The following is a 130646-nucleotide window of genomic DNA, read 5'->3' on the forward strand; positions in this document are numbered from 1 at the left end:
CACTGCGCCACTGCAACCCCCTGTATCAAATTAATAACAAGTATTAATATCAAGACATGGGTCTGACCCCCAACTCAGCAGAGGCAGTGGAAGAAGCCAGGATGAGGAGAAAGTTAGCATCAATTATAGACAATGGCTCACATTCCCTACATGAAGTGATTGCCATGAGCCCCTTTAACCACCAGATTGTTCAGTTACCAACAGCCATCTGCCTCCACAATACCAGTCATCTACCTGTTAACTCCTCAACAGTGATGCACTGAGATTCATTAAGTATCTCAAATAATTGCACAGCTTTGATAATTTTGGCTCAACTATAACCATCATTTGTTCATGCTGATTTTGTTTTTTTTTTCCCTTTTATTTATAATTTTTACCATGTCAGTATAACTGCACTTGCTGTTATGTGTCACACCTGTTATGTGTCCTGTTGAGCTGCTGTGTGTGAATTTCCCTGCAGGGATTAACGAAACATTGTCCTATCCAGTTCTATATTAAAAAGGTTAAAAATCTCGAATCCAAGGGTCCCTGCTTTGCTCGTTACACACTCTGAATTACTAGTTACAAAACATTGCTGGGTAAATTATTATAAAATGCCTGTCTTACATGAGATTTTCTAGGAACATCCTAAATAAAGTGTGATTATAATTATGGGTTTGCTTTCGCCAGGCACATGGAGTACTGTTGAACTTGACTTTCTCACTAAAAACATGGACCAGCTAATTCATTCAACCAATGTTTGGGTAAAATTTATAGGGGGGGCCGTAACGATAAATCCAGGTGGACTTTTGTTTGTAATCCAGTGACTGTGGAACAGAACACTCACCTGAACTGTCATTTACACCCGGATGGTGGTTAGCAAATTTAATCTAGTAAAAGCACAAGAATGTATAAATCAACGAGACAACAGCTGCAAAAAGACCTGTAGTAGAAAAGACAGAGGAGACACGTTAAAAATGAAAGAAATGACTGAGGTATCAGAAACAGTTATTTTTATCCCAAAAAAACCAAAGCAACAGCAATTCTGGGAAGGTTATAAAGGAATGGCTAACCCTGTGGTTGTGGTGTAAAATAGAAATACTCATACAGCCCATTCACTAAACCCATAGACCTTTTCTAATGATTACATGAATTGTAAATACATTTTTTTTTTTTTTTTCCAAAGGAAAAAAAAAACAATAGCGTCTTTTGGTTTCTCAAGAGGACGCTGCAGCACCACCGTTGACAACACATCCTCTACCACCGCCATGGCACAATGTTGGTACTTTGTAGCCTGAGACGCCTTACCAGCGCCGTTCGATTTCCAACGCGTTCATTGGCTCGTCTTGTTCTCTTGGGATTTAGCGGAGCCTGCTGATTGGTTCAATCTCCATTCCATCAGGACGGGGGCGTGTTGAGTTGCGGAGAAGCAATTAATACAGTACTACGGGATTAGCTAGCGTTCGAAGCTAACCAGAAAGAGAGAGAGAAAAATGCTGAGTTGAATGCAGACTCCGAATATTGTGTGTATGAACGCCGTGTTCGAGAGGATTGCGGGAATTAGCAGATTTAGCTGCCCTGTCCGTCGGAGGGATTTCACTGGGTGTGAGCTGCGTGCGTTCATTCAAGAGGAGGGGGTGTATTAGCCATTGTTCTGGCGGCTGCTTGGTGTTTTCGTGCCCGACGTTGTGTAGCGCGAGCTATATGGCTGCGAATTTCGAGCCCATTTACGGACTCTCTGAAGACGAGGTAAGCGCCGCGCGCCGGCCCGTGCCCACACTCCGCGGCGGCACCGCGAAACAAAAAAGTTCGCCAGGCACTTTACCTCACATTCCCCTTTCTAAAACTGTCAGCCCGCGAGAGGCCACGTCCAGCTCACCACCTCAATCAAAACCTTGCCAAGTGTCGTTTCTATTCTTCAAAGCGGCAGAATTTCTTTAGAATTTTTCTCTCCGTCCGACGTCGCGGGTGTAAGTGTGAGGACGAATTCTTCTTGTTTTCATGCCTTTTGTTTTTTTTTTTTTCCATATGGTCAGCTGACGGTTGCACAGGTAAGCAGAAAGTATGTTTTTGTGACTGAATGTCTGGGCTGAACTGAATTTGTACGTTGCTGGTGATATTTTGTTCCGGCCTCGGTGTGAGGAACCGCATATTTCTGGCTCTCCGACTCTGTATTGACACCTTACCAAGGCAAGTGCGGTCTTTATAACTGTCTTTTTAGTTTTTTAAAGTTTATTTTTTTGGGCTCCGTGTGCCCGAGGTCTGTACTATGGAGCAGACGGAGCCCGGCGCCCATTTTCACAGAGACTCCACGCCACGGTCCGGGTTTCCATCTTCAACTGAGCTCACACACACACACACACACCCACCCTCTTTGCACACACAAACTGTAGTAATGTCCGCATGTTTTTGGAGTAACATTTTGTTTTTTTTTCAGTTACAGCACATGACGTCTTAGGGTTTCTTTACCGAATCTGACCACAGACACACAGAGAGTGTCCAGAGAATGAATGTAAGAAACCAGAGCTGTCGAGGAATGACGTGAACACTCAGACTGTCCCACCGAGGCGAACAGGGTGTGTGTGTGTGTGTGTGTTTCAAGTGTAGTTTGGCACACATGATTGCTGGGACGGCTCATTTCGTGATGCATTCCGAACTTGTTTTCTGTGTAAAAGGCAGCCCGTTTTGTGAACCTCATTCTCTGTGAGTCCACGGTGATGTGGGCAAGTTTTCAATCCTGCCGTGTGGTGTGATGGGCTGGGCGCGCGCGCACACGCACGCACAGAGACGCGCACGCGCACACGCAGACTGGCACATACGTACTCTTGAGATTCACAGACACAGAATAGCACGCGCAAACAGCCAGGCAGCCACCTCACTAACTGGGCAAACTTATTACGTGCAACGTCTGTATTGGTACAGTTTATTTGGAATTGTTTTGCGCTGATTTAAAATCTCATACTGTGTGCAATTTTTCCCTAAGTTACTCCCCCCCCATGATAAATAGGCACACAAGAACTCGAAAATTAATACACTTTGATAGCTGTCATTATATATATTGTGTTGGTTTGATCTCTGAGTGGGTTGAGAAAATCGTTTGAAAAGTAGATTATTTCATGGGAAGATGGTATGTAGTATAGACAATACAGTAGCAGTAACTTCGGCTTAGATTTGAATTAATGTCAAAGTTATTAAACAAGGCATTACAAGATGAACAAATGCACAAATATTACTTCAAAATTGCTGTCTTGAAATTTCAGGTCATTGATAAACAATACTGTACAAATAACTGGAAATTGGTTAATTTTTAATGTGCAGTACTACATTCATGAATTGAAACCTGCTATGAAATTATTCTTACGAGTAGCTCTTGTCATGTTGAAATGGGTGGGAGCTGAGTTCTCCAGAATATCTCCATCATTTGCTTCCTAATAAGATCTGTAATTGATCAGCATATCATCATCTAAAATGTTGATTACAGCTGTGTGTCTGTTCAGAAGTTCAGATGCACTGGAACTCTGAATTAATTTCAGCCTAAATTTATGGGATGTTAAGTAAGGTGTGTAAAGTTGTATGTTTTGTGTTTTCTGCAGAATTTATGCTGTGTCATACAGATCTGGATTATCTGGATTCCTTCATGTTTGTTGTTTAAGTGTCTTGTTTAGAGGGGCACAAAAGGAAAGTAACTTAAAATGAATGAATAGCACATTGTTTTTGTCAGCTATGTTATGATGTACTGTAAACATTTATTTTGCCAGTCAGACATTTTGATGTTTTTTGTGACTTTGGTACGAACATTATGCTGTAGTTACCAGTAGTTTTGGTTAAGCAATGTAATGCTGGTATAATTCACATTCATCTCCTGCAAAAATTACATTTGATACTGATGCAGTGGAAATCAGGTAGTGTAGTGTTTGGACCTGCTTTTGGACTCAGTTTTCAGATACAAAATACTCTTTTTACCAAAGTCTTACTGTAAACCAAGGCAATTAAGTTGCAGTCCTGGTTCTCACCTTTTTGTGGTACTTAGAGAGGCAAATGAGTTTGCTAAAAATGATTTGTTTCACCCAGGACCAACCTGACTCAACATCCTGTAGGACTATAGCCCATCAGGACTGGATAGTGTTTGGATAGTGCATAAATGTATCATGCACCCTCTCTGAAAGTGGTTTACTTTTTGTTCTTGCTGCTGTTGTTGGTTTTAATATTTTTCAGGTTGCGACTATCAACAAATCAGTTATAGCTTCATGAATGCGTTGTTTTCAACAATATGCCATTATTTGTCTTTGACAGAACCATCATTAATATAATTTACTGCACTGGTGTGACAGTTTGTGCTTGCTTAATTCATTTGTGCACACAAAAACCCATGTTATTTTGGGCCATTATTGAGTGCACATAGACCCAGTGCAGATGGAATGCCCTGTTAACTTTAAGCATTTTTGTTTTTGTAGCTGCTAGAGAATGTATGACTACTGTTCTTTAGATGTTTAATTTTTTTCATCCATTCATTATCATTGGGTCCAAGTACTTGTTTTAGAAGTTGCGGGGGAGGGGTCAGCTCCTTCCAGTGGAATGGAAGGTTACAGCACCGCTCTTTTGTATGCTCATGCAGTTAATGGCACATATATACATACTATACACACAAACATACATATTGTTATTTAGTTGTAGGCTGACTGTCATTTGCAGATTTGTACTAATTTCCAGTGTTAGTAATTTGCTGTAGATTCCTACATATTCAGTAGAATTAAATTAGAAGACCAACATCAGTCTGAAAAGATTTTAAGAACTGTTTCCAGTTGGAGAAGCTTTTATTTTGAATTCAGAGACCTGAAATGCTAGTTTTGAACATGAACTCATGTAACAGTTGCAGTTGTCAGAAAGAATGCTAGCATATGGGTCAGCTGAAGAAACTGACTGACAGTGCTTGTGTTTATAGTGGATTGAATTTAACATTGTCTTTAAATGTCAAAATTTGTTGCCACTGTTGACTGTTTCAGACATTTCTTGGAGAGCTGTGAACAGTTTTTCATATTTATAACTCAGAACTGTTTGTCTGAAAAGCAGCTTATGCTGTGAACAGTCCTCTGCCTCTCATACTTGGGATCCATTTGTAAAATAATGTTCCAACAATCAGTGCTTTGCAGCTGTCACTAGACACCCATTTTCTCTTCTAAGCTCTGACAAAAATGTATTTGTTACCTCTTTGTAAACTGAGAAATGCGTGTTGTATAAACAGAATAAAAATAGACAAAAAATAAAGGTTGTTTTTGCTGTTTTGAAATACTTTTCTTAATGTGTCCTTACTATATTAGATACAAAACTTTAGATGTGGTGTTTAGACTTGGACAACTACGCACTTATAGGTCTAGTAAGCCAAAATCAATGTTAAGATTTTTATTTCTTTCTTTAATCAATAAAACAGTGACGTGTAAGTGGTTCTGAGAGGTAATATGATCAGTTTTCATGCTTAGTATCAGCAGTGAGGTTTTTCATTGTCAGTCTTACTCTCTGCTGTGATGAATAAGGTTTTGGTCTCATCACTGACATATTTAAAATGTCATTGATATTCTCCTTTAAATCATCAATGTCCTACTTTTAGTTAATTGGTGTTTGATTAATTGGCCATTCATTACAGGAATTCTGGCTTTGGTTTGCCCTGTGTATGTGTGTGTGTGTGTGTGTGTGTGTGTGTGTGTTTTTTTTTTTTTTTTTTTTTTTTTTTTTTTTAAAAAAAAAGTACCCAAGCTTCTAATTTACTATGATTTGCCTGTTTGTTTGAATAAATTGCAAAATTATGACAGTGAGTCATATATTTTACTGGATGACTTTTTTTTTTTCTCCCCCTCTGGAAACTGAAAATGAATTGGTATTGGTGATAAGTCATAATAAATCACATATAATAAAACTTTGCTTTGGTAAAATATAGTTGTCCATTCTTTCCCTAAAAGTAAGCAAAACTATAAAGTAGTACTGACCTTCATTTGGATTAATCTTTTTGTAAAAGGCTAACAATTTATGTACATAATTAGTTGGTCTTTAATTTCATTGACCAGTGCTGCTATTTTTAAGGGGAAAAATCTGGTACACCATTAAAAATGTTTCTGAAATTACACAGATTTGATGTAACACCATTAAAAAAAAAAAAAAAAAAATCATTCTTTGGCCTGCAAATTAGCTTTACCATTGCAGCATTTGGGTGATACATTCATTTATCAGCCTTTTCTAGTGTAATTAAGTGAGAGCAGAGCTGGACCAGAAAAGATCATGCACAAGGGACCACTGGGCAAGGGTTCAAAACTCTTCATCTGCAGCAAATTACAGAAATATAACATTTAGTGTAATATTTGTCATATAGTCTAGAATTTCATTCATACAGTGGTCTCAAGCTACGTGTGATTATGTAAATCTAAGTGTTTTTGCCATAATGTATTTTGTGGTGGCAAGAAATGTTGGCCTTAAAGACATGGGTTTATAACCTGAAGTTTTCCATTTGAAGCCTCCCTCCCTGCTATTAACAGTGTCCCAGAAAAAATACCCAACTGTTCAGATACTGTAATGCGCCTTGCTTGCTGACAGATACATTAATCTGTGAGTCTGCTAATGTTCAATTCAAGATGGTTAAAATAAGTTTGTGACAATAAGGAAAATGAGAATGCAGTGGGAGTAAAGGTTTTTTTTTTTTTTTTTTTATAAAATAAACCCCCTTCTGATATGCAAAAAACACAAGATACCTTGTGGCTAGCTGGATGTTTCCAGTTTTATTTCTCTACAGCATTCCTATTTTCTTTAGAAAGCTACAGTTTCCTCCTCAAATAACACTAGATAAAAAGACTACAGTGTTTAAGCAAAGCAGGAAGTTTCCTCATTTAGCAGGTTTGAGTTGCATTTCCAGAATGTGATGTGGTCAGTGTGACTTTGACAGCTTTGTCTTGTCTGTGAATTAGTTTGAAACTGTTCAGGCGTTCATCACGCTGTATTTGTAAAATGTGTATATTCCTATTACTGTATTTTTAATCATGCACAATACATAAGGTTAATGATTGATGCCAGCTGGGAAGAAAGATTATAGCTAGTTCAGCTCTTGCTTGTATTTGCTGCTGTTGTGTGTGATTAACATGTTAAAATCACAATGCAGGCAGTGGGCTTTGCTCTTGGTTGGGTTGGTTTATTTTTCTTTCATATGTTGACACTGAAGCAGATTTGCCATTTGCAATCTGGGCATTTTTGGCATTGTCTGCAGATTTTTAAAAATTGTTTTGTGTGTGCTTGCCGGGTATTAGATTAAATATTGTAAACAACAACAAAATGTTATCAAAAGGCCTCAGTGGACACATGTTAGCAGAGTCTAAAGCCTTGGATCTGTTCTGTGAGAGAGAATCAGACCCCATTCTTACATTGTACCTTTCTTCTTGATGGGTAGGGCTGGAAACTGCTGTCATCGGCTCATGTACTGAGAGCCACACAAACACTTTGTGAGACTGAGGTCTGACTATTGGGAGGAGCTTGGCTGTTTGTACTCGTAGCTGCTTGCAAGGCAGTAATGCTGCGTCATGGAATGCAGATGATTTCTCAGGAAGATACTGCAGTCAACTTTGTAATGCATTATGTTAGTCCTTAATGGAAGTTAAGTCTAGTTTATGATATTGAATCACCCGTTGAAATATTAAGAGAGCACTAGAGCCTTTCAGAACCAGGCACCTTGGCTGGCAGAGGTGTGCATTCATTTATGGAATGACTCATCCAAGCTCATGGGGTGAACTGTTGCCTCAAGATGGGTAGTGTGAAACAAGATGTTCTGAAAAAATCAGTTAATCAGCAAAACCCTACTGTTATTGAAATGGCACTTCTTGTTTGCCTGTTTATTCCTTGTTTTGCTGTTAGACTATTTAGCTTACATCTTTATCCAAGGAAACTTTTGAAGGGGTGGGGTGTTGTCTGTTATTGATTACTTCTCAAATTATGTCTCTATATTTATGGTGGTCACCTTTCTCTACAATTTGCACAAAAAGTCAAACAACAAGAATAATGTAGTGGTTTGTATTGTCATCAGCACCTTATTTTGTTAGTGATCAGTTATGAGCTATAACACTGCAGTGTTGCTGCTGAAAAGAAGGGTCATGTGCAATGAACACATTTGCCAAACATGAGACAAACTTCAAACTGAACAGTGCTGTCATGATTCACTCTTGGTTTGTGTCAGCTGATATGTGCATTATTGCACACAAGTGCCATGTTTGCTATAACATGACAGTTTGTGTGCTAAAGTCAGTTGAACTTAAGAGAAATTCACTTTATTGCACAATGTTAAGATTGCTGCTTGCAGACAGTGGCTACCAGTGTAGTCAAGGAAAGTGCTCCTTTTTTACAGTTATGGTTGCAGTGGTGTGGAGTCTTTCCTAATAAGCATGGGGCTTAAGATGCAGAGAAAAATGCATGTCCATAGTATGTCATCCAAACTCTTGTACACTAAGGACAGTTTAGGGTCACCAGTTCACTTGAAGATTGTATGTTGGCATCATAGGATAAAACTAGAGTACCCACATTTACATATATTCATTTAGCTGGTGCTTTTCTCCAATGCGACTTAATGTAGTAACAGTGTTAAGCTGTCTTTTTATAGTGCTGACAAGGATAATGTCAGTTTTCTTTCCAAGTGTTTAGATAAAGAACTTGGTTTCTGAGGGAAATTTTGAATTAGGCTACCACAGAATATATTCATTAAAGTATATGACTACTCTACTACAAGTACCTTTCTGTGTAAATGAATTAATAATTTGAATGTGGTGGGTTTTTTTTTTTTTAAAAAAAAAAAAAAAAAGTGAATCATTCAGTAATTAAGATATTTTGTCCTCCTAGTATTTTCCCACTTAGGCTTTTTGGTTCACACTGTAATAATATTAATAATCAATCCTTTAATCCTTGTATGGAAATTTCCTAAGCTTTATACTGTCACAGTACAACATGCATGTCTGTACTCCTGCATAATACCCGCAGAAACTTTGTTTCACTCCTGGGTATCAATACTAAGTTTTAGTTCGTCTGTACTAATGCCAACAGCTGTAGCCAAAATTATAATCAAATGTTCAACCTCACAATCATTTGTCAGCTTGAATTTTCTAGGAGTGACCATGCTGCAAAGGAGGCTCTGGAATTGCTGAACTATATTTTTGGGATAACGGTTAAACCAGTTGAAACCATTCCTTGTGACATTTATTGTAAACCTTTTTTTACTTATAGTTTTACTGAAAGCAAATCCATATTTTCCTTGCTCTTTATTGACTTTTTGCAACATTCTTCATTGTACATGCCAGGTGTGTAGGTGGTGGCCACTTTTCAGATGTGGTGATGAACCATTAAAGTTTTGCACTTCTGGCTCTGTTTTAAAGCTGATATTTAAAAAGACAGTTTGAGTTTCGTATTTTGCTTGTAGTCACAACATCTGTTTGTCAGCTTGGAACTGAACCACGGGCCTTTTCTTACTTTACCTTTAGTAAAACCCTTTTCCCAAATGAGATTACAGAAAGACAACAGGCAACAATTAACCCAAACCCTCAAGCATGAATTAGTATTCTAGGTTTTCATGCTGCAGTAATTTCCTAAAGAAAACATAGTGCCTGTCTCTCACTACAATGAGAAGACTTCTTTCAGTTTCATTGTGGAACTAGTGTGAAATTTCACTTCTCCTCAGTTTGCTCTTGCAAATGCGTCAACTTTCTGACTCAGTGTGGGGTATGAGCACATACATGGGGGTGTGAATCGCAGGAACATTCACCCTGCTTACTGGCACACATGCATGCTGGTCTTGGAGTTAACTGAACCTAAAGGTATATCACATGTTTTCTGGTCCCATCTAAATATACATAGAAGGCTTCATTAAAAAAACATTGTTATGTTTTTACACTGCTGCTAGAAGAAACTGTTTATCTCACAGAGATGTGCTTGAGGCACTCCTGCAACAGTGGTAGGGAAGCTTGGAGCATTTGGGTGTGGATGTCCTCCCACATTTTTTTTTCAGGAGAGCCACCAAATTCCATTGTGGGAGTGTTGTCTAGATATACTGGACTGTGAAAACTTCAGAGTTTTCTCACTTGAATACAGTTATTGGGGATGCAGCAATGCAAGCATTTCTTTGCTGTCACAAATATTTATTTATATGTAGTTTTTGATATTTTTATATCGTGTGTAAAAACTGAATATGTTTTTGATGACTACATTATCACAGAACATACTGGATTTGTGATAACAAAAATGAATGATCGTATTATTACAGCTTGATCAAGGATAGTGCAGCAGAAGTTGTATAGAACCAGGAAACTTCAGTTGCAAGGCAACAGCTGAAAAACAGTACACATTGTACTCTTCTTGTCAGGCTTACTGTTATACTGTCACAATGAGGTAAATTGTTAAAGTATTGCAGATATTTTGCCAATTTGGCTTTAAAAAAAAATGATTTCACTCCCATTGATATAACTTACTGTATTTTTGGGGATTTTTGTATTTTTAGGATTTATTATGAATGTTCAATTATAATTTTTTTAAATTTCAAAATGTGGTGTTAGCTGGCTTTTTTTAATTTTTCTTAGTTTGCTCTGTTGTGAATTGTTCATGAGCTACAGAACCTTGTGAGGCGGCCCACTTTGATGTCTAAAAATAGAAATGCTACCTACGGTAGATGTCAGATGCTTGAAAAGTCACACAGGACTACATTCACAGAGGCCCAGAAATCACATGTAATGAATCAAAAAATAGATACCCCGAGAAGAAAAATGCACATATATGTCAGTGCCTTTAGAGCAACTGTGTAATGTCCTCAAAAATAACTGTTTGAGAAATTCAGCATGTTTTTCAGAGCATCACTCTCACTCGGAGCTTCAGTCAGTATTTGCTGTCTCAGGCCGAAGGTGCTGGGGGTTGTCAGTCTCTTACAGCTGACCACCATTAGACTTGATTTAATGGAATTCCTCCATTTTTATTTTCAGTTGAATGGTTTGAATGGAATCTGGATAAAAGGATTGCATTGAGTTAATATCTAATGAAATCAAATTTAGTGTCAAATAAAATAGTCTGAACTTCAGTAAATATTATTCTGTGAATACTCTGTAAACCTTAACTTTGGTTTTAATCTTTTTTCTGCAGTCTTTTTGTTTTGCAGTATTTCTTCTGTACAAACCTTTTGTACTAAAAGACAAAGGCCTCAGCTAAGTAAATATGATAATCAGTTTTAAGTCTACAAACTGCACTTGGTCTGATCTTATGTGGTTAAGATGTTTGAAATTTCCAGTAAAATCTTGCTGTCTTGAGTGTTTTGAATACGGTATAGTACGGTGCTGTGTATGGAGACCATTGTCCTTATCTTTTTTCCACACAGTGGTGCTAACGAAATACCACACAACTGTCAGCTTCTTATGAGAAGCACTATTGTGATGCTTTTTGAATGACACCCCAAGCATGCTTGTACTGGCAAACTGGACATGTCTAGCAGGTTCTAGAAGGCCTGGTCCAGTTCACCAGTAGGGGACATTAAGAAACTGTTTTAGGCAAAACATATAATGCCATGATTATAAAAAAAAAAAAAAAAAAACTGAACCAATGACTCACAGTACCATCGTTGTTAATTGAAATCCTCCCTGATTCATCAAGCAGTCCCTAGAGCTGCTTTAGTTATATATTTAGTTATATTTATTACCACTGAAGTTGCATTTCTGTTAAACATAATAATAAGCAATACATACTCCACTGGAAATGCCTGGATTTCCTCTGTTGCCTTGGTTTCACCTGTTAGCCTAACACAGTTACTGAATTATCTGCTATTCACTAAGATGCTACTCTTGCATCTTTTTTTTTATTTTTTAGCAGAACTGAAAAATGAATAGAAATGCTACGTAATAAAGAACAGAAACACTTTTACAGAGTTGTTTCTTTAGCTGGCATTTGTTTAATATTGAATATGTACAATGAGCCTATGTAATGGACTGAAAAATCGCTGAGCCTATTGGAAATTAAGTTTTTAAAAAAAAAAAAAAAAAAAAACGAGGTCAAAAGTAAATCCTTAGTCTGTCCTCTGTAACTTGGTTCTTAAGAATCCAGTAAATGCTGCTAATCCCTGTGAAACCTCTTAGCAACCAGGGTAAGGAATGGCTTTTACTAACAGCAGTTTTTAACAGAAGACTTATCTGGTACATTCAGGAAACCCTGTTAGTGGTGGCACTGCAGTTAATGGTATATTATTTGTAATTTTCATGTCATACAGTTAAACTGAGACAGCACTTGACTATTTGGCAATTTTTGTTTTTATTGGTCACTGTGCAGATGTGCATAATATTAATGTATATTTATGTCCCCTTAAATAACAAATAACAGTAGTCAGCCAGAGAACTCAGAACATGAGAATGAGAATGCTTAAAGTGACAGTGTAATTTACCAATGTGCTTGGAAGGAGCAGTCCAACTCTAGTTAGTAAAGGTGGCATGTTGGTGACTGTTGTATATTCTTACAGCACTGGGGTGAAAGCCGTTCCTGTACCTAGCAGTGCGGGTTCGAGTAGACCTGAGCCGTTTTGCAGACGGCAGAAAAGAGAAAAGTGCCCGTGCGGGGTAACTATGATCTTTCACGATGCGCATCATCTTTCTGAGGCAGAGTGTGGTGTAGGTGTCCTGGATTGCTGGTAGCTGTGTGCCGATGATTTCCTGAGCTGTTTTGACCACCCTCTCTAGGGCTTTCTTGTCCTGTATGGAGCAGCTACCGCACCAGGGTGTAGTACATCCTGTGAGGACGGACTCCACAGCACACCTGTAGAAAGTGGTGAGGACTGTAGTGGACATCCTGGCTTTCTTCAGACGCCTGAGGAAATGGAGATGCTGATGGGCCTTTTTGATGGTTGATGCTGTGTGCTCAGTCCATGTGAGTTTGGCAGTGAGGGTGACCCATAGGAATTTGAAGCTGTTGACCCTTTCTACAATGTCCCCTCCGATGTAAATGGGTGCATGAACCGTATTCTGTTTCCTGAAGTCGATCACCAGCTCCTTAGTTTTACTGACATTGAGAGACAGGTTTTTGTCCTGGCACCACTCTGCCAGGAGCCTCACCTCCTCCCTGTAGGCCGTCTCATCGTTGTTGGTGATCAGATCCACAGTGGTGGTATCGTCAGCAAAATTTATGATGGTGTTGGAGCTGTGATTGGCTACACAGTCATATGTGAATAATGAATACAACACCGGGCTCAGGACGCTTGCCTGTGGAGTGCGAATGTTGAGGGTCAGTGGGGAGGAGGTATTTCTGCCAGTCTGCACACGCTAAGGTCTGTTGGTGAGGAAATCCAGGATCCAGTTACACAATGTGGCACTCAGTCCCAGACCTAGTAGTTTGTGGATCAGCTTGGTCGGGATGACAGTGTTAAATGCCAAGCTATAGTCTACAAATAATAGCCTTGCATAGCAATTTTTATTGTCCAGGTGAGCCAGAGTGGTGTGAAGTGTGTGTGATATTGCAGTAGGCAAACTGCAGTGGGTCTAAAGTGTCTGGGATGGTGTCCTTAATGTATCCCAGCACCAGCCTCTCAAAGTATTTCATTGCAATGGGGGTCAGTGCCGCTGGGGGATAGTCATTAAGGCAGCTCACTTTGTTTTTCTTAGGAACAAGGATAATGGTGGTGTTTTTGAAACGGGTACAGTTGAGCTTTTTAAGAAACTGTTGAATATGTTCGTGAAGACAGCAGCCAGTTGCTCACTGCATGTTTTTAAAACTCGTCCTGAAATTCCGTCGGGACCAGCAGCTTTGCGGATGTTGAGTCGGCTGAAAGTTTTTCTCACTTGTGCCACAGAGACGGTGAGACTGGAGTCATGCAGCGCTGCGGGAGCTTGTACTGGAGGTCTTTGTTTGCGAGCTTGAAACGGCCGTAAAATGAGTTCAGTTCGTCAGACCTTCCATACCTCTTAGTTTCAGCTGAGCTCTTTGTAAGGCTTTAGTGAGCCATTAAGTGCTTTTCACATTTTGATTAATGTTGTGATTAATGCGTCACTGTATATATATTTACATTGATTCATTTAGCAGATGCTTTTCTCCAAAATACCATATAAGTTGGCATAAACACATTTCCATTTCATCCAACAGATGCAGATATGTGATTCACAAAGTACAATCAATTAGTCCAGTACAAGTGTTGTTGCTAGTATACTTTGCATTAGCTGTATACAGAATTGAGGGAAATTTTAATTAGAATTTTTAATCTTTATTCATTTACTAATTTTTTTTGATAATGCAGTGAAAGTTTACAGAGCAGATAGAGTAAAGAAGTAGGTTTAAAAGAGAGATAATTTGAGACTCTTAAGTGTTAAAACGGAGTGATACCTTATCACAAATCCTTTCCAAAGGAGATCCTTTGATGGTCGTATGAGCTGTTGTACTTGTTGTGTGCGGCTAGAGGTAGCCAGTGGAGAGAGACAAGGATGGGAGATACATGGGAATCCTTTTGCAGATTAAAAAGCTTATGCTGTGACGTTTTTGAGCAAGCAGGAGAGGTTTAATGGTAGAGGCTTGAAGACCAGACAGGAGGAAGTTGCAGTAGCACAGGCGAGGCACTGCCATGGCCTGGACCAGAAGCTACTTAACAGTGGTGTTGTGAGATCCTGTGGATGTTATGCAGGGCACATCTGCAGAACCAGGTTATGCCATCAGTGGGTTCTGAGAAACAGAACCTTGAGCCCATTGAGACTCCCAGGGTTTTAACCAATGAAGAGGATGAAATGAGCAAGTTGTCAAGTTTGATAGGGAGGTTGACTGACCAGCTGGGAGCTGAATGATCTCATTTGTGGAGAGGTTCAGTTTTGGGTAGCAATCAGTCATCCGACCAGAGTGGTCCAAGAGGCAAGCAATGACACGTGGGGATACCTCACCTGGGGGAAAAAAGAGAAAAACTGGGTATCACCAGCATGGCGTTAAGTAGTATTAAATTTGAAGGTTATAAACTCATTAATGGTGTTTCTTTTACGGTGGAGATTTTTTCAGCAAAGAATTCACAATTCAGAGAATTATTTTTGTGCACTGTTGTACTCTTACATTTATTCATTCTTTTCACCAAAGTGACTGACAATGTTAATCTACCTAAAAGTATTTACCCATTTTTACAGGTGGGTAATTTTACTGGAGTGATTTAGGATACATACCTTACTCAAGGGTACTGCAGCTGGAGGGGGGATTCAAACCTGCGGTTCCAAAGACAGCAGCTCTAGCCACTATACAGTCAGCTGTCCCCTATCCTTTATAAGTGGGTATTACACACTATACTGCGAATATGTACGATGACGAGTTATTCTGAGTTTGATTGTTTTTTTGTTTTTCAACATCCTATTGATGCACTGTGTGATATAAGAAAAGAAAGAATGCACAATGTGATCCTCTCTTGGCTCAGTGTCTTTGTAAATAAGAGCACACAATGTCTACATAATATGCAGAGAATACTTTTGTTAAGCTTGTATACATGTAGTTTTTCTCTTTCTCATGTAGATACCTTTATTTTGACTCCGTTAAGTAAGATGAGAATATGCTTGTTTCCTACAACCCCAATTCCAAAACAGCTGGGAAATGCTAATAAAAACAAGAACGGCATGATTTGTAAATTGACTTGTATTCAGACAAGAACTGTTTCATGTTTTACCTAATCAGTTGCCTTGTTTTTTGAAGACTGGGATTTAGCAGGATCTAAAAACAGATGTTGGAGTGGGGTGGACTTCAAGTTCGTTTCAAGTTTGTTGTCATAGGTACAAGTACCATGTACAAGTACCATGAAATTCTTCTTGAATGCTTCTCCACAGACTATGGACAAGACAGAGACAATACAAATACTGTAGAAACAAAATAACAGTGACAGTGAGTAATGCTAATAGCAATGACAATAAATAACGGTAACAGTAATAACAATAATACCAGTAGACAGCCAGAAAACTTAGAACATGAGAGCGAGCATGCGAATGTTTAAAGTGACAGTGTAATTTACCAATGTGCTTGGAAGGAGCAGTCCAACTCTAGTTAGTAAAGGTGGCACATTGGTGATTGTTGTATACTCTTACAGCACTGGGGTGAAAGCTGTTCCTGTACCTAGCAGTGCGGGTTCGAATAGACCTGAGCCGCCTTCCAGACGGCAGAAAAGAGAAAAGTGCCCGTGCGGGGTGACTGTGATCTTTCATGATGCGCATCGTCTTTCTGAGGCAGAGTGTGGTGTAGGTGTCCTGGATTGCTGGTAGTTGTGCCGATTATTTCCTGAGCTGTTTTGACCACCCTCTCTAGGGCTTTCTTGTCCTGTATGGAGCAGCTACCGCACCAGGGTGTAGTACATCCTGTGAGGACGGACTCCACAGCATACCTGTAGAAAGTGGTGAGGACTGTAGTGGACATCCTGGCTTTCTTCAGACGCCTGAGGAAATGGAGATGCTGATGGGCCTTTTTGATGGTTGATGCTGTGTGCTCAATCCAGCTGAGATTTTTGTAGAACTATTAACACGTGTTGTCCTTAAATGCCTTAACACTTTAAAAAAAAAAAAAAAAAAAAACCCATAGTATTACATTTATACAGTATTTATCATGTGTTCACAAATAAAAAACAGTAATTTTCTTTGTTTTTCAGTTTGGAATGAACAGTGTAGGCTGCTGTTAAACTTTTTATTTTTCACACAAGAGCACTAGATTGTTAACCTTTTTTAAAGGTTCTTTGTGTTCCTGTTACAAGTCATTGAGTGGGCCATTTTTGAGTCTGAGTTAGTCATTTAATTTAAGAATGCTTATACTTTAAACTTTTAAAAATATTTTTTAAATCAAAGTACAGTGGATTGTTGTACAACTATAATGTAAAATAATGACTAATGTGCAAATCTTTAATGTAATTGATTTGTTTTCTATTTTGAAGAAGGCAACGGGCGTATGTAGAATAAACCAGATTGCGTAGTTGTGGCAAAATAATGCACTTTATAATAATGCACTCTCCGGAGTGAGTGTGAGCTCCATTGGTCTAAGCAAAAATGCTTGAGAATGCTTGGTGTCTTGGAAAAGTTGCTGAGGAGATTAAACTTCAAACATCTAGACTGTTCTCAGAGTTCCTAAAAGTCAGTAAAAGCAGTAATCTCTGCTTTGTTTGCTGCTCTTGTACTTTAGCCCTCATAAAGAGAGATAACCGCTAGGCCACTGGTTATGCAACCTTCTCGAGGCAGCGGAATGTAAAAAATAGTTTTGAGTGGTAAATATGACCATATATTTGTTTCCTGTTAATAGGAATGTAGGATGTCTCTCTTCTGATGGGGATACACGTGTCCCCCCCCCCACAACAAAATAGGCTGTAGGTGAACTGGTTAGTAAAGCTCCCGTAGGGGCTTGTATTTGAAAATAATTTACTTTTTATATAGTGTATGACGTAATGGAAACAGAAGACTGTAAACAGCTTTGCGTATCAACTCTACCAGTATTTTTTTCCATTCATTAAGATGGTCTTGAAAATCACCATGATCTTGATATATCTGAGCACTGTTAGTTTTTTCCCCTTGCTTGCTTAGTGTAAAGATATTATGAAATAGTTAAAAAAAAAAAAAAAAAAGTCAAAAACACAGTACAACATTTTCCCTGTTTTCAGTGATGTGTGTGAATTTGTGGGTTACCTGTTGTTGTACCCCAGTAGTGTGGTTGAAAGAAAGAATTGCAAGCAGTATCAGTGCTCCACAGATGCTGTACTGTTTTAGTCTAAAGATTCCTTTGAGTACCAGCAACCAAATTTAAAGGCTTACTGCTTCCATGTCATAGCTCGTACATTTACATTTATCATTTAGCAGATGCTTTTCTTCAAAGCAATGTACATCTCATAGAAAATACAATGTGTTCATTACATTAGCAGGTACAGGTACATTACATTACATACAGGTATAGGGCTTGTAAGGGAAAAGGAATGAAGACAGTAAATGTAATATACAAATGCCATTTATTGCACAAGAAAATCATGTTCCATGTTTTGTGAAACGTATGTCTCTAAAGGGTTAGAGGATTATCGTCAAGCGTTCAATGGGCATCATTATTAATTTATTGTCTGGAGAGTTTAGTATCGACTAACAGTCTTTCTTTGGCGAGATGCATTGTCATATTCGGGTATAGGGCAATTCCACACCTTCACTTCTTTGGGGAAATACCTGACTGTTGCTGCAGTTTGCTGTTTATCTATTCTGCCAAGTAAGGTTAGATTGTGAAATCTCAGCATACTTGTGTGTTTCCTTCAATAAATGATAAATTCTTTAGCGATTCCGTGACGTCATATTTTTAATAAACTGACTAAAGTTAGATTTCAATAGTTCTTTTTAAGGAACTAACATAATTGTTGTGTATAAGATCATTTTATTTTATTCTTTTTCTTCTCCCATACAGAATGATTCCCGAGTTCTTCGCGTCAAGGTTATTGCAGGGATTGATCTGGCAAAGAAAGACATCATTGGGGCCAGGTGAGGAAGTGGGAGGGACCCTGGCCATGCTATTGCTTTTAAAGCACATTGTCACAGATTTAACATCATAGCATATCAGTCACATTGTTCCTGGGATCATTTAATTACTGTTTAGACTTTTTTTAATCTAAAATGAAGATTTTGGAAGTATAGTTATATCAGTAATATAAGTATACAGTATATTATGTGGTTTTAAGTCTGCAGTAAGCATTCTGGTAATTAAAGACTGAATTAAAGAAGAGGTCAATATCATATTACTTATACACTGGCTTTTCCGGTCCAAAACCCTTTTCACCACTGTGTCAGTCAATTGTTTAATAATACCGACAGTCCTTTATTTACGTTTTAGGATCTGTAAAAGTGTTGGGTGAAGCTGAGTACATTTATTTGTTTTGCAGAAACTTTGCTTCGCAGCAGCACACATCTCGGTAAACAAAATGCATTTCACGACAAAGAGCTTTAGATGTAGATATGCGATTGCCGAAGCACATACGGTTTGTCCAGTACCACTGTTTTTGCTGGTGTATATTACACAAAAAGCCTGTAGAAGTTTACTTCAGAGGAAATAGAAAGTTGATCATGATAGATGAGGTGAAACAAACATATAGAGCTGTTAGGTCAGAGGAAGATCGATCTGAAAGATGTTTTGATACCCTTATTGGCTGCTGCCCAGAAAAACGTAATAAACTTCAAATGACATTGAAATTTATTCCATAAACAAATGCAGCATTCCTCTTCTCATTGATAATAAAAACACCTGACATGGAAGTGACATGAACTAAACCACTCTCACACTCCAGTCTTAAGTGCAAGTAATGACAGTCACTAGAGTGAAAGCTTAACATTTTTGTTCATCACTGGAATAACACACAGTGGTAGTTCTGTGATGGTTATTGGGAAACAGCACTTTACCTCTTTCTGTTTAGGCTCTGTTGACAATTTCTGTGTGCAAAGTTGTCTTGCATTAGAGTTTTCCCTGTAAACCTGGATCCATCACTTAAGTCCCAGGTGTCCACAGTCATGTAACTTTTCCCAGATCACTGTAATGTTAAATCATAACACTGTTATTTTGGGTTACAGCTGCAAGGTTTTCAAAATATTCTAACCTACTGCTGATGTTTACACAGAGTGTCTGGACTGCAGGAACTTTCATTTAAAGCAGCATACATGAAGGGTCTAGACTTCACACTATACTGCTCCCCGTTTTCTCTGTATTAAGTGTTGAAATATGTGTTGCTCTGCCCTCCAGTGCCTGGGTTTGCAAACTGTGCACTGATGGTTTGTCATATTTAGCAAAGTGTGCAATTTACTAGGTGAGTCAAACAGTGGTAACAAATTTGTATTCATGATGGGCAGTTACATTTTTTGCTCAAAGGTAGACTATTCTGTTGCTTTAGTTAAAATAACAAATCAGTTGAGAATATTTGTGCATTTCAGCTGTTGTGTTGCAAAGAGGATTCAGTTAATACCCTTTTATATGCAGTGATCACTTATTTCCTGAGCTTCCAGTCTGTATAACAGGAAGGTAACATTGGGTTATATGCAATTTCATTCCTTATACGTTTACACTTCACGTTGTAGAGTAACAAACTTGAGCATGGTGGTCCATGGAGAAGTGTGGATGATGCTTAATTGTCCCACGTGCTTTCTTTTGAAAGTGCTAATTGGGTGCTGCTCTTCAATTTTTGTGTTTTTGGTGGAAGATGTCACTAAATGCATTGCTGCAAATATGAATGGGCAAAGTGACAAGATGTTAAATGTTTTGGATGAAATGAACAAGTGACCTTGTTTGTGCTGTATGAATAAAGGACTCAATGTACACTGTACCCACAATATACAATTTGAGATGATGCTTAAAAATTTAAGCTTTTTGGCTGGATCACATGTAACTGCTAGCAAATCTGAGAATGTAGCTAAAGGAAAGGGAGGACTTGAAGTGGCCTCAGTTCTGTCTTGTTTTTCCCCATAATCATTATATTTATTGCAAGACTTTTTCACAATGCCAAGCTTTACGGGGACACATCTTCCATGTTACAGGAGGCTCCTCTTTCTAATATATTCGTTACAGAGTAACACATAATTAACTTCTAACTATACCAGTTAACCAACAGGATGGGTTGGAATTTCATACCAGTGTTTATCCATTTAAATAGTTAGTCATTAAAATGAATGAACCACATACACAAGTTAACCACATACAACTTTTTTTTCTTCCTCCCATCTTTAGTTAATAATCTAAACAGCACCCATGAATAAAAAACCCAGTAACACTGCACCAGAACTGTATCATGGATGTAAACTTGCATATCATTGTATAAATATACAGTACACCAAAATTACCTGTTGGAAATGTTGTTTGTAGCAGTTGAAGAGGTGCTTCAAGTATTTTGAGCTTTGCACTTTTCCTCACAATGTGTCACATTTCCTCATTTAAATTGTAGTCTTGAAGCCTTGTGCTGCTTTGAAGAGATCTTGTAACATTGTGTATGAACCCCAGTTTCCAAATGATACGGTGATGAAAAAACATTGGCGTCATTTATGCCGGTGATCCTTGAAAACAAAAGGCTTAACAATTAACATCCAGTTAAGCTCACAAGTATATTAAGGTTGAACTTCAACTTCTGCCTTCTTGAGGACATTTTCAAATCTGATCAATGCAGGCAGGAGGTAGTTTAGTGCTTATAAAAATGCAGTTGTAACCTGAGGGTTGACCATTTCGTTTTACTACTTCATTTTGCTACTACTGCAGTACCCTTGAGTATAAGATAACTTTCCCTGAACTGCTCTAGTAGCAATACCAGTCTGTATAAATGGGCTAAACACCATGAGCTGTTTTATACGAAAGCACCAGTTTAGCAACAATTATAATCACCAAACAACATGTATGACCAACTGAGGTGATATTCAAGAGTTAGCTGTGACATTCCAGAATTTTTGAAGAGTTTGTTTTGTCTTTAAAACCACATACCCTGTGTTCAGTTTTTGTAGTTTTTCTAACCTTTTCATTTGTGTGTGTTCTGGATCCTGCTTAACTTCTTAAAAAATGAACTGATACTCCTCAACTAATGATGAGGTTACATTCCAATAAACCCATCATGAGTGGGAAAAATCCTAAATTGAAAAATACAATACCGCACCTACTGAACATCACAGCCTAGCAACTTACCATAGTGTGTTCTTTGCTTACTATATTCTAATAATATCCTGCTTTTTTTAACTGAATTTACTGAAATTCCCTTGTAAAAACCACCACCTGTGATATCCTGTGAAGTTTTGTGTGGTGCCGACTAATACTCTTTGCAAACACAGTCCTGAAAAGAAGTTTTTGGGTTTGTCAGTTTAAGTAGGTAAGGGGCAGGTGTCTTGTATGTGTCAGTTACTTAAGAAATTGGGCAGTAATCTTTCAGTTTAATATCTCTAATTCCCAGTTAGATCTTTGAAAAAGCCAGGAGGAAAACAAAAGCTTTGCTGTAATCAATGAAAAAACAAAGCTTTTGTGTAGGCCATGTTAAAGTGTGTAATATGGTTTGAAAAATGGGGGTACCAGAACCTCGCTGTCATGATCAAGAACTTTAAAAGTGGCCAGGATAACAGATCAGGGAGGGACTTTTGCAAGAGTTCCAGATGGCAAAAGACTGATCAGGCTGCAAATGTTGTCATTTATTTATTTATTTATTTATTTATTTTTTAGAGAAAGGGGGGGATTAAAAAATGGGATTAAATTTGAAGAAATTTTTTTTCCCCCGCTTCTGAATATAATTAGTCTGGAGTTAATATGTTTCTGGTTGTTAGGATTGTAGGAGATGGGGGCTGTGTTATTTGGCTTGTGGTTATTTGATTCAAATACTGATGAATCTGGATTTTTTTTATATATATATAAAATCCAGATTCATTTCTTTAGATGCATTTCAAAATTTCAATCTAAAATGAAAATCCTGTCAATATATACAGAGCTGTTGCTGTGCTAACTTGAGGTTGGAGCAATTGAGGACATTTCTGAGCTTCTTGTTACTCAGGAGTTTCCCTTTTGGAGCCTCATAATGAAGGTTTTCTGTGGCACAAAACTAGGAAGGAGGTTGGTCTCCCTGGTAACGCTTAAATCTAGACTGTTATCCAACAAGGGCACCGGAGCTTGTAGAACGAAATCTTATAGTAATTTAAAGTGGGGTAACATTGTAATTAAAATAAAGAATGCTGTCGCATATTGTTTCTGCAGTTTGTCATATTTTCCCTAGATCTAGCAGTGTTTGCTCTCTGTACCATACTTCTAGTTTAAAAAGTATTTTTATATATTGTTTTAGCTGCCCAGTTTGTTCTCTCAGATTGATTTTTATGAGTTAGCTGTGGTGTAGTGTACAGGTATTGCACATTCACGTTCTTGCAACACAAGTTTTTATGAGCATATATTTAAAGATGGGTACATTATGTACTACAATGTTACACCTGAATGTGTACAAATTTTATATACGTAAATGTATACAAACATATTTGAGCTGCAAGGTTTTTTTAAAGGTTGTTTTTGTTAAATTTCCTATATAGGTGTGTATATACATATTTTTGTTTTGTTTATATTTTTTGAAATTTCCATCTTAACCTTATAAACACAAGAATACCTTGTGAAATTGCCAGTGTTGAACTTAACTGTTTGTATCATGTTTTTCCATTCACTTCAGTTTTTGTAGCACAATTTGTCAACTAGTCCTTTTAGATTATGTTCCAGTGTCAGTGACCTGGTTAGCAATATCTTCTGGAGTTGTAATTTCTTAGTACAGATCACATTTTTGTAAATATACTGGGGTCCTTGAGTTATGAACACAGTTTGAATAGAGTGTGTATCTTAATTTGTTCATAAATCCAACTGCTTCATCATAATCAATAAAAACTTAACACAGGTGTCCCTCAGTTAATTCACAGGCTAGGTTCTGTAAATTTAAAAACAAAATGAACAAAAAATGTTGCTGTGAGACTTCATTGCATTTCCATTAATTTTGTTCAAGGTTGCTGTGTTAGAAAGCCTATGCCGGAGACAAAGCATGTGGTAGGATTTTATCTTGAAACATTAAAATTAAGTGAACTTAAAAAAAATTGACCAAGTTAATCTCCAGTCTAATATTCACTGAGAGTTTTTGAGCGATTACCAATGTTTGCCAACATATAACCACTTTGTTTGCTTCATTATCTAAACAAAAAATAAAAGCATAATACTAAACACACCTCTTTGTTGGGTAGGTTCTGCAGAAGTCTTGGATTTATGAAAAATACATAATTATTCTGTAGGGTTTAACATTTTTATTACCTTTGTGCTATGTTAACACTTGACTCACAACTTCAATGCTGATTGTTGACTGATTTATCCCATAAACACATGTACTTTATCATCTTGTTACACTGAATAACAAGATACATTCCTGAGTCCACAATCCAACTCAGTTTCTGTGCCCCTGACTGCCAACTAATGTCTGGGTGGGGAAGAGAAGTTTGTTTGCTTTGCAGTGAACTAATTTTAAAAAATGGACAAGTGGGGGGAAAAAACACATTTTTAATTTTACCTTTGAAAATTTGTTATGCTATTATTCATAAGTGCAAACCTTTTTTCCTCTACATTTATTTACTTCTGTCATTCACATAGTATTTTATACATGCATGCTTTTGGTTGTCCTGGAAATGAGTCAGGGAACTAGGCTCTCCAATAAGCTTATTTGATGTACATGCTTTTCTTGTTTTTCATCCAGTGGAAGTTTTGTTACCATTTAAAATAGGTATGCAGTGCTTTAAAGCTAAATCTACATTTAAGTGTGTATTTTTAAAATCTTTTTCAGTTCTTTAAAGGCCTTGTAATTTGTTAATCTTGTAATTTGTTAATGAGTTTTAGGTTTTCCTGATTCCTTACAAATAGCAACTCAGAAAAGACCAGGTTTAATCACCTGGATGTCAGGGATAACTTTTGGTGCTATTAACCAGTTATTTACATTTTTATAAAATCATTACTTAGCATGATCTTACAGAGCAGCATAATTTAAAGTTATACCAAAATTGATTAAAAAGCAGCCTTTGGAGATGTGCCAGTCCAGGGCCACTCTGTCAGACAACCAATTAATGATTTTTCTTACCTGTTAAGATATCAGCCCCAGGTTTTGTGTACATTTAAGAACCCAGTTGTCGCGTGTCATTTAATTTTAGGATCTGTTTGTTTTCCAGCTATTATGTAATTAGTCATGTCATGGTTGGGCACTTTTACAAAGATGCTAAATAATTCTTTTTAGTAAATGATATGAAGGAACATAATTTGTGTGGCTATTCCTCCATGTATTTAAGTTTTTCTCTGTCCTGTTTTATGAGAAATTTTCATGGTAAGGCAGTGTAAACAGATATGTTATATAAGAACAATTTAGTCTTCAGGAAATGAGGTGAACTCAGCAGTTTAAAATCATATAACAAGAACTTTTTTTTGTAAGCCATTACTGTGTCTTATGTAGACTTGTAAGAATGCAACATTGAGCTGTATTTTACTTACCTGTTTTCTGTTACATCTTATTATGTCTTGGTTAACAGAGGAACAGAAACAACCATGTTAATGTGAATATAATGACCACAATGCAGAGAAGATGCTGTATGTCTCTACAATGTGTTCATGAATACCTGTAAGAAAAGGGTACAAGTTTTTCCTGGGTCCTGGCAATTTCGAATGTAGTGGACTATTATTCTGATGTAGTTGAAAATTATCCCAAGCATAAACATCCAATTAGGGGCAGCAGAAATCTTGGAGACTTTAATTAGCTGCTCTCCAGCCTTAATGATGCTCTTTCACTTTTCTCTACCCCTGGACTCTTGAAGAAACATGGTCATTCCAGCCCAGAAGGAAAAGATAATTATAGTTCAGCTGTAAAGGCAGAGTCCCAAGGGACTTGCTGTACAAGTCTTTCAGGTGAAAGATTTTTCCATATATAAAGAGTAAACCGTGGAGCCTTGCTTGAGTTTTCTATTTTTAGTCCTTTCTCACACCCTTTAGTTTTCCGTGAGTATGGCAATGTATGCTGCTGTAAGCACTTTCCTGTGGTGTCAGTTTCCTAAAAGGAGGTTTGGCTTCATGCTCTAAATTAATGGTGTAAAATACTTGTACAGTTCCCTCCTGTTGTAAATAAATTCATGCAGTGGCCCGCGAGGGCCCGACCTTCCTATATTGTTGCCGCCACTCCTGATAACTGTGCCCAGTCAGCATTCCTCAGGCCTAGTGACAGCAGTTCAGTCTGTTGTTCTCGGGGTGGCTTTTAGATGCAAGTTTGATTTTGTGTGCATTTGACTTATTTTGTCAGTTAGGTATTTATGTGTAAATTTATGCTTTGGTTGCAGTGATCCCTACGTGAAACTCTCCCTCTATGTGGCAGATGAAAACCGAGAGCTTGCCTTAGTCCAGACCAAAACCATAAAAAAGGTAAGATTTTCAAAATCTTTCACAGTGTGCCACGACATGTTTCATTGTGGTAAGCAGTTACTGGACAAAACTGTAACTTTGTTCACAAGAAGAAACAGTATGTCGTGTTGATGGGGCATTTTTACTCTCACTAGGGGGTGCTCTTTGTCAGCACACCGCAGTAACTGAGCATGCTGAGAAATTGGAGGTTTATGTGAAGCTCATGTAATTCAAGACTCTGATGTAAATGCCTGCTTTTGAAAGCATTTTTTAAAAGCCAGTTTGACCAGTATTCATGGAAATGAAGGAGGTTTCACCATACATAGAAATATTTATGTTGAGGGCAGCATCTGCCTGTCTGTAATCTTGAGGTTTTCCATTTATTCATTTAGCAGACATGCAGACACCAAAACCCAATTATTCATTGAGTTTTGGTGATGATTATGAATGCATTGTGATGTACAGGTGTACTGTCTACTAATAAGCCTACTGTTCTGTATGTTCATGTGTAAAAACTTCTAATGCCCCATTATGGCCTATCTGTGCTTGTTGTAATTCCCTTCAGGAAAGCAGTTCACAATACTGTGCGGTTTTGCAAAGTTTGAGCAATAGTAGGAGTTAGACAGTTTTAAAAAAAAAAAAAAAGCCTTATAGTTCCAGCAGTTTTAGTACTTGGCTCCCAAACAAAAGCATTCTGTTTAGTTGAGGACAGCTAGTTGCACTGAACACACTTTCAGCAATTTCACCACCAGTTTATCCCTAAATATTCAATAAAACAGGTACTGATTTCAATCAAGTGGATTCTGCTTCTTCCCCCCCCCCCCCCCCCCCCCATTTTTTCTTTGTGAATAATATAAAAGACATTTTATCTGGATCTGTACTCTACTGGAAATATTTTTAAAAAATCACTCCATTTGTTTGAATCAGTTTATGGAAATACTTACTATAAAATTGAGTTTTATTCTCTGTGACCGAGAGTTTAGTAGGGTCAGTGATTGTGTATATATTTTTGTTCATATGTAGTCCAAAAAAAAAAAAAGTTAGTTAGTTGCTACTTTTGCTCAGTTAATTTTAATGTATTGTTCTCTTGTTTTTAGACCCTGAACCCCAAGTGGAACGAGGAGTTCTATTTCAGAGTGAGTGAACATCCCTGCTACAGCCCAACAGTTCTCTCATAGTTGTTGACTTAAATATATTCATACAAGTTTAAGAACCTGAAATTGTAATTTTCTTTATTTTGTGATTGTGCCGTATTTTATATAAAGTATTTTGCATTAATTATTTCAGAATAAGAGAGCGGCACAGTGGTACAGCGAGTAGCGCTGCCACTTTACAGCATCTGGGTGGTGCGAGAATATGTGGGTTCGATCCCCGCTCAATCTGTGTGGAGTTTGTGTGTTCTCTCCATGTATGCATGGGTTTCCTCCCAATGCTCCAGTTTCCTCCTGCAGTCCGAAGACATAACAGTTCAGGTGAATTGGTGAAGCTAAATTGCCCATAGTGTGTAAATGGATGTGGGGATCTATGCATGTGTGGCATCCTGTCCAGTATGTATGCGCCCAGTGCTTCCAAAATCCACAACCCTCCTCAGGACCAGCAGTTCTTGAAACTGGGTGGATGGATTTCAGTCTAAGATGTACAGATGATGTCATAAAGAAAATGGTGTGGCTGTGGGAGTTAGACTGAAGTGCAAGCCTTGTATTGTGAACTACTTACAGTATATTTCTGACACGTGTCAATATCTGCATAACAAATATAAATAAAGGTGCTCTTTCTCCAAGCCTGATCATAGATCATTCACATGTATCCAGTAGCATAGGATTATATCTGATCTGCCTATTTAATTGTATGCTTATTTCATGGAGTGCGTGTGCATTTTATGAGTTTTTTTGCTGTCATCCTAGGTCTGTCCCCAGAATCACAGGCTGCTCTTTGAAGTGTTTGACGAGAACCGACTGGTGAGTTATTTGAAGGATTTGTTTGCTTAGAAATACCAATGCCCTTAAATGCAGGGGACAGTACAGTAACAAAGTGTGTGATAATTTCATATTTAATCATTGACAACAGTTATCTGTTTTCATCCTTTTTTACCAGTTATTTATAAATCTATGAAGAGTGGCTAAGGTTTCATTCTGACTCTAGCCTATGCTTATGTTATTTTCTTGGTTTCCTTTGATCTGACTTGTCTGCAGTAAGTTTTTCATTGGTTCGTCTTTCAGATTAATGTACTTGAAATACAAATAGTATCTCTTCATTAGGGAAAACGAAAGCCTAAAACCTGAATTTTCTATTCACTGAAGCCAGCTTGTGTTCAGACTTCATGCTGTTCCCAAATTTGCTTGGTGCACTGGTGTGCATGGTTGCAGTATTTCTCACAACATAAGTCATAGCAGTGTTACTGTACATTTTACTGTTTTTGTGAAAAACTAAAAGGGAAAAGAATGAACTTGTTTGAATGGGTATTGAGGTTCCTCTCCCTTTATCAAAAAGTGCTTCAGTTGTTTGTCCTGCTATTTAAGCCTATCTGGTTTATATATAGTGGCATTACAAGGCTGACTTCTTATTTGGAGTAACACGTATAATTATAATCTGCCCTGTAGAATGAAAATAATCTTTAATTATATCTTAATGTAATTTAAAAAAGGATCCAACACTGAATTTGCTCCTTAAATATATTTTTTGTAAGGTTTGTTGGAGGACTGTTGCTTTAAATAACCTGGCTTTCGTGTCCTGAGTAATGGTAGAAAAACATTTCATTCATCAAATGGTTTTATACTTGAATGTAAAGAAGTTGCGTTCTCTGCTTCATTAACTTGTGTTCTATGTTGCTTCCCACTTTTCAAATGCCTGCATCAAGGTTACTGGGCTTAGCCAGTATGTTAGTATGACATAAGGTTTCCTAGCAACCACTGGCATGTACATGAAAACCATTTGTGTGTTTTTACCATTAGAGTTGACAGTTTTTCCTCTCATTTCAGTGTTTTTTTTTTTTTTTCTCTTTCTTTCTTTCTTTCTTTCTTCTTGCACTTCTGGTGTTTCCATCTGTTGAACTGTCTAGGAGTAAAATGTGCTTATTGTCAGGGTCTGTCCAATTAAAAACTTTGAAATCTGCAGAAAAGCAAGTTTATTCACATCTGTGAATAACTGAATAACTAAAACTGTCTGCAAATACAACACAATTTGCAAAATAACAGGTAATACCTGACAGTGTTCTTTGAATGCAGTTCTCTTTTTAAATTGTTTGAGAATGTAGCAGTTACTAGTGTGCTTGCATACATCTGAATATTAAAAGTCTAAGTACATTCCTTAGTAATATTATGTATACAACATGAGTATTTGAATTATCTAGTAGTCCTTCACACTTTTAATGAATGTTCTTTAAATTGTTTTAAATTTTAAGTATTTAGAGGTATACAGTTTAAAATAAGGTTGACATTCCGAACTCAGGAACATTCCTTTATATCTTTGCTTTGAAAGATGAGTAAGGCTTTGGTTAACAAGGGACAGTTAAGTGTTTCAGTGAATGAAATGAAATGGATTAAGTTTTGGGAAAAGGTGACATTTTCTTTCCAGTAACTGCTAGGTCTTGCAGTGTGGAACTGTGGGTAAATACGTACTTAATTGGTGCTGTGCGACACAATGCCTAATTCAAAAATAAAAGGGAGGATTGCACAAGCAGTGCAAGTGAGTCATTCTGTGCCACAGAGTCACTCGTAGGGGTTGTCTGCAGTTCCAAACCGTACTCCTCTCAGAAATGCCATCCCCCGAGTACCAGGTGCATTCTTTCAGGCTGAGTGTGTTCCCTTCTGACGCACCATAAGATGTTTGGCTGTCATTGCTCTCTCTATTTTGCAGAGATAGCCTGACACACTCAGGCAACCTACTAAGCTGCTCAGATGCTAAATGTCACCAGAACAAAGCATCTTCTGTGACTGCAACTCTCAAAGACCACATTATTATAGACTTTGTTAATTCAGTTGGAATGGCATCATTGAGGCCTTCATCCACCAGCAGTGACAGTACTGTGTATATGCTAAATCACTTTTTCCCCAGTCTATTTTTTTTTATTATTATCCTTTAGCATTTAGTCAGTTTTAGTAAGATAGATTACAGTTCTTTTAAACCGTGAAAGTGGCTCAGTTCATCTGTTCTCCTGCTTCTTCTTAAATAATGCTAACGTTGTACATGATCATTGATCTGACAATTGTCAACAGCTGTGTATTTTGGTAAATTTTTTGGAACTGATCGTGACACTCTGTAGGCCAGTAAGTTTCTTGGTATGTTTTCTGCACTGGTAAAGAGGAAAATGTTGTTGCCCTGAGGTCATGGTAGCATTTGAGAGCTCCTGAACCCTTTAGAATGGTCACAGTGGCAATGAAGTGTTGGATGGTGTCCCTAACACATGGGATGTGCACAGAGATTTATGGCTGTGTCAAGTTTGTGCCGCTTTGACTCAGCTGCGTGAGCCCCCTTGCTCTCCCAGGGGGCCCCGTTGTCCTGACGGATAAGAAGCAGCTGGGAGGGTGCTGTTTCAGGCTGGCACAGTTTAAAATGGGGGCGAGACTCTTTCCCACATCACGTGTCATAAGCACCCTGCCCTCACCTCGGTGCTCAGGATCGGCCGGCCGTGTCCTTATCCAATCGCGCCCGGAATGCTGCTTGTCACTTGGGCTATTTCTGCTGTCTGTCGCTATCGGCCTGCGGTGCCAGCAGCTTGGATATATGGGATACTTTTTAATATCTCCTCCCCGCGCTCTCTCTCCAGCTCTCTTCCCTTCTCTGGCCCAGAGTTTACAGCTTGCAGCCCTCAACTCCCTGGCAGTGCCGTTCTTGTTATTGTTGTTTGAGTTCCTTGTTCCTGTGGTCTGTTCTGTGAGGTAGGGAGGGTGGGAGAGAGGGAGGGAAGAACGAGAGCGAGAGAGAGAGTCCTGATTTGGCAGGTTGGCGACTTGCTGAGAGTGGAGTCTCAGAAATGTCTCACCGATTGCGGCTCTACTTCGGCTCCGGCCGCAGCAACACAGCCCCTGAGATCGAAGAGCTGGAGGAGGCAACTGGAGATGACACTGTCACAACATTCGTTGTACAGCCAGGACACAGGGGTCTGCCACCCTTTTCCGATCGAAGTGGCGCACGGCCTGGGGAGTCCTCGCTGAAGCGCAGCTCGTCCATGTTTATCCCACAGCTCACTCAGCAGCCAGAGCCACGACCCACCAAGAGCTCCTCTATGCAGATCTCCTTGCAACGCTTCACTGGACCTGATGAGGATGGCCAGGTCCTGGACAGCCCTTCAAAGTTTCATCCTGAGTCTGCTGAGCTGCAGGCCCCCATTGACAACAAAAATGGCACTTTGAGTATGCCAAATGGAGATACACCTGGAATAAATGTGGGTGGGTTTTGCATTCAGCGCAAGTCCATTGATGGCTCAGACATGCAGCAGTTGAGGATTCTGTCTTTGGGTTTGGACAGCCAAGGGACCACTCATCGATGGTGCGTGCAGGAGAACCCAGATGGGAGTCTGGCACCTCAGCGGTTAGTGCTGCAGGTCCAACAGGACCAGAGAAGACTCCCTATGGCTGCCCAGGGTGAGGATGCAGACATGGGCTTCACAGGAGCCAAAGGTGAGCGCATGGTGCGCTACCCACGAATCCGGCTGGCCCGAAGTACCTCTCAACCGGTTCAGCCACAGGGGAACTTCAAGAGTGCCAACTCTGGCGCTGACGGACTGGCAACCAAGGTCACAGCTACAAATACGGGCAACCAGAGTAGGAATATGGATGATGTTATGCAAGGCTGCACCTTAAAAATCAGGAAAGAACAAAACCGAAGGCAACCCCAGTTTAAGATATATTTTGCCCATCCTGGAGATCACAATCTGACTTCATCACAGGATTTAAATTCAGGACAAAGGCCAAACAGGATTAGCCCTCAGGTAATTAATAAATGCAGTTGCTTAAGATATTGAAACTTTCGACAGTTAAGATAATCATTTATCAGCTTCTTGATAAGTTACATTCATTCAACATACGCTTTTGTCCAAAGAGACTCACAATGTTAAGATCCTTATTTATCCGTTTATACAGAAGAGTAAGTTTACTAGAAAAAAATTTAGGATAAGTACCTTGCTCAAGGGTACCACAGATGGAGATGGGATTTGAACCTGTGACCTTTGTGTCCAAAGGCAGCAGCTCTTAACTACTGTGCTACCAGCTGTTCCTGTCCCAGGTTAATGCATCCTTTTTGAAGTTTGACAAGAATTGTCATGTAACTGCTTTAGATGAGTGTGTTTTTTAATTTTTTTTTTTTTTTTTTTTTTTTGTGTTTCAAGTGTCAGGTATGTTTTTAAAAAAAAAAAAGTGAGTAAGATGTAGGAATTGTGGTGGGAGAGTTGGGGAGGAGGTCAGAAACTTCTTGGAAGCGCACATGCTAAGAAGCCTACGCCATGAGGAAAGCAGATGCCTTATGTCTTAAATTTCGCTCTAGAAGGCTTTTGAACTTCTGCATACATGTTTGGGGTTTCATTCATGAGTAGATTTTTATTTATTTATAATGAACATTTCAGGAAAAAATGTGTACCGTATTTTAATTTCTTTATATTGTCACTCTTTTTCAGCTCTTTGGCAGTCATTTTGCTTTTAAAATTTACAGGTCTCGTTTTCTCAAAGCATTTAAAGGGCACTTGCAGCAGTAGCATGTATGATGTTCGATATCACTGCTTCCATGACCCCCAGAATGACAATAAAACTTGTACCCAGCTATCAGTGTCAGTATTTTAGCATACCATTGCTCATAGTTTGGATTCAGTATATAAATAGGTTTTTCTACTGATATGTCAAAGTACATAGTAAGAGGTCTGACAGTTCTGTCTTTTTATGCAGGGCATTGCATAGTTTGAACTGTAGCAAGAATAGTTGTACATATTTCCATCAACTTATTTTACTTGTGTTTTTCAGAGTTTTAAAGCAGTGATCTATCTTGAAGGCTAAACTTTTTTCCATCATTTTTAAAAAATGAAAGCTGTAAAATATAGCTCTTTACACATAAGATTATTTAACTGTGAAACTCATGTTTTTTAAATAGGGAGGACTGCTTTGAAAAATGCTAAACTTGATTCATTGAGTATAATCTCACCAAAATTCATTTTTGTGCAAAGGCAGGCAGTATTTTTGCAGATATATTGAATAAAGAATGCAACTGCCAAGCTCAGCCTTTTTAAATTTAGATTGGCTCATGTAATTTTTTTGTGGTTTCTCTCAGTGATCCAAGTCTTTTAAACATAATCTGATCTCTGCAGGTTAAATGCAAAGCTGATATTCTCATAAAAGAACAGCATGGTATCCAGTTTTTTATTATATGTTTAAATGGCTTGAAATAAACCATGACTGGTACTATTTGGTGATCAGCATTCATTATATGAAGCGGGAGATTTTTTTTTCTTGGCTTGGTCTTGTGCTGTTTTCATAAAAGAACTGAGCTACAGCTGGGTCTGGAGGTTCCACTGTTACAAAAGGGAGGCGCAGGAATGATTCTTCAGTTAAGGCAAGCAGTATTTAGATAGACAGGTAAAATCTTTATTGATCCCTGAAAAAATGACGCTGCACTGCATTCCACATAAGACACTGCAGTAAGAATAAATATCACACTTGAGTAAAATAAAAGACTGTAAACACCCAGAGTATGCAAATAAGTATTACTGACAGTACTGTTCTAACAATAAGCGGTCAATGCCACCCTGACAGCATGAGGGAGCAGCACAGCAACTGTAGCATGCGGTCACCTCGCGTGGCTCCGAAAGTAGAAAAAGAGAGCTATGTGCAGTATGGGAAGAACAAACACTGAAGGTGAGCCCACACAGACAGGTGGACTTAAATGGCGCCTGGCAACAGCAAGGGACTTGAACTTACTATGGTTTTGTTTGATATCCAGGGCCAAAGCAGAGAAGTGCTGCACTTGTAGTGAGTTGCTCAGAACCACAGTCTGTTCATTAGAACTTTGCACAGTAGCTGCAGTGGCTGAGGGAAGGCACTTTGTTGACAGTGTTACTGTCATCAGGATTCGGTATTTCTGGGCTCACATTGTACCAGGAGATTAAGTGAATTGGTTTTTAATGTCTCATTTTGTGACTGATGGAGAGGAAGTTGGAATGGCAGTAAGTAACACAAAAGTGCTGACAAATGGGCCGAGAAAGGTTAAAGGTAATACCAGGACAGAAAGTGAAAGTGTCATTTGAATTGTATTTTCTATGTATATTAGGTAAGGAAACAAAAACTAATCTTTTGTTTTATCAATTGCTGAGTCTATACGGCCTGAACACAATGTGAGAAGGGGGGGGAATCCTATGTACACCTACTCTTGTAATGTGTACTGGTTTCTATAGTAGTATGTGACAAATTGACTGTACTGAAGAATCATGTGTCTACATCCCGATCTCTCCTTCTGTTCATGTAACAAACTTTTTGTATTGTTCATTGAGATGTGCACTGCTTTAGAGAAAAGCATCTGCTAAATTAGTAAATGTATATGTGGGTCTGAATTTTTATGGGTACATTTGGTAAGCACATCAGTGACAAGCTCGACAGCTTCTGCGGTGTAATAAACATGTCTTAAAGTGATGTCATTGGGGGGCAAAGACATCATAAAAGAGTAAAGCTGGGTATTCACTCCAAAACTGATGTAGTGGTGTTAGGGTGAACTGTGGGACAGCAGAGGAGCAGCAGCTGGATACGCGGGGTTCACCATGAGTTACAAGAATGTTGTAAGAAGCAGTGAAAATGAATCTTTGCAGCTCTGAATACCGCAGCACAGTTCTACTCTTGTGGGTAGTGACTGAAACATTCAGTGACTCCTTTAACAATCTGACATGTGCACCATGTGAAATGTGTTCATGAAGGAATAATGCTAGACCCGTAAGCTCCGTGCAATGTCTTGGCCATGGAAATGGAGTGGCAGGTTATTTGTGCTTCCATTTTTGTCCATATCGTTTCTAATTGTTGGTTATTAAAGGTATCTTAGAAAGGCTGTATGTTCTGTTTGGTAAAGTACTTTATCAGCAGAAATGTTTTTCATGTTTTTTTGGAAAACAGGATTTTAAATTGTACCACATAGTTGCGGTCATACAGGGTGGCAACATTTAACTGCATCGTTACATTTTGGGTTGTCCTGCTTCTGTTTGTTAAATGCGGAGGGAAATTATATTAAGAACCAAAAAAGATTTAAAAATCAAATAGGTGCATTGACAGATTAAAAAGCATAACAGTTGAAAGTGATACGTAGATCTTATTATGTCTTTATGCCTTTAAACCATAAATTTGATTGACCTATAAAAATTGAAACATTGAGTTGATGGTGTATGTATTGCTGACAGATGTCTTTTTCTTTATTTAGCTCTGCAATTGAGTAAACACAGATGCTTATCTCTTTTTCTCATGTGGTGAATAGATTTGAAATGTATTGAACTGATTTACATAGATTGCTTCGTTTGTCTTTTAAGTCTGTTGTTAACGGTGTCCTATATAAATAGCTGTACCTTAAAGTATGCACTGAATAGAGTTGTGTGCTAAATGGACTCCGGTTCTGAATAAGAAAAACACGCAATGGCTGTTGTATATTTGCCATTCATAAGGAAGAGAGCTAAATTTGAGGGTGTCTTTCTATGTGTAGCTGTGCATGTGGACAAATTGTTGTGGAAGCTTTTTTGGGAATCCTGGTGGTCTTGGGGTGATAGTATTGTAATCCAACCCTGGTCACTGCAGGCTCGATGTCAGGCTCTCTGGATTTTCCCCATGGTTCAGCTGGCAAAACAGGCCCACCCCGACAGAGCTTTCCCTTTGATCCCTGCTAGGGATGCCCCCTTCCCCCACCCCGCTCTGCTTCACCGTTGTGCTTTTTTTTCTTTTCCTCTCTCGCTCTCTCTCTCTCTCTCTCTCATAGCACGAGTTAAATGTGGCGCTGAGAGGCAGCCATCAGCGCCACTGGGACTGAATGTGATGACTCAGCACCCCTTTCCCCCAGCAGGCGCTGATCTTATGAGTCCACAAAATGCTTATGTCAAAATAGACACCAGTACCAGCATATACACCTGAGCCCTGGTTTGTTCTTGGTTAAGGTTTTAACGGACCGATTGCAGGTATCGGTAGTGATAAGGCTTTGCTCTCTGCCATGTTGCTATCCCTGCCAAGTTAAGAGTGACCTCTGTGATTTCACCATCAGCTGCTTCTTTATTCGAGCCTCTGAGCCTTACATAAAAATGTATTAAATGTCACTCTTGTGTAATCTGTGTAAACTTTGTGACAGGAAATAAGTCGTAAATTAATGACTGTACTCCTAGGGTTGTTGAAGTGGTTTCCTTGTTTCAAGGGGTTAGCAAATAGTTATGTTAGACTTCCCTGAGTCAGTGACTCCTTCAGCTTCCAGGCAAAGAGCACCATTTTTGTTCACTGGTTTTTCCATCTTCTGGTGTGTGGCTTGGTTTTTTTTTTTTTTTTTATTCGTACAAAATGTGTCCAGGAAGTGCAGTGCTGAATTTCTCAAAGTCTACATTCGTATTACTCATAGGTTGGCACTTGTAAACTCCCAGGCATTTTTTCAGTAAGCCTTTTTCTACTGCAGTTGCAGTACATACAAGTTATGTCATCTGTCTGTCTCATTCAGTAGAAATGGCTATGAATTTATGAATCAGGATTTTAATGAGAATATGGTCTACTTCCTGTCTAAGATGTTCAGTGTCAATTAAGACAAATTTGTGTCAGCAGTATTAACAAGCTCAGTTGTATAAAATGCCACTGTGTCTGAGTGATCTGAGGGGATGACGCGTCTTCACCTCTACACACTAAACTTCGACAGCACCTGAAGTCTCTTTCCAGGATGTTTTCTTCTGCTCCTTTTTGTCTAAATCAGTTGTGTTCCACACACAGGCTCGTGGTCTCTCCTCAAATGGGTTTCCTTTCGGGAGACAGGTAAAAACCATCTGAGTAAGAAGATTCAAACTTCCTGTCAGTTTCACAGTGATGAATAATTGTCACGCGTGATTGCTCTGATGTACTTTTGGTTTCTTCTGGTCATGGGCTTTTCCTTTAATGAAATGAAGCCTTTGGGTTCCAGCAGCGCGGTGCCCTTCACTACCGATCTGCATAAATGTTCAATGCTGGGTTCACACAGCAGTGGTATTTTTATGTTGTCTGTGTTGGAATGCAGTTATTCCGCTCATGAGTAAAAATTAAATTGCCACCTTGGTTTGCTGTTTTCTTTTTTATATACAGACAAGAGATGACTTCTTGGGACAGGTTGATGTGCCTCTCAGTCATTTGCCTGTAAGTATGTCTTATTTATTATGACAGTTATTTTGGAATGAATGTCCACTACCTTGTAAGTATGCTCTTCCTCATTAGGACTGGTGATGCGCTGAGAGCGAGCAGAGTTACAAAGTAAAAGCCCTGAGCCCTGAAGGCTAGTCCCTGTTAGGAGTGGAAAAAATCTCTCTAGAATGTAAACAAAGTGCTCTGACTTGAAGGGCTATCCCTGTAGCTGACAAAAATAAAGGTGTTGAGGTTATACGTGTGTGTGTGTGTGTGTGTGTGTGTGTGTGTGTGTGTGTGTGTGTGTGTGTGTGTGTGTGTGTGTGTGTGTGTGGGGAAGTGCGGAACAAATTTGCCAAACAAATCACCTTCATTATGTTATCAAGTATGCATTATAAAGTGAGTGTAACATTAGCAAACATTTCAATCAATATAAATAGTTCACAGATTTAAATTCAAAGTAATAAGTTTAACTGCGTTACAGAAAATCATAATTCTGTAATAGTAGCTTTTTCTGCTGAGTCAAAGTATGCTTTTTTCACATTTGACCACTGATTTTTTTTAAAATAAATTTTTCATTCTTTGCTTGATATAGACTTCTGTTTATGCCTAGTTTTAGATTTAACCCACAAAATTCTAGAAGTTATCTGTCTCGAAATAAAGTGGGCCCACACTAAACTTAGAAAGTGTTTTCCTTGTTAGGCCCCCCCTATTATTTTGGCACTGAATGTGCAGCAGCAGCATGTGTGTCTGTGTGTTACTGGTTCTAGCTTGAAGTCTAATGTATTAATGGAAGACATCCCATTTACAGTTACATAAATCCTTGTGCCTGCGGTCATTCCTGCAGTCAGACATGGGCTTTGTATTCCTGCCAGCCATGTATTTAAATATTCATGTAGCTTAATCTGTGGCGCATCATCTTTTTTCTTTGTGTTTCAGATGCCATTTGAGGCTAACTACATTAGTTTGTTGACAGCTCATTCCTTTACACTTCTCCTTTTTGTCCGTGTTACATGATGGTTTCGTTACTTGTTAGCTCTGTAAATATTTCTTCCCCTAATGTTTTGTTTACATTCTTGGTGTTGCATCTATGGCTTGCTCTTCAGTGTTCATAACAAGTCCCTTTCACTATAAAAGTTGTTTTGTAATGAAATACAGCATGCAGTCTAAAATGCCCAGGGTATTTTCCACAGTGACCTGTCTAGTGTTTATCAGCTTGCAGATTTTTGCAGTTTGATTAGGAGACCTTTAAACCCTCTGTACTTTTTTGACATTCTCCTGGAATTTTTTTCCCAGACTGAAGATCCCACGATGGAGCGGCCATATACGTTTAAAGACTTCTTGCTCCGTCCTCGAAGGTCAGTACTCAATTTTGTTAAAATGTTGGTTGGTATAGGTATTATGCATCATGTTGATAATGTCAAAAATCCCTGCCTATTGAGCAGACCAGAGGAAAATGCATTTAGTATAAGAACATTCTAGTGTGCCTTCAATTTCCTGAAAATACTTCTGTCTGGCTGCTCTTTTAATGTTTCTGTCTGATAATGTTTCCATCCGTCTCAGTCACAAGTCCCGAGTGAAGGGTTATCTTCGCCTGAAAATGGCTTACTTACCCAAGAATGGAGGGCAAGAAGAGGACACCACTGAAACAAGAGAAGAGGCTGAGGTAAACCTTGTTTCTGCTGGTGCTTTTGAGGGGGGGAAGAAAAAACTTTCCAGACTACTTCTATTGGAAAGACAGTCTGTTTCCTTTGTCTCAGTTGTCTGAGAAATAAGATCTTAAAAAGTGTCTGTGTGAAGTGGTGTAGTAACAGAATGTTATTCTGGTGAAATTATTCAACTGATTACTGAGATTTTAAACATTACAAACAGAAAAAGGTTATTTGCTAACTTTTCAGAGATCCAAGTTATAGTTGCATAGAGTAGGAATCTGTATAAAACATGACATAAATGCATTCCCTGACACCAAAAGCTTTCTCTTGGCCAGGGCTGGGAGGTGGCGGACTCAGCCGATGCTGGGTCTCAGCGCCAGCAGCAGCTCTTACCCCCCCTGCCCCCTGGGTGGGAGGAGAAGATTGACAACCTGGGTCGCACCTACTATGTCAATCACAACAACCGCACCACTCAGTGGAAAAGACCAAGCTTTGTGTAAGACCTCAGAGACATGCTAATCTGGAACATCCCAAATATTTTTTCATAGTAATTGAGAACTTTGAACCAGATTGACTTTAGAGGCCAGATTTTCCTATTTATATAACCCCTTGAGTACAAGGAAAAAAAGTTTTTGGGTGTTTTTATGAAATTTTTAAGACAGTTATCAAAACCCCACCAGGAACTATAAAGTGCTCCACTCAGCATTACAGCATGTGGAGTTGGAGACATCCTTTAGAGTAGACAGAAATGAATAGTTGGGTCTCAGGAGGATTTTGGGTTATTTTCTTCAGGCTGTGAGTATTGTCAGTCCTCTTTTCTAAGGTTTAAATTGGCACATTTCTTTTCATGAATATGCTAGTCAGTAACAAATACAACTGGCCTGTAAATTCCAACACCCATAGAACCTCAGTTGCTTAGGTTAATGAATAGTTTAATTTTGGGTAAGCTGTACATGGTGCCTTGGAGATGTACTTTTTTGCTCTGGTGCTCAGAGTGTTTCTTTGAGACTCTCATTTGTTCTGGCCTTTACCTGTAGAGTTGTCTTAAAAGTGAAAACCATGGAAAATGTCTTTCTTTTTCCTTTTTTTTTTAATTTTTCTATTTTAAAAAAAAAAAAAAAAGCCGCCTTTGTTGAAGCTCAGTCAGTTGCCATATAATGTTCTAGCACAAAGACACATTAAAAGAAAGTAATTCACATGAATGCACAAGACAGTGAAAAAGAAACATGAGAAAACAGCAGGTTTTTCCTCTCCGTTTAAGGGATATTGTTTCGGAGACCGAGAATGACAACCACATCAGACAGATCAACCAGGAGGCCCATCGTGTGTTCCGGTCAAGGAGACACATCAGCGAGGACCTGGAAAATGAACACATGGAGCCCCGAGACCTTGATGATGTAAGCATGAATTTTGAAGTAAGCAACCCTGATGCTTTCACAGTGGATGGTGGGCTTAAATTCATGTAACACTTTCTTTCCATATTTTTAGAAAAATAACAGCAAGATGTTTGTGTAAATGTTTAAAAAATATTGATATGTGACAAAGACCACAGTTCAGTGTATTAAGGGACAAATGAAGCATGATATCAGCATGTTGTCATCTTAGGAATGCTATAATCATTATTTACTTTATTCAAAGCTTTAACAAGCTCATGTCTTTGTACAAAACATTTTGTTTAAAAATTTATGCAGTACACTAAAATGAATAAATTTTAACAGCAACATACGACTTCCATAAAATAACACTTAGGTCAATATTTAAAGAACTTTTAAATAGAAATATAAAGAGAAAGTAATTATATGAAAATAATGAAAGAAACATTAAATAATGATTTTTTTTTTTTTTTTTTGGTGCTCTTTCTTTCAGTCCTGGGAGCCTATCTCTGAGGAGGAAGCCCCTATGACTGTTGATTCTCTGAATCAGTCTCTACCACCCCCTGCCTCACCAACACCTGCTCCTCAGTCCAGCCCTCACGATTTCACAGAAGAGATCAACCTGCGCTTGTCGCTTACAGCTGATGCAAATGGAGAACACCCAAGCCCCAGCCCTGTTGTGGTACGAGGCACAATCTGTTAATTTTCCCTACCCTCACTGGAGCTGGGCTCGCTCAAGGACCTGGCTCTGGTTCTGGGGTAATGAACATGGCTCTGATGCTGTAAATTGCATTGCTTTTACACATGTTGTGTCGTCTTCTGAAGCAGAGCCAACTATCCTCTAGGCTGCGCTCCTCCAGCATGACGGACGGAGTCAGCGACCAGTCTCAAGCCCCACCACTAGTGGTATGTTGCCTCTTTTTCTCCCCATCTTCTTTCATACCTTCCCTCTGCCCCACTGGTGTGCTCACACAGTGCATCACATTCCTCTTCACCCCCTCACTAATTCCTGTATATGATGATTAATGCTCACTCACTGGTTTGCACTGGTTTCCTTTCTGGCTAGAATCGGTGAACCATTCAGGGATATGAGCACAATAGCGGATGATTACCAGGTCAGTGGAGCAGCTGGCTACTCAGATATGGCACAGTTACTCCTTTTAAATACACTGGCTCATAAGTATTACAGGAGGTAGAAGCAACACCCTTCATTAAATGTCCCTTCTTTAGCCCACACTTGTCTTCAGCTTGCAGTTTGTTACTCATCTTCAGCAAGTGAAGCTGAATATTAATGTATAGTTTTATAAATGTATACCAAAATTCCTGGCACAGTAGAAACAGGAATAATATAAAGTCGACAGGTAGTACTGCACAAGGAAAATTTTGTAGAGGCTTAATCAGAAGTACAAAAATCCTATATTACTGATCCTATATTACTGATATTATTGCTTTATTCTGAAGAGGATTGTGCAAGTGGAAAGTTTTACCAGTTGGCACTCAGTAGGAATTTCAAAGTTGTAATTTTAATGTAGTTAAATTTCATAATTAAAATTTAAACTCTTATGAGTTAATATAGCTTTGTCTTAGATTTTAATAACAGCATAACCTGTTATGTAGCATAACCTTTTATATTGTGTTTTGATGGTTCCAGAACAGGGCAAACCCCACCTACTCTACAGAAACCAAATAACAGATCTGTTTTCCAAGTCATCACATACAAACACACTTCATTTGTGAGTCTATTACAGTATCTAGTTTATGCTGACTTCCCAGATATGTTTTTTGGAAATATTACTTGGATGCCAGGCAGCCCATCATAAAGTGATAAATTAGCTGTTTGCTATTAAATTAAAATATTAAGTAGCCCCAAACCCCAAATCCTGTTTTTAAAATGTATTGTACATGTTTAACTGATGTAGAAGACTATATCCTGACACTTTTTCTTGTGTTTTCACAGCCACTTTCACTGTTGTCAGCAATATTTTCCCATAGCAATACAACTGAAAAATTAAGTTTCACCAGGTTAGAAAACTGTGGTGCTTGAAAGTTTTTTGTTTGTGGAAGTATAACATTTGAGAGTACTCATATGTACAAGAAACTTTCACCATTGTATAAAGGATGACCTCAGGGAGACAAAAGTTATGTTAATCAGCAAATACTGAGTATTTTTGTATGGTGTTTAAGAGTGCAAAAGTTGAATCTTGAGTTGATCGTTTACCTTTAATTCGTTGTATGCTGCATGATTTTCATATAATTATTGGATGACATCTTGAATTCAACGAAAGACGTTTAATACCATGTCTCCACATTGTAGCAGTGTAAACCAGTAGGCGGTTTTGCCGATGGGCAACATTATAACATTAAAGTCAGTCTTACTCTACAATGTCAAAGGCAAAAACAGAGTACTGTGACTAGCTAGTTACTGTACTAAATGTGTATAAATAGCTAATGGAGCTGAAAAAGGAATATTCTGGCTTCTTTTGTTTTTTAGTAGTGAGCTTTAAGGGCAGTGCCTTTGATTTATCTTTTCATGTGTTTCAGTAGTCTCTGGGAGGTGCATTGAATAACCAGCGATTTCCCTCCAAAATTAAGAAAGCTTGTCTTGCTTTAAAAAATTGAAACATCTGAGAAAGGTTTACAATTTGTTCAGCAGAATTATGGTCTTTCATATTAAGACAAGTGCAGCTACTCGTGATGTGAAATATTTCTCTAAAATGTGGGGCGCACAAGCTAATTAGCAATTGCTTTTGTTAAAAATGTGTTTTTGTAGTCGCTCTTAATTACATTTTTGTGAAAGTATAAATGAGTAAATCAGTGCAAGCTTCTTAGCATTGTAAGTTACTTTGGAGCAGTCAGCTGACTGAATAAATGTAAGTGTAAGATTGTGGTAGTTAATATTATTTTATTGTTGTCATTGTGAGACACATGGTTTGTTCTCTGTTGACAGAAACCCACCCAAAAAAAAGCCCCAGAATTGTGGCATATAATAGCTCCCATATCATGTGACACGAGTAATTTATCTTCTTTGTAGTTCAACTTTAGGGTTCCAGGAACCAGAATGCCTCCCCTCTTCTCATGGAAAAAAAAATGTAATGTAATAAAAGTGGTATAATAAAATAATACAAAATGTAGCAATGTAATATTTTTCTTCTATTTTCATTCAGTTTTTTCCCCCATTTTCCTCAGCAGGCTTTGCTATAATTTAGGCCCCAGGACATAATGTGCCTTAGATTTATCCCTCTGGAAAAATTAGTGACAAATGGCCATCAGTTGTGTTGCTGAAGTAATTTGGAACAAAACAGTGTAAGTGCAGTGCTTCCCTGGGAGAAGCAGAGATGTGTATGAAAGGAAGCAGGAAGCATGTGAGTAACACTCCGCCTCCTGTTGTCCAGGCGGTGTTCAGAGCTCGCCCGTTCTCCTGTTCTAGCAGAGTAAGTAAGATTGACAGGGCAGAGTGAGGCTCACACAAGTAGGATGAGTCAGCAGTAGCTTTGGTTGTAAATTATTCCGCATTGTCTCCACATAAATTTCAAAGAATTTTTAAAGCTTTTCTTTTTTAAGCTACATTTAAATTTTTAAATTACTTGTATTCCATTTATCTTTTCCAGACGTAGTTCTAAAAACATGTCTAACTAGTGATACACTCATTCGTCATGAATTAATCAGAATCGTCAGTAAGTGAGGGTGTAATTATTTCACAATTTGAATAAGCATTAAAACATCAGTACACTATTAATGTAACCTTTTTGGTGTGTAAATCTTAGAGTATGTTAATATATTACCGTAGTACACGTTGCTGATCAGTTGTACTACAAGTTGGCCTACCAGCACCAGGCATACAATGCTACTAATAAGTAGCACAAATTTCAGATATAATGTAAACTAAACACAGTTCTGCAGGGAACAAAATTAAATGTTAACTTTTTCAAAAATACTCTGAAGATGGTATCTGTCTTTTAAGTGTGTTCTTACTTTTGTGTGACATAATTAGCCTGTGGGTTTTCAGATTGAAGTTATTCCATTTGTGACACTTTGAGGCAGTAGAATCAGTCGCATCTTTCTCAAGCAATAAATAATTTCTCTGTGGGCATATGTCCTGACATTCCCACTCAGAAATCATAGTGTACGCATTTCCATTGTGCTCTGTTCTCTTCATTTGTTCTGGTTGCAGACGGTCACCTCTGTGTTTGTGTCCACTGACATTCCTTTCAAATCATCGGGAGGGCTCCTCTTCCCATGCTTTACCTCTCAAATCCCTCACTCACACCCTGGACAAGGCCCCCTATTCCTCATTCTAAAGTTATTGTTTATCAGCAGAGCTCCCAGACCAGAAGAACCAGAGCTCAAACTGTCACAGGCGTTGAAGAGTCCATGGTAATGTCCTTTAAAATACATCACTTTTCACTTTTTGTGCTTCACTTTTCACATCTAAAATTTCTGTTAAGTCTTACAACCTGTCAGAGTGCAAAATCAGAATTGGTTCTGACCTACTCTGTTACTCCTTGCTTTTCTTTGTGAGAATCCAGGATTTTGTGAAATTATTTTTAATGTGATTGAAATCAGTTCATAGAATTGTAGGACATCTAACTTATGATGGATCAGCATTTGGTAGCTTTGTGTACATATATGAAATTGTGTTCAAAAAACAAACACTGTGGACCAAAATGCCAGGAACACTAGAAGCAATTCCACTGTTTCTTGGAAAATAAATAAATAAATATATATATAAAATTTTTTTTTTGGTGCCCCTCAAGAGTCCATACATTAATCCCCTCCAACCGCCCACCAAAAAAATTTTCCTTCAGCATAATTCTGAATACATACAGCTTTTTTTCTAATTGGCTGCTTCCAACTTGAGGGTTCTTCATCATCTCAAATGATGACTGTTTTGAATTGATGCATTTTTTTTTTTTACGTACGGCTAAATCTATCTACCATGTACGGATGTTCCCAAGCCATATTATCGTCCTGTAACCATTGCTCTTCAAAGTACTCTTACACCGATTCTGTGTTCATTTGTTGAATATGGACTTTAGGACTGAATTGCTGGATTTTGAAAATAAAAATGTTTGTGGAACTTAGATTTTGCAGGTTTTTTAATTCATCTGGTAATTCTCACTAATGTAAAAGAATCTATTGATGACAGTGCTTGCAGTACCTTTCATTTTATCTAAGAATGAAAACAGGTTTTTCTTTGTCTGTGGGCTTTTAGTTTATCCAAATGATAGTAATGTTATTCTGCACCTGATACCATGATGAGGTCCTTCCTGTCATTACTCATTCACTAAACAGATGCCTGCACTCAAGGAAACGAAAATAATTTCACACCTTTAGGTTAAACTTCTGGATAGGTTTTAAGGAGCAAGTATATTGTGTGTGTGTGTGTGTTTATAGTCCAAGTGCAACTCTCCATGTTATTCCAGTCTTGTTCTAGTACTACTAAACCATTGTTTTAAAGTAAGGGATGATAAATACATGTGGTCCTCGATTTCCGATTGTCTGACTTGCAATTTTTTCAACTTTATGATGGTGAGCTGCCAATAGACAATCAGTAGAAACCGTACTTTGAGTTTTGATTCCCCCCGGCAAGCGATACGCAGAGTGGTACACTCTCTCGATGCTGGGCAGCAACAGCAATCCGCATCTCTGTCTGTCACGCAGAGGTGTGTATTAGGTCTGTGAAATGTACTTTCAACTCGCAATATTTCTCGACTTATTGTGGGTTTCAGGGAATGTAACCCTATCATAAATTGGGGACCACCTGTACACAAAAGTCATATAGTATCTTTTAGATTATTTTGTGTCAGATTATTCTAATAACTCGCACAATATTCTTAAACTATAGGATTAATTATGCTTGAATTGTAAATCATAACTCATTTAACAGATGTTTTTAAGGGACTATAGAAATTCAGTTTCACCTAAAGGCTTTTAAGATGATTATGTAATGATACTAAAACATTTTGTACCATCCTACGTAAAGTGGTATTCATCTCATATTGTGCATTCGGTGTTGTCAAATTTAGACTAAAACTAGTCTGAAATACTACAATTTGTTTTGATGGTCCTTGGTGTTATATACTTATATGCTATACATTTTTACTATGTGTTTATAAGTCATACCTTTGAAAATTATACCAGTCCCTTTGCATTAATAATTTGAAAATGTTTATTTTTAGTTTTATTTGTAGTGAAATGAAATCAGTCTTTTTTTTCTGGGACATAGGTGTCATATGCAGCTGGTCATTCATAGTAATTTACAAAAAGCAAAATGTTTACCTTTTTAACACAGCTAAACATCTTCTCCTGCCTCAAGAAGGTAGTGCGTTTGTACCGCTGCTGAAATATACCTATATACTATAAAAATATGCACAATTACTTTAACATTTGTTGTTATAACACAAATAACAAGGCTGTTTTCCAGTCATTAACTACTCTGTAATATGGTATGGCTGTCTACTTGCTTGTTCAGCTCTTTTGTAGCCGTTGCACACCGTACACTTGAAGTGTGGGTTATCTCCCACAGTCCAAAGACATGTTTCACATGAGCTGATGACTTTAAAATGCCATGTGTGTGTTTTAAATTGCTCAGTTTAAATTGTCTTTCTTTGCCATATGAAACCCTGTCATCATATTGCGTGTTACAATAAACATAAGCTTACATGAAAATTAAAAAAGTGCAATACTAAACACATTATGAAATATGTTGTAATTCCTTTGAAAAAAAAATAAACTGTAAAAAATATACACTGAATAAATTTACATACAGAAAAGCACCACCAGACCCGTGGCAGCTGGCAGTCAGGCACCAGGAAAACATTGCATGTTTGTCTAATGTAAAAAAAAAAAAAAAAAAACTAAATTACTCCCCCACATTTGTCTCTTCATGTTCATCTAGTTTCCTCTCACATGAGAGTCAGGACATGTTTCAGGTCAACTGGTGGCTATATTACTTGCGTGTGTATTACACTGCAGTGTTACGTACATTTAACTGTAGGGAGTTTAGTTGGAATGTCTCTTACGTTGTATGACGTGGGGTAATGGTGTCAACTAAATACAACATAATACTCATTCCATGCCACTGTGCAGATGACTGTGTTAACCGAATAAGTGTGTGTGTGTGTGTGTATACAGATGCTCCTCAGTTTACGGTGGTTTGACTTATGATATTTTGACTTTACGATGGTGAGCTGGCGATAGACATTCAGTAGAAACCGTACTTCGGATTTTGAATTTTTTTCCTGGGCAAGCGATATGCGGTGCGATACTCTTTCGTGGTGCTGGACAGCGGCAGTAATCTGCATCTCCCAGTCTGCCACGCGGTTGTTTTTTGTGCATCAGTAATGTCATAGAAACACCCGTCTGTCTCTCCTGCTACTGGTGGGAAGAAGAAGAGAAAGGCAAGTACTCTTGAGGAGAAACTCAAGATAATTGCCCAGCATGAAGGCAGCAAGCCCGTAATGGCCATCACACCCATGCTAGGCTATGATGTTCGGCAGGATTTGTGTATTAAATGCATTTTCGACTTACGATATTTTCCACTTACGATGGGTTTCGCGTAACGTAAACCCATCGTAAGTCAGGGACCACCTGTATGTATTTTAATAAATAAATAAATAAAATATGCCTCATGTGACTCAGTTGTGGGTATCTGTGTGAAATCCAAATTCAGAAAACATGAAAAAATGCCTTGGAATTTAAAGTGGGGGTATCTCCAGAGATGACTATAATGACTTATTACGGTTATTTATTTAGCTGGTGCTTTTCTTCAAAGCAATTTAAGTGTTAGGCTACCTACAGTGGTTTACACATTTATACAGCTGGGTAATTATTACTGGAGAATTTTAGGGTTTGTACCGTACTTGAAAGGACGACACTACAACAATATGACATTGAAACTGGCAACCTTTAGATTCGCTGTGGTACATACTGCCCTGCTACTTATGTCAACTTGGAATTTGACAGCCACAGAATGATGATGATAAAGTGATAAAGATTTTCAGCATTTCAGCTTGAAGCTGTGTGTGAAACTGATGTTTTTTGCTCTGCATAAAAACTAACTGGTCTCACGTCTCATCCGGCCAGTCTCCGTCTGCAGTGTACGCCTTCACCACGCCTGGCCTACCTCCAGGATGGGAGGAGAGGAAGGACACCAAAGGACGTACTTACTATGTAAACCATAACAACCGCAGCACCACCTGGACCCGCCCAATCCTGCAGGTACAGCAGTTGGAGTCCTCTGCTCCAGAACTGGTCTGTGCATTCACCTTCCTGCTTCTTCCTTTTTATTTTTACTACCTTTCATCAGCCTCCCCAGTTACCAGCTGAGCTTTTACCCGAGATGGTGTCCAGCTTTTTGCATTTGAGGTTAAGATCCTCATTTCTTTCAGGACAAAGAATCTCCCCTTATCAGACCGAGCTATGATAATGGATGTTCTAAATGTTCTAAAGTTTTTGAATGCTTTTGATCTTTGGTCAATGAATGCAGCAGGATGTGTAGTGATTAAGAACACAAAGGTATCTTTCCTTGGATTCTGTGGCTGGTTACCCCTCCCTTTACAGGCTTCTTGGATGGATGCTTGTGTAGTGAGGTGGCGTGTCCTCTTTGCTTTGGACCGAGAGGGTTGTGGTGTAGTTTCACAGTTAAAATACCCCTCTCCACACTAGCACACAGATGATGGGGCCAGCACATCCTCTGCTGCTGCAGCTGCCGCCACCACCACTGCCTCCTCCTCTACGGGCACAGCCAGCAGCCACCTGACTGAGCCTCAGCTGCGCCGGCCTCGCAGTCTGAGTTCCCCTACTGTCACCCTGTCCGCCCCCATTGAGGTGAGAGAGGCACACATCCCCATCAGTAGCTTTCTCACCTTACCCTTTGCTCTCGTTTCTCTGCCAGGGTCAACCCTTCTGCATCATGCCTATGTCCTGTGTCACCTTGCAGGGGGATGTTAATGTTATTTCCCTCCATTTTTTTGACACTTCTTCCTTTTTCATTGCTTTGACAGAAATCTCTCACCTTCTCAAAAGCATTTACAGTGTAGATTTCATGTAAATATTCCATAAAATGCATGTAGTATACAGAGAAGAGTGACACTTTTAACAATGTTTGGTCTGTTCAAGAGTCCAATTACTTTGTTTTCATTTTTTGCCTCCTTGCTTCTCTATAGTTTACATAGTCGTTAAACAGCGTTAGACGTATTTTTGCTCATCTTTTCAGATGTAGAGGGTCTCTGTCTCATTTGTCTTAGTTGCATTTAGTCTGGAGTGATATAGAGTTAGGTTACTGCTATTTTAAATGGATACGCTCTTTATTATTTTGATTATATAATCATATGCAATATGCTACCAGTTGGACCTTACAGCACGTAGTAGAGATAAATGTATTTTAAATTATATGGTCATTTTCTGATGTAGCTGACTGGCATCCCATCCTGGGTGTGTCCACTCCCTCTCCAGCCTTGCACCCTGTGTTACCGGGTTAGGCTCTGGCTCTCCGCAACCCCGCTTGGGACAAGCAGTTTGTCAATGTGTAGGTGGCGCAGTGGCGCAGCAGGTTTGACCAGGTCCTGCTTTCCAGCAGGTCTGGGGTTCAAGTCCCGCTTGGGGTGCCTTGTGTTAGACTGGTGTCCGATATTGAATGTGTCCCTTCCCCCTCCAGCCTTACGCCATGTGTTGTCAGATGAGGCTCCAGTTTGCTGCGACCCCACTTGGGACAAGTGGTTTCAGTGAAAGTGTGTGTGTGTGTGTGTGTGTGTGTGTGTGTGTGTGTGTGTGTGTGTGTGTGTGTGTGTGTGTGTGTGTGTGTGGCTTGGGTACCTGGCTTTTCTGAAACATGAGGATATGATCCCTGAAAATGTGTTACAGCTTTTCACCTGATATACACCGGTTTTCTGTTTTGATGTAGATAAATAGGCTGAAGGAATAGTACAAAGCAAAGAGACCAAATTGTTCAATGAGTGGAATATATTCACTTCAATTTAAATCATACATGAGCTCTTTAAATTGCTTGACCCTTTAATGGTAAAGAATATCACACGTTGTGAGCATTGTCACCCTGTTGTGAGCAGCCAGTTTAGTAGAGATGTTATGTTTAGGTGTATCACTGCATTGATGGGCTGGTCCTGAATACTTACTGGCATCAGATTTAGTTTTTGACCTCAGTCTGCCCTTATTGGGAACAACAAATCAATACTACAGTAAATCTAACGTGAGCACTAGAAATTAGTGTAACATGCTGTATGTGTGCTATGTTTTACAGAGGTACGCTTAGCGTCACTAAGACATTTACATTTATTTAGCACATGCTTTTCTCCAATGTGACTTCCAGTTAACTCTATGTTGTTTTATTAGCCCACACACATTACTCACCAAGGTGACTTACACTGCTAGATGCGCTACTTACAATGGGTCACTCATCCATACATCAGTGGAACACACTCTCTCTGTCATTCACACAGTATGACGACACCTGACCAGCATGTCTTTGGACTGTGGGAAGAAACCCACACAGACACGGGGAGAAAATGTAAACTCCACATAGACTGAGTGTGGATTGCACCCATGTCCTCTTGCACCACCCAGGCCCCATGAGACAGTAGTGCTACTCGCTCTGCCACCGTGCTGCCCCAACCATTTACCAACGCTTAACAAATCTTTACGTAATAAGGCTGATGTTTCACGTGTTCTTTAACCTGAAAATGCAAAACTGCTATTATTGCTTGTTTAGTATTTAACATGAGGGAAAAAAAACATTATTTTTTTCAGCACAGTTTGCAAATTGTTTAAAGGTGTTACATTTATTCATATAGCTGATGCTTTTGTTCAAAGCAACTCACTGTGTTAAGCCACCTACAATTATTTAACCATTTTTACCACTTGGCAGCTTTTACTGAAACAATTCATAGTAAGTACCTTGGGTACTACAGATTTGAATCTGTGACCTTTGGGTCCAAAGGCAGCAGCTCTAACTACCACACGACCAGCTGCCCCTCTCTTAGATTCACATTTACTTATTGAGCAGATATTTTACTTCAAAATGAGCTTTACAGAGCTTTAAAAACATTATTTACCAAATCAGTCTAATACTTTTTTTTTTTTTTTAAAACAGTTGTACATTCCTTGAGTAACTGTGATAAAATTAAGTCTCATAGGACATAACACAGATGATTGAGACAGATGTTGCCATGCAAATTTATGTGGCTCTTGGGAGATCAGTAGAGAAAAGAGTTTGAATGAAAGAGTTTCAGCAGTTATGGGGGAGAGAGGATGTTCATTGCAACACATCGGATTCAAAACAGAGACTCATTTTACACTACCGAGGGGTCAGATATGGAGAATGAATGTATAATCATGGAATGCATTTATTAGTTAGGAGAGAAGTCAAGGCTTGGTTTTCTGATGAATAGTTGGGTGACGAGTGAGCTGTTTTGGTAGAGAACCCATTCATGTTGGTTAACAGCCAAGAATTTAAAATGGGTAACACTGGAATACCTGTGGTTGAAGAATCAGCAACTTGAAATCCCGAGTTAGGTCTTAGTGCACCCCCCCCCCCCCCCACACCTTTGAGGATGCTGAAAAACACCTAAAATGTTTTTTGTGTGTGTGTGTTTTAATTTTTTTAATCATGTTCCCTGGGGCTGTTTGGCATTACCCAGAAATAGATGACCATGTATTGCATCATTCTGATGAAGGGATTTTAGCAGCTGTTGCTGCTATCAGGTGAGAGGCACTCATTGCAAGTATTTTTTTGGCTTACAGTCAAGCTGACACATCAGAAAACCGGTACACTTGCATTTATGGATTCCATCATCTATCGTTTTACAGCATGCCGAGTTGTGTGCCAGTACATGCTGTTACCTTAATGAGAATTACACCCTCGTGCACTTTTATATTTTAAACAGTTTGCTATGGTGTGAGGTTCATGATGTTGAGAAGCTGTTCAGAAAACCATACTTGTAAAGACTTTTAGCAAATAATTAAAAGTGTGAATGGAAACTTGCTGGAAGAACACAGCTGACTATATTTTAATGGTATTGGTTTAGGAGTCATCACAGTGGAATGAATTTAGACGACAAAACAGTGTAATGTGTTTTTTGCTGCCCTTTGAAATTGTATTTCAAGCTGATCCAAACAAATGTACTGAAAATCTTTCTTCGCCAATTTAGTGAACAAACCATGCCTTTGCAGTTGTCTGAAAATAATAGTAATGTAAGAAAAACTGAATTATTTTCAATTAAAATGTCTTTGAATCATCATCAAGTGCTTTTGTTTGCTAGTGTACTGTTTCCTGGGATGAACAGGGTGTGGACCCTAAAGTAGTGTTACTTAAAAATGGTAGGTTGGGTGGGATTTTGAGCACCAGAGTCCGACCCGTCTTAAGCTTTTTTCTTTTCCCTGTTATGACTGCAACTCCCTGAATAGAGTATCAGGATGGGTTTTAGGTAACCGGGGTATCTCGACCTTTCAAACACCTGCAGGTGGCAGGATGCTCTAAATGTACAAAGTGACTTGCGTCTAAATAGCAAAATCTGATGGAAGTAACGAGTTGAAAAGGTATATAAGATATTAAGGAACAGCTGACTCAGAGTGAATTGTGTAGCTTGTCTGCAAAGTTTGACAAGAGTGCTGAATAGGCAAATATGGGAGATACAAAGAAAATAAATTTTTGAAATCTAGAGGTGATTTCCAGTGATTTTATTATTTCAAGTACAGTATAATCAGCATGAAGTAAACTGAAGACCCCTGCACTTTCAACACATCAAAATTAGGTGGAAAAATTACTGTTTTGCATAAATAAACTAAAAGTATTTTTAAGTACAAGTTACCCTGTGAATATATGCTTAAGGCAGGCTCCCGTTTCCTTTCTCCCAGGGGGCCAACAACATCCCAGCCCGTCGTGCAGTGAAGGACACCCTTTCAAACCCCCAGTCACCACAGCCCTCGCCCTACAGCTCGCCGAAATCACAACACAAGGGCACGCAGAGCTTCTTGCCTCCAGGCTGGGAGATGAGGATAGCCCCCAACGGGCGGCCGTTCTTCATTGACCACAACAGCAGGACCACTACTTGGGTGAGAAATTTTCTGTGTACCGGCCAGGGAACCGCAAGGCTAAAACGTGTTTCCCATTCCTTCTTGACAGGTATTTATTACCTTACAACTCAGGACTGTGGGACTTTTTATTTTTCCTGTATCACTTTTCATTTTTCATCAGGCCAAACTGTATGCTTGCATGGTCTAATTAAAGATGGAACTTGACTAGGGTTAATGGAAGGTCACCAACCACTTAAACGTAGGGTTTGAAAAAAGGCATGATTCACATGTTATATAACAGGACAGCTGAGGATTGTCTAGTTGTAAGGTTTAGTTCTGGAAAGGAATAGTGCAAGTACCTCTTTCTCAGTTTGGTTTTGTTAGTGTAATATCCAGTTAGGCTAAGTATGCCATGTTACTGCTGGTTTTGTTTACGGCACTCAAAGCAGGGGAGACCTGCACAGATCAGGTCTGATACCAAAATTTATTAATACAGAATGGTTTGAGTTTTGTGCTCAAAATGAGGGCATGTAGTTCAATTTAAAAGGCAGGCCATTTTACCTCACAGAGACATTGTTACAGTAAATGCGAGATAGGTCACAGCTACAGTTCTGTTTGTCTTTACGATGTGGATTATTAAAGCTGAAATGAGAATGGCATTTATAATTCTCAAGTCGAATAGATGCATGAAAGAGGGAGAAGCACATAGCTTATTACGCAGTACCCTTCTGTTTTACCGTTGAGAAAAGTGCAGCAAAAATATTCACGTTTATATTGCTATACTGTATTAGTAAATTGTTAGCCAGTCATAACAAGGTTGAATATAATAATAAAACAACAAAATTTAAAAAAAAAAGAAAAAAGAAAAAAACACTCCCATATTTAGGCCACGCTTTAGCCTAGACTGATACAACTTGGAGCACTGTTGAGCTGATGAGCAGAGTATAAACTGGTCACTTTTTGGCTGCTGCTGATGAAAATGTTTCAATTTATTTCGAGTCTCTGTGCTCCTCCTGGTGGTACAAGGTGATACTGCACCTAGTGAGTAACCCTCTACTGAAACAGACTTCATTTTGTTGAAAGATGTATTTATTATTTAAAAGGGTCTTTTAAAGCTGATTGACTTGACTGTATATTTTTGTCTTAACCACATGCTTATCACAAAAACTTATCACAGTAAAATTTGCTTCTGAGGGTAACACTTCGGTGCCAGTGTAGCTTTATCTTTAAGTCTGTTTTCAACTGAGACTGAAAAAATAATGGTGCCATTCCACAAGTGTCTGATGTCACAGAATTTGCATCGCATGTAGCAATGAGATATGCAGTTTGGATATGAACAACATGGTGTATCTTATTCACTTTTTTTCTCTACAGGAAGACCCACGGTTAAAGTATCCTGTCCATATGAGGACAAAGGCTTCTCTGGACCCTGGTGACCTTGGCCCGCTTCCTGTGAGTAAGAAAACCTTAGCTGCATGCCATTAAAATGTTCTCTGGCTTCATTTATGGTTCTTGCCTTATGCATTTTCTAGACCATAAAAACAAAATTCATAGGTGTATCTATTGGTCCCTTTAGTACTGTGGAGCAGTCAGAAACCAACAGTAAAGTAAAAATATTAAAGATGTAGGGAAAGGTGCAAGATCCAAGTCAATATCCAGTACAGGGAATATTTTTGTTTCAGTCCTTATTTATAGTTACTTACTATTAAATGGTTCTTGGGGGAAATCTGAAGTTGAGACAATAACTGATTTTGTATTCATTTATTTATTTATTTATTTATTTATTTATTTATTCATTCATTTATTTATTTATTTTCTGTTTAAATATATCTAAATTCCCTGTAAGGTGTTATATAGGAAGTATCATTTTCCGAGGGAGCCTATATCTATACAACTGCTGTTCCAGTTCCGGACCCAGCACATCCTTTTACTGCTGCTTTAGCTGCCCTGATCCTGCTTGTTTAGTAACCCTGTGACAGGCCAGTGTGTGGCATTGATAGTGTTTTTTTCACAGTGAAAACACCTGGTTAGACCAAGAGCTTGATGTGTGACAGAAGCTCATGCCATACAGTTATGAGAGTAGCTTTCTGCTTGTAGCATCCCTTTTTGCCAATGAATGTGCTATGTCTAAAGACGTAGCTCAGCATCTGTTTATTAACATTTGTCCCATGAAAACTGTCTTTTGTGACCACAGTTATTCTGCTCTTGTAGTAATGTTTCAAAAAGAAAACTGTTTTATAAGACTTAATTTACCTTCATAATCACTTTCAGTTAAAAAGTTCTGAAAATGAGGCATATAGTTAATGTCTTACGGGCTGGTGGTGTTTTTTTTTTTTTTTTTTTTTTTTTTTTGTTTTGTCCCCCCCTTTTTGTTTTTCCTGGTTCTTTCCATGGCGTGGAACGTCTTGCGTGCTGCGTCTTTTGGCAGAACCTGCTGGAGGAGGTTGGTGCTGAATGCAAGCGCAGCCTCCCCCCCAACCCCTGTGCCCTCCCCCTGCCCGTCTGGCTGCCTGGAGACTGCACTCTCATAACTGGCATGGACTGTGTCTCATTGCTCCTGTGTCTACAGCCCCCCTGTCGTCCCCTCTCTCTGAGCTCTGCCCAGCCCTTCTCCGCACAGGCGTCTGTGCCCTTTCAGTCAACTGCCTGATTTGTGTTTTAAAAAGGCAGCCAGCTTCGTATTTGCCCCCCTCCTCGGGATAGTTGTTTCCCCATGTAGTCCAGTGAACGCACCTTGTTGTGAGCTGCATGCGAGTGGACTACTCCCCAAAGAGCATTGCCTTTCACGGAGGGGGCTGTTATCTGTGGCGATGTGCGGTTGTTGACCAGCCCAGGTGGGCTGCGGCTTGGACTAACCTCTCCACCGTTGGGTTGTGAATCAGTGTGTTGCTTCCGTCACTGTGGTGTCTGTGTGTTCATGTGTGCTGCCAAGTGAGGCCATTTCAGTCTTTCTCTCTCTCTCTCCTCCCCCTCTCTGTTCATTCCTGTAGCCTGGCTGGGAAGAGCGTGTTCATACAGATGGGAGGACATTTTACATCGACCATAGTAAGGCCAGGCCCCTTCACTTAATTGTTGAACTCATGAGTCATGTGATGAGCACAGAGAAGCTCTCTTGTCTTCACACTGTCTTTTGTATTGCTAAAATCTGTAGCCTATAGGTCTATTTCAATATGAAGCCAATTTGTAATTTTTACATGAGTTGGACTGTATTAATTAGCTTTATGCAGCTTGGTGATGCAGCAGTAACACTGGTGCCTCACAGTGCCCGAGCTGCATATTAAGGTGTAGGTTCGGAACTAAATGAGGGTCTGCGGAGTTGGCATGTTCTCCAAATGTTTGCAGTCTAAAGACATGTGCAGAAGAAGGCAATGGTAAACCAGTTTTGTACCCTTCCTGTTTATGAAAACTACACAAGTGGTCGTTATGAGTTGAAATTTTCTTGACAGCAATGCCCTAAACCGTGAAAATACCGAAGTCAAATTTCACTGTATTCCACAACTTTTACAGCACCTAAACCAACTCAAAAGAACAGTGACGTGTTCACTAGTACTTATCTAGACCCTTACTGATTTTCATTATTCTCATTTAATCTGAAGATTCTAAGACCACCCAATGGGAGGATCCTCGTCTGCAGAACCCAGCCATCACTGGACCTGTAAGTATCATTCAGCCTGTTTCATGAATCAATAACTTAAGCGCTCTTGAGTTGCTGCAGCATTTGATGGTATTACTCTTCTTCCTGCACTTTCTAGGCAGTACCATATTCCAGAGAGTTCAAACAGAAATATGACTACTTCAGGAAAAAATTAAAGAAACCGGTAATGCAACTGAATTTCTCTATGATGGTTTTGGAGCTTTTTTTTTTATATCAAGCACTGTGATTATGTCGCAAGCATTTGGGTGGTCCCTACCTTGCATGTTGACAGGATTGTCACTGCTAATTCTACAGATCCCTTAGTACAATTAAAAATTCACCATGTCTCACCCAATTTTAGGCAGACATCCCCAACAGGTTTGAGATGAAACTGCATAGAAACAACATCTTTGAGGAATCGTACCGGCGCATCATGTCCCTTAAGAGGCCTGATGTCCTGAAGGCACGGCTGTGGATCGAGTTTGAGTCAGAGAAGGGGCTGGACTATGGAGGTGTGGCCCGGGAGTGGTTCTTCTTACTGTCCAAGGAGATGTTCAACCCATACTATGGCCTCTTTGAGTACTCAGCCACGTGAGTAAATGGGGTGGGCCATCCACTGGCAGGCAACTACACCTAATTCCTGTATTTGCGTCTTACTATGGGTACTGCTTGGGGTGAAAATTACACTCTGCAGTAATACATAGACATAATTCTTTGTTGACCAAATTGTTTGCAGCAGGTAGCATAGTGATTTGAGCTGCACAGGTTTGAATCCAGCCTCCTGCTGTAGTACCTTTGAGCAAGACACCGACCCTTTACTGCTCCAGTTAAAATTGGCAAACTGTATAAATAGGTAAGCAATTTTAGGTTGCCTGAAACTCAGTCTCTTTGGTGAAAAATGTCAGGTAAAAGAATAAATGTAGTGTTTTCCAATTCAAACACTTTATGGACTCATCTATTTTACATTTATTTACTTAGCAGATGCTTTTCTCCAAAACGACTTCCACCGAACTCCATGTAGTGTTATCAGCCCACACACTTGTATTCACCATGGTGACTTACACTGCTAGATACACTACTTACAATGGGTCACTCATCCATACATCAGTGGAACACACACACACACACACTAAGGGGAACCTGAACAGCATGTCTTTGGACTGTGGGAGGAAACTAGAGCACCCAGAGGAAACCCACGCAGACATTGGAAGAACATGCAAACTCCACACAGACTGAGCGGGGATCAAACCCACGTTCTCTCGCACCACCCAGGCGCTGCGAGACAGCAGCGCTACTTGCTGTGCCACCGTGCCTCCCATTTTGAATTTACTCAGTGCAACTTGAAATGTACAGTTTACAAAACAACACAAACTTAAGATAATGATTATGGTGTTTTAACACTGCATTTCAACTGTTTTCAGATAAATAACCGTAATAAATATCCGTTTCAATTGTTTTGAGGTAAATATCTCAACGTTTTTGTTGTAAGTTTTGCAGGCAAATTATGTAAACATGGTTACACAAATAAATCTCATGATTAAAAACACATTCAAAACCCCTTCTAACATAACGCCATTATAAATTCGCTGCACAAACTACCTGTCATGTTTTGGTTAAACAGTAGAAATTCTGTTTTATGAATTTTAATATATAGCTTTCTTTAGTGGATTCAGAATTAAATCTTTCTCCTTGTCTTACTTCTGTACTCAGCCGTTTGGAGTTGCCTTTACGTCAGCATCCCCATTGTGGCCTGCAGGTTTCAGCTTTCGTTCATCCTCTGGAGCACGGCCTCTTGTGCCCAGTTTGCACTGTCATTGCCACTCTTTAGATTCCAGCACTGTTTACCTCATTTTGTTATCGCTCTTTTCATTTATCTTTCCTCTTTATCCTCAAGGTCAGTGTTCTGTCCGCTTTCAAAATAATTTCCAGTCTGTTTTGCATAAGTTTTCTTCTCTGCCCAGAGCTATAGTAAGTTGAGCTTAAAAGTGTGAAAACTACAGAAATCTAAAACCATATATATATATAATTTATTTGGCAGTCTATAGAAGTATCAGAATTATTTTTAAATGCCACAGACACAGTCACAATGTATTTACAAATGAACTGTCTGATTTAAAAAAAAAAAAAAAAAAAAAAAAACTTTTAGATGCTCACAGCAAATTTTATACATTGGAAGAAGAAATTTTAATTTGCAGAATGAAAGGGCATAAATTCAGCTTGTGTTGCTTGTCTAGTCACCTTTAGATTTTTCGTATTTTTTTCCTCAAAAGCTTTTCAGACACATTTAAAAATAAGAAGAATGCCAAGACATGAGTTATGTTCCCCCTGCAGTCTTGAATGGCTTCTTCCTACAGGTGACCGTTGCTGTAAATTGCACTTCTCTCGTGCTGAACAGTGCGAGTTTAAGTGTAAAAAAAGAAAACGGTGTGCTGGGTTTGTGAATGTGAAGAAGGGGTTCCATCAGTCTTACCAGTGTTGGAGAAGCACTGAAGTAATCACTGAATAAAACAGATCAAGTTCAAGTGGTTTTTATTGTCATTCCTCTGTATAGCTTTGTATACAGTGGAACGAAATGTTGTTTCTCCAGAGACCATGGTGCATCACAGAACAGTACTCAGGACTACAGAAAATGCAAATACACAACAGTGTGAGATGAGTACAGGACAATAAATACGCAGGACATGGGCTGTAAACTGTTTGTAGTGTATCAAGTTATGCTGGGTTAGTTGTTTGTGCCAGGTGAGCATTGGGAGATAGCAGGGTGTTGAGTAATCTGACTACCTTGGGGACGAAACTGTTGGAGTCTGCTGGTGGCACGGATGCTCCTGTACCTTCTGCCAGATGGCAAGAGGGCGAAGAGTCCGTGAGAGGGGTGAGAGGGGTCGTCCACAATACTGGTGGCTTTGTGGATGCAGCGGTTGTTGTATGAGGTGTCTGGTGGGTAGAGAGACTCCGATGATCTTTTCAGCTGTTCTAACAATTCGCTGTAGGGTCTTGCGGTCGAAGGCTGTGCAGTTCCCGTACCACGCGAGAGAGACAGCTAAGAGCAGATTTTTTTTTTTATTATTATTGTCTTATCTATTATTGTATCTATTATTGTATTGTTACTGTCGTCTTTTGTTTGTATCTTTTTCTTGCTTTATGCCTGTGTTAAAGCGCTCTGTGTCACTGCGTGAGAAGAGCGCTCTGTAAAAATAAATAATTTTTTTTAAAGTCCTCTTAATATGGTTGTCATAGCTGGAGTGGTCCTCTTATGGTACAAACACCATTTAGTCACAGCGTAGCATGCCACATGTCCTGTGCTTCAAAAAATAGACTATGGACCATAATTTTACCTGCACTCGACAAGCAGTTATTAATAATGGATGGATGGATGGATGGACGGACGCCTCACTCTTATTTTCCATTCTCTAGGGATAATTACACCCTGCAGATCAATCCCAATTCTGGCCTCTGTAATGAAGACCACCTCTCCTACTTCAAGTTTATTGGTCGTGTGGCAGGCATGGCTGTGTTCCACGGGAAGCTCTTGGATGGCAAGTTTATAAAAAAAAAAAAAAATCACAGTAGATCTTTGTATATTAATACATGCCATTAGTTGTGTTCTGTGTTAGAGATGGCACCTTCATCCATTCAGATCTTCTAGTTTCTCAGACAATTTGCAGATTCATTTGCTCCAAATTGTGTGAATCCACTGCTGTACTACTATTGCAGTGTGTACTTGCTTTATACACTATTATAGTTCTTGGTCATATTACTCTTTACTTTTACTATGGTGCACTGTTATTTACTTCTGACCAAGGTTTTACCAAACTCTTATTTACCAGACTTTTGTGTGTTTAGGCTTTCCATTTGTTTCTGTAACAAAAAAAAAAAAAAAATGTATTTGCAAATTATAATTTTGTTCTGAATTAATCTTTTTATTAGGTTTCTTCATTAGGCCTTTCTACAAGATGATGCTTGGAAAATCAATTTCACTGAAGGACATGGAGTCTGTGGTAAGATGTACTTTACAATATACATCCATGGAAAAAAATACACACAGACATACATGCAGTAAAATCTTGCTGTGTGAAGCACAGGACTAAATTCTTTATGAAAGAATGAATGAATCCTGTGGTCTGCTGACATGAATGACCTCAGCACCAGTGCATTTAAGAAGGGTATTGTGCGCAATCATTGGCTATGAGGTAATATGCGATCTATTATAACTTCGTCTGACTCTATTCTTAATGTTGTTCCCTTTCTATAGGACAGTGAATATTACAATTCTCTGAAATGGATTCTGGAGAACGACCCCACAGAACTTGACCTGCGGTTCTGTATTGATGAAGACAATTTTGGCCAGGTATACTAACCTGAAGTTTATTTCTATTCCCTTTGATAAATTAATGGAACACAAGAGCAGATGTGCCATGGAGCAGAGTTCTTAATTTTTTGATAAAAAATGTAAGTTTAAGATCTAAACTTTTATTGAAAGAGACATGTGGCCATTTATGCAAAAAGAGCATTTGGGCAGTAGGTGGCATTCTGGCTAAAACTGCTACTGTGCAAATAAAGTACCTGTATAAGAATCTCGCTTGATCAAGATACTAACCATGAATTTATCCTGTAAAAATTTCCCTGCTATGTAAATAAGTAAACGATTGTATGTAGCTTATCATTGTAAGACACATCAGAGAAAAACATCAGCTTAAATTTATCAATATTGTAAAAAAGAAAAAAAAAAAAAAAATCGAGTGACACAAAACATTATTGATATCGCTCACTTATATTACATTTAGTGCAAAAGGGAAGGAACAGATTTGTAGCTGTACTGAAGTTTTGTTTCACACCTCCTCTGAAACTGAATGACAGAATTGTGAACTAAGTCATCAGGAACATTCTTGGTTTAGTTGAGCAAAAATGCCAGCAATGATTCAACATTAGCGCCACGTGTTTTTGAGTGGGCTGAGTGGCTCACAGAAGGAAGAGTGGATCTGATGGATGACACACAGTAGGGGTGCCTGTTGGTTGGCAGAACCAGACAGTGGGTACATGGATCTGCTCTGCATGGTGTTTGAGTCATATTGGTTGAGGTTCAGCAGAACACACTTGTGATCTGTGTTGTAAAGGTAGAAAACAAAGTGGAAAGAAAAATGTATTTTCAATTCAGCTTATGTGTGATGTATGTACATCTTATTCATACACAGAACAGCTCATAGCCACAGATGTTGTATCTTCATTGTGATGAATGGTAGTGATTGAGGGTCCTAAATATAATCTTGTGGTTGTATTCGTCTCCCACAGACATACCAGGTGGATCTGAAACCCAGGGGATCAGAAATGGTCGTCACAAATGAGAACAAAAAGGAGTACATAGAGTAAGTAAAGAACTGGCTGAAGGGCTTCTGTCTGCTTCAGATGCTTTAGTTACGCTCATCCCTTGATCAGTTTTTAACACATTCTGAAAGGGATCCTAAATTACTAGCACACAATTGCGGAGTATTTTATACAGCGTAACTCCTTATAGACAGCGCATGCAGAATAGTGAATGTGAGATAAGGCAGCATTATCAAAACTTCAGTCCCTGGTGACATTTGTGTTAGTTTTTAAAAATATTTTCTCTCTGTTTCACAGCCTTGTTATCCAGTGGAGGTTTGTTAACAGAGTTCAGAAACAAATGAATGCATTTTTGGAGGTAAGTGAAGTGTTTAGTCAGTTGGCAAAAATAGTTAAAAATCTGTAGCCACTTGGCGGCGCAAGTGTGTAAAGAGTTGTTTTTGAACGCTGAGGCCTGTTGCCGGGTTCCACTTTATACCAGTACATCCAAAGGGAGCCTATAGGACACGCAGAATTGTGGGCGTGACATTGTGTTATTGCCTTTGGATGGAAACTAAGGGAAAGTACACAGTATGTGTGTGTGTGTATGGCTTTCATTGAAGATGGATGTCTTACAGGATTTTCCCCTTCCTTTGTCCACAGGGCTTCACAGAACTGATTCTTATCGACTTGATTAAGATCTTTGATGAAAATGAGCTTGAGGTATTATCAGATAGCTGTAAACTCTTTTAATGTCTTATGCTTTTGGAACTACTTGAGCTTTACCATTTAGACGTAACTTTGTTGTTTGAAGTAGCAACATTGTATGTTTTTTGCACATTGTGTTCTCTTAATAACTTTGACTTAACCACCACTTCAAATGCTGCCTTGTTAGTCTTGCTTTCCCCGCAGAAGTGAACCAATTAGTCAGCTTGCCCTCAGTCGGTAAAGACTAGGTGTCCTTTCTCTGATCTCTTTATTATGCGAGACAAGCTTGATATTCTCCCGGCTTTTGCCTGATCCTGCGACGTGTCCTGCTCTGTGTCACCCTCAGCTGCTGATGTGTGGCCTGGGTGACGTGGACGTAAATGATTGGAGGCAGCACACCGTCTATAAGAATGGCTACTGCCCCAACCACCCTGTCATCCAGTGGTTCTGGAAGGTGAGCCTTCATGCAGCCTACAGCACTTGTAGCCTCATTCAAAGGGTGTTGTGTGTGCACTTGCTGTTACTAATCTTAGCAACATGTTCTTAGTTGTGTGTTGTAATCAGTGACATTTACCCACTTAATGCTTGAACTGTGTTCAAGCATGGAACATAAGGAGCAATATATATCTAAACTAAGTAGTTTATTACTCATAACCTCTTAACACATCAGCAGCATGACCCAGTATGCAAAATCATACTTTTCCACATAATATCAGTTAGAGGTGTGTGAAGGAAACACTCATAAAAGCCCCCCATTACAGCCAAGCCACACTAGTGCTTGTACAAATTTATCTTTCTCACATGCCATTACCAAGGACTCTCACGTACAATACAGTCACACAAAACTGACAAGTCCTATAAATGTGACTGAAGAATAAGTATTGCAGTTACCTGTGTTTTTCACACGAGTGAAAGACATTGACATGCAAATTTCAGATGATGGTAGCAATAAATTAATATAGTTTGCCGGTAAATTTGAACCGAGGATTCATGACCAAAATACTCAACCTCAACCTAGGAATTTTTAAGTTTTAACATACTGTACTCTGAAAAGTAGTTTTGAATTAGTGGAACTCTGAGGTCAGTGCATACAACTTTGTCTAACTGTGACCTTGTTGAGTTTGTTCTTGCTCTGTATACTCAGTGAAAAGTTGACAGCTGATCAAAGTCTGTCAGGAATGTTTGCTTAGATGAAAGAGGTGGGGACGTGGTACTGGCTCTGCTTATCAGTAATCTGGAACCAAGTCACTGTCATTATGGAGGGTCACATTTTTTCATAGATCAAGTCGGTTTAAGCAAAATCCACAGAAATATTTTATACTTCTACTGTTAATCCACATTACCTATCCTGGTTTCTGTTGTAAATAAGCCTGCATTGCACTGTTCATGAGCAAATCTTAGTATGTTACATTAACAGTGTTGGCAAAGGGAAAGCTGTAACTGGTATTAGTCACAAAATATCCATAACGATAGCTTATTTCTATTTTGCCTCATGAAATGCCAGAAATTGTTTCTTTGATTTTGTTTAATTGGCGATTAAATACATAAACCGTGTTTGAGTCATGTTAAGTTCAGCCATCCTACTCATATATTCTGTTTTTTAAGTTTCACAAATTTCCAAAATGCAAAGTTGGACTTTGGGCAAACACACACGAAGTGGGTTTTTTTTTTATTTTTAAATAAGTATTTTTATTTATTAAACTGACTTTAATGGTTCTTTAATGGAGTTGTCTTTTGGTGTTTTTCTATTCACACCCGTGTTCCAACAGGCTGTCCTGTTGATGGACGCAGAGAAGAGAATTCGATTGCTCCAGTTTGTCACAGGGACATCACGTGTGCCTATGAATGGCTTTGCAGAACTATATGGTGGGCATTCTGAAGTATTCACGTGTTCTCATCTAAAATCGTTGTTCAGTACTTAAAACCAATAAAACTATGGTGGTGGTGATACTATTTTTTTAAACTAATTTACCTGTTCTATATGCAAGGTATATGTATTGCCGAAGTGACAGTATTCATATTTTCACTGTAAACATTACAATATCAAGTTTTCTCCACAATTGACTTTTTTTAAACTAAATTCATAGTTTAATTTGGGGACAGCTGGTAGTGTAGTAGTTAGAGCTGTTGCCTTTGGACTCAAAGATCACATGTTTTGTCTTACCTGCAGCTGTAGTACCTTTCACCAAGGTAATTACCCAGCTGTATAAATGGGTAAATGACTGTAAGTAGTTTAACATTTAAGTTGCTTTGGAGAAAATTGTCAGAGAAATGAAAATGTAGTTTAGATTATCATAGTAGCAGTATTATTCATTAGGTTCCTGTTCGTAATATTTCATTTTTCTTAGGATCCAATGGGCCACAGTTGTTTACCATTGAGCAGTGGGGAACTCCAGACAAGCTTCCTCGTGCTCACACCTGGTGCGTAAGGACTTCAGTGAACATAGATCACTCTCCTTACAGTTCTATCTCATGTTTCTACAGAGGGGGCTGTATTACACAAGCCAGAATGTGGAGGACTAAAATGTCAGGATTCAGTAATATTTTTTCTTTCTTTCTTTCTTTAAGTGTGCACTTGCTGCATGCTAGTGTACCCTAGATGTGTTCATGTGTCTGATTTGACAATGGTGGGCTGCGGTTTAAAGAGCTGTCAGTACTGCCTACTCAACAGATCTTATTCACAGTGAAGGGAGTGTGTTCTTTGTCTAAAGTTTTAAACGTGCCGTATTTTACTTGTCTAAGCAACTGATTCAGACAGTTCTCATGATGCAGATGTGAGTATTTACATTATCATTTTAACACCTCCCAACAGTTTGTAAGAATTTTCACTCTTGTCTTGTTCAGTTGAACTGCATATATTTATTTGGCCCCACTGTGCTATTAATCATCCGCTTAAAATGTTTGATGTACTCCATATGCAGTTTCAATCGGCTGGACCTACCTACCTATGAGTCCTTTGATGACCTCCGGGAGAAGCTGCTCATGGCAGTAGAAAATGCACAGGGCTTCGAGGGAGTCGACTAAATGTCACCAGTATACACTGAACAGAAGGAATTGTTTCAAGTCACGGATGCCACAGATATGTTCATGTGTGCAAGCGTATGTATGCACATGTGTAGCTGTGGACAACTGTATAGTAAATTAAGTGCGTGCCCATGGTCTACTTTGCCTGTTTTACGCTGCGTTCCTGGGAAACTGAGGGGGCACACATTTTTTTCTTTTCTTTTCCCAAGCAGGTTCAGCACGTGACAAAAACTTCTGATGCATTTGAATTACTCCAATATTCATACTATGCTATTGGAGGTGTGGTGCTGTAACTACTTTGCATTCTTTATTAACTGCAATGAAATAAGGCAAAATAATCACTTGTACAAGTCTTGTATCGCACTACCAACTTACCTTAGGAATAACAAATCACTGATGATTACTGGCAATGTCGTCCTCACGATACGCTGAATCGTTCCTTATTGATAAAGCTTCTCCACCTGTTGTTTTCACAGTTATTTTTATATCTTTCTTTGCAAGTCAAGAAACAAGATGTTCATAATCATTTTTAGATTTTTATTGTTATTAATATTATTATGCTTCACAAAGTGTATTTGTACTGTACAGTGTTCTGTATTTTAGACGGTGTATCAAATCATAAATCTGGTCAATGGAAAAGGAATCTGCATATCTGGGGGAAAAAACAAAAAACTTTTTTTTTAAAGCCCTACAAAATGGCATGAACAAGTATATGCAGTGGCCCCATAAAAAGGGCATATTCTTGTACTGGAAAAAAAAAATCCCCAAAAGAAGGAAAAATCACAAGAAATGCATTTATGAGAAGGCTTTGTGTGACATTTATAAATGTTTTGTTCATGTATCCAAAATACACTGAATGAAGTTTGCCTGAATCACTTCTGTTATGTCAGTACTAAATTTGAAATGAGTATTAATGGATACAAAATTTAAGCTGTGATGGTCACTATTTTAGCAGTTCTTATAAATGGATTTTTTTTCCTAATTTTTAAAACCACTGAACCCAAAGGGCACTTTATCACACTAAGGTCATGTTGCCTGTCATCATTATTAACTTGAATGTGATTATTTCCTTGAGCACTCATAGACCTGGTGCAATATATATATATATATATATATATATATATGTGTGTGTGTGTGTGTGTGTGTATATATGTATGTGTATATATTATATATATTATATATATATATATATACACACACACACACACATATATATATATAATATATATATACACACACACACACACACACACACACACACATACTTATTTGTCTGTAAATCTGGCTGCTGCTAATGTATAAACTCACAGTTGTGGAGCTGAGACTTCAGACTGGATTACCTTTACTTACTTTTTCTGTTTCTGTGTCCCGTTCTCCTCTGTCGCAGAGACCTTGACTTAAAAGATCTGAGACTGTCCTCTTTTTTTATGGGTATGCTTGTTTTCTATTAACAAGGAAAGTTCACTCCACAGCTTTAACATAACTAGAAATTAAACTGTAATATTGAACGCAACAAAAGCTGGATGGTTGTATCTTTGTGCCAAATGGATGTTAGTCCTTGTTGAGCATCTAATATCCCTGTGCTTCAAGGTTTCCCCAAGTCCTGGCAACCTATAGTGGTCTTTGCTCTCTTCAATTTTTTATTTTTTTTGGTTAGTTGAGTGAATCAACTCTGTTAAACACATTAGTTGAAAAGGTTTAAATTGCTGCATTGTTTGGTGTTGATGAGGAACACCTCAAAATTTGTATAACAAATTCAAGAAATTATATTGTGTGAAATTAATGTAGTTTAACTTGTTGCTTTTACTTAAATGTTTACATGGCCATTGTTAGCTTTTCATTCATCTTAAAATAATTGGTTTACTTTCTGTTGAAAAATTAGTATATCAACTGATCATTTTAATGTAATTTGAATTTTGAGATTAATGAGCAGTTTAATCGGGGTACTTCATCAAGAGCTTAACCAGAACAAAGACCACTGTACTTAATATATGGCCAGGACTGTGATCAGGGAAACTTGCAAATTTCCATTTACTAAGTCGATTGGGGAATGTGATGCTACCGATCGGTATAAATATGTGGAACATTTTGTTTGTGTTTGACCAGTCCAGAATGGTACAGTTGCCTTCAGATTCAAATGGTTCTTCCGAATAACAGCCATCCACTACTAACAGTCAAGAGCATATGATATGAAATAAAACACGGTCAAACAAAAATGAGCTGATGCTCTCTGGTCCTTGTATGTGCATCCATTTATGATTAAAATGGAAAGGGTATTATAACTACATTAATTCTTTATTAAGGACATCTTTTATGTAAAAGCCCACCAAAGAGCCATTTATATACTTTTTCCAGTACATGCTTGCTATTCCATCTTGAAGTCATATGGGACAGTTGGTAGTGTAGTGGTCAGCGCCACTGCCTTTGGACCCACAGGTTTGAGCCTCACCTCCAGTTGTAGTACCCTTGAGCAAGCTACTCACCCTCTAGTAAAATTGCCCGGCTGTGTAAATGAGTAAGCGGTTTTAAGTACCCTGACATTGTAAGTTGCTTTGGAGAAAAGCATCAGCTAAATGAATGTGTTAGTCTGTACATTAATGGGAGAGTGTTACCCCAGTAATATCTTCAAGGGACTCTAGACTTTGCTTGAGAATAAGTAATGATGTTTTGAGTAAAGAGTGAAAAAGATACATACAAATTCTGTTCCAGAAAGTGTGCTGTACTTTTAAATTAAGTATTTAAGAGAATAACGCAAGTTGGAGGACTGCTGCACAAAGTTGTTCAGTTTATTTAGGGTCAGCAGGTGGTGAAGTGGGTAAAGCAAATCTGTGCTTTTGATACATTCCATTCAAATCTTTACTCCTGCTTTAGTACCCTTGATCACTTACCATAAATTACTCCAGTAAAAAATACGCAGGGAAATGAGTAGTGTAGTTCACAAATCTAACACTAAGTTCAATTCAGTTTGTTTTATAGAGCTCTCAGCAGTGATAGAATGCTAAACAGGGTTGCTGTAAAAGATACTGTATTACAGTGTATTTTGTCTATTAGCAGATACACTATGTAATGATAGAATGACCCAGAGGAGAGGAAAATAAAACTCCCAGCCAATGGGGAATGGGTGAAAAATAAACCTCTGGGGGTCCAAGTAGCGACAGTCAACTGTCAACACTTAACTATAGACTATGGAAGCTGAAATTTGTTCGCCAGGTACTCAAAAGCATCAGCTACTGTGTATCTGAATATAGTCAATAAGACACTAAAAGTACTGTGATCTCCATTTTATTTTATTCTTCTTTCACTTTGTCAGCACTCCAAATGTACTTATATACACTGTAGTTATTTTGCTGTAAATAATACATTGACCTGGAATGACTCTAAATTGGATGTTTAACACTTTTCTTTGAAGTGGCACAAGCAAATTACCTTTTTTAGCTTATATTTTTCATGACATTAACGCATGAAGATGGACCCCTTTATATAGTAGTATAATTTTTACTGTACGACAGCAGAAGGTGAAACCTGGATCTTTTGATTGTGGGCTAACTGATGCCCAGCTCAAATACTGCTCAAGAATAGCAGTAACAAGTAGGGGGTCTTAAATCGGCAATATTCAGGTTGTTCTGTGGTTATTCATTATTCACCTGCTACCCGGCTGTACTAAAAGCAGCGGGTAATGTTTCTTTAAGACAGGTTACCAGTTCAGAACTCGGGGACTGGCTGTTTAAAGCTAAATTACTCCAATAAAAAATTAAAGTGGTGAGTCACTTGATGAAAATGTATTTTTGTCAAAAGGATGTAACGAAATAATACAAATCACTGACTACCAGCTGAAGCGCTCTATCTGCCCTACCGTGTCCCACTGTTATCTAGGCCATCGAACACCGGGGCGACAGAAGTGGACTCTTGCGCAGTGCTGCATGCCTTACACAAGATGAACTGTGCCCCTGCGGGGATGACACACTAATCAAATTTAAAGTTTGAAGTTTGAGTGTGTGCTGGGCAGGATGGAGCTGGCACTGGATGTGGTACTGTGGTCCAATGCCATACTGCTCCCGTGAGTTCCATAGCGTCTGAGTCCGACAGCAGTACAATAAGCACTTGGGATACCATACAACCAAATAGTTAATTATCCCGCTTCTTTTCTGGTGTGTTAACTTTTACCTTCCAGGGATGTCAGGCTAATCAATCTAGTGTGACGTCCTTATAAGAAAGGGAATTCACACTAAGTTGAGAAGTCACACAAACTGTGTTAATTCTTTAATTCTGCAGAAAGGACAAAATGCTTAATCCCCACTTATTTCCATTGTCTTAATAAAGGGCAGATGGATGTGGCTTCTGATGAAATATGAAAAACTTAACATCTAATCTTGCGTTAAACAAAATATTCTTTATCACCCAGTTGCCCGCAATGCGGTCAAATTTCTTTATGCTGTGTACACTTTGTAAAACTAGGGGTTTTTTAAGAATATGGTGAAAGGAACTCAGTTCATTCACACAGACAGTCTGAGAGTTATCAGTTCCAAGGACAAGTAAATAGAAGTTCCCAGCTGCCCTGGGACACTTTATCAAAACCCCACTTTCTAATCATAAACAAGCAGTTTATGCTTTTGTGCGCCAAATTCTCTTTCAGCCAGGACCGCAGTTTTATTCATGTGAATTTCCGTTCTCTGATAATCATTTTTAGAGAGTGATCTGAGAAAATAATGCACATTTACTGAAGATGTAGTCGTGGCATTTACAGATATTATCAAAGCTAGGCTTTCATCTAAACTACCTTTTCAACTGTACCAGAAAGGAACATATGAATTATTGCAGTGTATATAAAACAATGCAATTGCTATAAAAAAAAGACAACATCCTACCCAAAGCATCTCTGACATTTATCAGACATCATCAATGTTTCCAGGACAGAACTGAAAATATTTGATGCTTGCTTGAGTGATTCTTTCAAACAGACAAGCACTGAATGCAATATACCCTACACAGCTGGTTAGTTGTGATTTTTGTTATAAAGATTTAAACAGTAAATGTATAATGAAATATTTTCTTCCTGGAGATTGATTATTCAGACCCAGTTAAAAGTCAATGCAGCTTGGGATTCATTTATTTTTCCAGCTGCGCTACTTGTGTGTGTGTGTGTGTGTGTGTATGTTTTTTAACTACACATAATTTCCTCTAAACCAGCGTATAGAATATGTAATTACATGTGTGTTTAGTAGGAAAAAAGAAGTACTACAGATGCAAAAATAAGTAAACCCCAAGCTGCATTGGTTAAACAAGTAGGTAAGTAGAATCATAGTCTTTTATTCATTTTATAAGTTTGTATGTTATAAAACGAGAGTGACAATCACTATACGGTTCACATACAGCACTATATATATATATATATGTATATATACACACACACACACACACTATTTGTCTAGTGCACAGCCTATTTGTTCTTCCCACCTCAGTGCCATTACATGGTGGAATTGTACACTGACTTTTGTTGGTTAGTGAATGTACTTGTACAGTACAAAGTATATATACTGTATTCAACAGGATTTCAGCCAGTTTAATGAAGTCTCATAGTGAAACATAAAGAGCAAGTTGCCACTGCAGCAGAGTGCTGGCCCTAACCCACCTGAATCGATCAATACTTCGGAGGCGCTTATCACCGAAAGGAACGTGTTGTCCAAAGAGCCAGAGCTACATAAAGGCAGCAGAAGGGACAGTACAGTGGCCAGAAACTTACCGTCTCTAGCCCTGTGTGACCGCTGAGAAAAGGTGGATTAGTACCATATTTCCATGTCGGTGACTGCGGTAAATCCGTGACTCAGGTTGAGTGCTCACCAAGAGAGGGGTATAGTAGGGCAATCTGTCAGGAGCATGGTAAGTTACTGTTTTCTCCATGGTTCTCCAAGTGCTAAGGATCCAGATTTGCTTTAGTCAACTAAACGAGGCAAAGTCAGGAAAAACAGCTGAAGAATCCGCCAACCGTTTTACCGAAAATTTCCGCGCACATTATTTATGACTTCATAATGTTAAATGTATTTGAAATCTTAAAAACTAGTTATAATTTTACACGGAACTCAACAGAAGCGAGACTGGCTTGTATTTCATAAAACGAAGTAGGCTGAAAATTTCTGATATTGTATCAGTTTGTTTTGTTATGATGAAGGAAAACATATTCAAACCTATTTCGGGCTCAGTTTTTCTCATTTTAATTATCAGTTTAATTTTGTAAGGTACCGAACATCGCTAAAGGTGTCTTTTATGTAGAGCATCAGGTACTTCATGTGGAATAAGCTTGTTTGCACATCCAGGTGGGGTGGATTGCTTCTCGTGCTCGAGTCCTTCATGTGCTTTGCACCTGTTAGTAGATCCATGGAGTATCAGTTGTAATCAAGCTGCGTAGATAGTTCAGCCCGTTTGTCCACCCATTTCCCAGGTTCACCTGAAATGTCCCACATTCGGCTGTTTTCTTCTCCCTGAGATTAGACTCTATGTCACCTTTTATCATGAATGCTGAGACATCGCTGCCCATTTAGCTTATATATTCTAATTCTGATGTGATACCTTGGTTTGTCACAGATTGCACGGAATTGCGTTTTTACTGAATTTATCTTCGGCGGTATCAGTGTTAGCACACATCTGAGAATAGTTCTTTAAAATATTTTCATTTTTCAGCATGTACAGTACTTTCATACACAGTTTTACATGATGCCATATTATACGCATTAGGGTAGTTAGTATTATATGAAAATAATCAACGCATGATTGTCTGAAAGGTGGATTTAAGGGGTCGGTGCGAAAAGGGTAAAGAGTACTAAATGCAAAAAATCAACTACCGCGCAAACATTGTTGCAAAAACAGGAATGCTGCTTTATGAAGCCCTTACATTAGTGAAATAGCATTGCAGGGAAAGATCAGCTATATACTGTATGTATTTTCACTGAATTGTAGCCCTGTGCCACCAAAGTGTGAACTTGTTGGGCAGAGTGTGACTGCACGTGAACAACGGCTCTCTGCCTCCCCACTTGTTCCCCTCTTCCTGGTGCCTGGTCCTCCCAGCTCTCTCCTCCAGAGGTGTGGAGTGTGACAATGGTGTTTGTTTCCACTGTTATCAAACGCCATTATCACACTAAATAGTTATGGTGAGAGTTTTCCTTCAACTCCGGGACTCATCAGCTGGAACACTTGACCGCAGAGCATATCTCTTCAACAAGTTATTCCTAAGCAATGCAAATCCATGAACATTTTAAAGTGAAAGCGTGGTTTTTTTTTTTTTTATTATTATTCTTATTAAATAAAGTATGATTTCATTTAAAGTCTTTGTTTTTGCAGTTTTTTTTTTCGAATTTGTAGTATGCACAAAAATAATGTTCTTTGAAAACTCGGTGTGTCATCGGAAACTTTGGTGTGGAGAATGACTTGCCCCTTGGGCGCCGTATCCCACATCTCGGATTACGAAAGGGCTTCTACGGCTCTTAAACCTCTGCCATTTGAGCCATGTAATCGAGCGCCTCGATGCGGGTGAGTTTTGTGAATCGTCGGGCAGTAACACGATATGTGGTCAATACAGAAGGCGCATTCCCAATGCTTATTTGAAAGTGGAAGATACAGTCGGGATGTTTTGGTCACCGGTGCCACATTTTCCTTACGCAGTATTTTGATGAAGCAAGAGCAACTTGAAGGCAAATAAAAACTGATAGGGAAAGAAAAGAGATATAAATAGTACAGTGATATAGTAAACATCTCAACAGATCATTGGAAACTTTTTGGTGATGGCAGGCCTGGTATTTCTGGCAGGGAAGATGAACAGCTGCTTTAATAATTCAACTGAGCTTTTGAGGGTTTGACCTCTTCACAAACTGCTCCTTTTAGTAATTAGTGGGTCATAATTTCAGATATTAACCCTACCACCTCAAGATTTTTAATTATCTTTTAAAGCTCTTTATATATCATACTGATCTGGTCACCACAGAAGGAATAAAATTGTTGCATTCATGGATTCATAACTTGTTTCACACTTTAGGTTTTTCTAATTGCATGTCAAAGACATGTGCCACACTTTTTGTAAGACACTTAGTTTACTGACTGCTTAGTTTACTGAAGTAAAAAAGAGAAAAAATGTAATTTATGTAATTTTGGTACTACTGTATTTTGTTACTGTATGTTAAACTATTTTATTTCTGTAGTTCAGTCACATTCCTGTAATTTACAAATATTTTTCAAAACACATGAACAGAACACAAAAACACTCATTTCACAAAACTAGTGAGAAATCTTCTAAAGGTAAATTTAATACTTTAAGTAAACATACTAAGACATTTATTACTCATAGCATTTACCACTGCTCAATCTTATTGTGTTCACATTTGAATATAATGACATGCTGCAGCAAGACTTTTATTCAGTACTTGCGTTCCTTGTTTTATTGATTTGCTTACAAAAAAGGAAACCATGTATGGTTGGATGTTTTACGTTCACATATTCGATATTTGTGATATCAAGGCAATCTTTCATGGTCTGAAATATATACAGTTATGAAAAAATTCTGAACCCTTTAAATTTATCAGGATTTATATATGAATGAAAATGTGATCTGATCAAAGTGATAATAATAAAGATAGTTTTATTTAACAAGCAGCCCGCACAATATTATACATTTTCATGTCTTTGTTGAACAAATGATTAGGATCTTTAAAAAATCAGGGTATTTAATGGAAAAACTATGTGAACGTCTAAGATAATGACATCTTGGAAAAAAGACGGTAACTGGTGTCATGTATCCCAAGCAATGTGTCAGTTGTTCCAATCAATTGCGGTCAGGGTTCGACCTGCTCTGCCATATAAAAACAGTGATACAATCCTCAAAGAAGTGACAAAAAACGCACGATAACAGCTAAGAATCTGGAAGCACCCCTCACACTCTTGCAGTTACAAGTCTGTGTTGATGAGTCTACCAGAAGAAAAACGTTGAACAAGAGTGGCCTACATAGGAGACTACCACAGCTGCTGTCCAAAAAAACATTGCTGCCCATTTTTAAAGTTTACTAAAGACCACGTGGCCATTCCACAGCATAACTTCAACAATGTTGGAGATGAGACAAAACAAAAAAAAAAGTTGAACTTTTTGGCAAATATACACAGTGTTATGTTGGAAGAGAACAAAATCCTGCACAGAACATCAAAACCTCATCCCAACTGTGAAGAATTGTGGAGGGAGTATAATGATGTGGGGCTGCAATATTGCTTCAGGGCCTGGATGGCTTGCAGTCATTGACAGACCAATGAATTCCAAGTTGTATCGGGAAATTTTTCATCAGAATGTCCAACATATGTCTGATCTCTAAAACTCCAAGTAAGTTGGGTAATGGTGCATGAAAACAGAAGAGTAAATCAACAACAGAATGGCTCAAACATCAGAAATTTTGTATTTTAGAATGGCCATGCCTGACCTGTCACATTGAAATGCTCTGAAGTGATCTGTAGCAGGCTTTTCAATCATGACATCCCTAAAAAATACATGAACTGAAACAGTTGTGTATTGAGAAATGGGCCAAAATGTCTCCTAACTGCTGCACAGGTCTGATCAGCAGCTCCAGGAAACATTTAGTTGAAATTATTGCCAGTAAAGGAGGTTCTATTAGTTACTTAATATAAGGGGCCACACAATTTTTTCATAGATGACCATGATTGTTTAATCCATTTGTTCAATAAAGGTATGCCACTGTCAAATTTTGTGTGTGTCGTTTGTTAAATAAGACTCTTCGTTATTATGGCTTATATGAAGATCAGATAACTTTTTTTTTTAGGAGCCATTCATACAGAAATCCAGTACTTGCCTTAACATGCATTTTTCTGCATCCCTTGATCATCAGGATGTGTTCTTGAGGGTTGGAGGGAACACATTCTTTTTGGCCACTGGCTGTCTCTTTGAAATGGCCACAGTTACTTTTCGTCTAGGCTTTTGCTGGCGTACTTGCAGAGACTTGAGGCCCAAGATCTCGCAGAACCTGTTACACTGATGGAGGGCTTTGAATTGGTCAATGAAGGTGGTGGCACAATTACCCTTGAACCCTTTGTACCTGAAAATGAATAGATGAATACATGAAGCAAATGCAAAGCTCCTCCATAATGTGACTTTCTTGGATTCTCTTTTGACTCACCCTTTCTTGCAGGTTGCAATTCCTACGTCAGTTAACTTCATCCCCACTCCTGTAATAAGAAAAACGTGCAAAATAAACAATGCAAAATGAGAAAACGATTCTTTTATTCAAAATTGATGTAATAGAAGCCATAGATGGTTCTCCTTAGAAAAAGATGAAAAATGAATTTGTGTAGAAATATATGTCACTATTGTTAAAGTGTGATTGTTGGTGCCGTTGGGTACAGGAACCCAAAGTACAATAGATGTAAGTTAATTATCTTTGTGATGTATTACTGTTTTGTAAAATGAAAAGTTTTTGCAAACATTAGTCTTCTAACATATATTTTACTCCAGTTTCCATAAAGGAAAACTATATATATGTGTGTGTGTGTGAGTGTATAATATTGTTTTGTTAAAAATTACATTATTCCTGGAGTTTTATATCTGCATTCATGTAATAAAAAAAATCCTGCAAGGTGAATCCTGGAATAACTTTTAACATACAGGGACATTAAAAACACCTATCCAATAACTGAATTAACGTATATTTGCAATTTGCACTGTTGCTTGTCTATTTAAATGAAGGTGAAATACATTGTAATAGAAGATATTTTACCTTCATTTAAATCAGCAAACTCAAAAACAAATCAAAATTGTGGCCTGTAATGTGTAAAATGTAAACCATAACAGTAACTTATGAACAAGACATACACGACTAAACATTAATGGGAGCATAAACATGATTTTTAAAGAAAATCTCTTAACCAGCAGAAACCGGATATCTTTGAGAAACATGTTAGCTTGCATGTCTTGCACATGTACTGTATATAGATATGTAGTAACTTAGAAATTCATCTTACCATCCATCCATACTTTTAGTGATCAGTAATTCAGCCGTAATTTTAATGATCTGACATCTATGGAGTCATGTGAGGCTTCATGCATCAGGTTAGTGGATTCTGTTGTTTTTCAGTGGCTTTTATCTACCTTGCATATCAGTGACAAGCAAGTTGCCATCCGTCTTTTCGTACACCCAGTGTTGGAAGGCACAACATTTCTGCCCTGCCTCCGAGTCCCGCCTCATCAGGTTAATCTCCTTTCCGTCCTTGACAGAGTATTTCACAAAGTCACCGAGAAGCTCTTCCTCCAACGTGGCATACGGGATGTCATTGGAGGGGCGATGAACCAGGTAAATAGGAATGATCCTGAGACATGGATTGACAGACGTCACTGACTGTGCCACTTTGGGATTGCTGGAATGGTTAACCTGGTGGTAATGTTCAGCACTCAGAATATGGGGTCATGTCATACTCACTCTGGAACTTCTCCAAAAGCTTCTGCAGATTTTGCAGCTGCAGTGTAAGCTTTGATATATTGCCTGGCTGTGTTCTGCACATGACATTCCTGAAGTTGAACAAATAACAGAATCCTATTGAGTCCATAAGAACCATCATTGTTGTATTATATTTCAATGCTGAATTTCGCTATCACGTAGGTTTTTGCATCTTGAGTAAATTAGTCAGAAGTATCACAGTAGGCTTTTTCTCTGGCACATATCAGGAACCCTTGGGCTGAACACTTAGAAGTCCCCAATACACACACTAGTTGCATTACACCAGGCAAATTTGCATCACACACCTCCACGGCCAGGTCGTAGTTCTTGCGGAGGAGTTCCTCATTGTTCTTGGTCCCATAGCTGATGGCATTGTGGACTTTGAGCACACAAGGGTGTCCAGGGGTGAACAAAGGCAATAGACCAGCTAGAAGTTTGGTTCTAAAGGCCTTCCTGTGCATCCCCTCGCCAAAGTGCACCTCCTCAGTCAGGATGCTGGCCCACTGATCCTCCCCAAAGAACTGCTCTCTTAGGAAGTCCTCCCTGAACAGCAGCGGGGTGCATTTTACATCTTCTCCCACGCCTTCGGTAAGTTCCACTGACATACACAGAAACAGAAATATTTAAGCCAGTGGCCCCAAGTCCAAACAATCTTCTGTAATGTGATAGCGATTTTATACTTAATACTGCTGTTATTAAAACTGTCTCCTGAAGCTAGTCAGTGACATACTCTTGTGTTACAGTTCCCTTTAGAAGTGCGAAATTGACATCACCTTGGCCCTCGAAGAAGGAAAACCAACTGATTTCTCTAAGAGCAAAGTTCCACCCACTGTTGGATTCACACTTTCATGGCGACTTACAACAGGTCTCACAGCCCACATAAAAATGTTGAAGAGGAAAAAAATTATAGAATTTTTTAAGAGATGTGAAGAAGTCTGATAACAGGGAGTACATCTTTAGCTTTATAACATATTCTTGCTTACAATAAATGTTTCGGCCTAAGAATGGTGTTACAGACAAGTACATTTGTTTAGTTGACACTTTTCTCCAAAAGGGCTTACAAAAGAACTTACCATGTTTATACAACTGGGTAATTTTTACCGGAGCAATGTGGGGTCTCCTGTGGAAGAGCACTGAGGCAGGAGGTTTGATTTGAACCTAGGTTCTTCACGTACAAGGCAACTACCTATAGCCCCAAAACCTTGAGTGACACTGTAAGATGCTTACAAGTATTAGAGATACTATTTGGAGTTATCTGTATTATTTTGGGGTCTGGGGTTCGAGTCCCACTTGGAGTGCCTGGCGGAAGGCTGGAGGGGGAGGGGACACACCCAGGACGGGACACCAGTCCATCGCAAGGCACCCCAAGCGGGACTCGAACCCCAGATCCACCAGTGAGGACACAAAATACCTGACGCAAATTAATTGCAAAAAAGTTCTTCTGTGGTAGTTTCCTTACTCCTCACACTAAACCGAACAATGGGTCCTGTCATTAATGTAGATTCATTTGATCATCTGAACCACAAAGAATTGCTTTAGTAAGTTTGGCAAAGCAACAGAACTGAATGACAAGTAGACTTAACAAGACAAACTACTTCACTCACCTGTATGGTTATGACTGGGGACAAGTTCGTTCAGCACTGGAAACAAGCACATATGCTCAGTTTACAACATGCTGGACATAGTGCCAGACCAAACAAAAGAATCTGCGCAGAGTGCCTCACCATCGGAGGTAAGGTGGAACTCTGAGGACGTGTTTCCGTGATGGTTACTGAAACAGCATCGGTACCATCCCAGATCTTTGCTGGACACTTTGGCAATCATGTAAGAAACCTGGCCTTCATCCCATGTGCTGTAATGAGATGAATACATGAATCCATTTAAAATTAGGATTATCATGCAAGATGTTCAACATCCTACTGTAACTGGTAACTGTACTAAATGCTTTCTTTCAAAAATAGTAGCAAAAAATATGGTGTAGCACACCGAGGCGGCCCGGGAAGGGGGCGGAGATGGGGGCAAAGCAGCCACAGCTGGGGCTGATTACCTTGCTGGAAAGAGATGGAGGAGGAGAGCGAATCCCGAGAGACAGAGACGAACCCGAACCCGGAGACGACGCCGGCGTCCGGACCGACCCGAGGCTCCCTGCCCCCCGACCTGCACGAAGCCCCATCCTACCTGTTCCCTGGCCCCCCTTTTCCATCCCCTTCCTTCTCCCCACACTAAGAGCAAATAAAACCCCTCACAGACGGGCACTGCACCTCATGTCTCCTGCTTCGTCTCTCACATATGGGTTATATAAATATATCATTTTACACAACATTTCAGCTTTTTCGATTCAGTCCTATGCTCTCATTCCATAGCACTCATACACAAATACGTTTACATATCTGAATCATAATTACATAAAACTCTTTTTGTTCGCACTTCCCATCCTGATCTTGATTCATCGGAGCTCTGCTGTTGTGTACACCTTGGCCAAAACATTAACATTGGGTTTGCAAGTGCCCTGCTAATCTTACATGATGCCCTTCTGGTGGCCTCATTGACTAAAACAAGAGGGGCCAATATAATGTATAGTCACTCTGTGGGTTTTACCTTCTCTTTTCTTCTGCCAGAACTGTCCCTTCTTTTGTCCAAACAGCAGAGGAGTCTGTGGTCACTCCACCAAACCGACACCGAAGAATAATGCTCTCTGAGTCATCAGGTGCAATCACCACTTGAATGTTCTGCAGAATTTTGGGCACTACGTGAAAACATAAGAGGAAAGTACGTTTGAGGTTGTGCTCAAAAGATGAGATACATGTGAAGTATGAAAAGTACGGGTGAAGTCAGCCCGAGTTTATTTCGCCCATACCTCTGTTACGTGTGTGAGGCTTTTGTTTCACCACTTCCTTGTGAAGCTTCTTGCAGTGCATTTCTCCAGAAACCAGTTCCTTCATCTCATTTAATACTGGACGTTCCGGCTCTCGTGGTCGCTGGTCAGTGACCTGTTTTTCGTCTTTTTCGTGAAATAAGCTCTTCTGTTTAACACTGTCTTCACTGGGCAGGTTCAAAACACCAGTGTCTGTAGACTGAGTTTCTGTGACTGATCCACTCAGAGAGATGTCTGCTGAGAAAAGTGTTTCGTTCACTTTAACAGCCTCGCTTGTCACAAGAGGTTCAGCCGGTATTCTATCTAAGCATGGAGAAGTGTTTCTGGAAACAAGAGCAGAAGCATTGCCATCGTTACTTCTTCCTGGACTTGCAAGTTTTGACTCAGAAGCATCAGGTTCCTTTTTTGAAGATTCCTGACAGTCATACTTGTCCACTGAAGGCTCGTCCTCAGCCTTCCTTTGTGAACTCTGACACTTGCGTTTCTTCTTCTTGCCGCGACATTTTGTCTTGATTTTTTCAGTTATCACAATTGTCTCGATCACTTCTACACACTCATCCCTGCTCTGTTCATCATTTAATGTGGATGTATCAGGACTTTCAGAAGCCAAGTTTTCCTGTTTTGCACAAACATGTGTAGACCTTTCTTCAGGAACCAGCTTGAAGGTGTTTGATTTATTTTTCCTTTTCTGCTGTGTCGGAAATTTATGCTCTGCAGATAATTCCGAGGGTTTTTGGTGCATCTTGGACCTTTTATTTGCAGCTGTTTCACTAATACTTGGACCATGATCCATTTTGAAATGCCTTGGAGAAGAATGTGAATGAACTGTCTCTACGCATTCCATTCCAGATGGAAGAACACAGTTTGGAATATCTTCAGAGTCCAGTGAGATGTGGTCTGTGTGACCACCGTCAGAAACGAACAAACCCGGAAGAGTGATTGTTTTGAAAAGCTTTCTTCTGAAGCTGCTGATTGAATAGGTATGTCTGCTTTCCTTACTTTCTTGGTCCAAAGATTGTAGTGGATCTTCAGAACATAAAGGTTTAAAATTTAATTTTTCAATATTGTGATCGGAACATGACTTAAGCATATGATATTTATCAGACTGGCAAGTGTCAGTTTCTCCTCTTTCATGGAGTTTGTTCAGTACTTTTTGCTTGTTGTTTTTCTCACTTCTTCTGCTCAAAGGTTTTTCCACAGTCCGTATATTTTCATCTTCAGCAAATGACGTGCAATTACAGCTGTATTTTTTATTACTAGTTTCACGAACACTGCACTGTTCTGAATGCTGTCTCAGGCGATTCCTACCACACTGTTGCTTCCCTTCCAGAATTTTTTCTCTGTGACGTAGAGATATTTCCTGCTGCTGTGGCTCTAATGGCACAACAGAACTGGAGCTCGGTTGCAGTTTTATTCCATTAATCACGTTGTGGACATCGGCCTTTTCGGTCACATCCAGTTCCATCAGATGTTGCAAGCCACAGCCTACATGAGAAAGTGTCTTTGCGTCCCCTTGTCCACTTTTCCTCCTGTTTGTGGTTGATTGAAGAAATTCATGGGGTCTTTTGAAGCTGTCATCCAGCTCCTTACCGGATGCAAGACCTAGCGCAAAATGGTTACCGGTGAAACGCGAGAACACCAGTGTCCCATTGCTCCATTCCCCTCTTTCCTTAAAATCCAAGTCAAACTCACAGGTGGTGCCTTCTTCTACTTTGACATCTCTGCAGTGCTGTTTAAAAACATAAGTATTAACATCATTTGAAAACACCAGCAATGGTATCCTTGTGAAATGTTTGATGGACAATCTCACGGAAGAAAGTATTAGTTATAGACAGCAAGCAGTTTAACTACCAGTTTTAACATTACAGGTTCTGTCGATAAATACAAGACAGTCTCTTCCAGTTCAAATATTTTCCTCTAGCTTACATACCTTTTAATGACTTTATTTCGGACAGATTCAGTCACAGCATGCTGATGCATTAGAACTCACTTGGAAGGTAGGGGTGACTATTATAAGGAAACACACCGGTGATGACACTCAACCACGAAATGACGGACAGCGGATTCAAGCCAATCAAACCTTGGCTTTCCGACACTTCAGCCAGTATATCTTTAACACTGTTAAAAGGGTACCGAGCAGTGTTTGGTTTTATGTATCAAGTTACTATCTTCAGCTGTGCTGGAGCTGCCTCCTTAGAATGATTGCTATTATCATGCACTGCACTCTATAATTAGGCAGCATTTCTGTACATCTGTTTTTTTTTTTCAAAACCTCACATTTCTATTGCAGCAGTAGCTGTCACTCAAATCCCACTCGGCTGCAGGAGTCATTGAAAAACCTTACCACTTCTGTTTCAAACAAGGCCATAATGACCACTCTAAGAGATATTATATTATATTATATTATATTATATTAATTGCAATAACATCTAAAAATTTTTATTGTTTTATAATTCTTATTATATTATTATAATTTTCATTTTACTGTAACAAAGTATTTTTAAAATTATACCATTATTATTATAAATAGTACAAACTAAAGAAATCAAATTCATGTACCAATAGCAATGCATAAAAAACGTGATATAATTAAGTCACAATTACACAAATGCAATATTATACTTATAATAAATATCTAATGACACTGAGACAAGGTATGCAACAAAACTCTGCATGTATTTTTCTTTAGGTTTTCATTATAATACCCACCTCTGCTTCAACAGTCTTACACAACTGCACCTTATTCCAAGAATGGATTTCCAGGTCTGTCTCCTTTCCACATGTATTTCCCCTTGGAGATATGATATCTGTGTCACAGTCAGCTGTATCCAGAGCTGTGTCACATCCAGGGGAAAGCGACATGTCTGATACGAAGAGCTCTATAGATGCCACGGCGCAGGAACCACTCAAGTGTCCCTCTTTCTCTGAGATAGCCTTAGAATCCTGCTTTAAAAGCAGAAGCTCTGTTGCGTTCTTCTCTCTCAGCAGTGACCACGTTTCCGCTGAATCCCCCACAGGCAGACTCACCCTTCTCTTGGCCTTCTCACTTGCCTCATTTGCCATCATCACTACATTGTCGCATGTAATTAAACATGACTTCTTTGCTAGGATGAAGTCCTTCTGAGGTTGCTGTATGTCTGGTGAATCATCTGTAATGGCCATCAGTGTCTTTCTGGCCTGGACAGGGAAACCATCCAGCTTATGGACGACGCTCTGGACCATGTTAGGAGTGTGGGTATAAGTAGCTGTTGTCGGAAGGGCATTTTTCAAGGGGGGCATCTTGTACTCTGACTCATCTCTGGGACGGTCTAAGGCAGCCTGTATTCCCAGAGAGTAACGTGATAATTTTTTGTTTACTTTGGACATTCAGTGTGCTGATGTCAGAGCACTACATCTCATCCAAAATAGCATCTTCTCCTTCACCTACATTGTATCAATTCATAACCTTTTCAAGAAATCTTCAATCTTTGTACTGTTCACAAGCAATCATTTTATCCCTGTGTCCAGTGATAAGAGGGGTGCGGTGGCGCGGTGGCGCGGTGGGTTGGACTGCAGTCCTGCTCTCCGGTGGGTCTGGGGTTCGAGTCCCGCTTGGGGTGCCTTGCAACGGACTGGCGTCCCGTCCTCGGTGTGTCCCCTCCCCCTCTGGCCTTACGCCCTGTGTTACCGGGTAGGCTCCGGTTCCCCGTGACCCCGTATGGGACAAGCGGTTCTGAAAATGTGTGTGTGTGTGTCCAGTGATACTGAAACATGCTGTAGTAGTGGGTACTTCAGTCACATCGTACTGGTCCCCATGTAGAATTCCCCAGATTTAAGATTTAAAAAAAAAAAATTCTGTATGCAAAAAAAATACTAACGTCAGAATGCATTTGATTGAATGAATTAATTTACATACAAGCAATACAGCTATCCAGACCTAAAATTCAGCTTTCTAGATGTTTCCATAATTAAGAAGTACCTAGAGTAAAACAAAACTGTAGCTGCTCGCAAGCATCTCTCAGAAATCTTACACTTTTTATCATTGTGTAAAACTGTCAACATAACAATGAGCTCTAAAGCAAAAAGGCAAAGGAAAGCCTTACTACAGTTTAAAACTCCCAGAGCGAGAAAGTATTGTATTTTCTTCAAAGGTAATTTCATCACAACTGACTTCATTCATTCATTCATTCATTCATTCATTCATTCATTCATGATCAATAACCCCTAGCCCAGTACAGTTTTGTGGTAATCTGGAGCCTATCCCAGAAGTGAGGCAGGAAATTTGCTGGTTGAGATGTGAATAAGTTTCAATTCAATGCAGTTTATGTTTATATTTTCATTTTACACCTTTTCCCTTGGTTCTGTCATTACTTGTTATGGGTTCTTCTGTTACTGTTATGTTCATGATACTCAGCTCTTCTTCTCTTTTCCTCCTGCTGCTACAGTATCACATGTATAACAGCTTACTTCTAAGACATCTCCAACTGGATGACTGATCACCATCTACAACTGAACCTCTGCAAGACCAAGATCCTTAACCCCCCACCCTGGGCAACTCTTAAGCTTTGCTGGTTTGGTGGCAGAATTCTCGCTTCCTATGCAAGAGACCTGGGTTTGATTCCCAGCCAACAGAAGCTCTACATTTTTGCTGAGATGTATGTCACTTTGGAGAAAAGCATCTGCTAAATGAATAAATGTAAATGTGTGTCCACTTTTTGGGAGTTCTATCAAACCGGACAACTTTCTCATTTCATCTTCAAAAGTCAGGAGTCTAGGTGTAACAATAGACTCACATCTTTGCTTCTTGCAACACACTAATGTCATAACCTGGTCCTGCAGATACGTTCTGCATAAAATCCATAGGATTTGCCCTTATTTCACATCACACTTTACACAGCTTCTGCTCCAGGCTATGTAGTTTACCACTTGGACTACTGGAACCCCCTGCTATCTGGCCTTCTGGCCTCTGCCATCAAGAGTCTCTGCCTGGTACCGAATATCACTGCACGCAGGTTTTTTGACCTGCTAAAGTGTTCCCATGTATTTCCCCTCCTCGTCTCTCTCCATTGGCTGCCTGTTGCTGTCCATATCAGGTTTAAGACTGTGGTTATGGTCTACAAGACCACCAGTGGATCAGCTCCCTTATACCTATAGGACTTGATTGATCGCTTAGAGAAAAAGCAACTTACGTCTATGAACTGAAGGAGGAAACTCATGCAAACTCCACACAAACTGAGACAAATCTGAACCCACATGTGAGCTCAGGGTCCAGGAGTTGTGATGCACCCTGCTATTGGCTGCACCACCATGCCTCCCTGGTACACTTTTGTGTTTGACACAAATGATACTTTGCATAATAGCTCAGAAGACAGAGGTTATTAGTGATATAAGCATAGTTGTAACAATAATTATATTATAATAATTACTTTGTTAGATATTATTCTGATGTTCTGAACTTGGTTTTCAATTAGATTTTATTAGTTTTTAAAAGATAAGTCTGGAATATTCCATGTTTTCTCGAAGAGAATGTGTGAACTGACTGTGGCTCCAAAATTGTTTAGTTTTCTACCATAAATGATTGGTCTGCAATGGACTTTCATCCCATCCCGGCTGTACCTTTGACTTGCCTGGCACCCTGTGCTTCTGGTACAGGCTCCAGACCACTCTGGCCCTGATTCAAATAAGTGGTTACTGATAATGAGGGCATGAGTAAATTAATGTTCATTGGGAGTTTGTGCCTGCATAATTAACCTTATGAGCTCATTTTTAGGAAGCAATTGAACTTGTCATGCAAAGAGAGCTTGTATTACAAATATAGCAAACTTTTATATATAAAAACAAATATAACAAATACTGTATATAGCAAATAAGGGCAGCATGGTGGTGCAAAGGGTAGTGCTGCTGTCTCACTGCACCTGGACTGTTTAAGTCTGTATGGAGTTTGTAAATTGTGTGTGCAGGTTTCCTCTAGGTGCTCTGGTTTCCTCCCACAGTCCAAAGACATGGGTTTCAGGTGAATTTAAGGCCTGTATTTGAATGTGCATTGCCACCCTTTTCATTTTATGGCTGGACTTCCCTTTAAGGAAATCATATAAAGCAGAATGGCATGCTGTCCTGCGTCTGACGTTTTTATAAAAGGGGCAACACTTTACTGGATGAGTTATCTTGGTCACAGCAGTGTTCAGGGTACAGTTACAGTGGGAGATTCTGCTTCTCACATGCACATTAAACCTGCAGGCAGTCGAAGACATGTTGGTAGACATTTTAGTTAGTGACTTTTAAAGTGTCCTAATCAGCTTTTGATAATAAAATTAATTACTACATCATTCATGGATGACTTTCAAGGATGTTCCCGACAAACCTGGCAAAGAGGGCATTAGGTTGTGGGCCTGCATCAGGAATTATTGATGCTCTAATGTCCCAGTCATGCAGATCAGAGCAGCTGGCAAACGGTAAAGTCACTACTGCAAGTTGGAGCCACTGAGAGAAGCTGTTTTTTCAGACCTTATTCTTTAAAAAAAAAAAAAAAAAAAAAAATTGGTAGGAGGTTATCAGGATCCATCTGTCCTGTGTTTTATGCACCAACTTGATCAATGAACATTGCTGCATCAAGTGGAAAGTAACAAACTAGGTTTACTTAAGAATCACGTCTGCAGGCATGTCTCTTTCTCTGTCTCCTAGTATAATGTACAAATTGTATTTTCGCTGAGATGTACGTCGCTTTGGAGAAAAGCATCTGTTAAATGAATAAATGTAAATGTAAATGTGTAGGAGACCTACAGTCAGTAGGCTGTGAAGTAACCAGCCACCTAGTAAGGAAGGACCTGACAAGGACTCAGATTTTGTCATCCTTGGTAATGACTCTGGCACACCGAATTGTGTCAGTGTGTATCAGTCATCATGACAGCCTGGTGAGTGAGTTCAGACCAGTACTGCGGTTGTCTAGAATTTCGGCTATGTAAGATTGCTGAGTAGTGGAGTGCACTTCCGCAGACAGATTTCCCTGACCGAGCGTACGGAATGCCTACTTGGTTAGTGTCTCCATTTGCCTGAGGGTTTGTGGACATACTTTCACATCTGGAGCACTTTCTGGTCATACCAGGCTGATGCTGAAAATTTTGAGGGGGCTGTGATGAATTGCCTTTGGATTTAACACAGGCTCTGTTGCCATTTTAGCACTGTTGGAGCAGCAGTGATTCCAGGGTGGTGAGACTCCCTCCGAGGCAGTCTGGCACCATTATTTCCCCAACAGCGATGCAGAGCTGACCTAGCGATGCAGTTTTTGTGATGATGTTGATGCATTGGAAAACCCAAAGAATGACTTTATGGTGAAGCCAGCCAAGGAGAAGGTGGTGGAGCAATGAAGGCCCAGTATCAGTGTAGCCTCATGTCTTTGGGAGCAGAACCTATTTTCCAAGGTCAGGGGTGATGATCCAAGGGTGTTTTCCAACATCAAGGATCTACACATACAGGCCTAGGTGCTTCTACTGTGCAGTGTGGGATCGGGTTGAAACAATTTGACTGTGCGCAGTAACAACGTGTTCAGGCTCCAACTCCAGCTCAAAAGTTAACCAACATACCACTGCATGTTCCATAGTAAAAATTGTAAAATCAACACAAACACATTTTAATAGTAATCATTTTGTAGACTCAATCCAAAAACTCATATCGATATTTTTCCAGTTCTTTTGTAGAAGTTATATTTCTGCTCTGTGTTGTTAATATAAAATGTGTACCATTACACAACAAAAGTTAGAATTGGTTTGAATGTAGCAAAGCATAAATACAGTTTAATACTACCTGTTACAGCCTCAGAAAAGGTATATGACACTATTACTATGTATTGTTACTATGTACTCCTGTCTTCCATGTTGTCCTCTGGCTTACGTGTCGCACCTTTTCAGAAACAGGTAAGGCTTTTCAATGAGTACGGTGAAAACGTATCCCAAAATCACAGCCAAAACCATGTGTCCCACGAAGAGGTAGAACTGCAGGAAGAAAGGACAGGGACATGGCATATCAAAATAAAAAATACAAAAGGATAAAGGATAAGTACAGTAAATTCAAATGAAGTCACAGCAAGGTGAAGAACAGTGTACTGTAGTACGTAAAAGCTCTCCGGCGGGGGTCGGGGGGAGGATATAGTTATTACTGAAACCAAATACTCACAAAATTGATGTCGGTGTAATGGATGGGCGTGTCCTGTTCTCCGTTGTATAAGATAATTAAAATGGGATGAATCAGATAGCAGGCAAAGCTGATGTTTGAAAGAGGAACCCACACATTTAGCGACAGTATTTTATTGATTAATCCTGTACGGAGAGACAAAGGGGAAATGTTTCATGCAATGTAATGTCAGGTTTGTATGCCATACTTTACATCGCTGTGCAATACATTTATTTACTTCAATGTAATGAGCTGGGATTCTAGAAATATATGTTTATTCACTCTTTTATGCTTTGTAATGGATTAAACATGTTTGTCCCACGGGTGAAATCCTTTGTACCAGTCCCTGCTACTAGTCCTCACCTCCATATCCTTCTTCACAGGCCACGATGATCCACGCCACAGCCATTGCCCACAGGGTGCGGTGGAGCCCCTGATACACGGCGAGTGGCCCTGACGGCTGGCTGGGAACAAGCCGCAGCGCGTACGGTAGGCCAGCTATCAGTGCCATGACTGACAGGGAGATGACCCAGCCTACTGCAGCTTGCCGCTGAAACAGCAGAGCAAGGATCAGCACTTCTGCGTGATTTGTCCAGGGCAAAGCTAAACCCAACTCACTTGGTTTCACTGTGCTTGCACATCATGAGCATTCTGTAAGTCCTCCTTTATATATATAGAGATGTAAATGATGGAATAGTAAATAATTACAATAATCACGATTACATTTACATTTATTCATTTAGCAGATGCTTTTCTCCAAAGCGACTTACACCTCAAAGAACAATACGAAAAGTGCATCACATTGACAGAAGGAGAGATTTGGATGCAGACACATGATCCTTGAGTACAGTTAATTTGTCACATACCAACATATAAACCAGTACACATTACAATAGTAGCTGTACATAGGCATTTTAAATTATTAAACAAATTATTAAAAAGTACTAAACTGATAACATCAGAAACAACAACAATAATGAAGAAGATGATGATAATAATAATAATAATAATAATAATAATAATAACAACAACAACAATAATAATAATAATAATAATAATAATAATAATAATAATACATCTTGTTAAATTTTTCATGTCCAGACAAGAAACTATTACACACAATGTTTCGCTTGTTATGCAACACTGCTACACGCTGGTCAGCAACAGTAAGTTCATCCTTGAAGAGGGAGAAGTCATTTCAGTATCAAAAGGGAAGTGTTATAGCTCTAGAACGCAATTATGTAGGATCCAACGTTTTCAGCATATTATATGGCCGAATTATGCATCCCATGTCGGTGTCAGTGAGGTGAAAGTACTAATGGTCATTTATAAAGTGTGTGTTGAAAACTTTGTTACCTTGTGATTTAAAAGGCATTGCTTCCCGGTCTTCAGAAATATTCCTGCAAGGATCCCGACCAAATATGGCCCATATCTGGTGTAAGGTTTGTTGTAGTAATACTGAAAATATGCTTCACAGGTGCTGAGAAAAAAAGAGTAAAAACAAACCACTTTGAAAATATGACCTGATATTATTTCCAGTATTCTGTGTTTTTCTGCACTTGATATTTTCTGCGACTGTATGTATGTCCTTACAGTGTAGTTGGTTGGTGAACCGGTAGATGCAGAAAAGCTGTGAGCAAAGCACTGGTTAGACAGGAGATGACCAGGAGAATAGTGACAAACGCAAGCAGGACATGTTTGTTTCTGTAAGAGAAAAGAAAGGAGAGAATTTACAGTTTTGTCAAAGTACAGAATCTCATATTTCTCATTTGATGTTAAGAGTAAACTTACAATCTGTAAATGAAGATGACCAATGGAGTTGTGATGTAAAATTGGAAATCAATGGACAGATACCACGTCCAGGGGGCACACTGTAAAGTAAGGTCATTCACAGGATTTAAGACATGAACCATTATTCAAGTGAGTTCAAACATACATACATATATATATACATAGATGCCACTGTTTCCAATTTTCCAGACACTGAAAACATTTAATTTAATCACAGGATGACTCACAATGTCAGTAACTGTGAGCAAGTTATTCATCAGGAGTAGGTTGGACCACCAGTACTTCTTGCAGCTCAAGATCTGATCCTCCACAATGAACCAGAAAGAACCTTCCGGAATGACAGAGAGGAATCCGATGACCAGGCACACTATAAAAATGTGGAGGGGCTGGACCCTGGTAGAGACATGCAAGGCAATGCTTGGCAATATCGCAATTCTTAGATGACAAATGTGAAATTCAATACAAGTCATGAAGATAAGTCCAAGAGTCGGTTCATGGTACTTTTTGTGTCTCTCTCTAGTACAAACAGCTGAAATTACAATACTGATTTAACAAACCATGAAAACTATCAATGGATGATTTAAAAAATGCAAGACCCCAAGGTTCCAACTAAATTTAATAAAATTATATATGTTTTAATAAAGTCCAAGAGTCGGTTGCTGGTACATCCTTGACAAGAGTTCTTTCCCGCATTTCTTTAGCAAATTTGAAGCCATTATGAAAGTTTAAAAATGCAATCCCATTGAAGCCTATTAAGACAAAAATAAGTTATGCCCAGGCATTGTTAAAACTGAGGGAAGGACCTTTCCAAAAGCTGCAAAAATAAGAAAAATGAACAAAAGCGAAGGATGACATACTCCCCACACCAATAGAAAAATTTTGTAAGCCTACTAAATGAAACCATTGTGAAGTCGGAAAAAATATGTTCCTTGAGGACTATTCAGTTAATAAAAAGTTTACCTCCATTTCTCCTCAGCCGTAAAGTGAAGCTGTTCGAGATCAACAAGGAAAATAACGATTAAAAATCCACTAAAGATATCTTAGCCCTCTTACCTTTTTAACCTCTTGAAGAGGAAGCTGACCACCAGCCCCGGGCTTAGTTTGTCATCTGCCCTTTGAATGGTGCTGAGAAGCGATTTAGCGCTCAAAAGCCCGCTGTGACAGAATGGAGGGAACGTTCTCGATTAGACAGCGGTAAGAAAAGACGTTTACAACAGCCCGACATGCACCTGAGAGGGTGAGAACTGTCGACAGGTACAGTGTTACGCCATTTGCCCAATTTGTGGGGCCATCGGGACAGGAGCCATCACACACACATCATTGCATTTCACCTCTTCCACTTGTTCATTGACTCCTTACCCCAAAAGCAGAAATGTATCTACAGCCAGGTAAACAGGGCCACTGAAAGCAAATATGTAGAGAGGATTTTTCTCCACTCGTTCCTTCCACCTTTTATTATTATCTGTGAATGCAACAAACCATGGTAAATGAGCCTTTCGTTGCTCCCTTGACTGCACAGTAATGAAAAACGCACATTTTTTTGGGATATGTACCCAGGTTGTACCAAGCACTGATCTGTACACTGTGCCCAGAGATGATCCACAGCAGGCTGAGAACCCGGATGCCGTTAAGAGAAGAGTAGCGTCCCCTCGAACCTGTGGTGCTCAACACTCCGGCCGAGGTGTTCTGGAGGGAGAACCCATAGAGGGAGTCGAACAAGTGACCTACCGGGGAAAGCCAAAGGACTGTTAGACAAAGCTAAACCCTTGCTGGCAAGATTAACCAAAGAGTTATTCCAAAAATTGCAACCATAATTAACATACAATAATACACAGGGAAAGATATTCAACCCCTCGTGCCAAAAACCAAGGGGGCTAGACAAACCAACCATGCCACAATATACCATCCCTCCCAAAACCAACCAATTCCCTTCACAAAAAATATCATGGGCAAACACCATCCTCCTTGCCGGGAGCCACCGCGTGCACTTCGTTGGGGTTGTCAAGTGGGCACCTTCCTTCATTGATGTTTCATTGAATTGAGCCCACTACACCTCCAGAAGGCTCAACAGCGAGATCTGGCGTCCCAGACCCACCCCCCTCCATGCCCACAGTGCCATCCCAGCGACTCCACCCACCAAAAAAACCACCCCAACCACCAACAACCAACCAATACACCATACCAGCATATGGAGGTGACAACAAAACTCAAACCATTGATGTTCACCTAGGTGAGTACTCCCCACTCAAGTGTGCTTCCCCCAAACACCCTGGTGCCTTCTCATCCACAACCACTGACTAGATCTTTCTGCTACCTCTGACAAGCCTTTAATGGCTGCTCTTAACGACTGACCCCTAAAACCAAACTCCAACAGCAGCGACGTGGTTGATTTTGCAACAAACCCTCTAGTACCGATCTCCACTGGTCTAATAACGCACTGCCAGCCTCGCTCCCTCACCTCACCAGCCAACTCAGTGTACTTCAATTTCTTCCTCTCAAAGGCATCTTCCAATGAGTCTTCGAAAGGTATTGTTAATTCAATGAAGTACACTATCCGTGCGCCCTCGGAGTACAGCACAATATCGGGTCTCAACGCCGTGATCGCAATGCACTGCGGCATCTGCAGTTGTTTTCCCACGTCCGCCAACAACTTCCAGTCACGCACTTCACCCCATTTAAAACTCGTATCACCACGACCACGCGCGTGACTTATAACACTCTCCCCCAATAACATAGTAGTGACTTTTGTACAGAGCAGAGACTTTATAGAAGAATCCTATTGATCTTCAGCTTTGAACCGTATATCTGCCCTAAACTGCTTCTGTTAATGTGGCCCAGCTTTACACAAGGCTGAATCACTGCAACTTATATTGATAAAAGCAGCGGCTAAGTGTAGTATTGAAATATGTTACACTTATTCATTCAGCTGTTGCTTTTCTCCAAAGAGACTTACATCGATTTACTCCATTGACACAACTGAGTCATTTTTACTGTAGCAGTTCAGGGTGGGTACCTTGCTCAAGGGTACTACTGCAAGAGATGTGATTTGAACCTGCAACCCCTTAGTCCAAAAGCAGTAGTACCAACCAATATGGTACCTGCTGATCTCTCCCACAGAACTGAATATTTAGTTCTAAATATGGCATGTTGTGCTACCAAAGTCAAACTATTCTGGTATTCTTTCACAGTTTATTCTATTTATCTGGGCAGAAAAAAAGCAGATTGAAGAACTTCCCTGCTAATGGTCCTGTTAATAGCAACACTACATTTATTCATTTCGCTGATGCTTTTCTCCAAAGTGACTTAAGATGTTAATCGACCTGCGATTATTTACTCATTGGTACAAATGGGTAATTTGTACTGGAGTAACTCACAGTAAGTACTTTGCTCAAGGACACTACAGGCAGAAGTGAGAGTCAAGCCTGCAACCTTTCGGTCCAAAGGGAGCACTTCCAACCACTACACTACCAGGTGTCATTGTTAGGGACTGAAGTTAACCCTTTAAGTGTATACTTGCTCTTTTTGAGGCTGCTTTCGATGCCCTTCCTGCATTCCTCCTGTGCCGTTTCTGGAGCAGTGCTTTTGTTATTGCTGATCTTCGGAGAGCCGCACGAGACAAGGCTCCCATAGTGTTTTAAATCCTTGCTCCAGGCCAAGTCAACCCTTGGACTGACTTCTTTTTGCTGTGTCCATTGAATGATGGCCACATACACAGTCGCCAAAAGAGGGATTGCCATCAACACGCAGCACACAATCCTGTAGGAATTATATAAAACATACCATAAAAATAAAAAACAAGACTGCAGTAGAAAAAAAAAAAAACTGTACAATGCAGTTTAATTTTTCAAATCATAGTAAAGGCCTTCATACATAATTTAATTTAAAAATAAACACCTTTTACTCACAGGCAAATGACAGTTGAAATATCTGGAGGAAGAGTGTTTTTAACACAGTGTGTTATGTAGAAAGCTTGTGTAGATTTGGGAAGAAGCACAGATGGTACTGGAGGAATCAGTGATGTCTTTCCCGCGTGAAAGATGTCTGGAAATTTATAAAAATGGTCGGTAAAAGGTCTTTTTCTTAAACAATTTAAAACACTATCACGCAAAAAATGGAAATATGCGTCTCAGAAAAAGTGAACGTCAGTTTGATCATAATGATGCCATTGTTTTACAATTTATATTTAATAAACGGAAAATAATGAATTCATTCAACCAAGATAAAATCATTTGTGAATATTTACATTTATTCGCTTAGCTGACACTTTTCTTCAAAGCAATTTACAGTGTTAATGTACCAATCATCATTTAGCCATTTATACAGCTGGGTCATTTTGCTAGGGCTATTTAGCGTAAGTACCGCGCTCAAGGGTACTACAGCTGGAGGTGAGGTTCAAATCCGAAGGCTTTGGGGGCCAAAGGAAGCAGCACTAACCACTACACTACCAGCTGCCCCAATATTTTTGAATTGGTCGGTTCCACGTTTGAAGGATGTGCATGTTTGTTTTTATTCCATGTGAGGGACTGATAAAAATAAAACTGAGTGAATGCGTCATACGTACCATGAACAACTAATGTCTGTACTTCATCTTCCTCACATGAGTCCGGAACACATATGCCGACAAAATACTGGACTGGATCCTGTTTCATAACCAATACGAGGACAAAACTACACAAATGAGGCCAGCGACAGGTTAAATAACGTGTTGCTCTGCATAAATGAACGCGGTTTCTTTACCTGTTTTATGAACACTTGACAATACCTCCCTCTGAAGTGAGGAGCACGCACTGACAAGCACTCTTGCAGTGATCCAGGGCGGTTCATGTTTCCACCCACGATATCGCTGGCAATTTTCCCAAAGGCATCATACACTGGCGAGAAAAGCAAGGATGAAGCAAGAATAATTTTAATAAGTGTTTTTCCCCATTTACACTCAAAATTTTTGAGTTGCGAACTTCTGAAGTCTTGAGTCTATGTGTGTGTTTCTCTGACACGCTGCCATTCGCTGCCGATGCTGTCTTCACACACTGCAGGATGCATCATAGTGCAAATACCTGAAATATTGTCTACAGCTCATATTTGTGTCAAATGGTGAATCGTATGCATAGTATACAGCTAAAAAGAAGAAATTACTTTTAAATTTATTCCATATTACAACACTGCAAGTGGTAATGTAGGGAAAGTTATTTTCTAATAAGATCTGAATATTTACCTAGAACCTGTACTTATGCAGTTTGACAACATACTCTGAAATTTCACAACAGTTAATTTCTATGTGTGTATTTATTCATTGCCAAATGTTTTACTGAAAATAATATTTGCACTTTTATATTTAAAGACCTTAAAGTTATTAACTTGCATGTATTTTGCTGACTTCCTAAAGTCTTGTATATGTTTTTGACACACATGAGATCATGTGCTGTCATTTTCTGTAAAATGTTTCTCAGATATGCCAGTTTCTAATAATTAGTTGATACAAAGGTTGGAAGAGATTCTTAATTTACAGTTCTAAAAGATACAATGAAAAAAACAGAAAAAAATGTTACACACTGGTGCCATTATTTTACACAATGCAACTTTGAAAATCGTATGTTTAATCCTCGAATCATCAGAAAGGTATTAATAGCATAGTCTAATATTAAATATGTTCACAGAGTAAAAATTAGCTCAAGGTTATTCTGGAGACTTCAGGCTTTTTTGTGCCTCTCTCTAGTATAAATAGCTGAAATGACAATACTGATTTAACAAACCATGAAAACTATCAAAAGATGATTTAAAAAATCCAAGACTCCAAGGTTCCAACTACATTCAATAAAATTATATATGTTTTAATAAATCATAGAGCAGAACAAATCCCCGATCTCAGACTTTCGAAGTTCGACCACATGTGATCATGCAGTATAATGCACAGTAACATTTACATGTTACAGTAAAAAGAAGACACCAAATGGCTTGTACTTACTTAGTGTTGCATATTTGCTGGGATTATCTTCATGCAGTTCCAAAAGAAAGGTCTCAGTGTCGTTGAGGCATTTTTGCGATATGTTGTAGAAATTAAAACAGGTACAAAGTATTGCATGGACCAGGATGAGGCCACATTGAAGGAGCATCCTGAGACCTAAGGCTTGAGTGTGGCCCCTGGCCAAGCCCTCGCTTTATATATAATGTGCCCAAGTCACCTGATCACATATGAACGACCTCTTGTCACACAATATCAAAGACGGTTCGCAAAATCTCCATGCAAATTGAAGCTTCACTACTGCAGATCACCAGAGATCCTAGTGCTGTAAGTTACAAAGTTTAAACTGAAAAAACATTTCTATGTGTTTTTTTCTTTTCTTTACATTTCTATTGAAGCTCAAACCTCGGTGCATTGTGTAAGTTTGATATTAATGATGAATGTGCATATTTTCTGCTTTAGGAAAAAAATGAAAAAATGAATTGTATAGATGATGCAAATAAGGAGGAATATTACATTAAAATGTGTTTTCTGAATCTGGTAACACTAAGATGGTTTGGTGTATCTTGACGTGTTGTGGATTAGCTAATACTTTCTTCTGCCCACCCGAGTACTAAATGTAACTGATTCATCTTGTTGTGGTTAAATAATTATGAAAAATTTAATCAAAGAGTCACAACAGGTGTCAATCAGAACAGCATTATACCATCAATCGCACATCACTGCAGAGGTTTATTTCATTTATTGACACCAATAACCATTTATACAGGAACATTTGACACCTACACCTAAACAGCAGCAAGACACATACTAAGAAACAATTAGCAACCTTTAATGGTCTCTCATGCAATTATATTTTCTACGCAAAAATATTTATTTGGAAAGTAAAAAAAGAAACCTGACAAAACATAAATGTTGGGGTTTCTGAAGGAATACATGACATTAAAAAAGCACCCCGAAACAGAAAAGCACAAATATAGATTTTTCCTACTTTCTTACACAATGTTTTGTTACTTCCTTTTTTAAAATGTAAAACACTTTTCAAAAATTAATAACATTGAATAATGGCTACAGCTAACTGCCAGCTAAGAACATGTAACCGTTTCCAGTTTCACATTTATATAAACATTCTTAAATTCAAAAGGCAAGTCTGATTTTTTTTTTTTTTTATTTTTTCACCAAATAAAATGGACGAGGTTCATTTCCCTTGCCATTTGTGGACTATTCACAGAGTTGACGTTAACTAAAGGAATGATACGCTTTGGGAACCTTCTCTGAGAACGTTGATTGGCAAGAAGAAAGAACAGGAGTGCTGATGTTTATAGTACAGACTATTAGTGTCCTATCTTGGCACAAGAGAACCTTAAGCTTACTCACTCAGTCACCTAATTATTCTCTTTCTCCATTGAAAAATAACATGAAGAAAACTTGTTACAGTCCAGTCCAACAGGACTAAGTGCCAGGAAGCAAGCTCTGACAGATGAGTACAAAGCACCATAGCCACGGCAATGCGACTGCAGGATGGCAAAAGTTGCGCTAATTTATCCACAGAATTTACTGAGCACATGGTTTCGCTTGACAAGCTGTGAAACAATAAGCCCTTTAAAGCCACATTTCCTCCATTCTTAGGTGGTCGTCCCTAAAGTGACCCTCGGGTTGGTTTATCTCCTTGTATGGACAAAAACAGTTCAGCACATTCCATCATTTTTGATCATGCGCCGATAGAAATAAGAAGAAATTATTAAATCTGGCTGGTCATGCTTTACCAGCAATCATTTTTGGAACAATTACCATACAAGTTGTTTGTGGCTTAGATTAACACATTTAATTTCATTTAACAGGATGATGCCTTTCATATTAACTAAAAGAAAGAGGCTATTTAACAAGGTATGTGCAAAGAAAACCACTACCATAACTTTACCAGTTATGATATCAAAGAGCTGCCTGAGAAGAAATCAAAGACACAAAAGACATTGTGAGAGACTTTGTCTTGCCCCTTATTAAAAGCACAATGGTAGTAAGAACACTGAAACTTGCATACATTTAAAGAAGTAACTGCATTTGTGGAGCTCGCTTATCAAACCGACTTGCTTGTCAACTTAAGCCAACACAAAGAAAAACAGTTGAACAACGATACAAAATATAAAGGATGAAATGGGCACCATAACACCTGACATTATTTATCATGCAACACAAAAAATGGTAATTGCAAGTTTTTTCAAGCACGGTTTTCTCTAGATGGCTGATTGTTTCCATTTCAAGGAAGGAGGAAGTAAGTAAGGAGTGCTCAACCCATCCTTCCAGTAAATTAATAGTGTATCTCCTTGAACATTCCTTGGATCTCAGCAGCAATGAAAATGTTAAAGTTTACAGAGGAGTATGAACTAGGGACAAGTGGCAAGGCCAAATTTTGTCTGCCTGGCAACAATGGTATTAGTGGCACGGTGTCTTCCCAAAAATCATTGCCCATTCATATAAAAACATACGGTGGCATACATAAGATTCCCAATATTGTTGTAGCACATTTTCTTTAACTGATATCTGAACTGACATACTATGCCAATGGTCCTCAGAATTCATCACTGGTTGATCAAGACACCGCACGCTGACCACAAACTTTGTAAAGTAACAGTGACATTTCAAAAAATCTTAAAACATTTCAATAATGCAGGAAGTACCATAAGTACTGTGATAGTTGTGCAACAAAATTTAAGTGTGATTCTAAGTCAGGTAAAGTAGTAAAATCATACAGAGGTGTTTGTTACATGTTAGCAGTAGTGTATACTTCATCTGATTTGCTCAAGGTATTCCAGAGCCATACAATCAATAATAACAATGCTGGGAGTGATGTCAATGTTAATAGCCAAACATAGATTAACCACATATTCGACCCAGGCATATTTTATGTACCACTGATGCATTCATGTTGCACAAATGAAGAGGTCTCACACAAACAGACATTAAATATTAATGGCTAATTCAGAATATACCATTTTTTCTAAAAAGTATATATTCAAATATTACTATTCTGTGGCATAAGATTCAAGTAATGTTTCAGTCCCACTTTGCTAGTGGCAGGTGTGTTGTTTTTTTCTTTTTTTTTTTAAAAAAAAAAAATAAATAAATAAATTTTCCCTTTTCACATAGCATTCTTGGAAAAACTTGCATTCCATCTGGAAAATGCTTTGAAAGCCTCTGCTTCCAGTGCATTTCATGACTTATTCTTGGCCCCTTGACCACACACTAAAATATGATGGAAACACTCAATTGTACAACAAGCGGGATATGCTTTAAGTACCTTGTAAAGTTTTATGGTATTAATGTGTTCATTACTCCACAAGACATTTTAGGGTTTGACCTCATAGTGTAACTAGGAAAGTCTTGAGTTCAGACCACACCCAAATACCAATTTATCAAAGTCAGAGTGTTCAATTAATGGCCTTTTGTTTCATAACATACAGGTAACAGAGAACATTAAAAACCCACACCAATACCAGTGATTCTGAGGATATGTCAGTCTTCAGATAACTGTCAGAACAGCATTTAACATGGTGACTAAAATGACAAAATGAAAAAACTTAAAAGTTCATTTAAAAAAAAAAAATCACACATATAAACACCATCTCAAAGTGTACAAAATGTGTTTTCTTAAATTTAAATATACATACATTTTAAATATATTACATTTTTTAAAACACTTCAGGATTATGTGTGTGTATGTGTGCGTGCATGTGTATACATACATATATAGATAGAGAGATATATAGATATATATACACATATATATATATATAGATATACACTTCTAGATACACACACAAACACACATATATAGGTTTTTATAAATATTTGGGAAGAGAGAGGGTGATAAAGAGAGGAAGGTCTACTGTCTTTAAACAGTCTTAACCTTACTGTTTCTTGAACAGCATGTTAGCTGCAGGTGGCAAAAGACAAGAACTTGGTCAGGAGGTGATTTTGAAAGTTTCCTGGGAAGTGCTTTCACTTGTCTGCCATGTTCAGTCTCTTTGACTTTATGAAGGCCATGCCATGTGTCCTCATGTGTGTGTTCAAGGCCCCCTCAGTCTCAAAGGTCTTGCTGCACACTTTGCACTTTCTCTCTGAGGCCCCATCGTTAGCAGCGTCCTCAGAGCTTGGCTGGTTCTCCTGCTGGTCCTCATCCCCAGCGCCATTGTGCCGCGACAGCCCTTGTGGCTCCTTCAGCTTGTGCACGATGAAGAGGTGCCTGGAGAGGGAATTGTGGGAAGTGTAGCACAAGCCGCACTCCCGGCACTGGTGGGAGGAACCGTCGGACTTGTGCTGGGGGATGTGTTCGTGGAACTGCATGATGTCCTCAGTGGTGAAGCTGCAAACTGCGCACTTGTGCACCTTGAACACATTAATCTTGAGCTTCTTTAATGGCTGCGCAGATGCTCCCCGAGGAGCAAAGTCTGCTGCACATTCCTCCAGCTTGCGCTTAGGACTGGAGGCCTGGAAAGACACAATACCATGAGTGCTCCAGAACTAGCAGTGACTTGGGTCATTTTAGCAAGGGACACAGCTAGCTCAGGTCAAAGAGTTTCGTGCACATTTGGTCATTTAGCTAATTCCTTCCTCAAAAGCAACTTATCGTGTTAAGCTACTTACAATTACGCACGCGTGTACACAGCTGGGTCATTTTTACTGGAGAAATGGAAGGCAAGTGTCTTGCTCAAGGGTACGGGATTTAAACGTGCAATCTCCGAGTCCAAAGACAGCAGCTCCAACCACTATGCTTGTCCATTTTTCACATTCTCATTTTCTTTTTCTTTCTTGGTGTTGTAGAAAACTGTGCATACCATCTAGTCATTATACCTGAGCAAACTCCTTTTCAGAGGTGTCTTCCATGCTGGTGGTGTCAGATACTGCTTTGCCCTCTTTAATGCCATGCATGAGCTGAATGTGCTTCTCCAGCATCAGTCGTTTACTGAAAGTGCGATTGGGGTCAGGACAATGTCTACACAAATGACCATAAAGGAAGAAGAGAATAAAAAAAAAAATTTTATATGATGTGTATTTCATCTTTTAAGACAGAAAATGAAACAGGCAAGTGTTCAATAGTGATTTTAACTAATATCAATATTTCACTTTTGTAGAGGAGCTGAACGCACACAGCTTCTGCAGGATGGGGCGACTTGTACTCACGGGCAGGAGTAGACCTTCCGCAGACCCTTGTGTTTGATCCTGTTGTGTCTACAGAGGCTGTGTGAGGAGCTGAAAGATTTGTCACACTGGCGACACGGGTGTTTCTTCATTTGCTGCATTCCAGTAAAGAACAATGTTTGTGTCATTAAGTCCTAAATACATTATTCCACACAAGAGTCTTGAAAGTTCAGCACTAAGGTCATTCATCCTTTTCAAACCCATCACATATAATTACGTAACTGCTGTTTTGCATTGTCCCAAAAAATGTTCAGAAACTGCAGAAAAAGGCTTTCTGTTCTTGTGGGTATCAGCAGTCACATTTCCCAATGACTTGTGCTGGGAGGCGCCCTGTAAAGATTGCCTGTACAGGCACTCCCCGGATTACGAATGAGTTCCATTCCTCAGTCTGTCTTTAAGTCAGATGTACGTAAGTTGGAACAGTTAGGTATGGTGGGTATCTAACGTCAGTTTGTCAAATGTTTGACTTTGTATATCGTGTACCTTTCTATGCATAAAAAAGATTAATGAAACACTTCTGTATACACTAAAACATCTTTAATATAACAATACATTATTTATTTTTATTATCATTATTATTTTAATAAAAATACTATTATTAATAATAATAATAATAATAATAATAATAATAAATGTAATTACAGTCTTTTATGGCAAGAGAGACAAAGAAACAATGATAATTTTACTACTGTCATGATGAACAAAGGACACAGAGGAGGCTGGACCCAAATGCAGGATAATTTTTTTCAGTAATGAGGGATCAGACTTGTTCTAGTGGTTGGGGACGGGCAAATGGTCAGTCGATCAGCGAACTGCACAGAGGCAAGGATCCAAAATTGTGGTCAAGGGACAAGGCAGGAAGTTATCAAAGAGATATGGAACGAGACTGGGGAACAATGAGGGACAGGACTTGGAAGAGCAAAGCGAGGGAAGTCTGAGGACACGGTGGGGGGGGGAGGTCTTCAGTGAGATTCTGTAACTGGGAAGAGGTTGAGAAGTGTCTTTTATAGCTGAGTGCTCTCTCATTGAGAGAGAGAGAGAGAGAGAGAGAGAGAGAGAGAGAGAGTGTGTGTGTGTGCGTGCACGTGCAAAACGTTAAAGAAGCTTTAATGCTCGCTTTTCCAATGTTCATTGGTGTTTCACCTTTTTCCAATCGCTTTATTATTTCCACTTTAGTTTCAATCGTGATCGTTTTCCTTTTCTTTGATGCATCACCAACACTTGCATCACATTTACACTTTGGTGCCATAGTTAGGAGGGTAAAAACAAAAAAATTAAAGCCAAACACAGTAACACACAAGACAGTCAACAGCAACGTGGTCTGACTGAAAAGAAGGAAGTCTCTTTCCTACTCATGCGCCCGCCACGAGCCAACTAACAGCTGTAGACTCTCAATGTTTTGATGTGCTTTGCAAAGTAGCACTCATTTGTTATTACGAACCATTGTATGTACAGTAGCTTGAATTTTTAATATAAGAGGCTTAATTATGAAGTTTTCATTCGATTGCTACTTAAGGGTGACAAAAAAAAAAAAAAAAAAAAAAAAAAAAAAAAAAATTAACTTCCGGTTAGTAAGGGGGTGGTTCGTAAGTATGGGTTATACGTAAGTCAGATGTTCGTAACTCGGGGACTGCCTGTAGTCATAAAAACAATGGTAATTCTAAAAGCACCAAGCAAGGTGCTGTTCTTATTTCAAAGACTTTGGTGGTTCAGTTCCACTTTTTGGGGATATTTGAACAGACGTGTGATGGTATAACTTAAGCGACCATAATCGGTTGTGATAAATAATCACACACACACACACACACACACACACACACACACTTTCAGAACTGCTTTTCCCATACGGGGTCGCGGGGAACCGGAGCCTACCCGGTAACACAGGGCGTAGGGCCGGAGGGGGAGGGGACACACCCAGGACGGGACGCCAGTCCGCCGCAAGGCACCCCAAGCGGGACTCGAACCCCAGACCCACCGGAAAGCAGGACCATGGTCCAACCCACTGCGCCACCGCACCCCCCGTGATAAATAATCACTTCTAACCATTCACCAGCTGCAGCGAGGCATGGTGGGTAGCACTGCTGCTTTACAGTACCCAGGGTAGGTTCCGATTTAGGTTTGAATCTGTCTCAGTCTGAGCAGAATTTGCATGCTCTCCCCATGTTTTTATGGGTTTCCTCCCACAGTCCAAAGACACAGGTGGAAGAAAGCAATGGTAAACCACTTCCATACCGTCCCCCTCCCATCTGTACACTCCCATAAAATCCACATAAATGGCTGCCATGAGTTGAACTCAACATGATGGCACTTACCCCCCTCCCTCAACCTAATTCTAACCACCTGGCAAATTATCCTTCAGTTTAGCCAGTTTTGAGTCTTCTTCAAAGCTGATATACTCCAAGTTGCTCGAAATACAGAGAACATGGAAGCAACTCCTCCATACACATGTTTTAACAGTCATCACCGATGCTAAAAATTATATCTGTGCTTCTGGGAAAACCATATAAGCATGAAAATGGAAATTTAAGCTTACTGATGCTACTGAAAGAAAATATTCATTCCATATTGTAGCATTCCTTTACTACTATGACAAGCATTTGGATGAAAACACAAACACCAGCAGAGCACGAGTGGCTGTCCAGCTGAATGATGAGAATGATGCCGATTTTGTTACAGTGCTATGTTGTTCTCAGTCTCGAGATCTAAACAAGATTGAGCATTTGCAGAACATTCTGGAATAATGTGTTCAACCTTAACAAGGCATGAGGTAAACGAGAGGGCATCCATCCTGCAGAATTCCATATGTTGCACTTCAGGGCCATGGATCACACATGCTGTGCTGGGTATATGACCAGAACTGACTAGATCTGCATTTATGCATGTTATTCAACAGCTGTATATCTATACCGAAACAAGCACATGCATACAGTTAGTTGAGCGTCAATGCTATCATTATCTGAAGTACTTACATGGCAAAACTCAAGCAATGATTTTTAGAGTTGGCTTTCAATTAAAGACCTTTAAAAATTATGTAATAATTAAAGGCATTACACTGACCTTGCCATGCTCCCTCTTCATGTGGGAAATGTACACTTCCCTCTGGGTGAACAGTCGATCACACTCACGGCACATCCAGCCAGGATTAGAAGGTTTCCTGGGAAGTGCTGAGGTGTTGGCCCGTTTCAGGGGGGACTGTGGCTTTTTCTCATTCTTCTCTACGCCGTTACACGTGCCCACTTCCTTGTTGGGGCTTTGGGTCATGGGATTAGTTGGTTTAGAAGTGAGTGGCAGGTTTATACCCAAATTAGGAGGACCCTCAACAGTTTTAAGAGTACCATGCATAGACTGCAGAAGAGTGGGACAAGAAAATAACAAAAATAGTGAATGACATAGAAAATGTATGTTTTCAATAATATTTATTTTTTATGTGATTAGGAGAATTATCAGCATATGAAATTAATTTGTTCTCCACAAACTGAACAGCTGGAAGCGTAGTGGTCAGAGCTGCTGTCTTTGGACCCAAAAATTGTCGGTTAAGATCCCACCTCCAGCTGTAGTACCCCTGAGCAAGGTACTTACCCTAAATTGCTCCAGTAAAATTACCCAGCTCTATAAATGGGTAAATAACTGTAAGTAGCTTAACACTGTAAGTTGCTTTAGAGAAAAGCATCAGCTAAATGAATAAATTTAAATGTACAATAATTAATATAGTTAAGGAAAACATTACACAAAGGGGAAGATAATGACTAGGGTCCTTGTTCCTCCCTATGACACAGTGTCCAACAGTATTTGTGAAGTGAAAGATGGGGCAGCATAATCAGTTTGAGTCACTGCCAAAATTACACAAAATTCATCTGCAACAGTGATAGATCCTTTCTGGGGTTCTTCTGGCTACGTATCATATCAGCAGTTTAACAACCATATCACTTGGTCATAGAGATGTAAAAAGTAAATGTACAAAGGGCTCCTGCAAATTGTTACATTATGGACACATTATTATTAATACATTATAAGCTGGTGGTCACTCCTGGACCCTGGTGTGAACAGCCTTCTTCCTGAGATCATTGAAAGACAGCTTTTACATTACCTTTATATGGTCCAGCATGAGCTGTTTCTGAGCGTAGTGCATGGAACAGTCAGGACACTTGAAGACAGACACTTTCTGGTTGGCAATGTGTTGGTCAAAGTGGGAGTACAGCAGAGTTTGCTGGGTGAACACAGTGTCACACATGGAGCACTTGTAAATCAACCTGTAAAACACCACACACCACAATGTTTTGTACCAAAAGCAGCATAGAGATTAAACTGAAGGGCCCTGAACTATGACCCATTTGTTCATACTTGTCTATGAAATCCATCACTCACTCTTTTTCTTTCCTGTAAGCCATTTAGACCATTTCTGTTGAAATGACAAGATTCAGTGAAGAAAGTTAAGCATTTAAGAATATATTACTACTAATATACTGGACTCCACTTCCTGGAGCATTACACAAAAAAAAGATACAAAGGTTTAGATCGATCTGTTCTCCAGCTGTGGACTGAAAGAAGAATCCTTATGATAAATACAAACAAACAAAACAGTGCTCTCTATATAAACCCTGTACTAGGCCTTTCCCTGCCCCAGAATCTTATTAGTAGAAGATGATAAGAATAACACTCCTCGTCAAAGCTAAACAGATGACCAAGACTTATGTTTGAAATGTGCCAATTCAAAATGTGGAATCTTCAAAAACTTAAAAAGCTATTACTAACCTATTTTTCATAGTTCTAAATGCATTATGTATGTAGTTTTGCTTACAAAGGTACAAAATTAAGTTCAGAAATCTTCCCCACACAATCTGACATGATTAATTTCATACATATAATAGTCTGTTTTACTAACTACAAAAATAATGAAAGTGAAGTCTCTTCAGGACTTTGACCAAAATGCATGATGTGGGTTTTTCTTTGCACAAACCCTATGTTGATGTTAGGCAACAGGTTCAACAAATATCATCAAATATAATCTTATGTCTTTCATAGGACAATTGATGATGTGTTGCTGCACTAGTGATTTATAGGAATAATATCCTATCCAGCAATAAAAACAGGACAGTTTAGGACTGCGGCAGAAACCTGGAGAATCCAAAGAAAAATCAAGCAAACATAAGAACATCCACAAAGAGAGACCAGGGTTCTAACTAATATCATAGGAACTATAGTGCATGCATGGCTACCACTGCACCACTGTTCCACCACTCAATAAAATATCAATAAAACTTTAGCAAAGCTGCAGAAGAAAAAAAAATGTCGGTGATATTCAGTTTAATGATAAAATATTTAAGTAACATATTCAAGCTGCCTTTGCTTATTCAAGCTATGCTTTTCTCGATGAGGATGTGTGTTACTCTTCCATACAAGTACAAAGAAACCCTTAGCAAAGCACCTGCCCTGTGTCCGAGGAATTTATTACAGTGTGTTGACAGACAAGGTGACAAAACAGTGAAAGGTCAAAGCAGGAAAATGCATTCAGTAAAAGCCACCGTGCAAAATGTTGTTTAACAGTGAACATTTCTAAAATGTCACATGAATTTGCTCTGACTATCAGATAACTCTGACTTTTGTAACTGTGCTGCAATCACTTCGAAACTCTAACATGAAGCATTAGGTTTTTCTTATGGATGAATTAAAATACAAGATCAAAGACAGCAAGTGTAAAAATGCATCCAAAATTACTTTTTGCACTGTACTATTGAAATAAAATACAGCAATCAAATAATACCGGTGCACTCCAAAGTGATCAGAACACGTGTAGACCAAAAAGAATGGGGAGAAAATCATTTGGCATATGACTTACTTTGGCTCCCCTATCTTTACTCCAGGATGCTGAGTGTAGGCATGGGAGTGTGTCCCTGGGGCAGATTTAAAAGCCATGGGGCAGATTGGACATTTGTAGAAGATCTCACAGTGCGTTCCTTGGATGTGAGACTTAAGGGCAGCCACATCTGCATAGATGACGCTACAGTGTATGCAGCTGGAAAAGGAAAAATTACTTCAATAAATCTCCAAATCTTTTTTAAAATTATGCCAACTGTTTTTCTCTACCACATGGTTACTGACCAAGAATCTTGAAAAAAGAAACAAAGGAAACAGCAGAAACCATTAACCAAATGATTTTTACGTAAAATACGTCAACATTCTCACTACCCGGCTGAAACTTAAGCAACATGTTGAGAGATTTGGTTGTTCTCAAAATACCACAGTACCCAAAACAAAAAGATTACTGAATAAAGCAAGGAAGGATTGGTTATATTTATTAATAAAAATAATACTATTAATGTTCTTAATTCATTTCAATTTCAGATGGACAGAACAGTAACGGAAACATGCAGTTGGAAAAGCAAACAATGTCCCCCTTGTCAGTAACTGAAGCAGGAGATAGGAGCACACTCACCGGTAGCCCACTCTGCGGGTGTAGTGCAGACAGTTCTTGGTGACGTGTGTCTGAAAATGGACTGAACGGCAGATGGCTCCACACTCCGGGCAGATATACGGTGACTTGTGTTGGTGGATTCGCTGGTGTGACACAAAACTGCACTGGTTCGGGAGCAGCATTTGACAAATGTTGCATGTTTTCTGTTTTACATTGAGATGTAAAGGGGAAAAAATATGTAAATGAAAATGTTATATTGCATAATCGAGGCAAGAGTCACTAATTCTATATTCATTCTCAAAAGCAACATCCATATTCAGTTTTTTTTTACACACAAAAAAGTATCCACAGATAAAAAACTGGCCTTGCACTAATCAAAAACTTTAAATATAGTAAACTAAAAGAAGTAATAGTAAAAAGCTAATTGAATATTGTTAACATGAAAATGTTAGTAAACAATCATTGCTCCATAAAGACATGAGGAGAACTGAAAATAGTATCATTAAGTAAACTGTATGGAACAACGTCAGTACGGAAAAACAAACAGTTCCTGACACTCACAGACAGGCACACTTATCCTTAATATAACCACCTGTTAGATCTGTGTGGAAAAACACACACACATCCACACCTTCTAAACCCATGGACATGTGCGATAACACACATGCACACACACCTGCCCACTTGACTCTACGGCCTGTTGGTAATGCATTGCAAGGGAGGCCTCGTCTTGAAACATCTCGCTGCACTCTAAGCACTTGAGACTATGCCTGCAAAGCCTTGATGAGTCTTCTTCCAGTGGCATCGCTGCCACCACTGGGGCCGTGGAGGGGGCAGAGATCACTGTGCTGAGAACCGCAGGAGTCGGCTTTCCTGCCGAATTCACCATCGAGCTGTGGATAGTGGTAGTGGCTACAATGGAGGAATGCAAGGCAGAGGCTATCATCTGGTCTGCAGGGATGGGCTTCAGGATTAGATGTGAGCACTGCATGACCACCCCTTTGTCTTTGTGACCCCGGGCATGGGAGAGAAGACTACACTTATTGTAGAAGACCAGGTTCTTGGTGCAGTGGTTGCAGGTTACTTCAATGCGGACACTCCTGCGGTCATAGTGCTGGGTGAGGCTCTTCTCCAAGGCAAAGGAGTCACCGCACTCCAGGCACTTGTAACCACGGGATGGAATAGAAATACAGGCAGCAGAAGGTGGGCTGAGGTTCGGCACATAGACTGGGACAGGATTGATGCTACTAAGGACCTTATTGAAGGCTTCAACCACAGAGCTTTGTGAGCTGGCAAGTACCTGTACACGGGACACTTTCTTAGGTGGCTGGGCAGCAATCAAAGTCTGCTTAATGGGTTGCTGAGGCTTGGCTAGCACCTGGTGGAGCTCAGAGGTGTTTGAAGATGTCTGAGGAAGGAGGTTGAGGTTTGTGAGGTGGACAGTCTTTGGTACAAGTTTGGCATTGGCTAGGCTAGAGGCAGGCACCATAACTGTCTGCTGCTGGATGGCATTAGCAGCCTTAAGAATAGCACTGCTGGCACTCTGCACAGATGCAGCTGGAATAACTGTGGCTTTCACAGTCGTGTTGTTAGCAAGTTTGAGGTTAATCACCTGGGAGCCAGCAGTCTTGACTGCAGAAACAGGTAAGAAGGCAGTAGCAACTGGTTTAATAGTCATCTGCTTGGTGACTTCCATAGGCGTACTGGCTGAAGTAGCAACCACTGTGGTTGGCAGTGAAGTCCGTGATGGGGATGAAAAGACAGATGTTGACGTTGAGGAAGATAAGAAAGAGGATACAACGATAGAAGTGGCATCTGTGCCTTTTTTAAGACCATCAGGATCAAACTCGGGCAGCACTCTGGTGACTGTACGCTTAATCTGACCTGAGGAAGTCTTGATTGTTTTAATTCTGACTTTGGGGATAACTGGTATGGAGCCTGCAGGGGAAGATGGCGATCCTTTACTGCTGCTCTCACTAGTAACACTGCAGGGACTCTCTGGCTGTTTAGAAAACATCTTCTTCACAAGCTCTAATGCAGGCTCAGGATCTGCTGGTTTATCAGTTACTCTAGGGCTCTCTTTAGGCTCCATGGGTAAGTCTCGTGGGAAAGTATGGAGGTCTGGAATTGTAGGATCTGTTGTGGCTTTCTTTGCACTGAGAGCAGCAATAGCAGCAATGCAAGAAGAGAGCTTTGCTGATGACTTAGCCTTAGCCTGAGAGACACTGGACATATTAAGGCCTACTACATCCCCACTTTCTTTCAAATCAAGAGATTTGGGAACCATATCTTTAGGCTGCTCGTCAGTTTTCCTTGGTTTCTGACGATCATAAATGTTTAAGGCCCCCAAATTACTATTGTTGTTGTCAATGTTAGACTTATCGAAATCTCCATTTGTCCCTGGTCTGGACAACATGTCTCCTGTTATGGCATTTGAAGACTCTTGTTCTCCCTTCACAGCTGATCCTGTGAGAAGATTTGTCCCAAAGCCAGGTAGAGTTTCTTTTTTGTCCAAGGGGTCATCAACCTCAATTTTGTCATCATCATCAAACTCCTCAGCACTGGAAATGGGACTAAACTGATTGAAAGATGAGTTATTCATTGAAAGTCCATGTCCTTCCTCCTTCATATTCTTTCCAATGTCTTTTCCATAACGATCATTAGGCCCCACTGCCAGGAAACCATTCTGGAGTCCGTTCCCAAGAGACGGGTGAATCTCCTTTTCTGTGAGCGCATGCTCACTGACCTCAATGTTCCGGATGTTCTTTACAATGACACTGACACCAACATCAGGTGCTGAAGGAGCCTGGGACTCCTCCTCAGAGTGAACACTTTGCTTGAGCTGCCCATCATGGTCATCATGGCCTGACTCAATAGCCGCTTTGGGATCGACCATGTCAGGGATGTCAAAGGCTGCAAGCAAGTCATCAAAGTCAGGGGTCTTCATATCACCCATGATCTTAATTTACTACTGAATAAGCCTGTGTGAAAATGAAGCAAGAAAAAAAATACACAAATGTTAACATTTTGTCAGAAAACTAGTCAAGTTTTAGTTCTCAAAAAGGTGTGCTGGTGTGCATATATACACATTACAATCAATTAGTGTGAACAAAGGCTGACTTTTAAGTGAGTAAATTCAAGTTTCACATGAAGGGATTGGTGATGATTAAACCAGAACAAGTAGTTGGTGTTTAACTTCACAATTTCCTCTACAGTTCTAAAGGCATAGCAATTTGCCAAGCCAGAAGGCAAAGTCATTGAGTGAAAAAAGTGGCCATCAGTTGTGAGACATAACATTTGCAATGTGTATGAAAAGATGTGACCAGAAATCAAGTAAGCAGTGAATTTCTGTCAGGTACAAGACGTTCACTGCAATAAAATCAAAGTAGCTGGAAATGATTGGACATACTGCACAGTACAAGTACACTTTCATTTAAAATAATCTACTGGTCAGAAATATAGCTGAGTTTAGAAACATCACACGCATACATGTGATGCCATTTACTCTAGATTTTATGTCCATTCATAAAATGTAGAGTAAATCAGTACAAATTCAGAAGGTAAACAAGAAGTTTTTTCGTATTGTACAACACATTTCTATGATTTATATTACAATACTATTGAACACACTACATTAGGTTGTAGGGGCTGCCATCATAATAATTAGGTACTTACTTGGTTAAGCATCTGCAAAAACATTATAAACTACACCATAAAACTGAAAATAAATAAAGACGTAAAAATTTGGCTGGTCAATAATATACATCACACATGAAAATGACTCGATGTATTAACCTTCATTCATTTTTTCCCCACAGCTTTATATCATTCTATACTATACACAAAAGTTATCAGGTGAGCCATTTCATGTATTTACGAACATGCAAAACACACAGTACAGAATTAAAACATGAGTACATTTATATCCTCAAAAGAATTATAAAATTAATACCTAACAAGATAACACTACATAGAGTTCACTGGAAGTCACTCTGGAGAAGAGCATATGCTATATAAATAAATGTAAATGTAAATATATGCTGGAATCTTAAGTGAGGAAACATTTCAAGTATAAACTCTAGAATACCAATATTTTTCTGCAGGATGTTATTTTTATACTATTTCTTATTTGGCCATTTAGTGGCAAGAGATGCTATGCACACATTAGAATTCATAGTTGCCTTCAGTAATAAGTCTAAACTTAATATGTATAACGCATGTCTTAAACATGCTATGTTCACAGAGAAAGCTTATCGTAGTCTTTATCTCAAGCTCTATGTCCTAAGCAGCACTGCCTCTAAATATTAAAAAAATTCTTAAAGTGTAACATTTTCCTTGGCTTCAGATCAGCACTGGCAAATATTTAGACCAATGGTCTGTGAAACAAGAGTCACAAAAATGAATATCAACACTGCTGTCTTCTGATAAACCTTAAAGAGTATTCTTGGCCTTCTGGGTAATGTTGTTAGGGTCCACATCCAAACACTAAAATGCTACTGCCTGTATATAGCCAATAGCTAGGCTATAAACGGTTAACATGATGTGTAGCACAGTCAGCAGTTTTCATCAGTTTTATGTTATCCTTACAGAACTTATTATGTATCTTTCATAGACAGGTTTATTATGTAAAGCAACATATTTTGGGCCATATCGGCTTATAATTATTGCTAACAAAGCCAGAAAGCAGTAGGATGTTAGGACGACATCATCATCTAGGGAGCAAGAAAGTATCTAGGGAACAATTATTCTGTGACTAAAAATAAGCAGCACATGTTTGGAATGATGAAGGAAACTGGAGAAACCAAAGAAAACAGATGTGAAAACTCCATACTGAAAAAGCTGTTGCTGTTTCAGACCCATAACCATGGCTTTCTGGGGCCACAGCACTACCAGCTAAACCATTGCTGAGTAACCTTTTTTAGAAAGACATCTACTACCCCACCAGCTCAAAACAGTAAAGCAAAACATATGCAATGTTCTAGAGTGTTAGATTTCAAACTTTTCTACTAAATCTGCATTTTAAAATATACCATAAAAACTTATGCATGCCAGTCTCTGACCGCACTTAGAAACAACTACATATTAAATATGAACTAAATAGTGACTCATGCATTTGGAGGTCAAAAACAATGAGTTAGTTCTGAGATATGTTAGGCAGACTGTGTGATCTTTTCCAAGAATAAAATACTATGTAAATAAAAAGATTGGCAAATTATTTCCACTTAAAAGCCTTGCAATAAAACAAAAATGCATTCCTGTATTATTGAGTGCATCACTTAATCAACCTCCATCAGTCAAAGCAAATTAAAACAAGAGCAGAAGGAACAACTTAAGTGTGATCACTGAAGCCAATCAACTTTTCCCTATTTCAAGTACTTTTACTCTGTGGTATTATTAGTCATAATTAGCAAACTGGGGATCTTTCGTGATTTTTATGTTTCACAGAAACTCTGACCATGAGTAACAAAACTTTCACGTCTTAGCCAAGTCTGATATTCTCACTCTCACACAAGGTTTTACCACCATAGTCACTTTAATTTTACAACTCCCTAATCTTACAAAGTGAAGGGGGGGGCGCAGCATATTGGAGCCTAACCCGGCAAAGGCATAGGAACACACCGAGGACGGGACTCTAGTCCAAGGCACCCCAAGTGGGACTCGAATCCCAGACACGTCAGAGAGCGGGGCCCGGCCCGCTGAGCCATTGCACCCCCTAAAGACAAAACCCTTCACACAAAACAAAGGTTTCATCCATGTTCTGAAATTATGTACAAATCAAAGAGATGAAAACTCAAAACTCATCAAGTGTGTACCCTACCCACAAATTCAAAAACTGAAGGAATGGAGTTCAGACCATGAATGGTAACTTATTAGTGACTATGCATTGGTAATCAGATCCTCCACAGCAGTGTTAATGCTGCATCATTAAGGTATTTTTTTTTTTAAAGTCAGGTAACTGAATTGGCTGAGAATGGTGGATAGTAGTCTTTTATATCGAACCTAAATTTTTCTGAAAAATGAAGACACGGAGACCTACAGAAAGGATTTTAAAACTAACCCCTTATCTATTCTACATGCAGCATACACTACATGAGAAGCTGGCAACAACCATGTCATTGGAGCGATTAACTGTATTTTAGCAATTGTGTGTCTGCACCTGTACCTCTCCATTTGTTAGAGAAATACTTTTGTTTACTCTGAATTGCCTGTTGCTTGGGAGAAAAGTGTCTGCTAAACAAATAAATGGAAATGGAATTGTAGACAATGTGGTAGTGAACAAGCTGGCCAGAAGGTTTTATCTTTAATTTAGATCATCTCGGTCTATATATATGATGATCGGCACTCATTAACATAACCACATGTCACACAGCTACCTTATTTTCTTAAAACAAACTGACATCCAGTGAAAGGTGAGTAGTGTAAAGGACAGTTGCTGCTGACCTGAAGAGCGGCAAATCTCTTTCAGCAACTGGAAACCTCTTGGCATCTTGACAAGAATACAGGAGTTGCTTATGCAGTGGAGCTCCTGGTCACAATTATGATGACATAGATCAGACTTGGAAAGCATTCCAAGGCAGTGTTGGTCTACTTTGGGCCTGGCAATATACTGCTTTTCCAGTATTCTATTTTTACATTTCTCCATTCAACCTACCTGTTATTCGGTTAGGCTTTACCCAGGCTGTTAGTTAGAATATAAAATGTTGGAGTCTATTTTAAATGCATTTTTTCACATCTATTTTCTAAAATTTATCTGTAGCAGAGAAAATGTGACAAGTGTTTATGGGCTAAAATATGTTAGCAAAAAGCACCCTAACAGAATTGGAGAGTTGGAGCACCTTAACTGAACTTTCACATTGTTTACAGCTGTGTTTAGTGTTCATGAATGCTGGAGATCAGTAACAAGATGCACATATGTATGGGGAAAAAGGGAAAGAAAAACCAATACTACATACGAGTCTGTGGAGACAATATATCTTTGTAATTTTAAATGAATTATAATGTGCTCAAAGCAAATCATTTAGAAGAAAGAAAAAAAAATCAGTTTTCAAGTTTTTGTTTTTTTTATGACTTAGGCAGCAAAGTGACTTTGAAGTTACAAACAAAATGGCTTCTGGTTCCAATAGTTTTTGCAAGAAGAGGAACAATGTAATTAATATCCTATCATTAAGGCAGGTTACAGGTGTCATTACAGGTCCTTTAAGACAACTGTGTTTATGAAATATGATCACCGACTAAATCAGTAAAAATCTTAATTTAGATTAACAATTTTTGTTCCATAATTCAAGGGATTATAGTAAGCGACTGCTTCAAAAAACTAACAATGTATTGCTTTTGGAGCAACTTTTTGCAAAATTTCAAAGTTTTCCAAAGGTTTTCTCTAAGATGCATTATACTTCTCTGTTTTTTGCTTCCAACTTTTCTTGACTTAAAAGTTTAAAATGGTTTAAAATAATTTACTGGTTTAAAGTAAATTTTGCAATTCATTAATTCAATCAGCAGTTGAATCAAACCCAAATTAAAAAAAAAAAAAACACATGCCTGTTGAAAGTGTGGGACACAGCCATACCCTTTTATCAAAACCATCCATAGTGCAAATTCCCACAAAGCAAACATTCAGAGACTGGAGAAGCTACACATATCATTTCATAAAGCAGAATTTTGTTACTCCAATCTTCATACAGAGTGCCCACTTTATCAGACTTACTGTACTTATCATGAAGTATCATAATGCTGTATTTTTTGTGACACTCCTGAATTGGATATGTTATGGATATACTGCCAGGGGAGGGCAGGCTTCATGCAACTTTTCAGTTACATGAAAACTGTAACACAAGAGTATTTTTAACAGCTTATTTGTAAACTGTCAGAAAAAAATATACGCATTTAGAAGGCACAATTTAAATGAAATGTCACATGAAAATGGAAAGTTGTATTTTTGGCTTTTCTATTTTTTCTCTCAACACTTACATATGTATATTTGAATGTATTTTAAACATGTATAATTCCTTTGATGTCACGATGAAACCATGAAAAGTTTAAAAAAAAAAAAAACCAAAGTAGCTACAGAATGAATTTTTTTTAAAAAAAAAGGATGTGCACTGAAGAACAACACACAAGTTTCATATAAACAGACTGAGATGGCATCCATTCCCAGCACTCTCTACTTATACACACAGCACTTTGAATAAATCCATTGTTCACCCACTGGGACTAGCCACCGATTTGCGCGGGCAGCTCATTTGGTTTGTATGGAAACCATTCCCAAGTTCCTCAGTCTGCATACACGATTCTCTGTGTGTGTGTGTGTGTGTGTGTGTGTGTGTGTGTGTGTGTGTGTGTGTGTGAGATGACCAGTTACTCATCTGTGTGGCTGGCTTAATCGGCCTGTGTGATCAGAGACATTTCACCCCCAACTTTCTGAATTTATGGACCTAAAGATAATTAGGGACAAACTCCTTACAACAGGAAGCGTGATACAGGTTGCTCACTTTGATAAATCACTGTCTGTATATTGGTGAATGGGTATATTTGTACTTTTCCAGTAAATAACTGCAATATTTCATATCTATAACATGCAGCTAAGTTACCACTAGCTGCTGCCAGTAGTGAAGTCTAGCTAGTTATTTGAATAGTTAGCAACAGAAATCTCAGTTTTGCTAACACAGCCAAAGAACACAATCTAATTGGCAGGGAGAAGAATGTACTTTAAAAAAAAAAAAAAAAAAAAATCCCTGAAACCAGATGTGTATGTTTGTTTGATAAAAGAAAGAAAACAAAAAATGTAGCTTTATTATACTGGAATCCCAAAAGAAATATTAATATTGAGTGGACAAAAGCTTGTAAGAAGTTTAGTGCAGTGTAACTAGCATTTTAAGTCACCATGGACATAGGCATCAGCTAAATACTATTAATACTACTACTACTACTAATAAGAAAAATAGTGCACAAATCTTAGCCACAGCCAGTAGATCATCTAAATTCTTATAAGCCTAACCTAGAATAATAATCCTACATATGCGGGCAGAATATTTTCTAACAGAGAAAATTTGTTAGAATCACTCAGGTTGGATTCAAATAACTCTGGAAACAGGAAAATACCTGAAATATCAAAGAGGAGAATGTAATCATGCTTCCAACTGCTATGACTGCACAGACAATAAGTAATTCCCCAGGTGGTCTAAAGTCAGACATCTCTTATAAGGTTTAAAGAAGGAGATACAAACACAGTAGAAACACAGGATGTATTAAGGATGGGTATGGGTTAAGGAAAAGCAGACATCAAACAATGAAATAGAATGATTTTGGGTACTGTTTATGGTCATTAACACAGAAAACGAAACAGGCCAAAAATAATACAGCCTGACAGATGAATTGGTATAAAGAAAACAGGAAGGAAGATATTTACAAAAAAAAAAAAAAAAAAAAAAAAAAAAAGGTAAAACAAGGGAAGTGCAAAAAGTACAAGGAGCTAAAAAAAAGAAAAAAACCTGAAAAGAAAAATTCTAAATGCACTGCACAAAAGCCAAGAGTATTTATTAAAATGACAACAAAAGGACAAAGCAGGCCAAACCACTGTTCAGTCTGAATTCTTGAAAGCACTACATATGTTTACCATGGTGATCTGAATCCAAAGTCTTTTTATTTTTAATTCCTTTATGAAATATAATTTCATGAATGGGAAAAGAAAAAATAAATAAAAACAGAACCGCTTTCTGTATTTCTTTCTTGCCAGAGAAACACAAAAGCCAGACATTTGAAGCACACCCGGCACTGGTCTCTGACTGCTAGCAGGCAGCCATTGCCCTTGTCTGGAAACAGTTAAAGGCTCTGTAGCTTCAAATGTGTTACAGCTACAGCCCTGAACACCGTGTTCACGAACCTGAAATGGCACCGAAAGATTACAACGATAACTGCGAGATGAGGGCAGCCAAGACACAGACGACTATCACAGACAGTTAAAAGAACCGCTGAAAACCGAAAAGGCCTAGCACAAAACATGGCCAATGCAGGATGGTTCCTGACGCCGGTACGAGATGAATGTTTAATGCACCAGAACACATTGACACACTTAGAATCCGGTCTCCCCCAACAGACCCCTTTTAATAAGCGCGCTTTCTCCTTTCTTTAGAAATGAACACAAAGTGAACATACAAGCACTGTAGTGGAAACATGCAAATCGGCCACTTCTCACCCTCAGCGTTGCAGTCACTCTTAGCAAAACCACCTTTCTTCCTTGTGACACAGCACAGTCAAAACACCCCCACCCTCAAAAAAAAGCAATTCCACTTCCCAACCAGACCAGGCCCAAAAATGGGTCATGTTACATCCACAGAGATGGTGTGATCCTCTGTCATCCATAGCACCAACACACGACAGACAATGACCATCTGAGGCAGACTCCCGGGCACTTCCCTCATCCACTGATCAAACACAATGTTTTCTAATTGCTGCAAGCTACATACCCCGAACAGTGTATCGAATGTGCAACCATACTGTTTGGGATGGCACTGTTCTGCAGGCTCCTCTGCTATTTTGGCTGCCATGAAGCAGCAAGCTATCTTACTGTAGCACAGTGACTGCATTGTTCATGAGCCTCAGTCTGCCTCAAACCAGTTTCAGCCGGTTCCGGTCACCCCACATAAAGCCTTTGCTGCAGCACAGCCACTGAGACACAGTGCCCACTCTCTCTGATTGCTTGCAGAGATCATGGATCGCTTTTACCCCTTCACGGGTCGGGTACCTTCGCAATACCGCCTAAACATGCTGTCGGCGGCCAGGTAATGTTAGTCAGCACGAGAAAAACACGGATTAGAGAGAAATCATCATCATCATGAATAAGGAGTGCCATTCTGAGTGAAAAAATCAGGCCTGAACGGTAATCTAATGACACCACCACACACACAGCACTCCCCATAAAAGGAAAAATGAGCAGTAAAACAATGGAGCACATATGAGACAGCACGTTCATACTACAGCTCAATTTTAAAGCACAGAGAAACAAGATATCGGGCATTCGTTATTTCAAGTACAATAAGTACGCAAAAAGGGAGAATCGAGAAGGATATTTTCATAGAACTTTACAAAACTGGAAAATTTCTGTTCTGCCCCCCCCTCCTCCCCGAGTGTGTTGCTGCATTTTAAGACCACATAAATACACATGCACACACCAATCGTGGTTTACCTCACCTCATTTCAAAGCCGATGGTCCAAACTCTCTTTCCCCAGAGAGGCTGAGCCTTGACAATTAAAATCAGCTGCCACACCACAATCCCATGGTAACTAAGCATCTTGTCTTGTGTTGAATGAAGGCAAAAACAAAGCCTGCTCCTGCTGAGCTCTCATGCACGGTGACTTGGGTAAACGCGGCTCTGCCATACTCTTACATGTATTCCCAATAGGGAAACCTTCTACAGCAGATCTGACACACGAGAATGAACCCTAGGAGATTTTTAAATATAAATAAAAAAATCTGTCTTTGCAAAGCTGAAATTTTTTGTAGATATGCTGTCTGGTCACAGGAAAAGGGGGCAGTATTACACAGAGGAACTGGGCCTTTTGTCTAAATCTGCAGTGCAGGGCAATGGGACTCTCCTAGTTATGCAGTAGAAGCAGATGGCACAGATAGACCAAATGCGTGGAGGGTAGAAACAAATTAAAGGCAATATGAGAAGTGATCCTTTAAAGTACAAGGTGCACTGCGACCCCATACGATTACAGATGGTCCACGAACAGCCAAGCTACCAATGTTCACAGTTACGGTTTGGTGAACTTCAGAGAGCGGAACAGACACAATAGCTGGGAGGGTGAAGATGTTTGTTATAAACATGGAGAAGAGGAGGAAGAAGAGGAGGGGAAAAAAAAAAAAAAAAAAAAAAACATAACCATAAGCAGAAATTGAACCAAGAAGTAATACCATAATTGGGGCAGAAGAATAATCAGTGATATTCTCTGCACAAAAGTTAAAAGAAGCTCTACCTATAGATTATTTTTAATTCAAACTTTGAAATCAAAGGCCGTGGCAAAAACTAGAGTCCTTATGCTTAAACAAGAACAGGCTGTAGTTTTTACGCATTTTAAATAAATAAATAAATAAAATAATTAAAAATTTTTCCTTCGCTTGGTGACCAATTCACATTCCCCCCTTGTTACTATTAACCTTTATTAAACTTTGTTCAAGGCAAGTTGAGTCATATTGTGTCATATTTGTAAAGTAACAAGCTACTTATGATTTTCCCATTTACACAGAGAGGTACTTTATCGTTTCAGGGTAACTAACCTGCTGAAGTATACTACAGCAAGAGCGGAAATTCAAACCAAATATGTCCATCTTGAATAGTGACAGCCCTAACCATGATGCTACTCGCCACCCTTGATGATTCACTTCATCTATTAGCAAAGTGATGTGACTATTGTAAACTGGAACAAACTCAGATTAAGTAAAAACACCTATCAAGTGTGACTTATCACATTTAATAAAAATGCTTTAAACATGACGAAACAACGATGATTTGTGCAAACATTCCCATTTAAGGTCTCTTCCGTAGTAAAAACATTCCCCTAATGCTCTCTTCTGCAGTTAAATATACTGTAGTATGACACTCTTAGTTAAGTGTAAAAAATCTGACTATATGCCTTCACTTACTAATCCTTTCCTTAAAAAAATAAGTGTATATAATGTGAGAAGTCTTGAATGTACACAATTACTTAACATGAGAGGTTTGTCTGTTTATATTAGTACAGTGTTGTTCTGTGTAGTGTCAGCTGGCAAATACCAATTAGTAACACTAATCATAAAACCAAAAAAACTGTCATGTGGTAACTATTAGAAACAAACCAAAGATCTTTTCTACAATACAGCTTTGGCACAGTTTATCTACAAATTACAACTTTATAAATCTGTTTTTAGTTTGCCAAGCTAAAGAAAAAAAAAAAAAACCTTTCATGGGAAATCAAAATATAACTGGCTTGTTGTAAGCTATAGATCTCAAATTTTATGCTGCAAATTCATTCAGCATGCAGTCAAAATATTCAAATTATTCAGAGCTTACTAAATGTACAAGAATAAAAGGCACAGGATTAAAAACTGAATGCATTACAGATGAAAAGAATCCAGGTACCACCACAACCAGGCAAAAAAAAAAAAAAAAATCTAATCTCAAATTCTGAGACTCCTCCAATGTTGTCCCCAGTTATATATGCTGAATGCTTAAACAAACAGCACCTAACTTTATTCATGGATCCTAACTAGGAACAAGAAACAGATTCGGTCTCAAGCAGGAAGTCACTTGTCTTTATTTCCTTGCCACAATAAACTTAACAGCTATGGACTTCGACAACCTTTTTTTGCTCAACTACCAGTGAACAAAACACAAAAAACTAGCATTTTTGATTAAAAACCTTTATATTAAGTTTATTCTGTATATGACTTGGCTTGTTGTCATCCAAAGAAACTGCTTGGATGGGTCCCAATGCAACATGAGGAGCTTTTAATGTATGGTTAAAAACATAAAATAAGGCAAAATTCAGTATAGGCAATTACTATTAATATGTCCACACTAATTTCAAGTATTGTGTGATGAGTGCTGTTTTCTGTGGCTTCTCCAAAAACAAATACTCCAATGCTGGTATGTAAAAAGCTTAATCTGATCAGTGTAGTGATACCTTTTAATTTCTACAAACACTCATAAGAATCAGCTAGCTATAAGGCGACTTCCTGTAGTTACTGCTTGATGCTGGCAACCTGCCAATAGAAAAACAACTCCATCGTGATCCTCAAACATTTTTATCAATTACTAAAGTATCATTCCTTTTGTCACCACATAAGTTAATGCTACTTCAAATGTACACTGATGGGAAAAAACAGCTAAAAACTACACAACCAGAGCAGGACGATCACTCTTACAAAGACTAACCTCAATGCCAAAGCACTGTTGTCCTAAAGGAAACACTGCTAGGGGTCCATGTGTCTCCAACATGTGTCTGTCAATTCATATTTACATTGATGTAGTAAAGCAAAAGATCTACACATACCTGACAGTCTGCTGAAGTTTTGCTCAAACCAACAGCTTCTGCTGTGAATAATCTTGTTCAACCTGCAACATATCAGAGCAAATCTTTTAAGTGACTGGCATGTAAATGAACCATTTTTCTATGATGTGACCATGCTTATTTACATGACTCCCATCTACTGCAGGAATAAATCAGCAAAAAAAAAAAAAAAAACTGATTAGGACTATGGTTTCACCAATACTGATTGGATTTGGAGCCAAAACGGTCTCAGCTCAATAGACTCAAACTCAGCCCAAGATTCCTCAACGCTTTCCAAAACATTTTATCAAGCAAGGCGAAGATAATCTGACAGCATCTCAAAAAACGTGCAAAATCGTCCTGGTAATCGATTTGCTTGGAGACATCCTCGTGTGTTCCCATTCAAAATGTCTACACCATCACTGCACAGGTGTACTGGCCCACAACAAAATATTCAGTACCGCGTATCGACCCCAAGGAATAATAAGAGCACCTTAATAGACACAGCCTTAACACAAAGAAAAGCACGGTTCCAGACACATGCGTATCTTTCTATTTAGATCCCTGAACGGAACACGCAAAAAGACTCTTCCTACCTGTTTAGGCGGCACTGCTGCTGCTGCCAGTGATGTCAGTTAGTGATGTGATGTCTTCTTGTTTAAAGGAGCTGTATCTGCGGCCGGCCAATTCGGAAGGATTAAACAGCCAAGGACAGCCATGACCTCAACGTCGGGTTCAGCCATGTATCCATCAGCATATTTCATCAGCACCTAAAACAATACATTGAATTGGAGGAGGAGGGGAGGGGTCAGGAGACTTTAAATTCATTTCAACTGCATGAGCTGTTCAACATTAAAGCAGACATATGAGAAAGAGATATGAGAAAGCCCAGATGACAGTGAAAGACGGGGTACATAGCCCAACTACCCGGCAGGACACCACACACTGATGATCATGCCCACCCCAAAAAATGTTGTTGCTGGGGCAGTCACGTGACATGATATTCCGTCTTGATGCGGTCAAAAACCCACAAGTTGCCCTGCACACGTATTCCTACACAACATGCATTCATGAAAAGCATTAATATCATGTTTATTTCGGGTGAAAGCCGTCATTCTCCCCCCGGCACGGCGTGGTTAAAACACTCAGCTTGCTCGCTGTTCCCAGGAATTTCTTCCATACCCAGAATCCACTTCGTAGCGGTCTTTTCTCCCCATTTAGTGTGGACACACTAAGGATGATTAACACGAGTCTTCGCGAAACTGTGCCCAATCGGGCTAATATCCCCCGTTTTCACAGAGCAAACTCGGTGCTCGCCATGCCTTTGTTGAGAATTTTATGAGGAGTAATTGGTTGTCCTTCCCGTCAGCCATCGCGGTATGACTGCAGACAAGCTGTGCTGCCCGCTCACTCTCTATCACCTCCGCTACAATTGTGTCACTGCCTCAGCGGGACAAACCCCTGACGTCAAAACACGCTAAACACAAATATATGGTGTAAATAACAGTAAACTTGGGCTTCTGAAGCTGCAACGGTGTGTTTCTTATTTTTTTTTTAAAGGAATTCTTTTCCTTGGCACACTTACCCATCAGCCTCCGCGGTCCTGACGAAGCTAAGGGTTACGCATATCCTTTACCATCTCATATGTGAGGCTACTTCCCCTTTTTTTTTCCTTTCTGCTGCATTTCGAAAGCCTTTGCTCAGAGGAGGACGAGAATGTGTATTCACAGATAGACACGAAGTAGCACGGGACATCACTGCGTCACAACATCCATGTGAAACATGGGCTATATTCCTCTTTGCAGTCCTAAACGCCGTATTGTTGAGACTTCGGCATCGGCTCGAGGTTCGCAACCCACTTCCCATAAGTCTTTGCTCTGGAGCCGAGGTGCAAACGTAATGATGCCGCTCGGTCATTGTACGGAGGGCTCCGTCATGTCGGGACAGCTGAGCTGTGGGAGAGCAACGAGCCGCACGCTTTAGCAGACACTTCTTGCAAAAATTCACTCAAGACATGATTAATACATATATATCACCGCTCTTCATTCCATTTTTAAAGAACCACATTCCGTCCTCCTAGCCTTGAGGTTCAAACCACACATGCTAGTTTTATATTAAACCTGAATTACTGTATGTGTGCATTGTCTCCGACCATGTAAAACGTAAATATTTTCGTAAGATGACAACGATCACTTCTAATCATCGCTAAGTCACAATAATAATTACATCTCTTGGTTTCACCATTGTGCCTAGTCACTCACTGTAGTTCAAACACTTTGACTAGTGGTTGAGCGGTCCATATTTTGCCTGTATCCTTCAATAAAGTCTATATCACAACAGCAGAACATTTTGAATGACCTAGGATTTTCAACATTACTATGACTGGTGAAATTTCACAGAAATGTTAACTTGGACAAAAATTTCCGTCTTATAATGTAGTAAATGAGCATTCATGTTATGCAACAATAAGTATAGACCAAATGAGAGACATTGATTGAAAGGAGTTGGGATGAGGGTGAATCCCCCTTAGTGTTCATCCAAGCTAATATCTTCCCAAACATTGTGGATAAACTATGAATTGAGTATTATTGCCAACACTGCTCTCTGAAATAACGGTTCACTCTGTAGCCTACATCACAGGTTTATAATCATAAACCTTTCTGGCCAAACTGGTGTCCTATTCATAAAAAAACTGACTACAGCACACACTGTAGTCTAGAAGATTTAATTTTACATTAAATTTGAAATGCATGCCATGAATTGACCTGCTAAGTTCACTGAGTATAATGTTACAGTATTAAAGGGTATATGTCTCTCATCATGAAGTGACAGGTAGCATTTTGAAGTACAGTATAAAGGCGAATGGTGTCTATTATTGCTGCACAAAAGCACAAAATGTCAGAACAATTAAATAACACCAAACTGATTTTGATATTATGCCACAGAAAAGGAATCATAAGTTTGTTGTTAGAAATACATAATACAATGTTAATTATTTCTGATGATTGCGATTGCTTAATCAAAGGAATATACCCAACCTTTAAATGCACATTAAAGGGGCACATTGCAGTTCGCAGTGGGTGTAAATTAAATGATTGCATTAAATGGGCACATTAAGTATTTCAGACTGTTCCTGCTACACAAAACATGATTTATAAAAATCTTCTCTTTTGCAAGCCTAAGAGCAAAGAAAGAATACGTGGTCACATTTCTCCCTCTGTTTCTGCAACGCACCGTTCTACTGTTTTCTGACATAAACGTCGCTTGGAGAAAAAAAGCGCTTTATAAATGATAAAGTAAATTTTACTTTTTAACAGTGGTGCCTTGTCCTTAAATTTATAAACTGGTAAATTATATAATTCATGTTTATAAACATTAATTATTCTTTATGTATAATTTCTCTGCTTCTCCTTATATTTGAATATTAACGAGTTTTTTTAAGTACAGAATAGTATACTGGACATCGCGAAGCCCTTATTTTTTCAGCTGGTTGACAGGAAGTGAAAAAGTAGAAAAAAAAAGTCCTCAAATACGCACCATCACCACGCCGCCCCATACACTCGTAGCGCAGTGAAGGCTCTACTGCCACCTACCGGTTACTAGTTGTTGCAGCTTTCACTTCATAACGGCAGTCATTGCCGAAAAATAAACCTTCCGAAACAGTACCGTGAAATACATAAAGACAGAACAAGCACACACACATTTTCAGAACCGCCTGTCCCATACAGGGTCACGGGGAACCGGAGCCTACCCGGTAACACAGGGCGTAAACAGAACAAGCATTTTTATTTTAATTAAGCAAATAGCCTATTCCGCCTCTTGATCCGCCTTAAATAGCTTATTAAAGTGCATTTTATTAACATGAATCCCTTGTCTAATGCTGGCAACATGACTCAGTCATTTTATGAAACTAAAGTTGGAACAACGAGTGAAGATGAAACAGACTTTTAAAAAAAAAAAAAAAAAAAAAACAGAAGTAGAAACATCGGCTAGCAACATATATAAGAAAAAATATTTAAAAAAAGAAATGGTCGCAAAAAAAAGATTAGCATTAAACCGCTCAAATGTGCAAAACAAGTTTTAAGAAGTCATATGCAGTAGCTGTATACATTTCACCAATTTGCAGACTTGGAGGAGAACCTACAAAAGTTTTTCCTTCGTTTAAACTCTCACCTACATCTGGGTTAACACATATCTTTTTTTTTTTTTTTTGAGGATTGTACAGCATTCTTTTAAACTGGCCTTTGTAGGATTCCTGCTGCTAAGGAGAACAGCAAAGGTGCTGAATGTCTTTTTTCTAAATTTTCCACTGTACCCTCACTGTGAAGCCCCAACTCTTCATCACTCTTGTTTGTAAAACTTTCCAGCCTTATGAATTTCAACAATTCTTTACAGGGTGGGCAGTTCAAACCCACACCTGAACTGATTAGAACATCTAACTCAGCAGTACTTTACTCCAATTACACTCTTTAGATATCCTTATCTGTGAAGCTCATATTTCTCCCATCAATGACTGATTATTTGAACCATTTGTTTAATAAACATATAGCAATGTAAGATGTGTGTTAACCTTTTCATAAACATTTTCTCACACCTGTACATGAATGGTGGAATTTATGCCTATGAGTTCCTAGATACATATAGTGATAGATTTTTTTTTTTTTAAATTATACATGGGGTTATTTTAGCTCTGTCCAAAGTGATGAAGGATAAAGCGAAAAAACAAATACAGAGCGAGAACCTTAGAACAGAAGAACAATGAAAACATCTTATGTAGGGACTATGAGAAGAATGACTCACCCCTAAACACCAGTCTGTAAAACTCCCATCATTTAGCACTTTTACTGTGTTTAAATAGAAGTCATCATGAAAGACATATTACTCTTAAGAAATAGTAACTGCTAGCCCAAGCACATACTACATTCATTCTTCATAAGAAGAAATACAGACAGTAGTAACAAAAATGAAAGACTTTTTGCATTTAACATATGCCACCTGGGAGGGGCACGGTGGCATAGCAGGTTCAGCCAGTTCTTGTTCTGTGGGGGGTCTGAGGTTTGAGCCCTGCTTGGGGTGCCTTGCAAGGGACTGGCCCCCTGTCCTATAGGTGTATCCTTTGTGCCTTGTGTTGCTGGGTAAGGCTCTGGCTTGCCGCAACTCCATTTGGGACAAGGGGTTGTTGACAATGGCTCTACCACCTGGGGAAAGGATAGTGACACACAGCTATAATTCTGAAAAAAAAAACTGCAGGAAAACACACACTTTCTGAACCACTTGTCCCATACAGGGTCGCAGGGAGCCGGAGCCTAACCTGGCAACACAGGGCATAAGGCTGGAGGAGGGGACACACCCAGGACAGGACGCCAGTCTGTCCCAAGGCACCCCAAGCAGGACTTGAACCCCGGACCCACCGGAGAGCAGGACCCGGGCCAACCCACTGCGCCACCACGCCCCCTGTGCAGGAAAATAATTTCTATAATTAAATTTGAAGCAGTTTGTTTGATCCTATGTTGTCCCTGAGGCAAATTAATTCTCAGTTGATTTAATTCTGCAGTAAAGATCCTATGACAGGAAGAATATCACACCCTCTGGGGTGTACCCAGCAGACCAATGAGTTTGATCATCACAATCAGTCAAGAATTAAAGGAACACCCATACTGACAAACTGTGATGGCCACAACATATCTACCCACCTGAGTGTCATTTTCAAGGCTTCTTCTCCAGGCTCTTGTGGTCACCATCAAAGCACTATCAACTGTAATTTCCAGTCCTCACCTATTGTATTTCACCACTTATATTTAGTTATCTGATGCTTTACTCCACAGTGTAACAATGTTAATCTACCTATACTTATTTACCCATATATACACAGGTGTGTAATTCTAGTGGCACAACACAGGTTAATCACATTGCTCATGCATCCTAGAGCCTCAGGGAGGAATTGAACCTGTCACTTTTAGGTCCAAAGGCAGCAGCTCTAACCACTACACTACTAACTGTTCCCAGTTGTGAATAAACTAAACTAATAAATAAACTAAAACTAATAACCTAAAACAAGGGCAGCTGGTAGTGCAGTGATTAGAACTGCTGCCTTTGGACCCAAAGGTCCCAGGTTTAAATCCCATCTCTAGCTATAGTACTCTTGAGCAAGGCACTTACCCAAAAATTGCTCTTGTAGAACTTCCTAGCTGTATAAATTGGTAAACAATTGCAGGTAGCTTCAAAATGTAAATCACTTTGGAGAAAAATGTCATCTAAATTAAGCATCTGTAATAAGTTTTAATGATAAACATTAACATTAACATTGATTAAAGTAGTTTTTATTCAGATGCTGCAGTTTGTACTTTAAAATCTTCACCAAAGTCCAATATTACTCCACAAGTTTTGAGTTATTCACAGTGGTGGCATTCAAGATACACAGGAAAAGATGTTATACCCCATGCATATTTTTCAACAGCTGTACACAAGGACCCAGTCCAACCACCAACCCAAAGTCACAGAGAAAACACCTAGAACAACCAACAAACATCTTCATGACCTGAGACCAAGAAGCTTAACTGACTTCTCCACCCCACCCACCAAACCAAAACTAATCCCACCAACAAAACCAAACCAACAAACCAAGCCTAACCCACCAACACCAAAAAAAAAAAAAAAAAAAAAAAAAAACCCATCAAACCACACCCAACAAAACACCTAAACCAAGCCTAACCCAACAAAAACCAGCCAGCAAGCTATCCCACTAACAAAATATCAAACCATACCCACCAAAGCCAAAAAAGACCAAGTCTCAACTACCAACAGATACCAACCAAGGCTACTTCCAACAATACAAAAAACCAACCATAAAACCAAAACAAATCAAGCCTTACATATCAACTCAAAACCATACCACCAACAAAACCAAGACAACAAACCAAGCATAACAACCAACCAAACTAACCCCACCAAAGCCAAACAAGCCAAGCCTAACCTGCCAACACAGAAAAATCCCAACCATCACACATCTAAAAAGTACACAGTACGCTCATCCTCCGAATACAACACCATGTCTGGACGCAATGAAGTAACAGCAATGACCTGCAGAACCTGGAACTGCTTGCCCATATCAGCCAACTGCTTCCAGTCCTGTGTGTTACCCCACCTAACAGGGCATGTCTGCCCTTGTACAGTGCTACTCTCTTCTGCCCACACAAAACCAATTACTTTAGTTAAACTGCCAATGGGCAGAGAATCCACAACTTGCTGTTTACTCTCAAAGACACCTGCTAAACATCTAAGAACTTGATTATGGTGCCAAGTATAGCGCCCCTGCCCCAAACTAACCTTACACCCTGACAAAATGTGCCTCAGCATCGCCACAACGCTACACAACTTACAAGAACCATCGCCACCTGCCCATTGCTTAACATTCTGTGGCGTTGGTAGCACCTCATAAGTCGTTCCAACAATAAACTTAAGGCAACTCGCCTCCATCACCCACACATCTTGCCAGCGTAACTTCCTCCTCTTCACACCTTCCCAGTTCACCCACTGACCCTGCTTAACTAATGCAACCGCCTTTTCAAGCCTCACCTCCTTTTCCTGCCCCTGGACCTGCTCAACAACCAACTACCGTCTGTCTGCCTCCAGGGCAGCACTCCATGACTGCTGCAAATGGCCAGAGCCAAACCCTGCGATCCCTCTCTGCATATGCCCAATCACGTCCGACAACATCAGCGCCCCTTTTGTGCTCTGGACTGTATCTCTACAACACCCTATGGGGTTATAAATGTTTTACAGTAAGTTCAATATATTTAGCTGCTTCAAGCAGTACATTTGAAGATGAGATGGAATATACCTGGTTGTCAAACAAACCATCTCTGATGAGGGAAATGGACTGTTAGGCCTCCTGTTTAATACTGTGTCTAATCTGCATTTAGAAAAGAAAAGAAGTTGTCAATAGAATCAAGTAATGTGCACTCTGAGAAGCAGACATCCACAGGGGTTTTAGTAATGAGTGTCTACCTTATCTGCATGGATTGCAATATTTGGTTTACTTAGACCCACTGGATGATAACTGATGTGCCATTGAACCAAGACCAACTCATAATGCGGACTTGCATCGTTTCCAAGGCAAAGGAGGAATGAACTGGCTTGCCAGTGCCGCTTCCTAGGCAGGTCTGGGGAAGGGGAGTGCAAATATAGGAAGAAGCATGCAAACTTCACACCTACTGATGAAGTTCGGAGCTCTGAGGCAACAGCTTTACTTGCTGTGCCATTGTTTCGTCATAAACCCTCTAGAACTGATCTCTAAAACATCTGCAGATCCATTTAATTTTAAAAATAGCAATAATAATAAAGTATGCATAAGTTGCTTTAGTTATACACCTAGATATGCAAGACCTCTGCATCAGGAACTCTACTAGACAAAACTTTTCCTCTCTTCAGGTGTGCGTCAGAGACCTTCTTATGCACTGATTGCTTCCATGAATCAGCCACTGTCAGATGTGGGGGGTACGTTTTTCACCATCATGGTCTGCATCTCCGCCCCACTCAGGGTCACAGCACACACAAGTTAATCCTCCGTTACCTCTCCATCTGTGAGTTTTTTCCAGCCTTCATCAAGGAATAAATTGCATTTAATAGAGGAGACAATTGCAAAATGTAAAAATAAGTATTTCAAGAACTTCACATCCTGTGTAAAATCAGCAGCAACATTGTTATTCTCATAAAAGCATAGGGTAAGTTAGAAGTTGAAATTAAAGCCTACAATATCATGTTATACATCGGGAGGACCGTTGAAGGAAGGGTGGAACATTAACATTAGCCACTCAGCAAATTCAATAAAATTGACAAACTTACAGGAACACTGGCAGAATACTTATCAGGAGGACTTGATACTGGAT

General features: G+C 39.1%; 4 protein-coding genes across 16 annotated transcripts; 1 reads left to right on the forward strand and 3 right to left on the reverse strand.

The window, feature by feature from the left end:
- The first annotated feature begins 1389 nt into the window (after window positions 1–1389).
- nedd4l (NEDD4 like E3 ubiquitin protein ligase) lies at window positions 1390–66649 on the forward strand. Of its 11 annotated transcripts, none has more exons than XM_018752495.2 (32): window positions 1390–1728; window positions 18379–18452; window positions 25803–25884; window positions 26961–26999; window positions 27768–27821; window positions 37119–37169; window positions 38451–38512; window positions 38718–38820; window positions 39142–39302; window positions 40068–40221; window positions 40673–40861; window positions 41005–41085; window positions 44494–44553; window positions 48265–48399; window positions 48847–49008; window positions 53050–53247; window positions 54583–54660; window positions 55637–55651; window positions 56199–56253; window positions 56805–56863; window positions 56961–57026; window positions 57204–57433; window positions 60257–60378; window positions 60770–60840; window positions 61095–61190; window positions 62132–62205; window positions 62462–62522; window positions 62807–62866; window positions 63198–63305; window positions 64621–64717; window positions 65200–65272; window positions 65773–66649. In XM_018752495.2, the coding sequence occupies exons 1-32, from the start codon at window positions 1684–1686 to the stop codon at window positions 65873–65875; spliced, it is 3018 nt and encodes a 1005-aa protein (XP_018608011.1). In that variant the 5' UTR covers window positions 1390–1683; the 3' UTR covers window positions 65876–66649. The 11 variants fall into 11 exon arrangements, with proteins under 11 accessions (XP_018608011.1, XP_018608019.1, XP_018608029.1 ...); XM_018752503.2 differs by having other exon boundaries at window positions 40068–40203; XM_018752513.2 differs by lacking the exon at window positions 55637–55651 and having other exon boundaries at window positions 40068–40203.
- Window positions 66650–74262: 7613 nt separating this feature from the next.
- Window positions 74263–81186, reverse strand: alpk2 (alpha-kinase 2). Its single transcript, XM_018751358.2, has 9 exons — window positions 80207–81186; window positions 79948–80095; window positions 79074–79201; window positions 78954–78989; window positions 77655–77947; window positions 77332–77420; window positions 77004–77221; window positions 76036–76084; window positions 74263–75954 (listed from the first exon to the last, which is right to left on the reverse strand). Exons 1-9 carry the CDS (start codon window positions 81066–81068, stop codon window positions 75744–75746), a joined length of 2034 nt encoding a protein of 677 aa, XP_018606874.2. The 5' UTR covers window positions 81069–81186; the 3' UTR covers window positions 74263–75743.
- A 6900-nt stretch (window positions 81187–88086) lies between these two features.
- On the reverse strand, window positions 88087–96270 carry oacyl (O-acyltransferase like). Its single transcript, XM_029253085.1, has 15 exons — window positions 96123–96270; window positions 94898–95031; window positions 94722–94800; window positions 94066–94201; window positions 93690–93916; window positions 91714–91884; window positions 91520–91622; window positions 91214–91315; window positions 90388–90553; window positions 90161–90240; window positions 89963–90073; window positions 89726–89849; window positions 88733–88919; window positions 88373–88515; window positions 88087–88191 (listed from the first exon to the last, which is right to left on the reverse strand). The coding sequence occupies exons 1-15, from the start codon at window positions 96268–96270 to the stop codon at window positions 88087–88089; spliced, it is 2016 nt and encodes a 671-aa protein (XP_029108918.1).
- A 3704-nt stretch (window positions 96271–99974) lies between these two features.
- Window positions 99975–123605, reverse strand: znf532 (zinc finger protein 532). 3 transcript variants are annotated; one of them, XM_018755797.2, is made up of 11 exons: window positions 123344–123605; window positions 122355–122528; window positions 121762–121823; window positions 108407–110711; window positions 107752–107933; window positions 107155–107331; window positions 105406–105568; window positions 104376–104663; window positions 101301–101413; window positions 100971–101112; window positions 99975–100607 (listed from the first exon to the last, which is right to left on the reverse strand). In XM_018755797.2, exons 4-11 carry the CDS (start codon window positions 110684–110686, stop codon window positions 100119–100121), a joined length of 3834 nt encoding a protein of 1277 aa, XP_018611313.1. In that variant the 5' UTR covers window positions 110687–110711; window positions 121762–121823; window positions 122355–122528; window positions 123344–123605; the 3' UTR covers window positions 99975–100118. The 3 variants fall into 3 exon arrangements, with proteins under 3 accessions (XP_018611313.1, XP_018611303.1, XP_018611322.1); XM_018755787.2 differs by lacking the exon at window positions 123344–123605 and adding an exon at window positions 122721–123279; XM_018755806.2 differs by lacking the exon at window positions 123344–123605 and having other exon boundaries at window positions 100971–101082; window positions 122355–123279.
- Window positions 123606–130646: the final 7041 nt, after the last annotated feature.

This window comes from Scleropages formosus, chromosome 6, assembly GCF_900964775.1.
Source record: "Scleropages formosus chromosome 6, fSclFor1.1, whole genome shotgun sequence".
NCBI classification, from domain to species: domain Eukaryota; kingdom Metazoa; phylum Chordata; class Actinopteri; order Osteoglossiformes; family Osteoglossidae; genus Scleropages; species Scleropages formosus.

What these genes read in the sequence shown, in the direction of transcription:
- nedd4l (XM_018752432.2), top strand. Translation starts at nt 30,836, where the DNA reads ATGTCTCACCGATTGCGGCTCTACTTCGGCTCCGGCCGCAGCAACACA. An exon ending in ATGTAAGCATGAATTTTGAA is followed by an intron (nt 40,222 to 40,672) that starts GTAAGCAACCCT and finishes TCTTTCTTTCAG; the next exon opens with TCCTGGGAGCCTATCTCTGA. An exon ending in AACAAAAAGGAGTACATAGA is followed by an intron (nt 62,206 to 62,461) that starts GTAAGTAAAGAA and finishes TCTGTTTCACAG; the next exon opens with CCTTGTTATCCAGTGGAGGT.
- alpk2 (XM_018751358.2), bottom strand. Translation starts at nt 81,068, where the DNA reads ATGGAATGCGTAGAGACAGTTCATTCACATTCTTCTCCAAGGCATTTC. An exon ending in GTTCCACCTTACCTCCGATG is followed by an intron (nt 78,990 to 79,073) that starts GTGAGGCACTCT and finishes GCTTGTTTCCAG; the next exon opens with TGCTGAACGAACTTGTCCCC. An exon ending in GCTTTTGGAGAAGTTCCAGA is followed by an intron (nt 77,222 to 77,331) that starts GTGAGTATGACA and finishes TCCATGTCTCAG; the next exon opens with GATCATTCCTATTTACCTGG.
- oacyl (XM_029253085.1), bottom strand. Translation starts at nt 96,270, where the DNA reads ATGCTCCTTCAATGTGGCCTCATCCTGGTCCATGCAATACTTTGTACC. An exon ending in ACAGACATTAGTTGTTCATG is followed by an intron (nt 94,202 to 94,721) that starts GTACGTATGACG and finishes ATAAATTTCCAG; the next exon opens with ACATCTTTCACGCGGGAAAG. An exon ending in GTCATCTTCATTTACAGATT is followed by an intron (nt 90,074 to 90,160) that starts GTAAGTTTACTC and finishes TTTCTCTTACAG; the next exon opens with AAACAAACATGTCCTGCTTG.
- znf532 (XM_018755797.2), bottom strand. Translation starts at nt 110,686, where the DNA reads ATGGGTGATATGAAGACCCCTGACTTTGATGACTTGCTTGCAGCCTTT. An exon ending in TCATGCTGGACCATATAAAG is followed by an intron (nt 104,664 to 105,405) that starts GTAATGTAAAAG and finishes ACTCTTCTGCAG; the next exon opens with TCTATGCATGGTACTCTTAA. An exon ending in CGGAAGGTCTACTCCTGCCC is followed by an intron (nt 101,113 to 101,300) that starts GTGAGTACAAGT and finishes TCATTTGTGTAG; the next exon opens with ACATTGTCCTGACCCCAATC.